The following is a 100,965-nucleotide window of genomic DNA, read 5'->3' on the forward strand; positions in this document are numbered from 1 at the left end:
AGTCGGGAATTGCTAACGTCCATCCCAAAAGGCATTTCGCAGCTGGTCTATTGCATGTCAGACCAACCACCTAATGAATGGAGGCAAAAGCTGTTGTCTCCATTCACGAGGCGGCTGGTGTGACATGCGACAGACGTGCTGCTAAATGCCTTTTGTGATGGACCCTAGCAAATCCCATATGGAGTCTGCAACTTCTATATTTATATGATGGGATTTGCTAGCGTCCATCGTGAAAGGCCTTTCACATGATGGACGCTAGTAGATCCCTTATATTATTATAACAAAAAACAAAGGCAATACTCTATTGAATACAACTTGGGATTTGCTAGCATCCATCTGCAGAAGCCATTTCGCAGATGGCATGTTGCATCTGACAGCAGCCGCATCACAAATGAAGACAACATCTGTTGAAAAGTGAGCTGCTATGGCTGCTGTCAGATGTACTGCGAAGTGCCTTCTGGAAATTCCCATTTGCTTGATCTATTTGCCTCGTGGATTCAATTCTTTTACCTTTGGAAAGAAGAATCAATCTCCTTTCTTTCGTTTCTTTTTTAAGTTTTTCTAAACTACTTTTTTTCTTTGAAAAATTGCACATCGATCATGTGAGACGCATTATGATATTGTTTTTTAATTGGACATGTTCTGAAATATAGAAAAGCGTTCAATGGAGGTCAAATTCAAATGCTCCATTTATTTTTAAATTTCATTCACTTGGGTCTTCTCCACTATCTCTACTTTGTCTCGATCCTCATTTTTCTATATAGTAAAGAGCGAGGGTGAAGTCTTTTTTATGGCTATCCCACTTTTCTTCTGTTTCTCAGTCTCAATTGGTGGCTATATTAATATTTTTTTGCTTGGGTTGGTCTCACTAGGGGATTGGATTCTGTTAAATGGGATTTGCTAGGCAATTTAGCATAAAGCCATTTTGCGGCTCACCTTTGCAGGAGAGAGCATCCCATAGGCTCACTTTTTAACATTTTGTCTTATTCATTGAAGGGATTTGCTAGGTACCTTCGCAGAGGGCATTTCGTGGGTGGGCTGTTGCATGAGAGAGTAGTCACATGGTCTCAGATTTTGTCCTATCTATTTAATTCATGTGAGGTGACTGTTCTCTCTTGCAAAAGTAAGCCGTGAAATGGCTTTATGCAAAATTTCCTACCAAATCCTGTTTAATTATTAAATGAACGCTACTGATATTGCCACGGCCATGTTTTAATAATTGAACAAACTTAGCTTGTCCTTTCTATTGTAATCGGCTTCGGAGAGCTTTTTGGGAACAGAGTTAACCTTTTTTTGGGTAGGCTGCAGGCAAGCTAACAGGTGTTTAAATAATTACAAGACGAGTTAGTGCAGTTATTAAAACAAGGTTTGCCAATATCACTAACGTAGATGATTAGGAGAGATAAGTTTTTTTTTATCTTGGTCAGCCTCGGCGACTGTATTCTATTGAGAGAGAGAGAGAGGTAACTAGTAATTACTTTCACGTGCACTTTCACGTGCACGTTGACGTTTGAAAAATGGTGACAATGGCTTTCTACGTGTAAAGATTGTGTGCAAAATTGAAAGTGTGCGATAAGGAAAGAACAAAGAAATTCCTCTACCTCATAAAGCTTTGTCCATTTCTTTTCCAATTCTATTTTGGGGGCATGTTGTGGTTTTTGACTGAAGCTTTGTCCATTTCTATGTTCACCCAGTCAGAATAAATGGACTGAATTTTTTTTCTTTTTCAAATTCTTGAATTTACCTTTCATAGCTGTTGTAACTATTTCCAAGGAACTAGTAAAAGCAAACAAGTGATGCACGGAAACTAAGGAAAATGATATATTCACAAAGGGGCTGTTCCAAATTCTTGAATCTACTGAACGATCTAAAGAACCAGAAAACACAGTTTTACAACCTGGAAATTCTTAGACGCCTATGCAGACGTCTTAGACTTAAAAAAATTCTGTTGGGGCTTTTCAAAATTTGATTTTTTAACTTGGAAAATTATCATATTGCCCTTGAACGGTCACAAATGAGTTTCCCTAGATATATATGACATTTAATGAAGCATTGAATCACTTCTTGCACTCTTAAAAATCAAATTTACTCGCTATCTTAAGGTTTTCAAGTTTTAAAAGAGTTTTCTTCAAGTTTTCATCTTCTTCCTTGGTTTAATCTTGCAATCACTTTGAATGAGATCTCTCAAGCTTACTTGCCATCTATATTAAAGAAAGTTCAACTCAAGCTCTCATAGGCCATCATCTACTCAAGGAAAAATCACTCAAGCTCATCCAAACCCTAGATTGAAGAAGTCCTCACTAAAGCAAACTTGTACATCCTTTTGAGAAGAAGAAGAAGATTGTATTGAAGAAGTGTATTAGCCTTAAGGAAGGCACAACACATTCCAACTTTTCAAACATTGTAATTGTGGAAAGGGCACCGTAGTTAAAACCCTTGGACTTTGAATTGGCAAATGTTCGGAGACGCGGAGCCATCTTCGTGGACAAGTGGAGAAGACATGGAGCCATCTTCGGTGTAATCAAATATGATTAGTGGATTACCTCAATGAGACAAAACTTGAGAAGAGTGGAGTAGGTCTTATTCAGACCGAACCACTATAAACCCTTGTGTATCTCTTTACCTCTCTTTCTTTCATTTCTTTATCTTATGATAATTGACTTTTATCTTTGTGACTAACATCATTCATTAACTAAGTGTTTGCTAAAAAGGCTAAAAGAAAGAATCAAAGGTTTTCAAAGTAACCTACTAAGTGTTTGATAAAAAGCCTAAAAGAAATAATCAACAAAGGTTTTCAAAGTAACCTACTAAGTGCTTGATAAAAAGATTAAAAAAGATAATCAACAAGGTTTTCAAAAGTAACTCACCAAGTGTTTGATAAAAAGCCTAAAAGAGAGATTTAACAAAGTTTTCCAAAATAATCCATCAAGTGTCTGTCAGAAGGTCTAAGTGAAATTTATAACCTAAGTCCTTCAAAGACCAATATCACAAAAGTTCTTAAGAGAGAAAATCTTTAATAGCCAACCAATTCACCCCCCCTCTTGATTGCCCAAATAAGAATTCAGCTTCACGCAAAAGCAAAGATCCCACATCGGAAAAGTAAGTGGAGATTTATATGGGCTTATAAGGGCTTGGGCACCTTGCCCTTAATGGCTAGCTTTTAAGGGTGAGTTCTACCTAGGTCCCAACAAGTAGTATTAAAGCTAGGGTGTGGTAATCCCATGTGCCTCGGAGGACAGAAAAGTCTCTCAATTTACTTTTCCTTGTTTTTTAGCCTTTTCTCACTCTCTCCTTTGCTTATGCCCTCTCAAGTCCCTCCTTCTCCCACCCTCCAATGGAAAAAAAAAATTTCACGGCAGCCAAACATGGTACATGTCTAGACTTTTTATACTTACTATTTGGTAAAGGGAAATGATATATTCAACCATTTTTTTTACTTGGGACAGCCTCCTCTAATTTAGTTATGCACTTATGCCTACTCTTTTACACAGGAGCGGGGCTGTCCCAAGTAAAAAGAGCGGTGAATATATCATTCAAATAAACTATTGAAGACTTCCATGAAGCACAGCTGAACTTTCCTTACAATACCATGTTTGATTCCAATTTAAGCACAGTTTTCAAATGATGGTTTCTCCATTAAAAAAATGAAACAAAGAATACAAAGAACAAACCCTAACCAGACCTCCCTCTATAAATAGCAAATACAAGGAACACTTCTTACCATATCTCTTCCCCTCTCTTCTCTTCTACACTTCTACACAGTCATTCTTCATTGAAGAGAAGAGGGTGAGACAAAGAGAGAAAAAAATGATGAAACAAAATCTATCCCAAATGGACACCCAAAAGAAAATCCCATTCCTAAACTCTCCTTTCCTTCCCTCCTCTCCTTCCAAACCAAAACCTTCTGATGCCTTCCTCGTCCCTCTCCGCTACACCGATAAGCTCTTCTTCCCTCTCTTCTTCGCCTCGGCCTACTTTCTCATGGGTCGTTGGCGTGAAAAGATTCGAACCTCCGCCCCTCTCCACGTCCTCACTTTCTCCGAACTCGCAGCCGTAGTCTCACTCTTCATCTCCTTCATATACCTCTTTGGCTTCTTTGGTATAGACTTTCTCCAATCCTTAATATCGCGTCCCAATTCTGAATGGGAGGACGATTTGATAGATCAAAACCCAGCTCCTCCTCAGCCTGTTAAATCCACAGCCATAGTTGCTCTTCCTAAAGAAGAACTTATCTCTGGAGAGGATGAGGAAATTGTGGCTGCTGTGGTCTCAGGGTCTATTCCTTCCTACTCACTTGAATCGAAGCTTGGAGATTGTAAGCGGGCGGCCAATATCCGTCGTCGGGCGCTACAGATTATCAGTGGAAGGTCACTGGAAGGGCTTCCATTAGAGGGTTTTGATTATGAATCCATACTGGGACAGTGCTGCGAGTTGCCTGTTGGGTAAGTGAAACAATTTTTTGTTGTACATGTGAATTTTTAATATCAAGGAGTTGTTAGGTTTTGAACCAATGACCTGTCACGAGGCTCTGGTACCAATTGAAACAACTAATTACTCCAAAAGCTTAAGCTGTTTAGGTCACGTTTGTTTTGGATTTTGAGAACCGGCTGAGAGTCCAAAACTGTTTATGTCCAATAATCAGTTTTTGGCTCATGGTTCTCAAAACCCAAAACAAACGGGGTGCAAAACTAAATTTGAGTCTAATAATCAGTTTCGTACTCACATTCCGTCCTCAAAATCCAAAACAAACCTGACCTTAATATTCAGTCTACTCATAATCAGTTCTTAAAACCCAAAACAAGCATGACCTAAGAGTTACTGTTATTTAATCATTTATATTTCAACAGGTATGTTCAGATTCCGGTGGGAATTGCGGGGCCGCTGCTATTGGATGGGAAGGAATTTTCCGTACCAATGGCGACCACAGAAGGTTGCCTGGTAGCCAGTACCAACAGGGGTTGCAAGGCAATTCATGTGTCTGGTGGGGCGACAAGCGTGGTAATGAAGGATGGAATGACCAGAGCTCCAGTAGTGAGATTTGGTACTGCCAAAAGGGCAGCGGAATTGAAGTTCTTCTTGGAAGATCCCATCAATTTCGAAGCTCTAGCCATAACTTTCAACAAATCAAGTAGATTTGCCAAGCTTCAAGGGATTCAATGCTCGATGGCGGGGAGGAATCTCTACATGAGATTCAGATGTAGCACTGGAGACGCCATGGGGATGAACATGGTTTCTAAAGGTGTCCAAAACGTGTTAGATTTCCTCCAAACAGACTTCCCAGACATGGATATAATCAGCATTTCGGGCAATTTTTGCTCTGACAAGAAGCCCGCGGCCGTGAATTGGATAGAAGGGCGCGGAAAATCAGTTGTTTGTGAGGCAATTATCAAGGAGGAGGTTGTGAACAAGGTCCTTAAGACTAATGTTCCTGCACTAGTGGAACTGAACATGCTCAAAAACTTAGCTGGGTCGGCTGTGGCTGGAGCTTTAGGGGGTTTTAATGCCCACGCGAGCAATATCGTATCGGCGATCTTTATTGCCACAGGCCAAGATCCTGCGCAGAACATAGAGAGCTCTCACTGTATTACTATGATGGAAGCTGTTAATGATGGAAAGGATCTTCATATCTCTGTTACAATGCCTTCTATAGAGGTGGGTACTGTTGGGGGAGGGACCCAACTTGCTTCTCAATCAGCTTGCTTGAATTTGCTTGGTGTGAAGGGCGCAAATATCAAATCACCAGGGGCAAATTCTAGGCTTTTGGCCACTGTTATTGCTGGGTCTGTACTTGCAGGAGAGCTCTCTCTCATGTCTGCTCTAGCAGCAGGGCAGCTTGTGAAAAGTCACATGAAATACAACAGATCAAGCAAAGATGTATGCAAAGCTGCTTGTTAAGGAATACCCATATGGAGAATGTCACAAAAAAGAAGGAAAGTAAATAAATCCCCTAAGATTGGAAGAAAGAAAGCATAGACAAGCCAATCTTGTATGAAAAGCCAGGATGTACTGGTTCTCAATTTCAGAGAGAGATGTCACTGTGGATACTATGTATGGAAATATAACCTTTCTCTATTTATGGTTCATTTTTTCTTTTCTCTCTCTTGGGACATACATTTAAAATCAGTGTGACAAAGGGGTAATTACAATTAAGTCAGATTAGAGAAACTAATTACCCTTTACCAGCATCATACATGGGATCAAACCAATTATTATCGGTCTTTTCATTTTGATTCATATCCTCGTAAGCAAAGGATGGCTATATGTGGAATCATTGGGTTTATTATAATTTACCCACAGAAATTATTGGATTAGAGATCTTTCTATACATGGTGCTTTCTCTTTTTCTCTAATACCTAGAAGTGCCAATGATTTGAGCTTCTAGCGCTAACTCGCATATGGTGTTGTCTCTCTGCCTCTGTAGTAAACATGTAGTCATCTTTTATTTAATAAATGCTATCTTTTATATATAAAAAATAGAATTTCTTAACACAAGGGCTCTAATATCATCAACCCATATCCGAAAACAGCCTTAAGAGTTAAGAGAATGGATTGACCAACACTAGTAATAGGGAGATACGTCCAGTTATTATAAGTCCAGTTCTTATAAGATCGATTACATCTAGATAAACAAGCTTCATTACCTAATGAATCGAGGGATCGAGATCCAATTTGGGTCCATAATATCATTCCAAAGATAATTGATACTCCATAATTGGATGATTATCTTTCTTCTTAATCATGTCTACTAAAAATTTTCTATCAAACTCTATGATATAATGAGATTATGCATATTCATCGCCTGACAAGGGAAGGCCATCCAGGAAAGCTCTTAATTCTGCCTGCAGGTTGGAAGTAATTCCTTAATAATAGGATAATGAAAATATCACTTTCACATTGGAGTCCCTCAACACACAACCCCAGCCTGAAATACGTAGCTTATCTTTAGCCGCGCCATCCAAATATAGCTTATAAACCCAAGAGAAGGCTTAATCAAACAGATTCAGGATATATGCTTAGATCTATCTTCTATGCAATGTTTTCTTTAATTATAATGGGACAACTTGAGTAGCCTTATAAAAGCAATGTTTTCTTTAATTATAAAATGCCTTGTGATTGTGAATTTCTTTTTAATTATTATAGGATGAATGATAAACTGAAAGGCGCCCTTGCAAAAACCAGATACAAGGGAGCCCCCATTGGTCTATCTTAACAAATTAAGTGGGCTCAGAAAATTATAAAATGGCAAATATAAAATTAAAGAAGTGATAATAAATGCAATTTGTTAAGATGGACCAATGGGAGCGCCCTTGTAGCTGGTGGCGCACTTCAGTTTATCATTCCTCTTATTATATATGTAAAATTCTCTACAAAAGATATTAACATCCCAAAAGATTAAAATATGCATTAGGTCATCTAATTTTTTTTTTTTAAATATAGAAATTTAAATTTATTGTAAATTCAAGCCAAATACTGTTTGAGATTTTGAAATTGGATGAACGGATAGAATGGGTCAGATTTACCAAACGTCGTTCTCTCCTCTTTTTTTTTTTTTTTTTTTTTTTTTTTTTTTTTTTTTTTTTTTTTTTTTTTTTTTTTTTTAATTTCCCCGAAAAAAGGCGCTACCAAACAAAATCACTTGGAAGGAGTCTCCCCTACTTTTCTAGAGGAATGCTAAATTGAAGGGATATCTTGCTAAAACCAGCTACAAAGGCCCATTGGACCATCTAAAGGGACGGAAAAGATTAAATTAAAGGAATAAAAAATAGACTTTAGTGAGATGGTCCATAGGGGCAACCTTGTAGCTGGTTTTTTTTCCGCAAGGATGCCTTTCAGTTTAGCATTCGTCTTTTTTTTTCTCCTTTTTTTTTTCTTTCTTGAAGTTAGTGGAATAGATTCCAATACTCTAATTATTTGTTTCCAATTAAATGCATCATCTATAAGCATCATTGCTGCCATATTGTAAGCATAACATGTTAATGCCTAATATAATAAGGTAGCTATGATAACAATATTTTTTTTATGATCACTCTTATTTGTTTTCTCTTGGTGGAAAAATATATATTACTATCAATGTGTAGGAAAATATTTCCATGTCACGTGGGATGGTCAAATAAGGGCGGCCTTATAAATGGTTTTTTTTTCTCGGAAGGATGCCTTTTAGTTTAGCATTCCTCTTTTTTTTCTTTTTTTTTTGAAGTTAGTGGAATAGATCCCAATACTCTAATTATTTTTTTCCAATTAAATGCATCATCTATAACTCTATAAGCGTCATTGCTGCCATATTGTGTGAGGCTAATATATTAAGGCCTAATATAATAGGGTTAACGTTTTCTGCGCGATACCTCACCATGAGCAGCCCTCTATAAAACACAATCTGCGTGTTGTTTGACTCATCCTACCCATTCATTCTATAGGACCTCACATAGTGTCCCTATAAAACCACCTCCATACCATAATCCTAACCATTCGATTTATAGGAGTTTAATTTGCAGCCATCCATTTGGAAACCTCCACTAATCATAACCATAAGCATAACCCATAACCCTAACCATAACCATAACCCTAATCCTACCTATAACCTACATAACCAATGGGTTGGATGAGTCAACCAACTATGGGAAATGGGGTATCTAGAGGGCTGCTCACGGTGAGTGATACCTCAGAACCTTTTTCCCAATATAATAAGGTAGCTATGATAACAATATTTTCTTATGATCACTCTTATTTGTTTTGTCTCTCGGTGGAAAAATATATGAGAAAACGGTTTCTACACACAAATGTAGATAAGTTATCTACACACTAGCTTAAAATACAGTGGAGGCCCACATTGTTTGGGTGATCAAAACCATTCATTTGATTGGCCCTCACATAGATAAGGTGTCCACAAAAAATTAGCTCCATAGGATCATCCTAACCCGTCGAACCGTGGAGGCAAAAAATGGACAGATTTGTGAAGGTTTATACACGTCCATTTTACCTCCACAAATCGTAGGGTTGCGATGATCCTATGAAACTGATTTTTTGTGGATACCTTATCTATGTGAGGGCCAATCAAATGAATGGTTTGGATCACCCAAACAATATGCCCTCCACTGTATTTTAAGCTCGTGTGTAGATAACTTATCTACACTTGTGTGTAAAAACCGTTTTCTCAAAATATATATTACTATCAATGTCTAGGAAAATATTTCCATGTCACGTGGGATAAAGACAGATGGCTGAGCTAAGCGGGTTGACTTGGTCTATCTAAGGGTCTGTTTGGATGCACCAAAGTATCCTAGTGATCCAGTGGCTAAGTGGTCAATTGGAAGTGTAGTCTCCTAGCAGAGGAGTGGTGAACCCCATGGTCTATTTGGTTGTCAAGGGTGGATTAGTAGCATCCTATGTAGTCTCATTGTAGAGTAGAGAGAGAGGAAGAGAGAGGAAGAGAGACATAAATGCCACAACACTACTACTGAAAAACCCATTGCTTGAAAAAGCTATTGAATAAAAGATAATATGGTTGCATAAAAATTCTAAAATTTTCGGTGAGTGGCACTGAAAATCATTGTGATGGAAAAGTGGCGCCATACCTTCTTTTCAAGTCCGAGAGAATGGATTGCGCTCAAGTGCAAATAAAGTACCACAAAACGTCGTCATCTTCTTCCCCTTCTCTCATTCTTCAAGTTTTTCATCGCTGCAACTTCAAAGAAGAGGAGGAGGAGGAAGAAGAAAAAAGAGAAAGAAGAGGAGGAAGAAGAAAAAAAATGAAAGAAGAGGAAGAAGAAAAATCAACGCCGGAAAAATGGAAGGTGCCAGAAAAATGAAAAAGAAGAGGGAGAAAAAGGAAAAAAGAGGAAGAAGATGAAGAGGAAGAAAAGAGGATGAAGAAGAAGAAAAAAGAAGAATCGAAACCAGAGAAAATGAGAGGCGCCGAAAAAATAGAAAAGAAGAGGAAGAAGAATGAAAAGAAGAAGATCGACACCGAAAAAAATGGAAGATAGATGAAGAAGAGGAAGAAAAAGAACTCGAGTTCTTCTCGGTTGACCTGAGATCATCTCGGTTTGACTTTGGGTCATCTCGGTTTGACTCGGGATCATCACTCATCTCTATCGACTCTATTGAATTCTAGATTTCTGCTAATTCTCAGATCGATTTCATTTAACACTAAACGGTGCTTAAATAAGCACTTACAGATGAGATAAAGGATAAGGATGGTAACCGATAAGATCCAAAGATATAATCCTATCCTAATCTCACCAAACTCCCTAATCTACTCTAACCATATAGATTCAACGGTCAGATCTTGATATACTCTAACAGACTCAAGGTCATCTCAGTTATACTTAAGGTCATCTCGGTCTAACTCATGGTCTTCTCGGTCTAACAGAGGGTTGTTCCTTGAAAGACCCTGAGTTCGATCATAATGACTATGAATTTGATCATGATGAGTGATGACCCTGAGTCAGACCAAATGGCCTTGTGTAGACCAAGATGACCCCACATGAGAGCTCATTGTGTTTTGCTCTCACAATTAAGTTTGTTACTACTTGAAGTTATTTTCATGGGATTTGTTAGGGAATTTCACGGAAAGGCATTTCGCGGCTGACTTTTGCACGAGAACAACCACTTCCGATGAGCTAAATGAATATGACAAAATCTGTTGAAAAGTGAGCATGTGTGCTTGTTTGCTCGTGCAAAAGTCAGAAGAGGAATGCCTTTCCACGAACTTCCCTAGCAAAACCCTATTTCCATTGTTATTATGGAAGTCTTCTCATAGTCGTCCTCTTGTTATAAACTCGACAATGTCTACATTCATCAAGAAAGCCCCAACAAATCTAAGGGTTAAGATAATTTAATTTCGTAAATGATATATTTACCCTCATTTTCTTCCTCGGGCCACCCCCTCTAGTGTATTTATGACTACTCTCTTTAAAATACAAGGGGGTTGCTCGGGGAAGAAATGAAGGTGAATTTATCATTTCCACTTAATAGGGGAGAATTTTGGATGCATAGTTCATCCATTGCAAGGCCTATCCTATAAATGGTCTAGAATTCAGAATAATCTGTTACATGTTCACTTGGTTCTGGTTCAAGTTCGCGGTTTGCAGCCTTTATATGAACCTGGTTCGTTACGTGTGGGCTTCTTCAGTTCATTATATTGGTTAGCTTAGTTTGGTTCGCACTTACATTGGCATTGGTTATATTTAGGAAAAACATTCAAATCCATCTTAAATGCCTAAGTTTACTGTTAAATTAAGAAAGGTTGCTTTAATCAAGGTGTTGGTGAAGAGCATCCGATCATAGTCAAACAAGAGGCAATCGGTTGGTTCCATGGATTAAAGTCCCATCTTCGAATTGAGATATCAAAGGGCTTATATCAAGAGTACACCACAAAAATTTTGAATATTTCTTATTTATCGGTATATCAATCCCCCTGAGATTTTATATGATGTGCGTTGTACAGTGGGGCCCACTTCTTAGGATGATCCAAACCGTTCATTTGATGGGCCTCGACATAAATAGGTTGCACCTCACAAATCTTCTCCATAGGATGACACTAACCCTCCGATCTGTAAAGGTTTCTATAATGTACAATCTCATTGCAGATCGAAGGGTTAGGATCCTTTTATGGAGATGATTTGTGGGTATATCCTATTTACGTTGTGGCCCATCAAATGAATTGTTTGGATCATCCTAAGAAGTGGATCCCACTATACTTTTTGAAATATACTACAGATAATATAGAATCTCTCTTTTGATTACGATATTTATTGGTACATGTATCGGGATATTTAAAATCATTGATTAGACTATAACCATGAAAATTAATTGGTGCAAATGCTTGCACCATATATAAAATCATGCTTAGACTCTAACCATAAAAATTAATTTGTGCAATGCTTGCAAAAGCATACACAAATTATTTCTTAGTTAGATATTGTATCATCGCAAATATGTATAGTAATTTCTTTTGGCTGATGATATTGGCACTACCATGTTTTAATAATTATTGAAACTCCAGCTTGTCTTTTTCTTGTTTAATTTGCCTTTGAGAGCTTTTGGGGATTTGTATTAACCTTTGATAGCTGGTTAAAAAATAAAAGACAAGGTGAGTTTGTGCAATTATCAAAACCCAATATTTTTAGCCTAATTTTAAGAGATTTGCTAGGGAATTTCGTGGAAAGGCATATCACCACCGACTTTTGTATGAGAGAACAGCCACCGCAAATGATTTAAATAAATAAAACAAAGGGATTTGCTAGTGTACATCACAGATGGTCTGTTGCATATCAGACCAACCACACAGGCAAACTTTACAGTAGCTTTTGTCTTCATTTATGAGGTGGCTCTTCTGGCATGCAACAGACCATCTGCGATGGACGCTAGCAAATCCCTAAAACAAAATTTGCTGAAAACTGAGGCTAAATAATTAAAGGACACGGAAAGTGGGCCCCAAAAATCTGCTCAATCTGACGCACTATAGGACACGAAAGGAGTGGCAATCCTTCATGGTGCGAAGTAGTGGGAGGGAACCTATCAGAAAAAAAAAACGTAGTGGGCCCTACCTTCGAAAAAAAGTGGGAATACTAAAGTTGGCACTACCATATTTTAATAATTGCACAAACTCAACTTGTCTTTTCTTTTTATGTAGCTGTCATGTCAAAGCTTATTACAAATCCTGAAAAGCACCGATCCTTTACTACTGAAAATTCTTGAAAAATCGTCTGCGCCTTCTGTCTAAATACCCTGCCCTTGCTTCTTATATCTTCCCACAATGTCCAATTTCTAGAGGGCATATTAGCCATCTCGCTTCCTACCGTGTTTTCTCCGTCGATTTCTCCGCTAATTGAATCCACCATGTTTAGCAAAACCTCCATCTTCTTCTCTCTGCTTGGTGCGTTTCGAATACAGAAAAAACAGAGAATAAGCGTTTTTGTTTGACCTTATTCCATCTCCATCGTCAACACCATTGTAGAAGTTTTCACCTTTGCTTTACCCACTTCTCCTCTTTGCTCTATAGCACAAGTGGGTTTTGAAAGTGTGGGGTTTTTGATATATAGATTGAGTGTTTTAGAAAGATGATAACTTGATCCGGGCATATGGCTAGATCAGACCTTGACTGACATGGAAACCCTTAAAGTATCTTCAACATTTTTTGATTTGCTTATATTTTCAATTTCTTTTTTTTTTCCAATGGGGATTTTTATTTTAATGAGATGCAGCCGATGTGGGTTCTCTGATAAAGGCAGCTTTTATTTGGCTTCTTATCGAAGAATGGGGAGCAGAAGGAATCTCATGAGTCAAGTTAAATTGATGAATCGTTGGCTTCTGTTGAAATTCTTCAAAATTCTACATAAGGGAATCGCTTGATGACTATTGTTTCGGCCATGCAGGTCGAGGATATAAGCATGGTTTACTTGGAAATTTTGTATATGAGCATGGTTTCGATCGTGTAGTTCGAGGATGGCTATTTCTTTTAATGAAATAAAATATTAGTTTGGAACCATTAAAATACCTTCTCATGCATATGAGAAGTTAGTTTTTATTTATTTTTACATCTATTTGTTCTTTTCCTTTTTTCCCCTCCTTTTCCCCTTTGAGTTTGGTGTGTCTGTGCGTCGGCATGGTTTATTTTCTTCTGTCACTAGAATTCCATGTTTGTATGCTTTTCATATGGTTTTTTATTATATTTTTTTTCTTTTGGTGTCATACTATTGGAGTTTTGGATTCTCATGTTAATCTTGTTAAATTCGGGCTAGCGTGGGTACATTGTTTGTACGATCCAAAGTGTTCATTTGATGGGCCCTGACATAGATAGGGTGTTCCCAAAAAATCAGCTCCATCGGATCATCTAACCCTTCAATCTGTTGACAAACCGTCAACTGAGGGGGCCTACCTTATACAAATTGAAACTACAGGGGGTGTCGTTGTCATGTTTTAAACTATAGGGGTAGAAGTGGATGTGTAAGAAACTAGAAGGGGGTGTAAATGTAATTTTCCCTAAAAAATAAAAGACAAGCTAGGTCTGTAATGGTAGTGCCAATATCAGTAGCCCTTAAAACATGCTGGACCCACCACGTGAGAGAATCATATTCCTACCGAAACGTATTTCTTTTTCAAAATTTGAAGGGAAATGAGATCAGCACAACCGTGTTATAATATTTTGACTTATCCTTGTTGTCTTTAATTATTTAAGGGTTTTGCATTCGTTAAGGAGCATTTAAAGCACCTATTTTCATGTACCCACACTTTTATCCTCAACACACATTTATTATTAGAGAACCGTTTCCCACAATTTCATTTCTATTATGAGAAAATAATAAGAATACCCCTATGTCATAAAAGATAATAGCCAAAGTACCTTAACCCATTTTCCATGAGATTGAAATATTTTATTATTTTATATGAGATAAGTTTATTTTTGTCATTTTCATGAGATAATGTATTTTGTTCATAGGATCGATGATCCTAACCTTCCAATTTATGCATTTTTTTTTATTGTGGTGTCCATTTTAAACTTCCTCAAATCAAAGGGTTAAGATCATTCTATGGAGAAGACTTTACGGGCCCACACTATCTACATTAGGGCCCAACAAATGAATGGTTGGATCACCCACCCAAACAATGTCGGCACACGTATTTTTTTCATTTGTTGGGGGTGTGCCCAGAAAATATTTTTCAATCCTAACCCCGATCTATGTAGTTTTTTTATATTGCGGTGTCCATTTTAAACCTTCTCAAATCAAAGGGTTAAGATCATTCTATGGAGAAGATTTTATTAGAGAATAAAATCAGGGCCCAACATAATGAATGGTTGGATCACCAAAAAAATGCGGCCACCAGTATTTTTTTCGGGTTGCACGTAAGTGCAGAGCCGTCCACCATGTAAATTGTCTTGCATTAGATAGGTCTTTTTTATTATTTTCTATAAGATATAAGTGTATTGGTCATTTTTTATGAGTGAGTGGTACTTTGATAATTTTCTATGAGATAGGGTCTTTTTATTTTCCATGATATAAGAGTTTTTTTTTTTTTTACCGAAGAGACAGGTGTATTTAACACTTTCTATGAGATATAAGTATTTTTGTCATTTTTCATGAGATTTAAGTAGGGATATTTTCGTTATCTTTTATGAGATAAGGGTATTCTTGTTATTTTCTCATGGTGGGGTTATTTTTGTAAAAACCAAACCCAAGCCTCTTTTGTTGAAATTATAATTATAGAAATAAAAGCCCGACTACAATCGTTGCTCTGGTAATAAATGTGTTTAAGGATACATGCTTGGGGGTGCATGAAAATAGGTGCTTTAAATGCTCCTTAACGAGTGCCACTCATTAGCAAAACCCATTATTTAAAGAGGGTTTATTACAATTTCCTAAACACTTCCTGTCAGTGTTTGTGGCAATCAAGGGACGATGAATTGCAATCCCGATGCACGTGGTTTCCGGGTGATTGCGCGCATCCGTAGGGAAATAGTCCTACCCCCCGGAAGGCGGTGGTGGTGGGGGGGGGGGGACCCTTCGTTTCGTGGATATATCACTTCCCTTGCTAAAAGCTCTGACAAGCCAATTTAAAAGGAAAGACAAGTTGGGTTGGTGGAATTATTAAAACATGGTTGTGCTGTTATCATTTCCCAATTTGAAACAGGATATTGATATTGGCACTACTATCTCTTAATAATTGCACAAACTCATCTTGTCTTTTCTTCTTTAATTGGCTTCAAAGTTTTTTTTGGGAACGGTAATAACCTTTGAAAGCTGCTTAAATGATAAAAGACAAGAAGAGTTAGTGCAATTATCAAAACATGGCAGTGCTAAGATCAGCCGTCTAAAAAAAATAGAAGAGTAAAGAGGAAAATATTGAGTATATGGCTTATGCCCTTATACTCCCTTATTTTTCAAAAAGTACTGTATGGACCACACTATAGAACGATCCAAACCGTCCATATGATGGGTCACAATGTAAATAGGTTGTGCCCAAAAAATCATTTCTGTAGGATGATCACAACCCTCCGATCATAGGCGAAATGCATATTATGGAAACCTCTATAGATCAGAGGGTTATGATCATCCTTTAAAAATGACTTTTGTGTACCATCATATGGACGATTTGGACGATTTGGATCATCCTATGATGTGATCTGTACAGTACTTTTTTGAAGAATATAAGACTGTAATCAGTACCCCCTCATACTTATCCACACACCCTTCTAAACCTTCGAAACTTGAAAGCTGCTTAAATAAAAAAGACAAGAAGAGTTAGTGCAATTATCAAAACATGGTAGCGCTAATATCAGCCGTCTAAAAAATAGAAAAGAAATGAGGAAAGGTCGATGATTTTTTCGCCCCCCCCCCCCCTATTAAAGTCTGCTGTCTCCCCACAATTGACGTTAGAGTGGGACGCATTATCCTACAGAGGGAGCGAAAAACTTATTTAATAATTGAGTAATGAGTACCCCCTCATACTTATCCACACACCCCTCCACGCCGTACGTGTGTCACCCCCTCTCCGCACTCCCCGCGCTATAAATTCTCTCCCCTTTGAAAGAAAATATTCGGTTCTTTCCATTTCTTCCCCTTCCTCTCTCTCTCTCTCTCCTCCCAATCTCCACATATTTATAGAGTGAGAGAGGAAGAAAGAATCACGGATGGAACTCCGCCGGAAAAACCATCCTCCACCGCTCCCGTCGGCCAAATCCACCGCCGGAGACTCAACTCCGTCGCAACCCCAAGCGTCCGACGCACTCCTCCTCCCCCTCCGCCTAACAAACAAGTTCTTTTTCCCTCTTTTCTTCTTGGCCGCGTATTTCTTGATGGGGCGTTGGAGAGAAAAAATCCGAAATTCAACCCCTCTCCATGTCCTCACCTTCTCAGAAATCACAGCCATTGTCTCCCTCCTCGCCTCCTTCATCTATCTCCTCGGCTTTTTCGGCATCGATTTCGTCCAATCCTTCATCTCCCGCCCTCCTTCTTGGGATGATTTCATCGAAAACCCACCCTCCTTTTCCCCCATTCCCACCCCACCTCAACAAACCCTAGAAAAAACCCTCCCTAAAAAAACCCCAAAAACCCTAACCCTAGAAACCCTAAATGAAGAAGATGAGGAGATCGTTGCGGCCGTTGTATCAGGCCATGTTCCGTCTTATGCCCTTGAATCTAAGCTTGGAGATTGCAAAAGGGCTGTTGATATTAGAAGAAAGGCGGTTGAGATTATGATGGGGAGTTCTTTGGAGGGTTTGCCTATTGAGGGTTTTGATTATGAGTCGATTTTAGGGCAATGTTGTGAGATGCCTATTGGGTATGTGCAGATTCCGGTGGGGATTGCTGGGCCGTTGATGTTGGATGGGAGGGAATTTACGGTGCCGATGGCGACTACGGAGGGTTGTCTTGTGGCTAGTACTAATAGGGGTTGTAAGGCCATTTATGCGTCTGGAGGGGCTACTAGTGTTTTGATGAGGGATGGGATGACTAGGGCTCCTGTTGTTAGGTTTGGGACTGCGAAGAGGGCCGCTGAATTGAAGTTTTTCTTGGAGGATCCTGTCAATTTTGATATGTTGGCTGTTGTTTTTAATAGGTTTGTTTTAGAATTATTCTCTTTTTTTCCTTTTGATTGTTTTTTTTTTTGGTTTGATTTTAGGTATATGGATGGGATGTTTGTTTGAAATTTTTTGGTTTCTGGTGGGATTTTGATGGGGGTTTTATTGTTTTGTTGGGGGAGAGTTTGATTTAGCAATATATTTTTTTTGGAGAGAATGGGTATTTTTTGTTTGTTTGTTTGGGTATCTTGGCTTTTTGTTGGCTAATTCATTGGTCAATTATATGGCTTTTGCAATTTTTTAGTAGAAGTTATAGGTTTAATTTTGATGGGTTATTTATGAGGGTTTTTTTTTTACTTTTTAAGTATATTTTTTCCATTTTGGTTTTGAGTTTACCTGTGGATTATTATGTTTGGGTGTCTGATTTATCTGTGTTGATGAAGAAATGGGTCTATTTTGCCCCCTTTTTTGGGTTTTCATGGGTAGCTTTTAGGTATATTTTGTCTTTTGTTTCTATGGCTTTGATTTGAGTTTTGAGTTTACCTGTAGGTTGTTGGGTGTTTGATTTATCTGTTTTGATGAAGAAATGGGTCCATTTTGCCTCTCTTTTTTTTTTTTTTGGATTTTCATCGTTATTTTTTGCATATTTGCTTTAGTTTCCACGGCCTTGATTTGTGTTGGATGTGGACGGGTTGAATGAGGACAATTTTGCTTTTGTATGATTTTATATCTCGTTTTCATCATTTTTTTAGTTCTTTCATTTATTGCATTTCTCTTGTTTTATGGGATGCAGATCTAGTAGATTTGGAAGGCTTCAAGGGATTCATTGCTCCATGGCTGGGAGGAATCTCTACATGAGATTTAGCTGCAGCACTGGAGATGCAATGGGGATGAACATGGTCTCCAAAGGCGTTCAAAATGTCTTGGATTTCGTTCAGACCGATTTTCCTGACATGGACATAATCAGCATATCTGGTTAGATTTCATGTCTCTCAAATTTAGTAGAATCACTTTTCATTTCCAATATAATTCAAACCCAAATTAGGAAATTTCAGATCTATCTGTCTATTCACGGATTTGTGGTGTGAATTCATGTTCTGTAATCATAATCAAGTGTGGTTGGGTTCTTAAAGTCTCCCAATTTTAGTAAAATCACTTTCCTTTTCCCATAATTCAAACCCAAAGGTTTTGTCTCCATCTGTCTATTCACAGATTCGTGGTGTGAATTCATGTTCTGTAATCATAATCAAGTGTGGTTGGGTTCTTTAAGTCTCCCAATTTTAGTAAAATCACTTTCCTTTTCCCATAATTCAAACCCAAAGGTTTTGTCTCCATCTGTCTATTCACAGATTCGTGGAGTGAATTCATGTTCTGTAATCCTAATCAAGTGTGGTGTGGTTCTTAAAGTTTCTTCTTTTTCCATGTGAAATTTACGTTTTAACTTTCTTCTTCCCTCAGCAAGTATTGGTGGGTAAAAAAGGTTTAACAACATTATTCAATAGGCAAATGTCCTTCGGTTATTACCATTTATCTTAATTTCCTCACTGTAATTTTCAAATCAATTCTGGTTCCATTGATGATTGATTGTTTTTTTTTATTGAACAATGCTTCTCAAATTTAGTAAAATCACTTTTCTTTTCCCATATAATTCAAACCCAACTTTTAAGTTTTGTCTCCATCTGTCTATTTGCGGATTTGTGGAGGAATTCATGTTCTGTAATCCTAATCTACGTGACAAATACCGTTCTCCGAAATTTTTTGGCAAGGGAAAATCTCAGGATATATTAATTTTTGTATTTTTTTGGGTTTATATTGGGAAAAACTATAAAATAAAAAATATCGTAAAAATATCATGATATTATTGCGGTAAATGAAAATTTTGCTATATTTTTTAAATTCTCTTGATTATTTCAGGATTTGTTGTTTTATTAAAATATTGTGATAAATCGCTATATTTTGAAAATATCGGAGATATTTGTGATGAAAAAATCGGAGATATTTGTGACATAGATCCTAATCAAGTGTGGTTGGGTTCTTAAAGTTTCTTCTTTTTCCATGTGAAATTTAGGTTTTAACTTTCTTTTTCCCTAATCAAGTATCTGTGAATAAATAAGATTTTAACCTCTTTTTTTTTTCGAACTGGGTTCTTTTTTAACATTCTTCAATAGTCAATTCGCCTTCACTCATTACCATTTATGTGAATTTCTTCACTATAATTTTCAAATCATATTTTGGGTTTTCACCCTTCAATTAGTGAGTTTTTATTATTATTATTGAGCTATTTGATATTTTTCCCAAATTGGGCAGGCAATTTCTGTTCAGACAAGAAGCCAGCTGCTGTTAATTGGATTGAAGGGCGTGGTAAATCAGTTGTTTGTGAGGCAATCATAAAGGAAGAGGTGGTGAGGAAGGTCCTCAAGACCAATGTCTCTGCACTAGTGGAACTGAACATGCTCAAGAACCTTGCTGGGTCAGCCGTGGCTGGAGTTTTGGGGGGTTTCAATGCTCATGCAAGCAACATTGTTTCTGCAATCTTCATTGCTACTGGCCAAGATCCTGCACAGAATGTAGAGAGCTCTCACTGCATCACCATGATGGAAGCTGTAAATGATGGAAAAGATCTCCATGTCTCTGTTACTATGCCTTCCATTGAGGTAATGACCCCTTTCTTCGATCTCTTGACTAAATAATAACTCTTTGTTTATTCATAGTTTCATACCATAGATGGGTTTTCTGTTTCGTTTATGTAGTATCGAATCTGCATGTTGTTGGGTGAGTCTTTGGGCTTTACACCATAAACTTATAATTTCTTATCTTTTTTGAGTTTGTCAAGACTATTTTTCATTAGAATTCACAAAGATTTTTCTGGGCTTTTTACTTTTTATGTGAAATTCTGACTTGCATTGGTTCCAAAAGAGGAATAAAAAAATTTAATTTTAAAGCATCCTTTGTAATATTGTAATTCATGGATGTTTGTTGGAACTGTTAAAGCATCCTTTGAATTGTGAACTCTGATTTCTTACACTTGAAAGAAACCAAAACCAAGTAGAATTCTTCGCCTTTCATTTCAACTTTCATTCTCCTTTCTTACAGTTGTTTCATCCATTTCAGGTGGGTACCGTCGGGGGTGGGACCCAACTCGCTTCTCAGTCAGCTTGCCTGAATCTGCTTGGTGTGAAGGGTGCCTGCATGGAATCTCCAGGAGCAAATTCCAGGCTCCTCGCTACCATCATTGCTGGTTCTGTACTCGCCGGAGAGCTCTCTCTCATGTCTGCCCTTGCCGCAGGGCAGCTTGTCAAGAGCCACATGAAATATAATAGATCAACCAAAGAAGTATGTAAAGCTTCCTCCTAAGGAAAACGCACCTATGTGGTAGTCTCCAAAACAAAGGAAAAAATCCTAAAAAAATAAAGGGTTAATAAAATCCCAAAGACTCTGTTTGTGTGTGTGTGTGTGTGTGAGAGAGAGAGCAGTAATTTTACTGCAATTTCGAGAAAACCCCAAGCAAAAAGCCCATTTTAACTTTTTGAAAAAAAAAAAAAAACTTTGTGGGGTTTGTAAGTTGTGAATCATTTTACCTTGGAATCAATTAGAAAAATTAAAGGGGGGACAACTGCTAGTGCCCAATTTCTGACCACTTTTCGGCAATTAGAAAAATTGAAGGGGGGACAACTGCTAGTGCCCAATTTCTGACCCCTTTTCGGCAACAGTTCCGCCAGTCTTCCTGGATCATCTTGCTGTCTCTTGTTTCCTTGTGATTATTCTTTTCTCATTCTTTTGCTCTTGTTTGTTTGTATTTTGGAAGAGGAAAATTCATTTGGGTTTTAGCAATTTGAAGCCTTGTTGCTTCTTATGTTGTCATTTTGTATATGAACCTTTCCAAAAATCTGTTGTCCATGTTGCTGTGTGTCCTGTTTTCTTCTGGGATTGTATAAGATAATAATTACTACCTATGCATTATTGATATTAGTATAGCTTTTCTTCTTTATGCTTGGAAGCAAAAGATGTTAGCCTTGTTAAATGGGATATTTCTTGCCATGTGTTATTTTTGTCCTGCCAAGGGAAGAAGGTGCTTACTCCTTTGAAAACAGATCTAGGGCCTTTTAAAATTTATAATTTAGAATTAAAAAAAAGTTTAGAATCTTAGAAAAATTATTCTTTCAGAGGATTTAATGCTTAATCAAGGCTTTGGATCTTCAACTACCTCTCTGATCGAATCAATCTTGCAATCAAACTAGATCTACATCCATGGATGATGGTGGGGATGAATACTGTATAAATAGAAACTTCTGTTAGAGTTCTATAAGCCTTGTTTTAAAGTCTTATCATATAGGACTTACTTTAATTAATTAACCACCTTAACCTAATGTGGTTGGCCTATACATCCAATTAAGTAGGTGCACCAATTTCCCATTTAGCCTTTACAATCACTTTCAGAACATGGGTATCCAAGGTAATTTCATACTTAACCTTCTCATCAATCTAGACCCTACACTGAAAAATAATCACTGACAGTATATTTATTGCCATTTTATGATAAAAGAGAACGTAGTTTCGTTGCTCATATTGTCTTAATTTTCAATTTCCAGCAATTAGAGAGTTAGAATCATCCAAATAGTGCAAATTTTGGTCATGTCATCTCCATGATACTTGCTTATCAAATGTATGGCTTTGGCTCATATGGGTGGTCATGGATCAAGCTTCTCATGTTGCTTCTCATATTAAGGCTCTGACAGTAGTCACAGTACCAAATCCCCAAGGAAGAAATAAGGGTTAAAAAAGATAATGGGTCTGGTGCCCGTGTTCAGTACATGTTTTTACCTTTAAAGAATCCTGCTAAAGTAGTCAGTTGATTTATTAATCTACCATTTTAAAGGTTATGGGTGTACCTATCATAACAAAAGCATGTAAATATCATTTTTCCTTGAGTATTGTTACTCTGTTTCTAGTAGACTCGAAGATGGGTAAAGGATTTCATTAGCAATCTTAGTAATTCTTTAATAAAGCTAGGCACAACTGGAAAGATTCAGCAAAGAAGTCTCTCTTTCCGAAAGTTGATCTTGTATCCTTCAAATACAAAGCCAAAAAGGATACAGATTCTCTCCACTATCTTTGAGAACCGAAATATTCTTTTGACAGCCCTTTAATTACTAAATGTCCCGCATCTTATCAAAACATGGTAGCACTGAAATCGTTTCCCATCTTTTAACATACAGATCGATTTTTTACTTGTAAAGAAGATTCTAAACTAAATAAAAGCCAATAATCAGTTTTGCATTCGAAATCAATTCTCAAATTCCAAAATGTAATGGGCCAAATCAGACATCAAATTTGCGAGGCCTAAGTGGAGTTCCTACATTGTCCTTGATATTCATGCGAGGGGTGGGGCAATGACAGACAGACTGTTATAGTTTTTCCATTGTTCTTTACTCACCAACCATGTGATCATAGTACACAACCATGTGCTAAGACTAAGATGACTCCACCATAACTTCCAAAATACAAAAGTATGTCTCATTGCTTTCAAATAGATGGTCTAGAATAACCTATCTTGTTTATGTGGATCTGCAGTTTGGTACGGCGACAGTATAACCGGGATAGAAATCTCGTCTAATTTCAATTTCCGCTTACTACGAAAAATGATTTCTCCGGTGTGCATCTACATATTTTCTTTTCCCGGATTTCCGTCAATTCACCATGTTTAATTTACTCGTTGAAAGAGGATTTTCGATTATTACTTAATTCTTCTTTTCTTTCCTTTATCTTTTTTTCCCCGCCGCATGTGTGCAAGGAGTACAATACTTACAATGTTTCTATAAATTGAAACAAAGAAAAAAAAATGAAAAGAAAAAAAAACATTACTAGATGTATTATATTAATGGAACTGATATGTATGGATGTGTATGTAGGCTTAAATATGTGTTTGGCCTTTTGCTACATTGAACTCACATGATGCTATTTGTGAGTTTTTAAAGCCCACAAAAGACCAAAAATACCCTAAGCTTGTTTCTTAACTATTGGATGAGATTTTCAAGTAGGACTTTGCTAGCTTTCACATTGGCCAAAAACCACATAAAGCTCCAATAGTAAATGGCCTTCACTTATCTGTCATCCCTCTGTCTGTCTTCAATAGGGTACAGAGTAAAATTAAGAGTGGTCCATATAGTGTGGATAGATAAAGGAAGAACAAGCACAGCTAAGATGTAAGCAACAACCCTTGAGGAGGCTAGTATCAAAGTCCGAGATATCATTTATCGATCCCCCAAGTCAAAGTTATACATCTAGCAATGTTTGGTGGTTGGTCTGTTAGATTTATTGAATAAAATTTAATCCAAAACTGATTGGCCTGATAGATTTTGGGGTTAGTTCCCCCAGGGCACCATATCTCCTAATTATGGACCTTAAAAGGGATTTACTTAGAGGGCAATGTGGGCCACTCTCACCGAGACATTTCTGGCATGGCCCACATAAAAATCGGAAGATATCAGATAGATTTTATTGGTAGCTTTTTATGCTAAAGATAGATGTTATATGTAATTAAAAGTGCTAATTGAAATCAGCAATAGGAGTATGCAGGAATATGTAAGAAATCAGCCCTACTGCTCCTGGACTGTGATTTTATCGGTATCGGACGTAGGCGGATATGTAAGAAATCAGCCCTTAAAGAAAATTGATTAGTGGAGAGAAATTTGTATGCAGGAATAGAGAACCGGTGGCTGAAACTTCAATATACCCATCATAGGTGTACTGAGTATGACCTATACTAATGGTAGAAGGTATCATTTGTTGCAGGTCCTGTCGCTCTCAACAATAGGAGTACAGGTGCAACTCAGGTCGGGCTCAACCCGAAACCGTCGGATTCAACCCAAATTAAAACAGGGTTGGGTTTTGCAAAACATAAGTTGGCCTCAACCCGAACCAACCCAGTGGATTTAAGGCCACCAAGACCAAGGTTTTCGGATTTCAGTCAACACCGAGACCGAAACATTCTGAAACCGAAATTCCCGAAACGTACCAAATTTCAGTCGAAATTTCTGCGAAATTTAAGATTAAATATTAATTTTTTATTCATTTACAGAATTTCAACCTAAATTTTGGTAATTTCGTCCGAAATTTTGGCCCAATTACCAAATTTCGTCCTAAATTTCAGGATTTTAGCTAAAATCTCAGTTTCGAATAGGACCGAAATTTAAAACCTTGACCAAGACTATGATCCTTCTCTCATTCTTTTTAGGAAAGACTACTAAAAACCCCATACATAAAAACTTATCTATTAGAATCCTGCTAAAATTTTCTTAATTATTAGTCAAAAATAATTAAAAATTTTTCCCCAGTTTTCACCCTTAATTAAAATTTAAAATTTAGTTTTAGTTACAAGATTCAGGAAAATAGTAGACAAAACCCAAAAATCTCTCCTTGCATTGAGGGTATTAGTAACACATTACAAACAGGCTATTTGTGGAATATCTCAAATGATAGGCCCTGACCATCAAAACACGAAGGGCAAAATGATGCGCCCCAACCTATCCATGGACTTGGTGGAGATCACGAGACCCACCACTTCAAAACATGAAGTAAAATGGTGGGCCCCACTTGATGCATGGTTACGAGAAGAGTTGATGGGACACAACCCATCAAAACATGGTGTAAATGATGGGCCCCATGCCAATGCATGGTAGAGTCGATGGCTCCACCCATTAAAAGTAACTTTATCATAAATTGAGGGTAAATCTGGTAAAGAAAAAAAAATAAAAGTTATTATAGGTAGACAGGAAGTTGTAGTTTTATGGCTCTCTCTCACTCAAACTTAACGAATAACGTTTAGGGGCAATCCTATTTAGGTTTTGGGAAAACCTAATCCTTTCTATTCTAAAAGCCTGAACCATCGAAATTTCGTCAACCATCTTTGCATAGAATTCCGCGTGTGTCCTGCCCTCTCTCTCTTTCAACACCTTTGATTCCTCGGTTCTTCCATACAAATAAATCCCGTACGTTGGATTCTTCAGCCCTTTTTGGTCTTTTTGTCTTGTAAAAATACCCTTGAAATCACCGCTTCAGTCTGCCAATCAGCGCTCCACGCCTGCCCTTCTCTCCTCTCACACGATCCACCTCCCTAATCACCGTCTTCATTTCCGAACAGATGTTGATTGTCTCTCGACCGAACAACCACATATCCTCGAAATGTCACCACTTGTCGTAGGAAATCAGTTCTTCTACTTGAAATGGTATTTCCTAGCATTTTTTCTTCCTGGAAATGGACGTTGCTTCTTCTTCTTTTGCTTTCCTTTTCCACAAAATTTCAGGCATAAAACCAACCACTTAGGGACGACGACGAGGCGGAGAACTTGATGAAAAGGTAAAGTCTGGTTGGTTTTATGCCTGAAATCTTGGGTTTCTTTTTTCTTTTTTTTTCCTCAGTGGTAGTCTTCACTGATTTCATTTTTGAGGATTACTTGTGGAGAGTTTGTTCCTGCTGGTTCTAAATTTTGCATTTTTTTTACTTGTCGCTGCAATTGTTTATTTTATGTTTTGGTTCTATGTCGATGAATTTTGGGTTTTGATCGTATTTTGGGTTTTGGATGCTGCTACTTTTGGGTTTTGCTTTTGTTGCTTGTATGGGAAATTATGGTTTACATTCTTGTTCTAGGTTTGGAAGCTTGTGAGATACCCCTATATGAAGGGCTAAAAATCCCTCTTCTGGAGATGTGCGAGAATCCTTCTACTTGGAGCTATCAGCCGGTTGGTTTCAATCATTTCATTGCTTCTTTTGGGTAATGAGTTTGGTTCCAGATCATTTCATCTCTTGTTTTAGCATTTGATTCTCTCTATGGTTTGTAGGTTTTCTTCTTCTTCTTTTCTTTTCTTTTCGTTTTAATACAACAAATCTGATTCTTTCCTGTATTTGCAATGTTTCTTGGTTTATCATCTGTTCCTTGCTACTAGAAACCTTTATTTATTTATTATAAGTAATTCATTTACTGAGTGGCTTCATGCTGTTCCATGGTGATCATGGATAACGAGTCAAGCATTCAGGCGAAATGCGAGAATTTGTTTAAGGAATGGGTGTTGGATCATTTGTCTAGATCTCGATGCTTGAGCTCATGGGTGCTGGAAATACCAAATTACCCCTTTTATGTCTGCCTTTGTTTCTGTCATTTATAATGCAAAATTCTGGAGGTATATTCAACGATTATTTTGATGAAGATCTCATGTCGGATCTTATTTACAATATTAATGTGATTTGTGTTAGTGATTTTGCATTTTCAAAATCATGTATATTACATGTTTTAGTGTTTTGGAAAATGTTTTATCAAAAGCGTTTGGGAAAAAGAAAAAGTTTTCTTGGAAATATTTGCTTTTACAAAAGGATGTAGAAGTGTAGTTGAAAAAGATAGTTCCACATCGGATGAGAGAAAAGAAAGAGAAGGGCTTATAAAGCACTACCTTTTCTAACTCTTGTTGATTGCACATTGGGTTGAACCCATGGTTGGACCCGCGGGACGGTGCAACGCACCGTTCGCACACGCGCACGCGCGCGCGCGGCGTGGGCAATGGGCTATAGGGCGCATAGTGGCGCTTTATTGGCGCTTTATTGGCGCTTTTTTAGGCGCACTTTGCACTTCGCACGTACGCAACGTCGCGAGGAGCGATTGGAGCCTTTAATTTTTCCAGATTTGATCTGCACCGTTGGATCAAGATGAAGATGGACCGGTCGGATGGGTGGGTCAAATGGTTCGCAGGCCCATCAAGCCGAATGGTTCAGTTGGGTTGGGCTTCGGTTCGGGCCTAACGGTGGGCCCGTTTCGGTTCGGGCCTAACGGTCGGCCCAACGGGCCCATGACTCCAACGGTCAAAGGGTGTGATCAAATGGGTTGTGTCCCTTTCCCCAACGGTCATGTGCCAAGGGGGTGCGATCCACACCATAGATGATTGATCTAACGATGACTGGGTTGGAAAGAGGATTTTACTCAAGCCAACAGTCACATCTAGGATCGATCAGGACCGTTCAATATCAATGGGTGCGATCTAACGGTCAGATTTCAAACATTCTGGAAAGGTGCCCTGTAGAGGTGTTTTTCACACTGAAAAGACACCAGATGGTCTATAAAAATGTGCAAACTTCAGTCATTTCAGATAGAAATCGAATTGGCAATTCTGACTGACTTTACACTCTCTTCTACACTCCTACTAAAATCCCCAAGTATTTCTACATACTGTTTTTCTTTTGTTTACTGTTCTAGATACTGTTTTTCTGCAGAAACAGAATCTAGAGATTTCTCTAAGGCTTGAAATTTCGGAAGGGCATTTCGGGTTTGATTCCGCTAGTGCTACGCGTCATCAAACATTAGTAGGGCTTCCCTACTAGGCTTCATTGTATCTTGGAGGCAATTCGCGGATCCCCTTTGCACACTACTAGTGGGGGCGAATCTTGTCTTAAGGAAAGTGATATCACGCCTTGAAGCAACAAGTTTCTGTTTTCTATCATCAACAGTACCCTCAACAAATTTTCCAACAATCTTAAGACAATTTTTTCTACTGTTGTTTCAATGGCACTTTATTCAGTTCGTCAAATGACCCAAGACTTTGTCAAACTCGAACGTTTCGACAAAGGAAATTTCAAGCGCTGGCAAAAGAAGTTGCACTTCATTTTGACATCACTCAAAGTGGTCCATGTTCTCACAACTCTAAAGCCGTCAGCAAATGAAAATGAAACTTTGGCGGAGGCTCGTGCAAAGATGAAGTGGGAACAGGATGACTACATTTGCAAAGGGCACATCCTAAATGCTATGTCAGATACACTATTTGACATATATCAAGGCATGGGATCAGCAAGTGAAATCTGGAATGCACTTGAAGCCAAATACTTGGCGGAAGATGCCAGTAGCAAGAAATTCACTGTGAGTCAATTTTTAAATTTTAAAATGGTAGATGATAAGTCTGTTATTGATCAATTACATGAAATACAACATGTAATTAATCAAATTCATTTGCAAGGCATCCTTCTTGATGATTCCTTCATTGTCCCGTCAATTATTGACAAACTTCCACCAAATTGGAAAGACTTTAGAAAAAGTCTAAAACACAAGAAAGAGGAAATGTCTATTGAAGACTTGGCTCAATGCCTCAGGATTGAGGAAGAGTCAAGAATCAGAGACAAGAAAGAAAATGAAACTGTATCCTCTAAGATCCATTTGGTGGAAAATGTCAAGAATTCGAACCAACAAAGAAAAGGCAATTGGAAGAGAAACAAACACCCTGAAAAGAATACTAATAAGAATAAGAAAAGAAAGGGTGCTTGTTTCAACTGTGGCAAACCAGGCCATTACAAGAGTGAGTGCCGACTTCTTAAGGATAAGAAGTCGGGTGCACCAACAGACAAAGAAAAGTTTGTCGCCATGATTTCAGAGGCAAATATGCTTGAAGATGGCAATGATTGGTGGATTGACTCTGGTGCGACGATGCATGTCTGTAAAGACAGGAACCTGTTTTCAACTTATGAAACAGTTGAAGATGGAAGCGTGTTATACATGGGAAATTCGTCGACAGCAGAAGTCAAAGGGAAGGGCAAGGTGGAACTTGAGTTCACATCCGGCAAGCGACTCACTCTAACCGGTGTCTACCATGTACCAGAAGTTAGAAAGAACTTAGTGTCTGGAAGCATTCTCAACAAGAATGGCTTCAAACTTGTATTTGAATCTGACAAGTTCATTCTTTCTAAGGGGGGTACTTTTGTTGGGAAGGGATATATGTATGAAGGGATGTTCAAACTTAATATCAATAAAGTGAATGTCTTTGCTTATGTTTTGGATTCTTCTTTATCTTTATGGCATAATCGTTTAGGACATGTAAATACTAGGAAAATGAATGATATGGTTAAGTTAACCTTAATTCCTAAATATGAAAATGACTTAGTAGATAGATGTAAAACATGCATGCAAACCAAGATAATTACTAAGTCATTTCCTAAAGTAGATAGAACTTCTAACTTGTTAGATTTAATTCATAGTGATGTATGTGACATACATAGTGTTCCCACAAAGGGAGGTAAAAAGTACTTTGTTACATTTATTGATGATTATTCTAGGTACTGTTATGTTTATCTACTTAGTCATAAAGATGAGGTTTTAGAAAAATTTAAGATTTATAAAACTGAAGTAGAAAACCAATGTATATCAAGCATTAAATGTCTCAGATCAGATAGAGGTGGTGAATATCACTTTCCTCATTTCTGTGAATCAGTAGGCATAGTCCATGAATCTTCTGCCCCTTATACACCACAACAAAATGGTGTAGCAGAAAGGAAGAATAGGACACTTACTGAAATGATAAATGCTATGCTTGTTAATTCTGGTTTAAATAAAAGTTTTTGGGGTGAAGCCTTACTTACAGCTTGTCACATTTTGAATAGGGTACCAAGTAAGAAATCTGATATAACCCCTTATGAATTGTGGAAGAAAAGGAAACCAAACTTAAGTTACCTTAAAGTTTGGGGTTGTAGATCTATAGTTAAAGTCCCTAAACCTAAGTTAAGAAAATTAGGTGAAAGGGGTATTGAGTGTATCTTTTTGGGATATGCTAGTCACAGTAAGGCCTATAGGTTCTTAGTTATAGAACCCAATGATTTTATAAATGTCAATACCATAATTGAATCTAGAGATGCCTTTTTCTATGAAAATAGGTTCACTTCAATTCCTAAAGAAATTGAACCTACAACTTCTGTAGATCATCATTTAGAATCACAAACAGAAGTTGGTGAACCTAGTGTACAACCTAGTAAAATAAGAAGAAGTTCAAGAGATAGAAGGGATAGGAGTTTTGGCCCTGACTTTGTAACCTACCTGGTAGAAGGGACAAGGGAAAAACTCCAAGGTTCTGTCTTGTTAAACTTTAGCATAGAAAGTGACCCTCAAACCTATGGAGAAGCCATAAAGTCACAAGATGTTGCTTTTTGGAAAGAAGCAATTAATGACGAAATGGATTCTATCATGGGTAATAAAACTTGGATTTTGATTGATCTACCACCTGGGTCTAAACCTATAGGATGTAAATGGATCTTCAAGAAGAAGATCAAAGTAGATGGGACCATAGAAAAGTTTAAGGCAAGGTTAGTTGCCAAAGGGTTTACTCAAAAACCCGGTATTGATTACTTTGATACATATGCACCTGTTGCTAGGATTTCTACCATTAGAGTGTTGATTGCCCTTGCTTCCATATACAAACTTCACATTCACCAGATGGATGTTAAAACCGCATTCTTAAATGGTGAACTTGATGAAGAAGTGTATATGGAACAACCTGAGGGATTTATTCTGCCAGGCCAAGAGCATAAAGTATGTAAGCTTATCAAATCTTTGTATGGGCTTAAGCAAGCCCCTAAACAATGGCATGAAAGATTTGATAAAGTCTTAGTGTCAAATGGTTATAAGATACATGAATCAGATAAATGTATATACAGTAAATTTAAGGGCGGCAAAGGTGTTGTTATTTGTTTATATGTTGATGACATGTTAATTTTTGGTACTGATATTGCAAGCATTCAAAGTACTAAATCATATCTTTCTCAAAACTTTGATATGAAAGATATGGGTGAAGCTGATGTGATTTTGGGTATTAGAATCATAAGACAGGACAATGGTCTTATTCTAACACAATCACATTATATTGAGAAAGTTCTTAAAAAGTTTAACCATTTTGAATGTTCACCCATTTCAACACCTTTTGACCCAAATATAAAGTTGTATCTTAATACTGGCAGGACTATCTCTCAACTAGGGTATGCTAGTGTAATTGGTAGTCTTATGTATGCTATGACTTGTACTAGGCCAGACATAGCATATGCTGTAGGTAAACTTAGTAGGTTTACCAGTAATCCTAGTTTTTCTCATTGGAATGCAGTCTATAGAGTTTTAAAATATTTAAAGAAAACTATAGACTATGGTTTATGTTATAGTGGGTATCCAACTGTAATAGAAGGATACTCTGATGCTAGTTGGATAACTGAGCGTATAGACCATTTATCAACCAGTGGGTGGATTTTCACCCTTGGTGGGGGAGCAGTCTCCTGGGCCTCTAAGAAACAGACATGCATAACAACTTCAACTATGGAAGCAGAGTTTATAGCTCTGGCAGCATGCTGTAAAGAGGCGGAATGGCTTCGGAATTTGTTATTGGAAATTCCGTTATGGTCTAAACCAATGCCATCGATTTATGTCCATTGTGATAGTCAGGCCACACTATCAAGGGCATATAATCATGTTTATAATGGTAAGTCCAGACATATAGGACTTAGACATAGTGCTATAAGAGAGTTACTGTAATAACTAATAGTAACATGCGGGGCCATATGAATAGTGACATGCGGGGCCCACATGAATGAGTACTATGCGGGGCCCACATGAATAGTAACATGCGGGGCCCACATGAATAGTAATATGCGGGGTCCACATGAATAGTGCATACTGGCCCCATAATCTTAAATTTGATAGAAAGGACACAGGGAATATTATAGACAGAAAGGAATCTGATAGAAAGAACACTAAACACAGGGAACATCAGAATTTGAAAAGGGTACTTCTCAGCTACACTATCCCACTCCTTTCCACGTACATTCAGGCAAGTGAATATGGACTCGCTTCATAACGGTAATTCAGTGTAATTCCTATGATTATTTGATATGTGACTGTATTAGAAGGTAAAAGTATCTTCAAAGGAAAAAGCATCTTCAATACCATATTTCTTTAGTATTTCATTTCAGAAAGCAAAATTTCATATTCATTTCAGAAAGCAACATTGCATAAATTCTGCATGCCATTCTAAATTGAAATAAAGGGAGGGAGGACTAAGGCAGACCCTTAAGATCCCAGAAAGGACTAAGGCAGACCCTTACGATCCGTCCTTGGTCAAGCCAAAAGTTACCCAGGCTGTGAGCGTACGACACCTGGCTGACAATGCATTTTCGGGTGGAAGGTGACCCGAAGGAAATCCTAGAAAGGAGCACGTCTCATTAGGGGGCGGAGGTCCCTTGATGGTCAATAGTTGACGGCCAGAGTCAGGGTAATTGAGAATTGCCATAATGGCCATAATGACCGTATGACTATTGGAGAGATTTTCGGGTAGAAGGTGACCCAAAATCCTCGGGTGGAAGGTGACCCAAAGGAAATCCTAGAAAGGAGCACGTCTCATTAGGGGGCGGAGCTTCCTTGATGGTCAATAGTTGCCGGCCAGAGTCAGGGTAATTGGGGAATTGCCATAATGGCCATAATGACCGTATGACTATTGGGGGAGAGAACATATTGGGAATCACAGTAAGGATGAGAGTTCATATTACTTGATTTATTTCTAAAGTTGATTTATTTCCAAATTTGATTTATTTGAGAAAAACTGTATAGTTTAAAATGGATTCTAATGTTGATCATTGAAAATTTTATGGTTATTGTACTGTTTCTTTTATGTCGTGAGCCTTTTTCCTTGCTCTTACGTTGCTACATTTCCTCCACAGGATTAGTAGAAGAGGGAGCCTTCGCAAACGAAGACATATAAATAAAGCGGGAATGGGAAATAATTAGAGAGGGTGGAGTGACAGATGGACGATTGTCGTATTAGTAAACGCAGTTTAAGTAGTTAATTCCGGGCTGTAATACATTTTATTTGGAATACTAGATCCTTAATTTGGAGTAGAATGAGTTTAAATGGATTTCATTATTGAGAATGCTTCCGCTGCTCAAAAAAAAAAAAAAAAAAAAAAAAAAAAAAAAAATCAGGTGAATTAGTCAAATAGGTGTAACGGCTTGGTTTTGGAAATCGGGTCGTTACAGTTACTTACTAATGGAGTAGTAACTATTGATTTTGTGAGATCGAGCCAAAACTTGGCCGATCCATTCACTAAAGCTCTTGCAAGAGATCTGGTGTGTAAAACATCATTAGGGATGGGGTTAAAGCCATTAACCAATAGTCACCAATGATGGAACATCAACTCAACACTTGAATAAACATCAAGTCTTGAGTTCAATGAGTCCAAGTACATCATATGGAGTGATTGCAAGCACTATAATCTGTATTATTTGCCATCCCAAGGTAAAGTGCTTGGTACCTGTAATGTTTAAAAGGAGAAGGCTGAGTATTTAAACTCTTAATAGGCTTATAACATAATGTTGGAGTGTCTTAGTTACAGGGGCACTCTTGATAAGCCTACCTATGTGAGTGTGGGAGTGGTGCCGCTTCCTATGAGACCTGGCTAGTCTCTAGAGCACTCATGAAACCAAGATATAGACACAAGGCCAGTACATGTGTCGGTTTTAGAAATTGCCCAAAGAGGTGAAATCTTGTGTGTGAGACGTATCCGGTTAACCAAATAGAATAGCTAGTTCAAAGATACGTCTACTATGCAATTCTGGTTAACTTTGATATGTCCTCACTAAGTGAAGGTTCAAATCGAGAGATACCTTCATCTATGCATAAGATTTCCAAGCCTGATGAGAAAATTTTCTTTGATTTTGAAAATGGTGGGGGATTGTTAGTGATTTTGCATTTTCAAAATCATGTATATTACATGTTTTAGTGTTTTGGAAAATGTTTTATCAAAAGCGTTTGGGAAAAAGAAAAAGTTTTCTTGGAAATATTTGCTTTTACAAAAGGATGTAGAAGTGTAGTTGAAAAAGATAGTTCCACATCGGATGAGAGAAAAAAAAGAGAAGGGCTTATAAAGCACTACCTTTTCTAACTCTTGTTGATTGCACATTGGGTTGAACCCATGGTTGGACCCGCGGGACGGTGCAACGCACCGTTCGCACACGCGCACGCGCGCGCGCGGCGTGGGCAATGGGCTATAGGGCGCATAGTGGCGCTTTATTGGCGCTTTTTTAGGCGCACTTTGCACTTCGCACGTACGCAACGTCGCGAGGAGCGATTGGAGCCTTTAATTTTTCCAGATTTGATCTGCACCGTTGGATCAAGATGAAGATGGACCGGTCGGATGGGTGGGTCAAATGGTTCGCAGGCCCATCAAGCCGAATGGTTCAGTTGGGTTGGGCTTCGGTTCGGGCCTAACGGTGGGCCCGTTTCGGTTCGGGCCTAACGGTCGGCCCAACGGGCCCATGACTCCAACGGTCAAAGGGTGTGATCAAATGGGTTGTGTCCCTTTCCCCAACGGTCATGTGCCAAGGGGGTGCGATCCACACCATAGATGATTGATCTAACGATGACTGGGTTGGAAAGAGGATTTTACTCAAGCCAACAGTCACATCTAGGATCGATCAGGACCGTTCAATATCAATGGGTGCGATCTAACGGTCAGATTTCAAACATTCTGGAAAGGTGCCCTGTAGAGGTGTTTTTCACACTGAAAAGACACCAGATGGTCTATAAAAATGTGCAAACTTCAGTCATTTCAGATAGAAATCGAATTGGCAATTCTGACTGACTTTACACTCTCTTCTACACTCCTACTAAAATCCCCAAGTATTTCTACATACTGTTTTTCTTTTGTTTACTGTTCTAGATACTGTTTTTCTGCAGAAACAGAATCTAGAGATTTCTCTAAGGCTTGAAATTTCGGAAGGGCATTTCGGGTTTGATTCCGCTAGTGCTACGCGTCATCAAACATTAGTAGGGCTTCCCTACTAGGCTTCATTGTATCTTGGAGGCAATTCGCGGATCCCCTTTGCACACTACTAGTGGGGGCGAATCTTGTCTTAAGGAAAGTGATATCACGCCTTGAAGCAACAAGTTTCTGTTTTCTATCATCAACAGTACCCTCAACAAATTTTCCAACAATCTTAAGACAATTTTTTCTACTGTTGTTTCAATGGCACTTTATTCAGTTCGTCAAATGACCCAAGACTTTGTCAAACTCGAACGTTTCGACAAAGGAAATTTCAAGCGCTGGCAAAAGAAGTTGCACTTCATTTTGACATCACTCAAAGTGGTCCATGTTCTCACAACTCTAAAGCCGTCAGCAAATGAAAATGAAACTTTGGCGGAGGCTCGTGCAAAGATGAAGTGGGAACAGGATGACTACATTTGCAAAGGGCACATCCTAAATGCTATGTCAGATACACTATTTGACATATATCAAGGCATGGGATCAGCAAGTGAAATCTGGAATGCACTTGAAGCCAAATACTTGGCGGAAGATGCCAGTAGCAAGAAATTCACTGTGAGTCAATTTTTAAATTTTAAAATGGTAGATGATAAGTCTGTTATTGATCAATTACATGAAATACAACATGTAATTAATCAAATTCATTTGCAAGGCATCCTTCTTGATGATTCCTTCATTGTCCCGTCAATTATTGACAAACTTCCACCAAATTGGAAAGACTTTAGAAAAAGTCTAAAACACAAGAAAGAGGAAATGTCTATTGAAGACTTGGCTCAATGCCTCAGGATTGAGGAAGAGTCAAGAATCAGAGACAAGAAAGAAAATGAAACTGTATCCTCTAAGATCCATTTGGTGGAAAATGTCAAGAATTCGAACCAACAAAGAAAAGGCAATTGGAAGAGAAACAAACACCCTGAAAAGAATACTAATAAGAATAAGAAAAGAAAGGGTGCTTGTTTCAACTGTGGCAAATCAGGCCATTACAAGAGTGAGTGCCGACTTCTTAAGGATAAGAAGTCGGGTGCACCAACAGACAAAGAAAAGTTTGTCGCCATGATTTCAGAGGCAAATATGCTTGAAGATGGCAATGATTGGTGGATTGACTCTGGTGCGACGATGCATGTCTGTAAAGACAGGAACCTGTTTTCAACTTATGAAACAGTTGAAGATGGAAGCGTGTTATACATGGGAAATTCGTCGACAGCAGAAGTCAAAGGGAAGGGCAAGGTGGAACTTGAGTTCACATCCGGCAAGCGACTCACTCTAACCGGTGTCTACCATGTACCAGAAGTTAGAAAGAACTTAGTGTCTGGAAGCATTCTCAACAAGAATGGCTTCAAACTTGTATTTGAATCTGACAAGTTCATTCTTTCTAAGGGGGGTACTTTTGTTGGGAAGGGATATATGTATGAAGGGATGTTCAAACTTAATATCAATAAAGTGAATGTCTTTGCTTATGTTTTGGATTCTTCTTTATCTTTATGGCATAATCGTTTAGGACATGTAAATACTAGGAAAATGAATGATATGGTTAAGTTAACCTTAATTCCTAAATATGAAAATGACTTAGTAGATAGATGTAAAACATGCATGCAAACCAAGATAATTACTAAGTCATTTCCTAAAGTAGATAGAACTTCTAACTTGTTAGATTTAATTCATAGTGATGTATGTGACATACATAGTGTTCCCACAAAGGGAGGTAAAAAGTACTTTGTTACATTTATTGATGATTATTCTAGGTACTGTTATGTTTATCTACTTAGTCATAAAGATGAGGTTTTAGAAAAATTTAAGATTTATAAAACTGAAGTAGAAAACCAATGTATATCAAGCATTAAATGTCTCAGATCAGATAGAGGTGGTGAATATCACTTTCCTCATTTCTGTGAATCAGTAGGCATAGTCCATGAATCTTCTGCCCCTTATACACCACAACAAAATGGTGTAGCAGAAAGGAAGAATAGGACACTTACTGAAATGATAAATGCTATGCTTGTTAATTCTGGTTTAAATAAAAGTTTTTGGGGTGAAGCCTTACTTACAGCTTGTCACATTTTGAATAGGGTACCAAGTAAGAAATCTGATATAACCCCTTATGAATTGTGGAAGAAAAGGAAACCAAACTTAAGTTACCTTAAAGTTTGGGGTTGTAGATCTATAGTTAAAGTCCCTAAACCTAAGTTAAGAAAATTAGGTGAAAGGGGTATTGAGTGTATCTTTTTGGGATATGCTAGTCACAGTAAGGCCTATAGGTTCTTAGTTATAGAACCCAATGATTTTATAAATGTCAATACCATAATTGAATCTAGAGATGCCTTTTTCTATGAAAATAGGTTCACTTCAATTCCTAAAGAAATTGAACCTACAACTTCTGTAGATCATCATTTAGAATCACAAACAGAAGTTGGTGAACCTAGTGTACAACCTAGTAAAATAAGAAGAAGTTCAAGAGATAGAAGGGATAGGAGTTTTGGCCCTGACTTTGTAACCTACCTGGTAGAAGGGACAAGGGAAAAACTCCAAGGTTCTGTCTTGTTAAACTTTAGCATAGAAAGTGACCCTCAAACCTATGGAGAAGCCATAAAGTCACAAGATGTTGCTTTTTGGAAAGAAGCAATTAATGACGAAATGGATTCTATCATGGGTAATAAAACTTGGATTTTGATTGATCTACCACCTGGGTCTAAACCTATAGGATGTAAATGGATCTTCAAGAAGAAGATCAAAGTAGATGGGACCATAGAAAAGTTTAAGGCAAGGTTAGTTGCCAAAGGGTTTACTCAAAAACCCGGTATTGATTACTTTGATACATATGCACCTGTTGCTAGGATTTCTACCATTAGAGTGTTGATTGCCCTTGCTTCCATATACAAACTTCACATTCACCAGATGGATGTTAAAACCGCATTCTTAAATGGTGAACTTGATGAAGAAGTGTATATGGAACAACCTGAGGGATTTATTCTGCCAGGCCAAGAGCATAAAGTATGTAAGCTTATCAAATCTTTGTATGGGCTTAAGCAAGCCCCTAAACAATGGCATGAAAGATTTGATAAAGTCTTAGTGTCAAATGGTTATAAGATACATGAATCAGATAAATGTATATACAGTAAATTTAAGGGCGGCAAAGGTGTTGTTATTTGTTTATATGTTGATGACATGTTAATTTTTGGTACTGATATTGCAAGCATTCAAAGTACTAAATCATATCTTTCTCAAAACTTTGATATGAAAGATATGGGTGAAGCTGATGTGATTTTGGGTATTAGAATCATAAGACAGGACAATGGTCTTATTCTAACACAATCACATTATATTGAGAAAGTTCTTAAAAAGTTTAACCATTTTGAATGTTCACCCATTTCAACACCTTTTGACCCAAATATAAAGTTGTATCTTAATACTGGCAGGACTATCTCTCAACTAGGGTATGCTAGTGTAATTGGTAGTCTTATGTATGCTATGACTTGTACTAGGCCAGACATAGCATATGCTGTAGGTAAACTTAGTAGGTTTACCAGTAATCCTAGTTTTTCTCATTGGAATGCAGTCTATAGAGTTTTAAAATATTTAAAGAAAACTATAGACTATGGTTTATGTTATAGTGGGTATCCAACTGTAATAGAAGGATACTCTGATGCTAGTTGGATAACTGAGCGTATAGACCATTTATCAACCAGTGGGTGGATTTTCACCCTTGGTGGGGGAGCAGTCTCCTGGGCCTCTAAGAAACAGACATGCATAACAACTTCAACTATGGAAGCAGAGTTTATAGCTCTGGCAGCATGCTGTAAAGAGGCGGAATGGCTTCGGAATTTGTTATTGGAAATTCCGTTATGGTCTAAACCAATGCCATCGATTTATGTCCATTGTGATAGTCAGGCCACACTATCAAGGGCATATAATCATGTTTATAATGGTAAGTCCAGACATATAGGACTTAGACATAGTGCTATAAGAGAGTTACTTACTAATGGAGTAGTAACTATTGATTTTGTGAGATCGAGCCAAAACTTGGCCGATCCATTCACTAAAGCTCTTGCAAGAGATCTGGTGTGTAAAACATCATTAGGGATGGGGTTAAAGCCATTAACCAATAGTCACCAATGATGGAACATCAACTCAACACTTGAATAAACATCAAGTCTTGAGTTCAATGAGTCCAAGTACATCATATGGAGTGATTGCAAGCACTATAATCTGTATTATTTGCCATCCCAAGGTAAAGTGCTTGGTACCTGTAATGTTTAAAAGGAGAAGGCTGAGTATTTAAACTCTTAATAGGCTTATAACATAATGTTGGAGTGTCTTAGTTACAGGGGCACTCTTGATAAGCCTACCTATGTGAGTGTGGGAGTGGTGCCGCTTCCTATGAGACCTGGCTAGTCTCTAGAGCACTCATGAAACCAAGATATAGACACAAGGCCAGTACATGTGTCGGTTTTAGAAATTGCCCAAAGAGGTGAAATCTTGTGTGTGAGACGTATCCGGTTAACCAAATAGAATAGCTAGTTCAAAGATACGTCTACTATGCAATTCTGGTTAACTTTGATATGTCCTCACTAAGTGAAGGTTCAAATCGAGAGATACCTTCATCTATGCATAAGATTTCCAAGCCTGATGAGAAAATTTTCTTTGATTTTGAAAATGGTGGGGGATTGTTAGTGATTTTGCATTTTCAAAATCATGTATATTACATGTTTTAGTGTTTTGGAAAATGTTTTATCAAAAGCGTTTGGGAAAAAGAAAAAGTTTTCTTGGAAATATTTGCTTTTACAAAAGGATGTAGAAGTGTAGTTGAAAAAGATAGTTCCACATCGGATGAGAGAAAAAAAAGAGAAGGGCTTATAAAGCACTACCTTTTCTAACTCTTGTTGATTGCACATTGGGTTGAACCCATGGTTGGACCCGCGGGACGGTGCAACGCACCGTTCGCACACGCGCACGCGCGCGCGCGGCGTGGGCAATGGGCTATAGGGCGCATAGTGGCGCTTTATTGGCGCTTTTTTAGGCGCACTTTGCACTTCGCACGTACGCAACGTCGCGAGGAGCGATTGGAGCCTTTAATTTTTCCAGATTTGATCTGCACCGTTGGATCAAGATGAAGATGGACCGGTCGGATGGGTGGGTCAAATGGTTCGCAGGCCCATCAAGCCGAATGGTTCAGTTGGGTTGGGCTTCGGTTCGGGCCTAACGGTGGGCCCGTTTCGGTTCGGGCCTAACGGTCGGCCCAACGGGCCCATGACTCCAACGGTCAAAGGGTGTGATCAAATGGGTTGTGTCCCTTTCCCCAACGGTCATGTGCCAAGGGGGTGCGATCCACACCATAGATGATTGATCTAACGATGACTGGGTTGGAAAGAGGATTTTACTCAAGCCAACAGTCACATCTAGGATCGATCAGGACCGTTCAATATCAATGGGTGCGATCTAACGGTCAGATTTCAAACATTCTGGAAAGGTGCCCTGTAGAGGTGTTTTTCACACTGAAAAGACACCAGATGGTCTATAAAAATGTGCAAACTTCAGTCATTTCAGATAGAAATCGAATTGGCAATTCTGACTGACTTTACACTCTCTTCTACACTCCTACTAAAATCCCCAAGTATTTCTACATACTGTTTTTCTTTTGTTTACTGTTCTAGATACTGTTTTTCTGCAGAAACAGAATCTAGAGATTTCTCTAAGGCTTGAAATTTCGGAAGGGCATTTCGGGTTTGATTCCGCTAGTGCTACGCGTCATCAAACATTAGTAGGGCTTCCCTACTAGGCTTCATTGTATCTTGGAGGCAATTCGCGGATCCCCTTTGCACACTACTAGTGGGGGCGAATCTTGTCTTAAGGAAAGTGATATCACGCCTTGAAGCAACAAGTTTCTGTTTTCTATCATCAACAGTACCCTCAACAAATTTTCCAACAATCTTAAGACAATTTTTTCTACTGTTGTTTCAATGGCACTTTATTCAGTTCGTCAAATGACCCAAGACTTTGTCAAACTCGAACGTTTCGACAAAGGAAATTTCAAGCGCTGGCAAAAGAAGTTGCACTTCATTTTGACATCACTCAAAGTGGTCCATGTTCTCACAACTCTAAAGCCGTCAGCAAATGAAAATGAAACTTTGGCGGAGGCTCGTGCAAAGATGAAGTGGGAACAGGATGACTACATTTGCAAAGGGCACATCCTAAATGCTATGTCAGATACACTATTTGACATATATCAAGGCATGGGATCAGCAAGTGAAATCTGGAATGCACTTGAAGCCAAATACTTGGCGGAAGATGCCAGTAGCAAGAAATTCACTGTGAGTCAATTTTTAAATTTTAAAATGGTAGATGATAAGTCTGTTATTGATCAATTACATGAAATACAACATGTAATTAATCAAATTCATTTGCAAGGCATCCTTCTTGATGATTCCTTCATTGTCCCGTCAATTATTGACAAACTTCCACCAAATTGGAAAGACTTTAGAAAAAGTCTAAAACACAAGAAAGAGGAAATGTCTATTGAAGACTTGGCTCAATGCCTCAGGATTGAGGAAGAGTCAAGAATCAGAGACAAGAAAGAAAATGAAACTGTATCCTCTAAGATCCATTTGGTGGAAAATGTCAAGAATTCGAACCAACAAAGAAAAGGCAATTGGAAGAGAAACAAACACCCTGAAAAGAATACTAATAAGAATAAGAAAAGAAAGGGTGCTTGTTTCAACTGTGGCAAACCAGGCCATTACAAGAGTGAGTGCCGACTTCTTAAGGATAAGAAGTCGGGTGCACCAACAGACAAAGAAAAGTTTGTCGCCATGATTTCAGAGGCAAATATGCTTGAAGATGGCAATGATTGGTGGATTGACTCTGGTGCGACGATGCATGTCTGTAAAGACAGGAACCTGTTTTCAACTTATGAAACAGTTGAAGATGGAAGCGTGTTATACATGGGAAATTCGTCGACAGCAGAAGTCAAAGGGAAGGGCAAGGTGGAACTTGAGTTCACATCCGGCAAGCGACTCACTCTAACCGGTGTCTACCATGTACCAGAAGTTAGAAAGAACTTAGTGTCTGGAAGCATTCTCAACAAGAATGGCTTCAAACTTGTATTTGAATCTGACAAGTTCATTCTTTCTAAGGGGGGTACTTTTGTTGGGAAGGGATATATGTATGAAGGGATGTTCAAACTTAATATCAATAAAGTGAATGTCTTTGCTTATGTTTTGGATTCTTCTTTATCTTTATGGCATAATCGTTTAGGACATGTAAATACTAGGAAAATGAATGATATGGTTAAGTTAACCTTAATTCCTAAATATGAAAATGACTTAGTAGATAGATGTAAAACATGCATGCAAACCAAGATAATTACTAAGTCATTTCCTAAAGTAGATAGAACTTCTAACTTGTTAGATTTAATTCATAGTGATGTATGTGACATACATAGTGTTCCCACAAAGGGAGGTAAAAAGTACTTTGTTACATTTATTGATGATTATTCTAGGTACTGTTATGTTTATCTACTTAGTCATAAAGATGAGGTTTTAGAAAAATTTAAGATTTATAAAACTGAAGTAGAAAACCAATGTATATCAAGCATTAAATGTCTCAGATCAGATAGAGGTGGTGAATATCACTTTCCTCATTTCTGTGAATCAGTAGGCATAGTCCATGAATCTTCTGCCCCTTATACACCACAACAAAATGGTGTAGCAGAAAGGAAGAATAGGACACTTACTGAAATGATAAATGCTATGCTTGTTAATTCTGGTTTAAATAAAAGTTTTTGGGGTGAAGCCTTACTTACAGCTTGTCACATTTTGAATAGGGTACCAAGTAAGAAATCTGATATAACCCCTTATGAATTGTGGAAGAAAAGGAAACCAAACTTAAGTTACCTTAAAGTTTGGGGTTGTAGATCTATAGTTAAAGTCCCTAAACCTAAGTTAAGAAAATTAGGTGAAAGGGGTATTGAGTGTATCTTTTTGGGATATGCTAGTCACAGTAAGGCCTATAGGTTCTTAGTTATAGAACCCAATGATTTTATAAATGTCAATACCATAATTGAATCTAGAGATGCCTTTTTCTATGAAAATAGGTTCACTTCAATTCCTAAAGAAATTGAACCTACAACTTCTGTAGATCATCATTTAGAATCACAAACAGAAGTTGGTGAACCTAGTGTACAACCTAGTAAAATAAGAAGAAGTTCAAGAGATAGAAGGGATAGGAGTTTTGGCCCTGACTTTGTAACCTACCTGGTAGAAGGGACAAGGGAAAAACTCCAAGGTTCTGTCTTGTTAAACTTTAGCATAGAAAGTGACCCTCAAACCTATGGAGAAGCCATAAAGTCACAAGATGTTGCTTTTTGGAAAGAAGCAATTAATGACGAAATGGATTCTATCATGGGTAATAAAACTTGGATTTTGATTGATCTACCACCTGGGTCTAAACCTATAGGATGTAAATGGATCTTCAAGAAGAAGATCAAAGTAGATGGGACCATAGAAAAGTTTAAGGCAAGGTTAGTTGCCAAAGGGTTTACTCAAAAACCCGGTATTGATTACTTTGATACATATGCACCTGTTGCTAGGATTTCTACCATTAGAGTGTTGATTGCCCTTGCTTCCATATACAAACTTCACATTCACCAGATGGATGTTAAAACCGCATTCTTAAATGGTGAACTTGATGAAGAAGTGTATATGGAACAACCTGAGGGATTTATTCTGCCAGGCCAAGAGCATAAAGTATGTAAGCTTATCAAATCTTTGTATGGGCTTAAGCAAGCCCCTAAACAATGGCATGAAAGATTTGATAAAGTCTTAGTGTCAAATGGTTATAAGATACATGAATCAGATAAATGTATATACAGTAAATTTAAGGGCGGCAAAGGTGTTGTTATTTGTTTATATGTTGATGACATGTTAATTTTTGGTACTGATATTGCAAGCATTCAAAGTACTAAATCATATCTTTCTCAAAACTTTGATATGAAAGATATGGGTGAAGCTGATGTGATTTTGGGTATTAGAATCATAAGACAGGACAATGGTCTTATTCTAACACAATCACATTATATTGAGAAAGTTCTTAAAAAGTTTAACCATTTTGAATGTTCACCCATTTCAACACCTTTTGACCCAAATATAAAGTTGTATCTTAATACTGGCAGGACTATCTCTCAACTAGGGTATGCTAGTGTAATTGGTAGTCTTATGTATGCTATGACTTGTACTAGGCCAGACATAGCATATGCTGTAGGTAAACTTAGTAGGTTTACCAGTAATCCTAGTTTTTCTCATTGGAATGCAGTCTATAGAGTTTTAAAATATTTAAAGAAAACTATAGACTATGGTTTATGTTATAGTGGGTATCCAACTGTAATAGAAGGATACTCTGATGCTAGTTGGATAACTGAGCGTATAGACCATTTATCAACCAGTGGGTGGATTTTCACCCTTGGTGGGGGAGCAGTCTCCTGGGCCTCTAAGAAACAGACATGCATAACAACTTCAACTATGGAAGCAGAGTTTATAGCTCTGGCAGCATGCTGTAAAGAGGCGGAATGGCTTCGGAATTTGTTATTGGAAATTCCGTTATGGTCTAAACCAATGCCATCGATTTATGTCCATTGTGATAGTCAGGCCACACTATCAAGGGCATATAATCATGTTTATAATGGTAAGTCCAGACATATAGGACTTAGACATAGTGCTATAAGAGAGTTACTTACTAATGGAGTAGTAACTATTGATTTTGTGAGATCGAGCCAAAACTTGGCCGATCCATTCACTAAAGCTCTTGCAAGAGATCTGGTGTGTAAAACATCATTAGGGATGGGGTTAAAGCCATTAACCAATAGTCACCAATGATGGAACATCAACTCAACACTTGAATAAACATCAAGTCTTGAGTTCAATGAGTCCAAGTACATCATATGGAGTGATTGCAAGCACTATAATCTGTATTATTTGCCATCCCAAGGTAAAGTGCTTGGTACCTGTAATGTTTAAAAGGAGAAGGCTGAGTATTTAAACTCTTAATAGGCTTATAACATAATGTTGGAGTGTCTTAGTTACAGGGGCACTCTTGATAAGCCTACCTATGTGAGTGTGGGAGTGGTGCCGCTTCCTATGAGACCTGGCTAGTCTCTAGAGCACTCATGAAACCAAGATATAGACACAAGGCCAGTACATGTGTCGGTTTTAGAAATTGCCCAAAGAGGTGAAATCTTGTGTGTGAGACGTATCCGGTTAACCAAATAGAATAGCTAGTTCAAAGATACGTCTACTATGCAATTCTGGTTAACTTTGATATGTCCTCACTAAGTGAAGGTTCAAATCGAGAGATACCTTCATCTATGCATAAGATTTCCAAGCCTGATGAGAAAATTTTCTTTGATTTTGAAAATGGTGGGGGATTGTTAGTGATTTTGCATTTTCAAAATCATGTATATTACATGTTTTAGTGTTTTGGAAAATGTTTTATCAAAAGCGTTTGGGAAAAAGAAAAAGTTTTCTTGGAAATATTTGCTTTTACAAAAGGATGTAGAAGTGTAGTTGAAAAAGATAGTTCCACATCGGATGAGAGAAAAAAAAGAGAAGGGCTTATAAAGCACTACCTTTTCTAACTCTTGTTGATTGCACATTGGGTTGAACCCATGGTTGGACCCGCGGGACGGTGCAACGCACCGTTCGCACACGCGCACGCGCGCGCGCGGCGTGGGCAATGGGCTATAGGGCGCATAGTGGCGCTTTATTGGCGCTTTTTTAGGCGCACTTTGCACTTCGCACGTACGCAACGTCGCGAGGAGCGATTGGAGCCTTTAATTTTTCCAGATTTGATCTGCACCGTTGGATCAAGATGAAGATGGACCGGTCGGATGGGTGGGTCAAATGGTTCGCAGGCCCATCAAGCCGAATGGTTCAGTTGGGTTGGGCTTCGGTTCGGGCCTAACGGTGGGCCCGTTTCGGTTCGGGCCTAACGGTCGGCCCAACGGGCCCATGACTCCAACGGTCAAAGGGTGTGATCAAATGGGTTGTGTCCCTTTCCCCAACGGTCATGTGCCAAGGGGGTGCGATCCACACCATAGATGATTGATCTAACGATGACTGGGTTGGAAAGAGGATTTTACTCAAGCCAACAGTCACATCTAGGATCGATCAGGACCGTTCAATATCAATGGGTGCGATCTAACGGTCAGATTTCAAACATTCTGGAAAGGTGCCCTGTAGAGGTGTTTTTCACACTGAAAAGACACCAGATGGTCTATAAAAATGTGCAAACTTCAGTCATTTCAGATAGAAATCGAATTGGCAATTCTGACTGACTTTACACTCTCTTCTACACTCCTACTAAAATCCCCAAGTATTTCTACATACTGTTTTTCTTTTGTTTACTGTTCTAGATACTGTTTTTCTGCAGAAACAGAATCTAGAGATTTCTCTAAGGCTTGAAATTTCGGAAGGGCATTTCGGGTTTGATTCCGCTAGTGCTACGCGTCATCAAACATTAGTAGGGCTTCCCTACTAGGCTTCATTGTATCTTGGAGGCAATTCGCGGATCCCCTTTGCACACTACTAGTGGGGGCGAATCTTGTCTTAAGGAAAGTGATATCACGCCTTGAAGCAACAAGTTTCTGTTTTCTATCATCAACAGTACCCTCAACAAATTTTCCAACAATCTTAAGACAATTTTTTCTACTGTTGTTTCAATGGCACTTTATTCAGTTCGTCAAATGACCCAAGACTTTGTCAAACTCGAACGTTTCGACAAAGGAAATTTCAAGCGCTGGCAAAAGAAGTTGCACTTCATTTTGACATCACTCAAAGTGGTCCATGTTCTCACAACTCTAAAGCCGTCAGCAAATGAAAATGAAACTTTGGCGGAGGCTCGTGCAAAGATGAAGTGGGAACAGGATGACTACATTTGCAAAGGGCACATCCTAAATGCTATGTCAGATACACTATTTGACATATATCAAGGCATGGGATCAGCAAGTGAAATCTGGAATGCACTTGAAGCCAAATACTTGGCGGAAGATGCCAGTAGCAAGAAATTCACTGTGAGTCAATTTTTAAATTTTAAAATGGTAGATGATAAGTCTGTTATTGATCAATTACATGAAATACAACATGTAATTAATCAAATTCATTTGCAAGGCATCCTTCTTGATGATTCCTTCATTGTCCCGTCAATTATTGACAAACTTCCACCAAATTGGAAAGACTTTAGAAAAAGTCTAAAACACAAGAAAGAGGAAATGTCTATTGAAGACTTGGCTCAATGCCTCAGGATTGAGGAAGAGTCAAGAATCAGAGACAAGAAAGAAAATGAAACTGTATCCTCTAAGATCCATTTGGTGGAAAATGTCAAGAATTCGAACCAACAAAGAAAAGGCAATTGGAAGAGAAACAAACACCCTGAAAAGAATACTAATAAGAATAAGAAAAGAAAGGGTGCTTGTTTCAACTGTGGCAAACCAGGCCATTACAAGAGTGAGTGCCGACTTCTTAAGGATAAGAAGTCGGGTGCACCAACAGACAAAGAAAAGTTTGTCGCCATGATTTCAGAGGCAAATATGCTTGAAGATGGCAATGATTGGTGGATTGACTCTGGTGCGACGATGCATGTCTGTAAAGACAGGAACCTGTTTTCAACTTATGAAACAGTTGAAGATGGAAGCGTGTTATACATGGGAAATTCGTCGACAGCAGAAGTCAAAGGGAAGGGCAAGGTGGAACTTGAGTTCACATCCGGCAAGCGACTCACTCTAACCGGTGTCTACCATGTACCAGAAGTTAGAAAGAACTTAGTGTCTGGAAGCATTCTCAACAAGAATGGCTTCAAACTTGTATTTGAATCTGACAAGTTCATTCTTTCTAAGGGGGGTACTTTTGTTGGGAAGGGATATATGTATGAAGGGATGTTCAAACTTAATATCAATAAAGTGAATGTCTTTGCTTATGTTTTGGATTCTTCTTTATCTTTATGGCATAATCGTTTAGGACATGTAAATACTAGGAAAATGAATGATATGGTTAAGTTAACCTTAATTCCTAAATATGAAAATGACTTAGTAGATAGATGTAAAACATGCATGCAAACCAAGATAATTACTAAGTCATTTCCTAAAGTAGATAGAACTTCTAACTTGTTAGATTTAATTCATAGTGATGTATGTGACATACATAGTGTTCCCACAAAGGGAGGTAAAAAGTACTTTGTTACATTTATTGATGATTATTCTAGGTACTGTTATGTTTATCTACTTAGTCATAAAGATGAGGTTTTAGAAAAATTTAAGATTTATAAAACTGAAGTAGAAAACCAATGTATATCAAGCATTAAATGTCTCAGATCAGATAGAGGTGGTGAATATCACTTTCCTCATTTCTGTGAATCAGTAGGCATAGTCCATGAATCTTCTGCCCCTTATACACCACAACAAAATGGTGTAGCAGAAAGGAAGAATAGGACACTTACTGAAATGATAAATGCTATGCTTGTTAATTCTGGTTTAAATAAAAGTTTTTGGGGTGAAGCCTTACTTACAGCTTGTCACATTTTGAATAGGGTACCAAGTAAGAAATCTGATATAACCCCTTATGAATTGTGGAAGAAAAGGAAACCAAACTTAAGTTACCTTAAAGTTTGGGGTTGTAGATCTATAGTTAAAGTCCCTAAACCTAAGTTAAGAAAATTAGGTGAAAGGGGTATTGAGTGTATCTTTTTGGGATATGCTAGTCACAGTAAGGCCTATAGGTTCTTAGTTATAGAACCCAATGATTTTATAAATGTCAATACCATAATTGAATCTAGAGATGCCTTTTTCTATGAAAATAGGTTCACTTCAATTCCTAAAGAAATTGAACCTACAACTTCTGTAGATCATCATTTAGAATCACAAACAGAAGTTGGTGAACCTAGTGTACAACCTAGTAAAATAAGAAGAAGTTCAAGAGATAGAAGGGATAGGAGTTTTGGCCCTGACTTTGTAACCTACCTGGTAGAAGGGACAAGGGAAAAACTCCAAGGTTCTGTCTTGTTAAACTTTAGCATAGAAAGTGACCCTCAAACCTATGGAGAAGCCATAAAGTCACAAGATGTTGCTTTTTGGAAAGAAGCAATTAATGACGAAATGGATTCTATCATGGGTAATAAAACTTGGATTTTGATTGATCTACCACCTGGGTCTAAACCTATAGGATGTAAATGGATCTTCAAGAAGAAGATCAAAGTAGATGGGACCATAGAAAAGTTTAAGGCAAGGTTAGTTGCCAAAGGGTTTACTCAAAAACCCGGTATTGATTACTTTGATACATATGCACCTGTTGCTAGGATTTCTACCATTAGAGTGTTGATTGCCCTTGCTTCCATATACAAACTTCACATTCACCAGATGGATGTTAAAACCGCATTCTTAAATGGTGAACTTGATGAAGAAGTGTATATGGAACAACCTGAGGGATTTATTCTGCCAGGCCAAGAGCATAAAGTATGTAAGCTTATCAAATCTTTGTATGGGCTTAAGCAAGCCCCTAAACAATGGCATGAAAGATTTGATAAAGTCTTAGTGTCAAATGGTTATAAGATACATGAATCAGATAAATGTATATACAGTAAATTTAAGGGCGGCAAAGGTGTTGTTATTTGTTTATATGTTGATGACATGTTAATTTTTGGTACTGATATTGCAAGCATTCAAAGTACTAAATCATATCTTTCTCAAAACTTTGATATGAAAGATATGGGTGAAGCTGATGTGATTTTGGGTATTAGAATCATAAGACAGGACAATGGTCTTATTCTAACACAATCACATTATATTGAGAAAGTTCTTAAAAAGTTTAACCATTTTGAATGTTCACCCATTTCAACACCTTTTGACCCAAATATAAAGTTGTATCTTAATACTGGCAGGACTATCTCTCAACTAGGGTATGCTAGTGTAATTGGTAGTCTTATGTATGCTATGACTTGTACTAGGCCAGACATAGCATATGCTGTAGGTAAACTTAGTAGGTTTACCAGTAATCCTAGTTTTTCTCATTGGAATGCAGTCTATAGAGTTTTAAAATATTTAAAGAAAACTATAGACTATGGTTTATGTTATAGTGGGTATCCAACTGTAATAGAAGGATACTCTGATGCTAGTTGGATAACTGAGCGTATAGACCATTTATCAACCAGTGGGTGGATTTTCACCCTTGGTGGGGGAGCAGTCTCCTGGGCCTCTAAGAAACAGACATGCATAACAACTTCAACTATGGAAGCAGAGTTTATAGCTCTGGCAGCATGCTGTAAAGAGGCGGAATGGCTTCGGAATTTGTTATTGGAAATTCCGTTATGGTCTAAACCAATGCCATCGATTTATGTCCATTGTGATAGTCAGGCCACACTATCAAGGGCATATAATCATGTTTATAATGGTAAGTCCAGACATATAGGACTTAGACATAGTGCTATAAGAGAGTTACTTACTAATGGAGTAGTAACTATTGATTTTGTGAGATCGAGCCAAAACTTGGCCGATCCATTCACTAAAGCTCTTGCAAGAGATCTGGTGTGTAAAACATCATTAGGGATGGGGTTAAAGCCATTAACCAATAGTCACCAATGATGGAACATCAACTCAACACTTGAATAAACATCAAGTCTTGAGTTCAATGAGTCCAAGTACATCATATGGAGTGATTGCAAGCACTATAATCTGTATTATTTGCCATCCCAAGGTAAAGTGCTTGGTACCTGTAATGTTTAAAAGGAGAAGGCTGAGTATTTAAACTCTTAATAGGCTTATAACATAATGTTGGAGTGTCTTAGTTACAGGGGCACTCTTGATAAGCCTACCTATGTGAGTGTGGGAGTGGTGCCGCTTCCTATGAGACCTGGCTAGTCTCTAGAGCACTCATGAAACCAAGATATAGACACAAGGCCAGTACATGTGTCGGTTTTAGAAATTGCCCAAAGAGGTGAAATCTTGTGTGTGAGACGTATCCGGTTAACCAAATAGAATAGCTAGTTCAAAGATACGTCTACTATGCAATTCTGGTTAACTTTGATATGTCCTCACTAAGTGAAGGTTCAAATCGAGAGATACCTTCATCTATGCATAAGATTTCCAAGCCTGATGAGAAAATTTTCTTTGATTTTGAAAATGGTGGGGGATTGTTAGTGATTTTGCATTTTCAAAATCATGTATATTACATGTTTTAGTGTTTTGGAAAATGTTTTATCAAAAGCGTTTGGGAAAAAGAAAAAGTTTTCTTGGAAATATTTGCTTTTACAAAAGGATGTAGAAGTGTAGTTGAAAAAGATAGTTCCACATCGGATGAGAGAAAAGAAAGAGAAGGGCTTATAAAGCACTACCTTTTCTAACTCTTGTTGATTGCACATTGGGTTGAACCCATGGTTGGACCCGCGGGACGGTGCAACGCACCGTTCGCACACGCGCACGCGCGCGCGCGGCGTGGGCAATGGGCTATAGGGCGCATAGTGGCGCTTTATTGGCGCTTTTTTAGGCGCACTTTGCACTTCGCACGTACGCAACGTCGCGAGGAGCGATTGGAGCCTTTAATTTTTCCAGATTTGATCTGCACCGTTGGATCAAGATGAAGATGGACCGGTCGGATGGGTGGGTCAAATGGTTCGCAGGCCCATCAAGCCGAATGGTTCAGTTGGGTTGGGCTTCGGTTCGGGCCTAACGGTGGGCCCGTTTCGGTTCGGGCCTAACGGTCGGCCCAACGGGCCCATGACTCCAACGGTCAAAGGGTGTGATCAAATGGGTTGTGTCCCTTTCCCCAACGGTCATGTGCCAAGGGGGTGCGATCCACACCATAGATGATTGATCTAACGATGACTGGGTTGGAAAGAGGATTTTACTCAAGCCAACAGTCACATCTAGGATCGATCAGGACCGTTCAATATCAATGGGTGCGATCTAACGGTCAGATTTCAAACATTCTGGAAAGGTGCCCTGTAGAGGTGTTTTTCACACTGAAAAGACACCAGATGGTCTATAAAAATGTGCAAACTTCAGTCATTTCAGATAGAAATCGAATTGGCAATTCTGACTGACTTTACACTCTCTTCTACACTCCTACTAAAATCCCCAAGTATTTCTACATACTGTTTTTCTTTTGTTTACTGTTCTAGATACTGTTTTTCTGCAGAAACAGAATCTAGAGATTTCTCTAAGGCTTGAAATTTCGGAAGGGCATTTCGGGTTTGATTCCGCTAGTGCTACGCGTCATCAAACATTAGTAGGGCTTCCCTACTAGGCTTCATTGTATCTTGGAGGCAATTCGCGGATCCCCTTTGCACACTACTAGTGGGGGCGAATCTTGTCTTAAGGAAAGTGATATCACGCCTTGAAGCAACAAGTTTCTGTTTTCTATCATCAACAGTACCCTCAACAAATTTTCCAAAAATCCCTCTTCTGGAGATGTGCGAGAATCCTTCTACTTGGAGCTATCAGCCGGTTGGTTTCAATCATTTCATTGCTTCTTTTGGGTAATGAGTTTGGTTCCAGATCATTTCATCTCTTGTTTTAGCATTTGATTCTCTCTATGGTTTGTAGGTTTTCTTCTTCTTCTTTTCTTTTCTTTTCGTTTTAATACAACAAATCTGATTCTTTCCTGTATTTGCAATGTTTCTTGGTTTATCATCTGTTCCTTGCTACTAGAAACCTTTATTTATTTATTATAAGTAATTCATTTACTGAGTGGCTTCATGCTGTTCCATGGTGATCATGGATAACGAGTCAAGCATTCAGGCGAAATGCGAGAATTTGTTTAAGGAATGGGTGTTGGATCATTTGTCTAGATCTCGATGCTTGAGCTCATGGGTGCTGGAAATACCAAATTACCCCTTTTATGTCTGCCTTTGTTTCTGTCATTTATAATGCAAAATTCTGGAGGTATATTCAACGATTATTTTGATGAAGATCTCATGTCGGATCTTATTTACAATATTAATGTGATTTGTTAGTGCAGTTGACACTTGGCATTACTTATCCATTTGATTGCTATATGATACCTATTTTTTGTACAATGTATTGAGTGTAAGAACGCATACTGAAAAACTTTGTTTATAGGCTATGCTGGATTCAACCAATAAAAATTATATTGCAAGGTATTCCTACTTCCATCTTCAAACAAAATTTTTAAGACATTCCTTGTGTTAGTTTTGGTTTTGCATCCTGTTGACTTCTGATATACTCACATGAAATAAATAACTGATACACATATAACCCAGAAAAGTGGTCCCATAACTACCCGGTTGTCTATAGAAAGAATCAAAATAGAGCACGCCAAATCATTATGAAAATTAGTGTATAATTTTAATTGTATTTTTTTTAATCTTTTTTACAATTTCAATTCAAACAACTGTTTTAATGAAAAGTTTGCTCATCTCCCTCTTCATGAGACATAATGCAAGTTCTTTGAAAAAAAAATAGAAATCTTTCATTACTCTCATGGACAGGGAGAGTAGTGAAACATTACGTGGCCAGTAACGAATGGTCATGTAAAGTTTTCTCTGATTCTATCTCATTCACTTTCTCTAATTATGTGTATAAGGTTCATATACCCATAAGTATCTTTTAAGACATGCTAAATGTGTTCAACTATATATGTCATAGGATTCACCCCACATCTTGAAAAGGTAAGCCTGAAATCTGCTTACATTAATTGCTTCATGTCTTGCATCTTCACCAAAGAAGATGACACGTGTGGTTCATAATTCACTTTGCAGGTAACCGATCATCTTCCATTTGTTTATGATTTATTTGTCAATTAATTGTCAGTATTGTTCAATGCAATTGAAGTATGTTCTTTATCGGCCCAAGTCAGAAAAGTAACTTATCTGAATTTTCTTAACAGTGCCATTGAATCTGCTAATATGTTAGAGATTTACAATGGTTGAGATTCTTTCCTTTTAATGCCTTCAAAGATATCTAGGTGTGAAGACTTGAATACATCTTTAATCTCAATATTATTGACTACATCTCAGTCCTTTGTTTTTTTGTTCGAGAATTCACCAACTATTTCATTGATGTTATCTATACTTTCTCATTTTTCATATTGTTGTTATTTTTATGTTTGTCTTTTCAAATGTCATTTCTTACAGCCAAAAGGTTGTTGGATCACTTCCCATCAGTCATTTTTGCTGGATTAGGTGAGGGTCACTTCCATACGAGTGGCGACTAATTTCTATATGTAAACCTATTTGCATGTGGCAGCTTTCTTCAAAACTGTCTGACTGATATGGTCGAGAATGCCTAAATTTTTTAATACCAAATCAATTTATTTAAATGGTTTCAGAGAAATAGGTTTTTTTTTATTGATGTAAACGTATTACCACTTTTAGATGTTGGGTTTAATATTTAGATGTTTTGGTTTTAAATTTTGTATTCGTGGATTGGATTGGTTCCGTGTTGTTACATGAGACCCATTGCTTAGTTGGATTTCCTTTCCCTTTTAAGCAATCAGTTTTAGAACTTGGGTTGTATTCTATTTACCTACGATTTATTTACTATCTAATTTGGCGTCAAATCAGGCATGAAACACTTGCCAATTTGTCCCCTATGTAAAATTAAAAGCAAATCAAATAAGAGTAGCTAATATTGTGAAAAAATGTCTCAACTTGTATTTTGGTGATTCTCATTGTATTGATTGTGTGTTCTGTAGGAGTTATATGCTTGAAGAACTTTTCGTCTCATTATGTTTGATACATTCCGTGTGAATTATTCATTTTTAGTTTTGCCCACTCTTTGTTGAACTTCACTTTTTTATTTGGTGTTCTACATGTTGGTTTTGTTGGATTGTTTCTTGTGAGGATATAGACTCCTGCTCATTATATCAACTGTGTTCTTCTATACTTGAAAATGACATTCATACTTTTCGGTCCATCATAAAACATATGCCATGTAAATTGTTCATTGTTAATTTTTACCTGTTTTCTTGATTTCTGTTTGTCAAAAGATTTTTAATTTTAATCCCTTTTATTTTCCTTTCTCCTGATGTGTTTTTATTTTGTTTGTCTTGGTGGCTCTGGAAGCAAAAACTGACATACTCCAACAAATGTGAATTTAATTTAATTTGTGGGGCATTGGAGTTGTGTTGATTTCAGGGAGAATCTTTATTAGAAATGCCCTTCCTTTTTTTTGTGATTTTTAAGGGGTTATAGGGTTGCTTTTGAACTTTACTCTTTCTTTTGGATGCGGGTTTGATTTGGGCAGCTCCTGTGTATTCTTCTCATTTGGATAGAAGTTTTTTTACTAGTTTTCTCATTCGTAACTGTAATTTTTCTCAATTTTCTCATTTGAGTCCCTGTTTTCTCCCGGTTCTGGATGTGTTTCATTGATAAACAAAAGCAGGAGCTTGGTGATGTTCGGGCATTGTATCCTCTTCGAGAGCTTTTTTCTACTTTTTTCTTCTGGGCGCCTCAAGGTTGGCCAAACACTGCTATAAAATATTCGTGTGTTATGTTGTTATGAAATTTGGGTTGAGTTTGTGCCTTTGGGTCGTATTTGACGTTTATATTTGAATTTATTTTGTTTTAGCTTTCAAATTCACTCACACACCTGTTTAAACTTTAAATGCAGGTTCAGACTTGTTAATCCCATACTTTTCAAAAAAAAAAAAAAAAAGTCTTGCTAAGTCCTTGAGAAATGAATTTTGCCATGCCTTACAATCACTGGTCAGATTGAAATTTATTATGAGGTAGACAACCTATCTTCTATATTTGGAATAATTTTCTCTGTCAAGAACCTCCTTTAATGCTTTTGAATTATTGTGGCATAGGGTGCTAGAGAATTTGGAGACTTCCAAACACGTTTGTATTACATGGAGCAGCTGATATTTAGTGGCTTATGTAATTTACTTGGTTGCCGGCTGGTATTTAGTGGCTTATGTGGGTGCAAGCAATCATGACACCAAGACATAGCTCATGACTTGCTTGAATTGAATCCTTTTTATGCATGATCTTTCACATCTTGAAGCCTATACATGTTCAAATGACCCATCTTCTGGGACCTTCTGGGCCAAGAAGGTGAATTTTGCCAAGGTATCACACCATTCACCCGGCGAGGTCTTGAAGGACTCCAAAGAGATGTTGTCTCTGCGGATTGAGCTCTCTGGTGGCAAGCTTGGTGTTGACGGAGGCGTGCTCCTTTAGTGGAAGGCTGAGTTTGGGAGTTCTTGGCACCGCATCCTTTCATCAAAAGTCTTTGGACGATGGCAATTTTGAGTCTGTCCCTTGAAGATCAAGGCAGTATCTCAGAATTGTTCTACACTAATGGGGGATTGCAATTTTGAGTCTGCCAATTGCCGTTGTTGGTTGTATCTTGCATTTGGACACATTTTTGTAGCCCAAATGTGGGTGTTTTTGTTTTTGGGTAGTTGCAGCAAAATCTTATGAATGTTATCTATTTCAACATGTATTTTTCACTTTTATGTAGTAAAATACCTCAGTCGCACGTGCAAGGGGGGTGGGGGGGTGGGGGGGGGGTTTACTCGGGTTACTTTGTGTATGGTTTTGCTTGTGAGGGTTGCTTGTGAGGGCAAGGAAAGGGTTGCCAGTTTTTTGTGTTTGGATTAATCCATTGTAATCCTTGTATATCATTCATGTCATAGTGGAAGATTGTGTTCTCGCCCGTGGATATAGGCATCTTGCCGAACCATGTAAATTTCAGTGTTTATCTTGTGGTTTAAATAGAGTTGGTCCAATCTTTTTTCGCGTGTATTAAAAAGTAGAAAATTTTATAAGTATTTTTCTTTCCCAAACTTTTCGAAAAAATTCATGCAATCCAAACAGGCCCTTATATTATTGGAAAAAGGTAAAATCAAGTAACGATTGATGTTGTTACAGATTGTATGTGCAATTGTAGCCGAGCCATGTAGGGCCTCAAATGACACTTGAGCCATGTAGGGCCTCAAATGGGCCTTATTGGGCCTGGTTCAAGTTAGGTGTAAAATGGTTAGAATGTTGGATAATCCTAATCCAACCCGATTTTATGGTAAAAGCTCAAAAATCCGACCCAAATTGGAAGCCGAACCCGGCCCGATTTTATGGTAAAAGCTCAAGCATAATTCCCAAAAGTCTACCCCAGTTGCACCCCTAGATTTGAGGAGTTCTCATTACCAAGCTGCCCTAGCTAGAATGAGAGCCAAAAGTCAAAGGGCTAGTATGATCCATCGGGCCCTATTTTTGGGTACGCCTATCAACAATGGGGCCCAAAAATGAATGGTTGAAATCATCCATTCAAGTGGGACGGCAGCCCTTTTTGGGCTACAGGCGCATGCACCACATAAAAACTCCTACTTGAGCTACGTCCATACCATTGTTAACCTAAATTGGGCCTAAAGAAACAATGAGTAGCCCATTTAAAAGCAAATGATGGCCCTGCTGTGGATGGCCCATGCTCTATATGGATCATTAAAACTGAAATATCCACATATTCCCAACAGGGGAATGTATGATAGAAAGCGCCTCCAAAAAAAAGCTATGTAAGGCAAATGCAAGGGGAAGACACTACCTCTCCAATCTTTAAAAGTAGGGGTGTCAATGGACCCAGATGATCTGATGGAACAAAAAGATCTAAACTTTATTGGACAGAATTTAGGGACATCAACCATCAACCATCAATGGGATCCGACAATGTCCATTGGATCCATATCTTAAGGTATGGAATTACTTCAGATTGTGACCCAGACATAGGCACAAAATCCAAGAGAATGTCTTAATCCGAACGAAGGATGCTCATGTATGAAAAGTTGAAAACACACCCTTCATATTTTCATTCATTTATATCCATTCACTAGGGGTACTTTTAATAGCATTTAAAATCCCTACTCAAAAGTCAAAACGGCTAACATTTCATTTTCCGTTTTGATGATGAATCTTTTCCTATCTCTTATCTTCCATCTCTAACCCCAAGCTCTATGTACAACGTATACGCTAGGACATGTTTTTGGACGGTTCAATTAGAAATGGAATGTGACCAAGACTCAAAAAGTAAAATTCAAAAAGCACTCTTGAAAGGATCCAATAAATAAAGAATCCAAACAAAGAGTGGTCAAGAGATAGGTGGATCCGATCCATAGTGCCATGTAGTAACAACCAAGGTTTTAAATTTCGATTTTGGCTGGCACAGAAGTAGAAACATTTCAGTTTCGGTGGAAATCTTGAAGAATCACAGAAATGTATGGAAACATATGGAAACTTTGATGAAAATTTTGTAAAATCATTTCGGTTTTGGTGGAAATTTTGATGAAAATCTTGTGAAATTACGTAAACATATGCAGATGATGAAATTTATAATGAAACTTAGAGAAATGCTAGAATAAGCGCAATTAAATACTTGGGAATCATCACATAAACAAGGAAACCATCCATAATGCCTTATTCACATGGAACATTTAGTGACATGCGTTGTTGCACATGTATGTAAAAGTAGAGTCAATAAATAAGGAGTAAGGACAATGAAATGAAGTATAAGAAAGTACAATGGCCAGTCTCCCTTCCAAGGACACAAACTCTATGTCAATACGAATAAGATGTAAATAGCTTTATACGATGAAATCGTAACACATTTACATTTTTTGATGTTCGAACTATTTCAATCGAATTTCAATAGATTTTCGAGATTTTAAGTTGAATTTCTGAAATTTCGAGGATTTGGATCGGAAATAATGACTTGGAAGGAATTTATTGAAATTTCATTTCAGTGAGGATGGAAAAGGAAATATTTTGATCAATTTGGGGAAAAAAATAAATCAAAACCATAGTAACAACTGGTGTAGCTTATTAGTAGGGCTGCAACAAGGTCGGGTTGGGTCGGGTTTTTCAAAACCCTAGCCCAACCCTAGATCCCATTATCTCGGCCCTAACCCTAAGTCAGGGCCGAAAAGCCTCAACCCATTGCCCGCCATACACGGCTTAGTGCGGCCCTGGCCCGCCCTGATTGACCCTAGTGCAAATACTTGTTAAGAGTGCCAAAAATAAAGCAACCACATATCATATAGAACAAAATGATCAATAAACAGAGAAAGAGAACAAAATAAGACAATGAATTCAACAACATGACGGGCAACAGAGACAATTAATAAAAATAATATAAAGAAACATCAATCTAAGATATTAGAAAACATTAGCAAAAGAAACATGCATAGATGGTTCAATTCTATAATAGAAAACTTAAGGACGGGCCGGGTCAAGGTACCCGAGGCATTAACCCAGAACCCGACCTAACCTGAGTCAGGGTCTAAAAAATGAACCCTGACCCGCCCTCAGGGTTGGAAAATCCAGCCCCGGCCCTGTTCGGGCTCAGGGCGGGTTCGGGTTGACATGGCCAAACTTGCCCCCTAGTTATTAGTTTTGTCTTGGGCCAAAATATGTCCCTAAAACTAATGGAATGCCGAGCCCAGCCCGGCTCAATTCAATGATGTATTTGGGCCTAATTGCCCAGTCAGGCTGGCCCATTTAGAAGGTCGAACTCCTCAAGTAATTCTGTGTCAACGAAAGGAAGAACACGAACCAAATAACCATCTTGCCTGCAATTCACGCTTTCCCGCAAGCTCCAACTCTGAACTACATAAACCCATAAACAAAATCCCCCTAAAGACAAAACCCATTAAGGAAATCCCTTGGAAGAGAAGAGAGAACCCAAAAATCAAAATCCTAATAATTGCCGTGAAATTTTTTTCACTGAGATGGCAAGCAGTTGGAGAAGAACAGTGGGAAACGTGAGGTCTTTCGTGGGAAATTCAATGGGAGGTTTAAGAGGAGGAAGCAATCTCGCTTCGTGGGCCGTTGCTTGTACGTTAGCATATTTCCTTTGGGTAAAACCCTCCAGAGATCTCAAGAGAGAACAAGAGGTAATTCTATTTCCTATAATTCTGAAATATCTTCTCTTGTTTATCACATATTTGTCCTTTCCTTTTGTCCTTTCTCAGTTTCTCGTTTCATTGTTAGGGTTTAAGTTTTTTGGGTGCAGATAGTTACCTTGTAGATTAGTGGTATAACTAGTCAATAGGGAGGAGACAAACATTTGATTTAAGTAAAATTTACCTCGCAGAATAGTGGGATGGGGTGTCATTACCAATGTAGAGAGAGAGAGAGAGAGAGAGAGAGAGAGAGAGAGAGAGAGAGAGAGAGACATTATTCTCCAAGCCAAATTCTACGCTTTTTTGAGAAATTTGGCTTGTTAGGTATAAGAAGGGGATATGGATGCCATGTCACTGGACATGCAATAATTACCTATGAAACTTGTCTGGTAGTCTCCAGGGATCTCGATGCTACAATGACAACCAAACAAGAGATTTTGCTGATGTGGCCCCTAAATGCAAAGCAAAACCCCAAAACTCTCTTGGCTTTTGTGCAAACAAACACACCGGGTTTAAGGTTTTTGTAGGGAATTTAACTGGTAGAACTCACTTCTAAAAGCTAGCTGTTAGAGGGAGGGTGCCCATTCCCTTATAACCCATTCACATCCACATCACTTTTCTGATGTGGGATTAATTGCGTGGAACCCCAACAATCTCCCCCTCCACGCTGAAGCAACGTGGACAATCTCGCCCCTCCACGTGGCGGCAATGTGGGAACCATGAGATACTACACCGGGGTTTCCGAGATCTTTCCCGAGGGACATTTCCACCCTCGGAGGCAAACCGGGGTTACAATGCCCTGAGCTCTGATACCAATTCTTGCGGCAAGACCCCACCGGTAAAAATCCGGTACTGAAAGCTACTCGAACCAAAACAATGACAAGTAGCCTCTGGCAACCCACTGAATTAGCCCAAACGAGTGTATGCAACAATTCAAGTATGTAGTGAAATAAAGAAAGAAAACAAGAGGGCAACAGACACAAGAGATTTACGTGGTTCGGCACTTGGCCTACTCCACAGGTAATCCAGCAAGTAGAAATTCACTATGAACAATTGGAACTTACAAACAAGGGGTAAAACCCTTACCTCTCCAACAATGGTGAAAACCCCACCAACACACTCTTAGAATGTTTTCAAAACCCGAAAACACCATAAAAGAAACCCAATAACCTTCGATCAAAGCCCTTTCAAGAGAAGAAGAAGAAGAAGAAATCCTTGGAGAGAGAAACGGAGAAAAAAACCCCTTTTTTTTTGTAGAGAAAAGCTCTTGACCTCACTTCTTTAGAATTAATCCCCAACTTAAGATAAAACCCTCTTTAGTGGGCTTATAAACCACATTCCAAGAATGCCCCTTCTTAAAGAAGTAATTCCCAAGTGATTTTATATCACTAATCCAACAGTTTTTGGTTTCGCTTGGATTTCAGGAAAGAGCGGCTCTGGCTGCAGCTTCGGACCCGTACCGTTACATTGAGAAAACAAAACCCATTTCCGATCCACAGGTAATTTCATTTTTTTCTAAGAAAGTACTGATTTTTATGTTAATTTGGTGTTTTTTCTTTGGGTCCGTTTTTATGCGTTTGCTTATTAATTTATTAGTTCAAAATTAAGTTGTTTTGGATGCATGGTTCAGGAAGCTGGTTTGATATATGGAAAGAGGCAGGAATTTAAGAAATCAGATGATTGATGCACCTGAAAATTGTTTGATTGGTAAGTTGGTTTTATCAGGATTTATGTTCCTGCTATTGATTTCAAAATTTTATTGATGGTTTTTTGATACTTTAGCCAAGGCCTTCCAATTTTTGTACAATAGTATCGCATGTTTTCAAGAGTTTGTGGTAGTGATTTGCTGAATTGCACAGCAAGGACAGATTAAACAAGAAATTGGCGACTTTGGCATGAAACTAACAAAAGACACCACACCCAATCAACATAAGAAACCATCAAATATCACTATATGAGGCAATCTTATTATGAAACTACTTCCTTTTGAATATCTAGGAGTAGAAATTTGGAAAATATTATCAAAACTTGACAAAAGGCATCACACCATTCAACATAAGAAATCATAGGATATGAAATATGACACTTTAGAAAAGGCATCAACCAACGTAAGAAACCACCAATTTTCATTTATATTCAACTGTTTTCAGGGCCAATAGGCCTTTCATATTTATAGGCCATGCAAGTCATACGAACATGAAAAAATAAAGGACTCTTAATCGTTGTTGTAAAACTAATCCTAGTCTAATTAGGACTCATATTCTTCCTTTACACGGACTCTATCTAATCCTGCTACATATAAACTACGTTTCTTTTTTAAATAAAGTTCCTAATGCAACTCAAACTCCTAATGACTTAATACCAAGGATGCAGGATTCTTCCCTGGGAGCCTTCGATTCCCGCTCTGGCAACCTTGCTTAATACTGCCATTACACGGACATTTCTTACCACAAATAGACTACTAAGACTTCTTTCAAGTTGCATGGTAGGTCCTTGAGGTCACTTACCAAATTAGATTAATTACAAATAACCTAAGTCCCCTTATCACTTGAGATTTCACAATGCACTTGAGGGTCCTATTTTAAACACTTACAATTTAAAGAAAGCAAGTGATGTTGGTGGGAAAAATTTCATGTTAACCGTACTATAACTTAAGGGACTTAAAAATGCACCTAAAAAGTTAAAATTTGGACCTTAAGATGATCCCCATCATGCTGGTTAGTGATGATGCTGAAGCGTATGCCTGCCATGTGCATTGGTTGCATGGATAAGTGAAGAAAGGCCAGCAATAGCTGCAATGCTGAGTACAAGGAGAGGGATGATTTGCGAAGTAGATAAGAAATATTAGGTTGGCTATCATGTTATTGTGTGTTTGTTTATAGAAGGAGAGGTTTCCACACGCCACTTATCACTAATTGAGGGCTAAAAGGTTTGGGCCATGTAGGATCGTGAAGAAGATTGAACCTAATGCATACATGCTGGGCTTGCCAACAGATTATAACATCAGCCCCATCTTTAATAATGCTGATCGATATGACTATCCTGGTCATGCCAAGTGTGTACTGTATGAAGGGAGCAATGCTCGTGTTGGGGAACTCGCAAAGAAACCCATGAATCAGATTGAAGATGTTATTGATTCCAAGACATCTTCACTATAAGAGTTATTGTGGAGAAAGTTCTTGTTAAGTGGAAGGGTAAACCAGCTACTGAGAACATGTGGATCACTTTACAAGAGCTGTAGGAACTCAATTATGATCACTTCCAGCGATAGCACCAGAATAACTTGTTGGAGCCAAGTTCTTTTCTATGGGGGGGAGTTGATGCATCTATGGACGAAATGGCCTTCATGGTGTACTATCTACGATGCAATCTGAGACCATTTGACAGTAGGGAATATCTTAACATCAGTTATTAATTACGAGAGTTTTTGCATGATTTCATTAGTTTATGAAGTGTGGGCATATTGGTCTTTTATTTACTTTAATTATTTTGGTATGTTATTTAGTTGTAGGGCTGTTTCAGGAATTAAATAATTGTTCCTAAAACTCTGAAATTTGCATGTGAAACGACATGTTTCCATTTCCATCACAACCGAAATGCATACCGAAACCGAATCTGAAACCGAAACCTTGGAGAGGATTGAGTCCAAGATAGATAGCTAGAAACTTAGGCATCTCTCCCTCATTTGGAGAATTACCCTATAAAAAGCCACTTTGTCCAAGTCCAACATTCCTACTTCATGTCAATATTCAAAATCCGCCTCCTGTAGTTAACAAGATAGAGAAGATCGATAGGGGTTTGCTTTGGAACGATGACCCCTTATCTAGGAAGGTTCACCTAGTTAATTGGAAGCAAGTTGGGCTTCCCATAAGGCGTAGGGGGGCTTGGGGTGAAGTTTGACACTACCAACTTGTCATCATAGGAATGTCTTTATTTCCCTCACCTTGCTTGTTGGTATAGATCAATTTTGTTTTATGAGGTAGCTATGGCTATGCTTTTTTTTTTCTTGCAAATATTTTTGCATCCATCACTTGCTCAAGTAATCTAGCTTTTCCATAGTTGACTATGGAAGATAAAATTCGAACCGATGACTAGTTTGTAAAATTTAATGTTTCTTCTGTGGTTCATGTTGCATTTTGTCATGAAGAGGAGACTTATCATCATATCTTCAATTAACCCAAGTGCCCTTTGGAATTCCAGGCATTTCAAAAATAGAAAAACGAGCAATAGATTATTTATTGTACTTTTTGTTGTTTCAACAACTACTTTTCTCAATATTTGGAATTCAGGGCGTCGTACGGTTTTCAAAGAGAGCTTAATGCCTATGGTGCACATTCTTTTAACTTATGTTCTCTGAACCATATGGCCTGAGTAGCACACCAATACCTACACATGGAACAAAGAATGGTTCTCTAAATTTGGGGAGGAATAATTCCTTTGAATGTGCTTCAAAGAGGTTTCGCTTGCCCAATTACTAGCAGACTACATGGCCACTTGTGAATGGCTAAGATTTAATCGTGACGGCAGTGGTGAGGGCAGCCTGTGGGTTACCTTACCTTTTGTCTTTACTACAAGTCATTCGACTCATGCAAATGATCTCTGAGTATGTTGCATGAGTCAAGGCTGAAGTTAACATTGACTTCCCTTCTGTTGTTGATTTGTGATTTGGGTATCTATAATGTCGCTTAATCTGAAATTTTCTTAATCTTTTTCATGATTTTCTGTTTTTTTTTTTTTTTTTTTTTTTTTCATTTTCCTGCATAAAACTCGAGGCAAGTTTCTTATAAAATGACCTAACTTAGCTTTTATTATTAACTTTGACAAACTGAGTGACTATCTTATGCAATTGATTATAGCAGGTCCTGGAAGTAGAAGTCCAACTATTTGTGTCGACCAACATGCGATGTATGATGTTTATCTACTACTACTTGGGCAATGATTGTACGACAAGATGGAATCCTACCTGTACCAAATTATGCCCTTCAAAGTTTAGTTGTAACTTGTAAGTTTTACTGGGAATCAATAAAGTTACCTTTTTGTATCAAATAAATAAATTTAGTTGTAAGTATACAGATAACGAAATCATCTCTTGACATGATGCAAGAGTGTTGTGCTTATCAGGCATGAAATGAACATTTGTTATGGGAATAAATTTAAGACTATAGTCTTGATCTTGTACTAATTGTCTTTTCGCTTTTCTATCTTTTATGACATAGCTGACAAACTTGGATAATGGTTCTGTGACTTTCCTAAACATTCTTGAAATTGTGCAAAAAGTAGTATTGTTTCTACTAACCATTGAAATTTTTTGAACCGGTTTGGATTTTATACAAGTATCAATGTCACGGCAACATTTAGGGTTTTTTATGCCATCTCTACTTTTTTTTTTAGCCTACTTAATTCACCCCCTCTCACACATTTGGACCCATGAATATTCCATGGAATAATTTTTCATGGTTGTCAAACATGGCCGTAAGTGAAAGGTAAATTCTTGGTTTCTGCTTTATGAAGAGAATTGGCCATTTAATTTCAGAAAAACCTTAAAAGTGGCAATTTGATTGTGACTTGATGCTTGGTTCCCAACCAAACTTGTTAGGTTGGCTCAGTACCTATTCGGAGCTTGGCCGACTTTTTTGGACTGGTTCTTTGGTTGATTATAACATCTCATATTGTGTTTGCACTATCTTACATTTTCAACGTGATAATGATAGAATCATTTTTTGGGCCTATGCCTATAGGTGTGTCCATGATGTGTGTCACATATCGCATGTTCTATAGATGGCAGGAATGTTGAGTTGCAGAGGCATCAAATAAGGAGTTCGCATCCAAGTAGAAAATCTTTTAAATGATTGAATTAGGGAACATTACTTGAAGGGAAAATTTGTTATTATCTTTGAATTGATTTGTGGAGACATTTGTTGCTATCCTCAATTGTCAGTAGAGTGATTGGTACAGGTTGGTGGAAAGAAGGGAGAAGGGGTGTAGAAGCTCTTTTTCCAGTTATCTTTTTTCCTTTGAAAAGACTAAGGGGAATTCCCTCTCAAAGTGGACTTTCATCGTGAAAATTTCAACAAACTATGTTCTTTCTCTGTTTCACAAGTAAAAAAAAAGAGTTTTTATCATTTGTTATCAGTCATGTTACCATTTCCTAGAGAAGATGGTAAAAGGGACTACATCTCACAATTTGGAGACTTATGTCAACGATATTAAAGACATCAAGAGCAATAAGGCATGATGTTAGTACAAGTATTCCAGAAATTATCGGCCCTTGACACGAAATATGCCTAGATAGTGAACATGCTATGACAATAACAGTAAGAGATTCTAAGTGACCATTCATCTTTTGGTCAACCAAGTGTGCGTAGAAACACAATGTAAGCTCGAAACATAATGATTGATTCACTTGCTTCGATGGTAACGACTCGCTGAATCAGATTTATTGTGTGGTGAAGTTCTTCGAGCTTAGTGAAATGCCCACCCACAAGATATTTTCACGAAGTTTGTGTCACCTTGAGGAAGCCATCCAATGGTTCCAGTGGATGAAACAAATTGTCAGGCAAATATTGTGGGGAGAATTCACTGAAGCCATATGCACTAGATTTGGCCCACTAGATTTTGAAGATTTTGTGGGGATGCTGTCTTAGGTGCTCAATATTCCTTTTTTGGAATATCAAACTTAGTTTCAAGAGCTTCCAAATCGAAGCACTAGGTCAAGGACATGAGCAGTCTGGGTGCTCAAATGTTTAAGCGAAAGAATTGATGACAACAAATGCACTTGCTGAAAAGAATTTGTGTGGATATTGGCGTACTTGTAATTCTTTTAGCTATTGTCAAATCGAACCACTTGCTGTTAAAGAATTTGGTCCATCTCGCCAACTGGTATGTTCTTTGCAAGAAAGGCGGCCCAGTGCACGAGGCTCCCGCCATTGCGGGGTCTGGGGAGGGAGGGCTAAATGTACGCTCTTTGCAAGAAGGAAGAAGAATATTTGAATCATTTAAATATGCATTGTTCCGTTGCTCACCACATTTTGATTTTGTGTTCTATAATTAAAAGCTTTGGACTTTCGTGGGTTTTTTCAGAAATCGATAAAAAATCCGTCATTTTGCATTGGAGTAGTGGACCTTGTGGCAAAGCCAGACAAATCCTTTGGAGGTTGCTACCATATATTACGATTTGACACGTACAGAAAGAGAGGAATAATAACATTTTCAAAGATAAAAGGAGGCGGATGGGGAGGATTCTGACTGAAATCAAAATTGACCTCATATAATGGGGTAGAAATGGAAAGAATCTCTCTTGCTACAGCATGGGTGACATTCTAAGAAATTGGAGGACGATTATTCACGAAAAAAGGCACAAAGATTAAAACTTCCTAGGTGACACCTCCCTGCCTCTTCGGTTTAGTGAAGTTCAATTTTGACGGAAGCTCTAAAGGTAATACAAGACGAGCGGGTATTGAAGACTTATTTTGGGATAGTAGGGGTCTAACGTTACTCTCCTTTTTTGGGCCAGCAGTGATTTGTGATTCTGTTGAGGCTGAAGCAAGAGCCCTCCTTTGGGGTTTGAGACAGTATGTTAGTTCAAGGTTAGGTCCTTCAATTATTGAAGGCAACTATATGAACGCATTGGCTTGGGCAAGGAATAACACATTAGAGACGTGGAAACTTGCGGATATTATATCAGATATTATAGATCTATGCTTGATTATAGGCCCAGAAGTCCATCATATGAAGAGGTTGCTAATGAGCAAGCACATAAGTTGGGGAACGAGGGAGCAGAGAAGGAAGAGGTGGTTATAATCGGCTCATTGCTAAATGAGGACAACAGGGAGGTTAGAGTGCTAGTTGAATAGATGGAAGGTTTATTTTAGGTTTTTGTTGTTGTATATAACTTGTGGAAGGTTTATTTTGGGTTTTTGTTGTTGTATATAACTTGTGGGACGCCTCGTCCCTGTTGTAAATTTGCGTTATTGTTCAATACATGTATGTATATATGTATATGTGTGTGTGTCTATACACATATAAATGTATCTGAGGGAGACCTCAGATAGCTTAATATATGCCTTCATATTTTGAATGAATAGGGGTACACCTCCACATTCTGTGTTCCTCATCCTCTTCTCTCCATATTGTATTATAATTTGCATGGTCAAGGCTGAAGGGCATGGTTGAATTTTGATCTAATCATCATCTTTCTTCTATCTTAAAGGTAAGAATCTTCTTGATATAATAATAGACCATAACCCATTTGCGACACTGCGCAAGGAGGTGCTTTTAGTAGTAGAGCTGGAGTAGCATCAAGAAGTGGTGCTGGAGCCTGGAGGCATTCGCCCCAAGGTTTAGAGTTTTATTGTCTTCTTGTTCTATGAAGGGTCTTGGTTAGCCATTGACTTTTGACGGCATGTGTGGACATTCGGCATTTGGGGTTGTATGGCCATTTGACTTGCTTTAGACATGTACCATGATGTTTTTGCAGATGATGTATGGATGTATAAATAATGTACCTTTGTGCTTTTTCTTTATGAATGTTCTCTGAAATAGTCTTGCTGATTTAATTTTCAAAAAAAAAATAATAGTCTTGCTGATCACATCTGATTATGTTATATTGATGCATATTGATGGATGACACTAGAATGTTTGATTCTCAACCATCAATCTCATTCACTTGTGTCGACAATGAAAATGTGATCTTCAACTCCTCCGTTGGGTGCAATCCCTTTGTAGCTTTGAGGAGCTCACTGAACTGCAATTTGAGTGGATGCTTAACGCCTGAGAGATCAACTTGGAGTGAAATCTTTTGAATGTATGCACATGGTTTAGGGCTTGAGTAGCCCGTGTGGTTCGCTTCAATGGATTTGAACTGTGTCCCACCTTGGATGGGGATTGTCGCACATATATGGATTTCCTTTGTGTATAAAGGGTACGATTGTGGGTCACTCAGACGGCTCCCGCCCTACCATCCTCTCCTTGGCTCTTATCATAGTGAGGTTGATGTTGACTTTGCGCAAGGTTCATCATTTACAACTTTGGTTTCATGTAAGACATTCTCCACTAACAACTCAGAAAGCTTTCTGCATGAATGCCCTGGTCTTCTGCTTGTTCGAAATGGTGATTTGTGCTTTAGTTATAGGGAGGATGCATATTGAACTCCTCATCTAACTGGCAAGATCCGAGGTAGCAGGTCGATCGTGGCCTTTTTCTTAGGAGAGCTTTTTCTCAGTTTAAATAGGTGTATGACACCATACATTTTGGGATTCTTTCTCACTTTCTTATAAGTGCTCATGGAATACATACTTTTCTTTTCCGAATGACTGATTTTTTTGCTATTTTTATTTGATATTGCTCTTTCTTTTTCCATTTTGGATTTTTGACCATTTGATTTAATTTCAGCCTCCTAGGCATTTCGTGGGATCAAGGGCCTGATGGAGTAGTACACATATTGTGTCCATGGTATTTATTTTAGTGATTAGCAGAGATGGACTCGAAATCTGTTAGTGTATGCTAGAGTCAATCACTTGGACAGGTTTGAGGAAAGCCATTATTCTCTTTCAAGATTGTCAACACATGGTCACGGCGAGCCTCAATGAGTTGGTGTATCTGCCACTGCCCTTGATGTTTGGGGTAAGACAAAGCAGTTCTCGCCATTGATGGATGTTTGGAGGCAAGGATCTCCAACTACAGTTGCGCTATTTTTGAGTGAGAGTGACCACTTTAGGAAGTTCTCTGATAACCACAATCATGAAAATCAGATTAGAAGAAACACCATAAGCTTCAGATGTATGCTTGCATTCGGTTGGAAGCTTATCGAATGGTCCCGCCTTGCAAGAGGATGGCATTGACGTTTCCTACAGGGTGCGTAGCATGAGGCAATGTGGGTTCTTCACATGATTTGCAAGCTGAAAATACCAACCTCCATTGTAAGCTTGTGAGTGTCCACCCTATTGTTATGAGGCCATCCGAAATTTGTTGGAAGAGAGAAGGGAGAGATCAATATATGAAAGATGTGAGACGATTTCCACAAGGAGATGCTTGGAGGGTACATACATAGTGTTGGAGAAACAAAAGATGTATGATGCACATTTTCAGGTTATGAGATTGCAATTGCGTGTGGAGGAATTGGAGTCGAGGTTGGGGCTCGACGTCCATGTGTTGGATCCTCATTGGGCCTCTACTCATGATGTGTTGCCTGATCACCTACATGGTTCGACATCAGATGTTGCATAACGCGGCCTCCCACTCATCTCGGTATGGTCAGTCAGTTTATACAGTAGTCTTACAGGTTAATCTAAAAGCAACTTACCAGTTTCTGTGATATGTTATTGCATCCAACCCAGCCTAATGGAGGGGTTTCTATGTTGCTACTATTGTTGCTTTGGAAATTCCTCCCCCAAAATATTGTCCCAATTCCTTATCACGATGTCCGGCGAGTAGCCTGAGAAAGATGAATGTTGAAGTGCCTAAGAAACCACAATGAATCTTATTTTAGAGTGGTGCGTTTGGCCCCAAAGAGAAAATGGCACTAGATTTTTGGGTCCAAGTACATTGGTCAGCTTGATTGATTGGGATGTAATGATTCTCCAATCTGCAAAGCTTAGTATAACCATGAAATTCAAAGTTTAATATGTTCCTATGCAAGTCTACCCCATATTCCCAACGAGACTTGGGAATTCATGGGATAACGGAATGTTGTCAAATTCAGTGTTGATGGTTGCTCCCTCGGTAACCAGGCTTGGCAGTTGTTGGAGGCATTTTTTAGGAACAATTCGGTCGACATCATCTATTCTTTCGCAGGTCCTATTGGCTTCAGGATTCCACTGAAACCAAGGTCTTCGCACTCTTCTAACACAACCTTATATTTGGATGCATATACAGTGCATGGATGAGTAAAATGCAAGGAGGAGATCAGAATCGGAATGCCTGCTGTTTGGTTGCTTGAAATGTAAAATCTCAAAAAAAATAAAACTGGCACCCAACATCCCTAAAATCTCCCAGCAAAGACCTGGTCTTTGGCATCCAAACAGACCCCAAAAGGAATCAGTTTTATGCCCCAATAAGTGGTAATATGAACTCACCGCATTTGGAATGGAATTTTTTCCATTCCGTTTGCAATAGAACTCGACTAGGATGCTGATTCCGATTCTTAAATCTATCAATCCAAACGCAGCCAAAATGAAAAATTGCTACATGGCATTGAGTGAATGTCAATTGGAGACTCATTGTATGATTTATAAGATCATTAAATCTCTGCATTTTTTCGCATTATGACCTATCAAATTGGTGGTGGTTCATCAGATCAACACCCTATCTATCTAACATATGTGAAACAGAAAGATCAAACGGTCCAATTAGAAAAAACTAAGAGTATATAAAGCAGCAGTAAAACAGTAGATAGTCCACGCCCAAAACATCTCCCCTCATCGGATGATCCTGAACAATTCATGTTATAGGCTTATAATGAATGTCTCAGAAGGTAAAACAGTAAACAGATCAAAGGTTATAATTTTTCTGATACAATGTAGGCCCAACAGATGAACTGTTTGAAACACCAAAGCCCTTGTCACCTCTGCTACATTTGCAGCTGATATTTACTCACAGGGGCTTCTAACTTGATTAGATCTTTTGGGAACATGCTGATATTTACTCACAGATGCTTCTAACTTGGTTATCTCTCTCTCTCTCTCTCTCTCTGACGACATATGGTATCCCCAATCCAATTTTAAGGGCAGTAGGAATATGCTCTCTCTATACTCTATACTGGGAAAGCAAGCTTGGCCTGGGCCCACTTGTTGGGCCCACCCAAGGCTAGCATAGTTAAAGCCTCTCTCTTGTGTGTATCGGCAATTTCTCCATTCATAGGTCTGAGATCTACATCTATGAATTGGAAGGTCCGAACGATTAACTCTGCAATCGGTTAAAGAATAGGAATGCTAGATTCGCAGATGTCCTTGCAAAAAACTACGTTCAATCTTTAATGGGATTTGGTCAATAGGGGCACCCTTTGCTCCTTTATCTACAAGGGCTCGTCTGAATCATTATATTCCTCATTAAAGAATGGTCTCCATCTTTACATGTCATGGCATTAATTAAAGGGCAGTGATATCCTCCCCCCCCTCGCGATCCGGCCCAGGGCTGGAAAGAAATTCTAGGCTAAGTTCGTTTGGAGTAGACACTTCCCGACTAAATTGAGCTTCTTTGCATGGAAGCTTATTCATGGAGGCATCTCAGTGGACACCTTTATTCAGAAGATTGGAATTCGGCTTGCCAGCAGCTGCTCTTGCAGCATTAATAAAAAAAAGTGCAAGCTTTAATCACCCTTTTGTGGAGAGCAATCTGGCTCGTGACATTTGGAACGTCTTTGAAAGTTTTTTCAATATCAGTGGGATACAATTGGAATCAGATCTAACGTTTTTCGTGAGAGTGGTTACCTTTGAAACTTAACGGAGAACATCAAGGGGGGATTTTATCCATCAAGGGGGGGAAATAAAACCATTTGATCCTAGTCGTCTTGCGTGGAAGGAGCTGGATGACAAGTAAACCACAAGTAAAGCAAAAAAGTCCTTGTTTTTACTTGTGGATTGCTTGAGGGTCCCTTTTACTTGACATCCAAACATAGCCTGATGGAGTACAGGGCCCGATGTACAAATTGATCTCTTTTGAAATGAAATGACTCTCTCTCTCTCTCTCTCTCACACACACACACACACTAAGGCACTCCATCGTAGACCTGGCAAACGGGCCGGGTGGGTTGGGTCAACCTGCGGGTCATGCGGGTGCCGGTCAAACCGGTTGGGTCAAAAAATAACCCTCATTCCTACGGGTCACAACTTAGGTGACCTGTGCCCGTTGCGGGTGGGTTGGGTCAACCCTCAGGTTACCCGCAATTTTTCCAAAAAATCTTCCAATGTATTTTCCAACCCATTTGTCAGGCCTATTTCAATATTCACCCTATTCTCAGCCTCAGGGGCTCACACCATATAAAATAATCTACTGTAAGTAGAGTTCTAAATTACAGAGGTGAGGAATGGACCGATTAAAAAATGTCAAACTTAGTGAACAAAATTATTTACAAATTTAGTACAAATCCATTTATGTAATAACATGAATTTGTTATAGGAACTCAAAACGAGACTCAAAGCATATCTGAAATGCCTTTTGTTTTGGCTTTTGATCTTATGATCTTAACCCTTGATCTCTTTTCGTTTTTAATAAAAATAAAAGAGATTTTTATGGGTACCCACGGGTTGACCCGACCCAACCCATGTTTTTGCAGGTTGGGTGACCCGCGGTTCGATTTTGACGGGTCACTAAAACTCCGACCCGTGCCCACGGGTCGATTTTGCCAGGTCTACTCCATCGGCTCATGTAATTCCACACAAGGCCACGTCAGCAAGGGGGGGGGGGGGGGGAAAATAAAGTAAAGAAGAAAAAATCATAAAATAAATCATTTCACGTGACTCTTTTAATTAACATTGGGCCCAAGTCCAATGTCATCACGTGGGCTAGGGCCCACCCACGAGAGCAGCGCGACCTAGTGCGATTCACTCACCTATTCCATGTCTTCGTGGCGTCACCCCTTCACGTGAAAGCAGCGTGGGATGTGGGCCCACAAAATTTACGGGCCCCATTCAAAGCCCAACTTGCACTTCCACCTCTAAAAAGTTCCAAACCTGTCTAGGGTTCGAAACCAATGCCCAAACGAACTTTGCTGAGGTGTGCCCCTCAAAACCCTCAAACTTGAATATAGAATTAAAAAGTAATAAAATAAAAACCTTGATACAGAGAATCAACCCATTAAAAGAAAACTTACATTATGAAAATGCAATCATTTCATTCACTTGTCATCCACACATTAAATAAAATAATCAAGAGATTAGGTTACAATAAGCCAAATTAAAGGTCTTGGAATTGAGGATTATGTTCGATTAGACGTGATCAAATCGAATCGGATTGGGGTCCACGACCACGAGGTCCTTGTCGGCTAGGTGGGCCCGTCTTGGGTTCACAATGCGTCGCACCCGGCGCTAAATATTATAAATAAAGTAATATGCAACTTGCTTATGTTTTAATTAATTAGATAATTAGGTCTTAGAGCTTTGTCATGCATGATGTAAACTAATTTCCTACTCAGTGGTCCCCTCTTTAAGTTATTAAATTTTCAATCTTCAGGTAAATAATTTCTTCTATTTATGAATGATTTTCGCACTCCCTTATTTTGATAATGGTAAGCCTCAATTTACTAAACACATTTATATTGGTTGTTGACCAATAGTTTTTCGCTTTTCAGGAATTGTTACTACTTACTACCTTTAATAACTAACTAGTAAAAATGTACGTGCTATCCATTTAAATTATGCATTTAAAATTATACAGACCACATCATAGGTTGATCTAAACCGTCCATGTGATGGAACACAACATCAATAGGTTGTGCCCGTAAAATCATTTTCATAGGCTGATCCTAGCCCTCCAATCTATAGAGGTTTTCATGATTGTTGTTCATCTTAAGGTGCCCAGAATTCGTCAATATTTTTACAGGTGTCATGCATTCGTAATATCAACATTTCTGTAATTTGACCCACACATAGTGAATAAGGAAAAGTAGTTTTTTCGTCACCGTTAGGGGTGCAACTTGTGTGTCAACCCGACCCAATTCGTGTTGGGCTGGGTCGGGCTGACCCGATTTGATATGGTACCAATTGTTGACCACCTCAAAATAAGCCGGGTTGTTTTGGATTTTGAGAACCAATAGTGAGTCACCAATAATCAGTTTTTAACTCACAATCGGTTCTCAAAATCCAAACCAAACAAGGACTAATAATTTACAAAGGGAAATATTATCCGCACTATGATATTTTGATGATCACACTCCTCACTTTATTCAAGTACGGTAATGGACTATGGAGACTATTTCAATGTTGAAAAAGAAAAACACAAATATACAGAACTTCTTCAGATGGAACCCAAATTCGGATTTCGGGTCGGGTCGGGTTGCCCGACAGCCCAACCATACCCAACCCAATTTCCAATTGGGGTTGATTTTTCCCAACCCAACCCAACCCGATTTGCGAAAAAGCTTAACCCGACCCAACCCAAATTTAGGTTGAACCCGACCTGCGTGGGAACATCCAAGTAACAACGACGATTTGAAATTATATATACTGCTAATGTCCTCACTACCATATTTTATAATGGCACTACTCACCGTATTTTGATGATTGCACTCCTCACTCTATTAAAATGTACGGTATGGCCCGTACCCTGTGTCGGTACTTTTCGTATGTAGATTGCGATTTTACCCTAAAATAATTTCTCATAGAGATAGATGTTAAATATCAGCAAAGGGGTTAATGGTAAAAGAGTAATGCTGACGTGTAAATCCCAGATAAAAAGAGAAGAAATTTATTTTGGATGGGCCACTTCCTACATAGGTTGTGCCCCAAAAATAATTTTCATACGTTGATCCGAACCCTCCGATCTATAGAGGGTTATAGGTTGATCTAAATTGTCCATGTGATGGAACACAACATCAATTGGCTGTGCCCGTAAAACAATTTCCATAGGTTGATCCTAGCCCTCCAATCGATATAGGCTGATCGTAGCCCGCCCTCCAATCGATAGGGGTTTCCATAATTGTTGTTCCTCTTCAAGTGCCCGGAATCCATCAATATTTTGCAAGTGTCCTGCATGAGTAATATAAATTAGTTCTTTCGTAATTGTCATATGTTTTTTCCTCTTCTTGGTAGTTTTTTGCCGTAATTGTCATAGAAAGGCACCCGTGTCGGTACTTTTCGTATGTAGATTACAATTTTACCCTCAAATAATTTCTCATAGAGGCAGATGTTAGATATCAGCAAAGGGCTTAATGGTAAAAGAGCAATGCTGACATGTGTATCAAAAGGTGGGACACAAGCGGAAATAACGGCAAAGGGTGGAACACATTAACCCATCATTTTGCCTTTGTATATAGTAGTTAGATTAGATTAGATTAGATAAGTATAAAATGTAGAGAGATCCATTATTAAAACAAGGGAGTGTATCTAAGCAATTTCGCCAATGAAATTTGAAACCTCTAATTTTCACGATTGCTCTATATAAGCACCAAAGGCTATAATAAACTAATAGGGAGGGTATACACTGCCTTCTAAATCTAATTAACCAGGAATGCTTTAAATAACTGTTTTGAATTAACATTACATTTTCTCAAGCCTTTTGATATTCCAAATAATTATAATTTGGGCCTTAAAAATCATAACATAATCTCTTAAGGGTAGGATTGAAGGGGATGTTTAGAGATCGATTATTTTTAACATGGTAAGCTTGAAATAAGCATGCTCATTGTTATTTCGATAATGGTGATATATTTAGCACTGCCAATTTCTTTAAGGATTTTTTGACAAAAAGGTTTGTTTTACCTTGAGCACTTGGAATAAATAAGTACATGTTACGTGCCCACGTGGATGGAATAAAGTTGTTTAGATTCGTTGCTTTTAGGATTTGCTTTCTTAGTTGTTTGTTATGGCTAGGATTCTTAGGGATAAGGGTTAGCTATAGAAGAGATTTTCTATAAATAACATGTACGTGGCATTTTTCAAATTAGTGAAGAAAAATTATTTCGAGAAACTGTGTCTTGAGCACAAAGGAGGATGACCCTTCCTTCGAAGTGGGTCGAGAGGCCGATCTTCCCTCCGAGAAGATCAAATCCGTTGTGATCCGATCTAGATTCATAACAAGTGGTATCAGAGCAGTCGATCTTGCGCCATGGCTATATATCACGAGATTTTGGATTCCATGCGTGGTGATTTTAACAAGTTTTTTTCAGAATTTATGGAAGAACAACGGCGATTTTCAAAAGGCTTGAACAAAATCAGCATGATGATCAAGAAAATGCGAGAAGAAAGAAAGCTAAATCTGAAAATTGCCAAATTGATGCCAGCGAAGATGATTTGGTGGAACGGCATGCCAAGGCTCATCTTGATTTTGGCGGCATCTTCGATCATTCAATTGTTTCGATGCGCCACGATAAAAATCATATTTCTTTTCCAGTTTGATCACAGGAGATTTTGAAGGCGGAGTTCAAAGGTTCACGGTCGTTGTTTTTGAAGGTGGAAGTCCAATGTCAGATGTATTGCTTAACAAAATATGCCAAATACGATTTGGGATCCGGGTGGAATAAATTATTTCTCCAATAATCCAACCTTGGGGACAAGGTTGATTTCAAGGGGGGAGGAATGTTATGTGCCCACGTGGATGGAATAAAGTTGTTTAGATTCGTTGCTTTTAGGATTTGCTTTCTTAGTTGTTTGTTATGGCTAGGATTCTTAGGGATAAGGGTTAGCTATATTAGAGATTTTCTATAAATAACATGTAAGTGGCATTTTTTAAATTAGTGAAGAAAAATTATTTCGAGAAACTGTGTCTTGACCACAAAGGAGGACGACCCTTCCCTCTAAGTGGGTCAAGAGGCCGATCTTCCCTCCGAGAAGATCAAATCCGTTGCGATCCGATCTAGGTTCGTAACAGTATCCTACCAATCAAAAAATAATAATAAGTACCCTTGAAAAAAGATGCTTCAAGGCAATGAGAGTGTCTAGTTAATTTTGCACAGAGCCATTTCATGGATTGATTGGGGTGACCCATAGAAGTTATTAGTATGGAGTTTAGTTGATGAGAAGCAGAAAGTAATATTGAGGTCAGCTTGGGTGAATGACTAATTTAGTTTTGTTGGCCTGTAATAGTGATTGGTAATCTTCTTTTAGAATTGATGATTAACTGTTCAGAACAGAATCATCAACTGTTACAATAGGCCTCATATAATTCATTAAATCTTGGTGGTTTCTTCAATAATGTAATTCAAATAAAGCAACTAAAGCACACAACCTTGCTTTCCCCCATAAGACTCTAATGGAGAATTTTCTTTTGAGTTCCATGACATTTAGAGAAGCGGGTTTGTCATACGTTGTCCACCACCCACTCCCTATGTGTTTCCTCTTAATTAAGAGTACATTTTCTATTTTGGTGATTATTTTTCCTCTAAACGTTTATTTTCTCCTTCTGATGATGTCGAATGAGCATATTTAAAAAGAGTATATTCAAAACTTAAATCTCATCTTAAGTTTCAAATAAAACCATGTCGTTCCTTTTCCAAAAACTTAATATTAAATGTACATGAATAAAACATATAAAATTATAACTTCCTGAAACTTATAATTCCAATAACTCACGACGTCCTCTTAGTACTTTTACCTCTTACCTATATTATCCTTTCCACCCTATCTTATTAGAACTATAGTCTCTCTATACACTTCCTCTTTGTTTCTAACTAGGTTAACTACATGCTTGTGCTAACTTTTAATGACACTTCATACATGCTTCTTCTCGCTTTTGCCTCCTGCATCGCTTCTCACTCACTTTGGCAATTATGTTCAAAAAACCTTTTGACACCTTCGGTGAAGTGCTCAAAGCCTAGGAAAGTGAGTTTTTTCAATGACTTCGAGGCTGGGAACCATCTCACAATTTTTTATTTGTCCCTCAATTGTGTGCTTCCTTTGGTCAGCATTTTTAACTTCCATGTTTACCCCTCTCAAGGGTCTTCTAATAGAAAAAATTACTAACTTGGTAATGTTCAAAACAATAATTTGGAAGACTTTATGGGGTTCCATGGAGGAATGTTAACCTGGTTTAATGAATGAATAATGTTTCTGGTGCAAGAGAGGTGAATAGAGAGGCAGATAATCCTGCTAATATTAATACTCGGTTTAGAAAGTTGAGGCCCCTTTTTTTAGTTAAGACCTTTTATGTCATCTCTTAGTTACGATATTATTATTTTACTGCTCCATCATTTTAACCAGTTAGTTTATGTAAAGGTGGGGTTTTATTCAATTTTATATCCATAATATTTTTACCTTTTCCTGGTTCAAAAGCTCATAAAAAATTAACTTATCTATTTAAGTGTATATACAATACAAACTATCAATTTTGTAAGTATAAAGAATAATTCTTTTAATATGATTGTAAAAGATTTTCATGTCAGTCATTTCAGGTTATTATACTTTCATCCACCTAGAAAAATATCAGTCTTATAAAATTGAAGGAATAAACTAGGATTGATTGAGAAAAAAAAATATTAAAAAGAAAAAATAAGTACATTAAAACTGCCCTTTTCTTTTTCCTGTTTATTGTGGGGTTCTTTGAATTACTGGTTCTCATCTCTCTAAGACCAAAGAGAGTCAATCATCTAATGATTGAATAGAAGTATTAAAGGCTGATATGAAATGAGATTTAGTAGAAGAAATAGAAATATTGGGATTGGCTGATAAAGATTGTTAAAAAGAAAAGAAACTATATAAAATTAACTGCCCTTTTCTTTTTCCTGTTTCTTGTGTGGTGTTTGAAATTTTACAAATAGATTAAATGTGTGGTTCTAATCTACATTGGATGAATATGTGGAATCAGTGGTTCTCATCTCTTAAGACCAAAGATAGTCAACCATTTAATGATTAAATAGAAGTATCAAAACAAATATGAACGTTATAGGAGTTGGGATATTTTGGTTTCGCTAGATTTTTCTGTGCACTTTCCAGCACATCTTAATCTGCCCAGAGAGGATGCTGGACCTCTAGGCATTGGTAATGAATTCTTTGCAAGTTTTATACCAAAAGATAAAGATATATTTGAGGGGGGGAAAAAACAATGAGATAGGCGTCCAAAGATACTTATGTTTTCTTTTCAAGGACTTTGAGGGGCCACCAAGTTGGTGCATGTATGTGTCTTTACAAGATAACATGCACGTATTTCATAAATAAAGCAACATTCATGTGCATTGTCACAATTGATACTCACACACCCCCCCTTGTCTTGAATTATTCTCCATTCGTCCCAATTTTTTAACTTCCAATTGGTTGTGGACGGCTTCTTAAGCACTGTAACTGCCAATTAAAGAAGTTTCAAACAAAAACTAGGGGTTTGAATAGCAAAATAAGGGGTGCACTTTATTTTGTGGACACTATGGCTCTGTTCACTTCTTTTCCCGGGAAAGGAAGGAAAGGATTTCGTTTTCCTTTTCTTTCCAGATGACATGGCAGAAGGAAAAGGAATCCAGAGGAACTGGAAAGCCTCTTTCCGATATATTTAATCGGAAAGCAAATCTCAAGTAACAAGGAAAAAGTCAATTTCCACGTCATTTTTAGCTTTTAAATAAGAAATTCCACATCTGATAATAGTTTTCCCTAGAAAAGAAGTGAGCACAGAAATTCTGTCTTGTCAAGGTCTTATCAGGGAAAAAAAGGCTGTTTTTCAAGGAAAACAGCACCAGGGAAAAGAAGTGAACAGAGCCTATATGTTGAGGGATGCTAAACTCACAGCAACCCTTGTAGAAAAGGGCTACAAGGGCGGCTCCAATGGAAATGACGTGGATCCAATAGAGCTGCCCTGCTAGACCTTTTCTACAAGGGCGGCTCCAATGGAAATGACGTGGATCCAATGGAGCTGCCCTGCTAGACCTTTTCTACGAGGGCTCCTGTGAGTTTAGTTATATTCGAGACATAAATATAACATTACTCACTGGGGACCATTTTCTAATGGTCGACAATTTTTAGGTAGTTTGTGAGTAGTGAGTAGGTATCATTTGCAGAGAGGAGTTGATATTAATACCCTTCTGTTTTTATATACACTCTTTTCTTTTGTGTAGGCTTAGGGTTAATAACATGTAAATTATTATTTATGTCATCATTGTAATATTGTCCTAGTACAGGGGCTATTTAGGTCATGTAATATTATATTTCGTATATAAAGAATTACTGCACACACGATTGAGTGTGGGTTGCAGATTATTCTCAGTCTTGAAATTCTTCAACGGTGATTACTGCTGAGCATGGTTTTAAATTTCGACCGAAATCTGAAATTTCGGGTTTCAGTCAACCTCAAAACCGAAATTGGGGATACCCGAAACGTTACATTATTTCGACCCCTTTTTCCTAAATTTTGTCCAATTCTAAGGTAATTCACCAGAAGAAAATTTAATTACTTAAAATTTACCCGAAATTTTGACTGAGATTTGGTATGGAATCAAATATTAATTTTCATCCGAAATTTCATCGGTCCGCTATCCTATATGGCATGAGAGAAGACAAGTGGGTGTCACAATAAAGTGGGCCACAACCATTTAGTTATATGACTGTCAGATTAATGGTCAAGATTTACTGACGTGGTGGGACCAGATGGGGCCCATAGGTTTTTTTTTCTAGGGACAAGAAGCATCGTGAGAGGGCTGCCTCTAATTCCCGCTAAATTTAGATAAGAACGACCAAGTACCGATACCCCCGACAACTTCCACGTGTCTGACAGCTGTACGACTGCTAAGTCAGGTTTGACTGTTGACCGCACGTGACTGATGAAGAGAGCGCGTGCCAATGGCTAAGTCAGAAGAGGATGGATAAACACGAACCCCAGGTCTTATTGACAGCAAGTGATTACACTGGAAGTCACTTTTAGCTAGGCTCCATCACAAGAGGCATTTCTACTACCTTCCCTGATTAATGCCTTACAATTTCCAAATGACATTTACGATCACATTGATCTAAGGCCACGATCAATCCTTACGATCACATCTACGTAAGATGTACATTTCCGATCACCTGAGATTGGCAATAGGATGTCATTGGATTTTCTTCTTGCCAGCCAGACATGTATAAAACTTGGTGCACCAGAAACAAGGTCAGGGCAAGGACACAGTGTTGGTAAAGAATATGCTATTTGGCTGGAGGTAAGGGGGGGTGATGGGTGATAATTAATTCTTTCTAATACGTTATACAAAATGTGGCCACCAATTATATTCGTTTATCCATGTTCTAAGAGAACATACACAAATTGTATTCATTTATTGTGCAATACACAATTAACATAGTTACCTTGGCAAAGGCAAATTTTATGTAGCCTCAATTACTAATTATTGAAAACGATTTTCAATCTCATTCGTATTGGATATTGATGTTTGATGGATGTGTCCCAACCCCAAAAAGATGGATCCTGATCTAATAGCATTGAAATCATTAAGTATATGCATTAAGATACAAAGGCTTCTTATTTCCACAACAATAGAAGCATTTTTTCATTCTTTCATATACAATGGAATTTCATTTGGGAAAAAAAATATTCCATATTAACATATTCGGATCCATAACTATGGATTCTAATGCATGTGATCTTGTAGCACTTCCTCATGAAAATATTATCTCTCGAATATGTCAACATTAGAATTAAAGTTCTCAGTCCAAAAAATTGTCATTGGTTTATTGGAGAAAATATAGTGGTAATAATTTGAAGCTGAACATTGATGGTGCAACTAGAGACAATCCTGCTATTGTTGGAGGATGGGGTATTGTCAGAAAAAATAATATATAATAGGGTTAGATTTGTTTTCTATCACTCCTATGATGTTAGTACTAACATCGTAGTTGAAGCTAGATCTATGAGATTCCCTTTAGTTATTAAAAAAATTTGGCCTTGTCAATATCAACAAAGGTAAAGATAGATTCCCTTGGCACATTCACCATATTCAAAAAGAGATAAGGGATATATTATCTTCTATGGATTCTGTCATTACTCACATTACCAGGGAAGTTATTCTTATTATGAATAGCTTGACCAAACATGCATGTGACACCAACACTGATGCAGTTTTTTGAGAATGGGTTACTCTCTCCGAAGAACTCTAGAGGCTGTCAAATGCAACCAATTATGTATTCCTTATATTCGCACTAAATAAATTTCATGTATAGAGGTAAAGGATTTCTTATTTTTCCTCTTCTTGTTTCTTGTTGGGTTAGAGACAAGGTTCTATGTCCTCTTGTAACTATTTCTTCTTATTAATAGAATTCAAGGTGTCTCCCTTGGTTCCTAGATAAATTCCAAGTTAAAAAAAATGAGATCTTGTAGCACTTACCAATAAGGCTCTATCAATTATGTAGTATTACAAAGAAGAAATCAATTACGGACACCAAATGCAACTAGATCACCTCTTCATGGACGAGAGAGAGAGAGAGAGAGGGTAAATATGGGGAAACCAAATTCATTATTCCCTTCAGTTGCACATCAAAAAAATTATTCTAAGTGATTTCTAGGGAGACGAAAAAAATACGGGACCGTATCAAGAATTATGTACAAAAAAATATGAGATCGGGTTCATAAGGATTTACACATATTGAGATTAAAAAATGATGGGTTCAATTGGCAAATGAATTGGTGCTTGAATAAGATCGAACCAAATATTTGTCAAGCTATTGTTCTCTGTTCCCTCGGATCTATAGAGTAAGACATCAGTTTCTCAACAAGATCAGTTCTGTTGATTGTGAATATTCAACTTATTAATCATATTACTTTATTGATTGGTAGTTTTAGATCATTCATATGGTATAAATAGGGACCATTTATGATACAAGTGGGCAAGTGGCAATATTTCCTATACTACCAATTGGGGATATTTTGAACCCGCTGGACTCCACACGCGCAGTACCAATGGGAACCAACCCACCTATATTATCTTTGGCCACCATTTTCAGCCAAAGGAAATTGAAGCATCGCTTTGGATAAATAGCGGTCAGGACCCAATGCTCTCTTCGAGCGTACATACGAACTACAAGTTGATTCCTTGTTGTGCCTTGAGCATATGCCAAGTCCTCGCACCGCTTTTCAGCTGCTGCCAAGGTTCCGACCCACAACCTACTAGATCTTAGGGGATGGAGTATATCACAAGAAGCCAACCACAAATTAAGGTGTGGAGACATCTCTCTAGCTTGGATAGCAGTGACCCCCAAAAGTGTTGTGATTGGTTATTGATGAAGACGTAATGAGACAAGACATTTTTTTAACACAGACCATGTTCATTTTATTGGTCTAAGCCAACCATAAATTCTTCTAATCGAAAATACTGATCCCCTAACCAACAAATAAATCAATCTTATTGTATTGCACTTCACTCTCCTATTTGAATTTTGTATATTAATACATTCAATTACAGCTGACTGGAGTCCTTCCCAACAATATTTTGACAATGACACTATTTACTTTGCTTTACACTTTCCTGATTAAGCTAATTCAAAGTATAAAACCAAGTTAGTAGTGACATTATCAAAATATGGTGGTGCAGATTTCAGTACCATTAAATTTATTCTAATATATTTCAGCATATATTATTAGTATATACTTTACTATTGTGTATATATTATTAGATAATATAACACGCATCTACCTTTAACAATTTTATATGCAATTTTTTCTTTTTTTTTCTTCGCACATGTCATTGCATTTTTTTTGTCTTTGTAATTGCTTCTGCCTTTAATCCATAGGTGCACACTTTCCACATCTGTTTTCTTTTATCCTCTCTCAAACTTCTCTCTGCCATTCAAAGCTCCAATCAGACATCTAAAACTGTCCATTCCTTGGCAAAAGCATTTTCTATTTTCTCTGTGCAACTTGCAGTTTGCACTGATTACTGGTTTTCTACCTTGTGGGTTTCATCCCTTTTTGTCTGCTTTGGATCTTTGCTGCAGCCCGAAAGATCTGAGTCTGGGTAGTAGAGAATTCAACTTTTGAAGACAGGTAAATGAAAATCATGGCTTTTGGGTTTTGAGAGATTTTTTTTTTCTCTTTTTTATGATCCGTAAAACCACTAGAGAGAGAGAGAGAGAGAGAGGAGAGGAATCTTGTATTGGATTATATGAACGATTGATAAGGACCTGCACTGAATTAAACCTAATGTTAGATACGTAACAACGATCTCTTGCTTTAAGGGCTTGCGCCTTTGATTGTTTGTTTCTAGTTTTGTAGGCTTACTGCTTTATTTTATTTTATTTTTGAAATGGCAGGATTGTATAAGATAAAAAGGGGAGCCCGAGATGAGCCACCCCAAGAATACAAAATATAAAAACAAGAGAAAGAGAGAAAGAAAATATGCACTATAATCCTCAAGGCGGCATATAATCAAACCACTCTAGCAATTCGGCAGAAACCCCCCTCCGCGCGAGAAGGGTTACTGAATTTATGGAAAAAAAATGGGTTATAGAGATATGAAGTATTAGAAGAAAGACACCATAGAAAGTATTCGTAGTTCCATCTTTTCATTTAGGATTTGGTGGATCATGGAATTAGTGAAAGAGAAATGAGTAGCAGTGAATTCATGGGGTTCTAGATTTAAAAAATTAAAGAAAACAAAAATCCAGAAGAATCACTAGATTTTGAGTTATGATCTGAGTGTGGTGTTTGGGTTTCCAAGAATTTTTTAAAAGAAAATGGTAAGAAGAAAAAATCACTTGCTTATAAAGGAAGAAAAATTATGGTGGAGACATGTTGAGTTCAAGCTCTTGAGTTTGGATTTCAGTCCTAGTGAAGCTTTGAGCAGTTGGGTGATTGAATAACAGTAGGAACTTCAAAAACTTCATCTTTCTATAGAGAAAGAAGAAAAAGATAAGGGTGGAAACAGCTACTGAGAGAGGGTGCGATCATACCAGCACAAATGCATTAGATCACATCAGAACTCCAAAGTTAAGCGTGCTTGGGCAACAGTAGTACAATCTCTATTTTAAGCCATTCAAAAAAAAAAAAAAAAAAAACAGTTACTGAGAGGGAGAGAGGGATAAAATAAAAGCTGGCAAGCAAGTGGTGGGAAAGAATAGATGCGGCCATGGAACCAGGCCCAGGATCTCGCTACGTTCATCACCTCCTCAGGCCAGAACTGAACTTAGGATCATCACACCCACAACACCAAGACACCCAAATCGCCGGCGCAGAAAACTCCCCAGAAGAAGACCCAGACAATGATATGGACACCACCACGACCAGCTCCGGTGCACCTTCCAGCAGCCGCCGTCCCCGTGGTAGACCCCCGGGCTCAAAAAACAAACCAAAGCCACCAATCATCCTCACTCAAGACAGCCCTAATTCCCTCCGGTCGCACGTTCTTGAAGTCTCCACCGGAGCCGATGTCCTCGACTGCATCTCAACCTATGCACGCCGGCGTGGTCGCGGTGTATGTATCTTAAGTGGCAGTGGTGTGGTGGAAAATGTCACTTTGCGCCAGCCAGCGGCTCCGCCGGGGACGGTAGCAACACTACATGGGCGGTTCGATATTTTGTCGCTGACTGGGACGGTTTTGCCCCCACCGGCGCCTCCCCAGGCGGGAAGTCTTACGATATTTTTGGCCGGAGGTCAGGGACAGGTGGTCGGAGGGAGCGTTGTGGGACCACTGGTGGCAGCAGGACCGGTGGTGATAATGGCGGCAACGTTTGCGAATGCGGTGTTCGAGCGGCTACCGTTAGAAGAGGAGGGTTCGCCATTGCAGGTGGGGCCGGCAGCATCGCAATCATCGGTTGTGACCGGTGGTGGTGGCGGTGATGGTAGTGGTGTTGGGTTTTATAATTTGGGTGTAAATATGGCAAACTATCCATTTCCTGGGGATGTTTTTGGTTATGGTGGTAATGCTGTAAGGCCACCCTTTTGATGATGATGATGATCTGTAATTTTCTGAGTACTAGAAGGTTTTGATTTCATGTGGGTTGATTGATGAACAATGAAAGAAAATCAGTTTTTGGGGGAATAGGGGCTTGGATCATTCAGCTATGGCATGAAGAAGAAGATAATGAAGAAGAAGAATTGGATATCAGTTTTGATTTGGCGAAAGTTGGAATACATATGTAGCAGAAACATTACTTTTTGTTGGGGATTTGGATTTCTCTGAGTAAGGCTTCTTTAGAAGCAGAAGCTGAGATGTTGAAGTTGATGAGGAGACTGTTGGCTTTCGAAAGAATGAGAAGAAGAAATGATCCATGTAGGGAGAAAGGGAATTACAGACTTTTAGAGGTCAGTATCGTTCATGTACAAAGCATTTAGATGCTTTTTTTTTCTCTTCTTCTTCTTCTTTTTTCTGCTTATCTTGTGCCAATCTGTAGATGTAATGTAGAAGATGTGCTGATGCAAATTTATAGGGTTTTACTCTTGCTTCAACTCTTGTGTACCACTTCATACACAATCTTCTCATTGAATAGAAAGAATAACATTATTTTGGCAATCTTCTCATTGAATAGAAAGAATAGCATTATTTTTTTAAATACAGTAGAAAGCACAGCATTGCAGCATATTAATCTTCTTAAAAAAGTTAAAATAGATTAATATTCTAATCAGTTCTTTGTGTCCTGATTTAAGAGAAAACTAGTTTTTCATGTTTCAACACTACCAAAAATAGATATCATATCTGTCCATCCATGCGTGGGTTTGTATTTCTCCCTTTCAGATTTTTAATTATATTTTTTTCTCTTACCCCAACAGTGAAGAACCTAAAAAGCAGTGGGTTCCCCCCCCCCCCTGCAAAAACCCTTGTTCTGTTATCAAAGTAGGAAGGAGCAAGGAAGTGCAGTTCTCTCTCTGCTGCTCTGCCAACGTCCAATTTGTTGACCAGGCGTTACAGCAAAAAAATGATAATAAAAAAAGTTCTGTTGTCACTTTCTAAACAAAGATAGAAAATGTTGAGAATCCATTAACTTCAGTCAGCATCATTTGTTTTCCACATCTTCCTGTACGTTTTAGGTAAAGGCATTTAATTCAGTCTCAACAGAATTTCTTTGTTTCCAAAATAAAGAAAAAAGAGGGAGAAACCCACCTGACAAAACTTTTAAAACGTACAGAAACGTAAAGCTGGAACATTGGAACTTCCAAACTTGGAGATACCACTATTCTTGCAGGCTTTCTTCTTTAGAACATGGGTTCTTCTTTTCTTTTCTTTCTTTCTTTTTTCTTCTGCTGCTGTCTCCTGATACTTGCATTAGCCTTTTGAAATAGTCTAAATCCCAAAATATTTAATCAAAGTGTAACACATTTAATGTTCTTGTCCACAAATAGAAACCAGTTCTGAGCATAGTTTAGTGCAAAATCTTGTAGTTTCACTTACTTCATCATCTTTCTTCCATTTATCTCTTAACATGACAGTTCCTAGTCTTGTGGAAGTCAGATATATATTTGCCTTGAGTGCTATATTTTGTTGCCTTTGAGTGTTATCAGATATGGACACTACTTAAGTGTCTTCATCTAACTTAAGCATCGTCAAAATCTATTTTGTGTGTGTGGAAGTTGCATTTGAATTCAATAACTCTAATCCTTAGAACTTTAACTTGTATTGACATTGATTTTTTTCTTCTGCCTTCAAATTCTGTTGTTTTAAAACCTTGAGGCTTCATGCCTTGTATTTTAAAATCTAAACCTTCAAACTCAAAGATTTTCAAAATACATTATCATTAGGTTTATTTTTCATTTTTCTTGTCGAATCCCTATATGTATGTCTATCTCCTTTCGCTTGTTATTAATTCGTCTTTTTAGGCTTGATATAGATGCATCTTATCAGTTTTATCCTTATTGTATGTTTTCGATGATAAAAGTATTAATGCAACAAAATAAACGAAAATGTGTCATGCAATCCAAAAACATGTCAGGTACAACACTCATTTCCTTGACCATGAAATGGTGCTCGAAGTTTGATTACCTAATGTAATTTACAGAAATATAAATCTGCACACGTACAAACATATGTTGGACCCAATAGAATGGATTGTTGTGAAAATATGCTACTAAGCATGCATAAAACTAGATGAAGGAGATAGGGAGAGAAATGGCCAAGGTCATCTCCCATGTTGTTAGACTCATCCAACCCATTCATTCCATAGGACCTAATATAGATAGAGTGTTCCTAAGAAACCATCTCCATATAATCATCCTAACCATTAGATCTGTAAAGGCACAAAATGAACCCATTTTCTAGGCGTCCATTTTAGACCTCAACAAATCAAGGGCTAGCATGATTCTATGGAGATGATTTCTTAGGAACACCCTATCTATGTTAGGTCTTATAGAATCAATATCTAACATAACCCAAACAAAAAGACTCAAAAGCCATGTAAAACGCTTAATTCCTATGTAGATTTATTGTAGATTTACATTTTCAATACACCTTAACAAAACCCTTTTTAAAATCATAAATAACCTAGAAGACTACAATAATGACACTTCACTTTTCAAGACGCCTTAATTTTGATTTACCAAATTCTAAGAACATACACTACATGTATACTTATAAACATAAATTCAAAAATACAAGCACATTTGTCTACATTGACCAACATATATCTAAGTATAGACATAATATACGCTTCAATGTTTAAGTATTTCTGACTTTTCCTCTTTCTTTTTATTATTCTTCGAATCTGAAGAATATAAAAGAAGAGTTATGTGGAGTGAGTTATATGTAGGGCTGGCAACGGGGCGGGGCGGGGGCGGATGTTGGGGTCCCCTACTCCTTCCCCTCTGCGGGGAATTTCCCCCCTCTCCTTCCCCTCCCCACTGCAGGGATGATGGGGAATCCCCCTCCCCACGGGGAATATCTAATCCCCATCCCCTCCCCTCCCCTTCCCCGCCCCGCATCCTTCGGGGACAATCACTTTACTTTCTCATTTACTTTGTTAAATGTTAGGTTTAAAACTAAAGATTTGCTAGGGACAATCACTTCAGGCATGTTACGGCTTGGCTGTTGCATGTGAGAGTAGCCACACAACCCGCATAGGCTAAGATTTTGTCTTATTCATTTTATTAACCTGGGGACAAAGGTGGTTGCTCTCAGATTCATTTAATTGATCACTAGTCCCTAGCAGATCCCTAATTCCCAATCCCACTTGCCAAAAAGTATTGTACGTGCCTCACCATAGGAAGATCCAAACCGTCCATTTGATGGGCACACCATACTACCATAAGCATAGGATGATCCAAACCTTCCACTTGATGGGCACATTGTAGGATGATCCAAACTGTCCATTTGATGGGCCACAACGTAAATAGATTGTGGCCCAAAAATCATTTCCATAGGATAATCCCAACCCTCTGATCTATAGAGGAATTGCATATTATGGTACCTTCTATAGATCGGAGGGTTGCAATCATCCTATGGAAATGATTTTTGAGCCGCAATCTATTTACGTTGTGGCCCATCAAATGGACGGTTTGAATGATCTTTGGTGCGGCCTGTAAAGTACTTTTAAATTGTAGCCTATCAAATGGACGGTTTAGACCATCCTATGGCGTAGCCCATACATTACTTTTTGAAAAATAATGGACTATACGAGCGCAAACCATATAAAATCTCATCACTCATCAGAGAGATGTTGCCTTTATTTGGGGGAGGGAGATTTTCAAAGAATTTAATGTTGCCTTACAGTGATGGTTCGAGGGAGAGATTTTAGGGATTTCTAAGGGTAATATACTAATATAATGAGGGACAATGCCCAATGGATTATGGGTAAAAGAAAACATAAAAAGCTATGTCAGGGACAAAACTGTACTAATGGAAATTATGAAAATTTTGGGAGAATCTTGTAGATATGTTTTGATCCAAGGGGTTTCTAGTAGTTTTCCCAACAAAAAAAAACACTTAAAAAATACAAGAAAAAAATGGCATTAATGCGGGGCGGGGCCAACTCCATCCCCTTCCCCACACCGGGGAATTTTTTAAATCCCCTCCCCCTTCCCCACTCAAATCCGGGAATCCCCTCCCCAAGCGGGGCGGGGCGGGGCGGATCCCCACTTTTCCGGGTGAAATTCCCAGCCCTAGTTTTATGTCCACAAAATTGAGACGATGATGGCAAATCAGGTTTAGAGTGTCATTTGTTGTAACAAGTTCACTTCCAAATTAAAGAAATATTTTTATGCTGTAGCAAGTTCATTTCAAACCCTACATATTTCTTACATGCGAATTGCATCTCTAAATGAAAAGCAACAGATCAATCTTTGTTTCCTGTACGTACTTTTTTTCATTCCATCCGAATAGATTGTATAGGCAATATGATTCTTAATGTACGTTGGCCCAGATTGAATGCATATGCGCGCAGCGTAGTAATGCATGAGAGCACATGAGTTGGCTGCTCTCACATGCTTTTTAAAGTTACATTACAGTCTCTAGACAAATGACTACATATACTTATAGACACAAAACATTCCTAAAATAGCTAACCGCATTAAACACATTGTTGTAATCCTTACGAGTCCTTTAGCTAGGTAACATAAGCAACATCTAGAGAAATTCTCAAGAGACTCCTGGATAGCGTAAATATAAAGGACCCCAGAAAACATACAAGGACTCGTCCATTTTCAATACATAAAAACTATTCTAGAACACCATAATGACTAATCACAAAACAAAGAACATTGATTTTTATTTACACATTCGAACACTTTAGGTGAAGTAATCTAGTAGGAAGGACCCACGTATAAAGCTGAAGATGGAAAATCTTCAGATTCAATAGCTTGACATTTCGTATATGGTAAATTCAAGTAGCCATGGGTGAAATAGAGACCAAGGCCATGCACAAAAAAAGGAGAAAGGTCAACAAAACAAAATTCACAAACCGATTTAAATTACAGTTGCCAAACAACTAAGTAAATTGCTAGCTACTTCTTCAGCTCCATACAAACTCGAATTTTCATGACTCCATTGTTATTTTATCCATGAATAAACTTCTTCTTTTTTTCAGTTTCCTTCTACATTAATTAATTAATATGCTTATGCTAAGTTCTAGCTATTCTGATTACACTGGAATTTTTATTGATGTTAAGCATTTAGTAGTCTTTGCTCCTGTAAAATGAGTGTTATAGCCTTTCATGGAATTCACTTTCCTCCTCTGCATTCTCAAACTTGCCTCACAATCTGGTCAAAAACTAACAACCCCATTCTTTCCCTATTAACTCACTTCTATTGTCAGAATCATCCTACCTCAAGCCTTCAAGCTGTTAGCCACACCATTACACCTGCACAAGTTAAAAATCTTTGAAGGGTACATAGAAAAGAACAAGCTCAGATCATTAACTGAACCCTTGCAGGCCTAATATATGGGACCAAAGAATGTGATGGTTCCATTATTTAGGGGTCATTTGACAAATCAAAGATAATCTCTGTTGAATTGGATGCTTAAAGAAACGCCTTGGCCTAAATTTTTTTTGATATATTGATTTTTATCCTCCTAGACATGGGTGTACATACTGAAAAATAGGTGAATAAAACATTCAACCGGTTGGACTGAATGCAAGATTGCCAAGTTGAAGGATGACATAAAATTGTTCTGAGATTGACTAAGGGGGTGATCACTGTTTAAATTAATTAATCCTAACGATTAGCATTAGGGTTCACATGGGGAGATGTCTGAGTAATTTGGGCCGTCGATTTCGTAGACCATCCTGAGGAGACCCGCATGGTTTAGGTCTCACGCATACCCTTTGTCAAATAAAGGCCTATTTTTCAAATGGCTAGGATCATCAGATCAGAGTGGTGCCAATAACAAAGGCCTGTACACGACCCAACTTCCATGTTGCGGTCAGGGCATAAGAAGTGATATTTAAGAAAAAAAAATTAATAATCACTATCTTTTTAGGATTTTTCTTGTTTTAAATACATGATTAAATAAGGGGGAGATTAGGATTTTTCTTCCTCTTTGAAATTTTATTGTATTCTCTTATTACTTTCTTCTCTTTTGTAATTTTGACCATCGAGGTTTTCCCTCCTTTTTAATATAATTCCCACCATTTCAAATAAATAAATAAAAAGGTAACAAAGTTGCAATATAATTTGTGGGGAAATTAAGGAAACAAATGAAAACGTAGTTAAATAAGCAGAACATGAAAAATAATCTATATTCAAGGAATTTTGGCCCACATAACAACACCCATTAAATAAGAAAATAGACAAGGTGCCTCTAGACCCATGCATATCACATGCACCCAACTGGATCTGTTGAACCAGTGGGCAACAAGTCTAGCCCATTGTAGCTGTTCTCACCATAAATGGATGGTCTTAGAACCTTAGATGAATAAGGTTCCTTTAGAGCTGTGTGGATTGTTTGGAATATATTTCTTTTAAGAAAAAAACTTTTCCTAGGATTTTTTTTTTCTTTTTTTCCCACAAACTAGATGTAAATGCTATTTTTTAGGGATATCATGGTAAATTAAAGGTCCCTGTAAATAAATCTTGAATTGAGGTGGTTCAAGTCACTTTCTTTTCATATGTACTCCCAAGGTTTCAAATTTTGGTTTCGGAATGTTTTTCGGTCCCCACCGAAACCGAAATTTCAGCCAAAATCGGCCAAAATCCATTCAACGGCTATTTTCCTCCAGATTTATTTTCGAACTAAATTTCCATGATTTTGGCCAAAATTTCAGAAATTTTGGTAATTTCGGGTGAAATTTCGAGATAATATTAAAAAATTATAAAAAAATCCAGATTTTTGGGTGAAATCCCTTAAATTTCGACCGAATTTTGAAATTTTGGCCGAAATAACTGCAGTTTAAGGTATAATCCATTTCGGTTTCGTTATCGACCGAAACCTGAAACCTTCGGATTTCGGTCTAAATTTAAAACCTTGTGTACTCCAGTCGATCTAGCTAGAAGCACGTGGGATCGAGGGATGGGATTGGCTGCCATTAGTTGGAAATAACCAAGTAAGGCTGCATGGAGTAAGGCTGCTTAGAGGGAGGGCTGGATTCTATAGTCAGGTGCTTGGCTCTACTATCCAGGTTGACGCTTGGACGGGGGAATGGGTTTGAGGGAAAACGAAACCCAGCTATGCTTCATCCCCAGCGAAATCGGGATAGAAAGTTGAACCAGGAAAAAAAAAATACACGAAATTTCGGAAATGTTTGCAGAAAATTCCCACAATCCAAACAGGGCCTTATGGCACCTGCCAGTGAAAACTTCAAGCCCAATCATGTCAGAGTTGGGATGTTGGGTCTTGAAAAACCTTTTGGAATTTCTCTATGTTGCATATATCAAGGGCCTGGAGAACATCTCACTGCACAGATTGAAAGTGAGAACTTTGGTGGAGGGGGTATGAAGAATAAAGTTTGAAGTATTATCCGTCTAAATGAATGATACGTGCTATTTAGAGTCACCACCTAAAAAATAGAGTTCTGGGTCTTATAAAATGACACTGATCTAACCGCTTTATGATCTTGACATAGGAAGGCTCTCTTGGTGCGGGATCAGTTTCGAGGTTCAAAACTTTTATACGAACCCAGATTGATTATACGTTAGACAGCTATAGTTTGGAAAACCATTGAAATCCTTATGAAAACCCTAATAAATACATGGGAGTTGGGACGTAGATTCTGAAAGTAGAAGCTGAAAAATAAGCACCGAAAATATGGAAATTGGAAGTCAAAATTAAGCATAGTTCTTCTTAACTTTAATGCTGGTTCATAATTTGCAAGTTTTGGTGTATTATTGCGAACTGTATTACGAACTGGTATGGAATTTACATCAACGGGAAGGTTTGTGGCACCTCTATGTCAGCTCTGTCCCACCTGGGGGTGGGACCGTAGTATGTTCCAAGGATCGAGTTGTTCACCCATTACAGTGGTATGTGAGAAAGTGAGCAAACTCAGGTTGATTTTCTAGAATTCGGATTGAGTTTTTACCTTAAAACCTGGTCGGGTTCGTGTTGATTCCAATTCATTTTTTCGCAAAAGCTAAACCCGACCCAACTTGACGTGAACTGGGCTCAGAACGTCTTGATTCCAGTTCGTAATATGATCCTGTAATTGAGCAAACCAGGTAAGATTTTACAGTAACTTCTTTCATCACTCGTTGAAGGATCCAGAGATGAGAAACAAGAGCCAAATTCCTAAAACTGGGAAGTGAAACTGAAAAACAGCATAATACCACAAATCAAAATAGTGGGCCTAGAGCAGAGCAGAACAAAGCGAAGATTGATTTTTTGAAGACTCAGATGGCTTAACAGCATAGGAAAACAATCTGTTTCATCAATATATGATTGTTGAAAATAATTTGTTTCAAATGGAATTTAACAAGTACCTAGGGGGCTCAGATATAGAACCCAAATGCCTTAAGACCAGATCATATAATATTTAGCACAAAGCATCTGATCTAATATTGAGTGTTGGGGATGAAGATTTCGGGGACACCAAACTGAACCTTTCTACTTCATTCTACAGATTTGCCTTTGTTTTAATTGATTGGATCTCTAATAGCTTGCTGGTAGAATATAAAGATAGTCAATCACTTTTCCCTTCCTGAGACCCAATCTCCTGTAAGTAATGTTCGGCATCTAAGGCCGCCATGCAACCTGCACCATCACATTGTTAGAATCACATTTACTCAAAAAGACAAAAAACCAACCAGAAGATTAGAAACAATTGCTACATAGTTATTTGCTGAAAGTGAGTAAATTATTCAAATATTAAATTTTAACCTTTTTAATGGTGATGAATTTATTAAGGGACCAGAAACTCCATGACCGAGATCGTCAAGTTACACAATACAAAAAAAATGATGAAATAGATCAAAACAAAAGGTCAAGGAGGAAGGAAATTAAACATCTCTTTGCTTTTTATTACTCCTTCAAGTTTCCTTCTTTATAATATCCATGTTGGGCTCTTTAAGAAGACTGAGAGTTATCTTTGGTACTTCATGCCGCTCGTATTAGGAGTCTTTTCTCTTGAGAAAAGATGACTAAATTAAATAACGGAAAAATCACAGAGCTATATCGACCAACAGAGGTTGCCCTATTTTAATGGATTATCTACAAACACCCTTCTTGGCCAATTTATCCCCCTAGTCACTAGCATTCAAAGTAACATAAAGAAAAGAAAATTCAAAGCTCCTACACTCTTCAAGAACTTCATCTATGAACTTTGCAAGTCTCGAAGTTCCCAAACAAGTCCTCGTAGCCCAGGAAATAGCATCGGACGGGTCCCCCTCCACAATCAACCATGTTGAAAGCCCGATTTTTTTAATGATAGCCAACTTTATTGTAAACAAAGAGGGGCCGAGATGGTCAAAATACAAACATGACAAGCAACATATGAGAACAAAGCTAAGCATTGTTACACAAGGAAAAGTCAAGGAGGAAGAGTATCAAACAACGCCAGAGCCTCCTTTGACACATTTACTCTACCTAGGCTATCCGCCCGACGAACATGCTGAAACACAACCAATGAGAAATGCACCCAATCTAGCATCTCATCGAAAAACCTATCAAATCTCCAAGGGTGACTCTGCGCACGATTCAGCCATTGGATGACATTCAGGAGTTCCCTTTTACCACGACATTATCACGTCGATCTCTCACCAACAGTTTCAAACCTTGGTACCTCTGCCTCCGTAGCACCCGCCTCCCCTATGGGACACGCAAATGCCCAAATCACCTCCCCGATCTCATTCCTCATGACTCCTCCAATCCCAACCAGCCCCGGATTTCCCATGCTTGAACCATCAAATATAACTTTAAAAAGCCCACAGGTGGAGAGCCCAAAATTCTGCCTCACTAAAATACACACGAACAATCAGACCATAAAAGACAATAAGAATGTAGCGTAGACGTCCCTCAAAACACCCCAATAGGTGTGTCGATGTAGGGGTGCAATTCAGGTTGAACTTTTACCATGAAATCAGGCCGGGTTCGGATTGATTCCAATTCATCTTTTAGCAAAAGCTCAAACCAACCTAACCCAAGTTGCACCCCGATGTCAATGGAACATATGGTCTGCCAGATTTTCAAGTTCCGATCCGATTAAAATGGATCTTGACACTAAATTTAACCTGACTCCTTTATGGATCCATATTTCATAATTGGATTATGGTCCAAAAATAATGGAGATCCATATTCAAGATCCACAAGTCTGAATCCGGTTGGGTCTGAATAATTACAAAAATGGCCTCACATGTTTCGTATAAACTGGTACAAATTATAAGGGTACATGTATGGCATAATTTTGTAATGATAGTAAAATATTGGTTTATTTTGACGGTCTGAGTCGTCTGACAATGATCCAAATCCGAATAGAGTTGGATTCAAGCACTGAGGATAGGACTGTAGATTTCTCTGATTAGGATCTGATCTAAAACAGATCGTGACTTTGTCATGCGAGGATCTTATACGAATCGGCCCGTTGACACCCCTACCCCACAATACTCATTTGGCCCAAGGTTACAGAGAGAAGAACCTTCAAAATTCAACTTTATGTGGTCAATGGGAACGGGAGGGGGCTCATATTGGCCTTCTTTTTAGAGATTCTAACCCCCAAAATTCCCTTCAATTTAAATGGTCATATCATATTCAGAAAAGAAAGACCAAAACTCTAGCTATCCAAGGCCCAACAAACCGAGGAGGATGTGACATTTCAAATTATGGAAGAAACGGGTGCAGTGCTTCTCCTCAAATGATCGAGTGCTCCTCTCAAGCCATATCACCCAAAAAAACAGCAAAAGGCACTGTGGCACAAAAAAATCTACCCAAAAGTTCCCATGTGCTGACAATGCCAACCCTCGATGAGATCTCCCAACATAAAGCGGAGGGCCCACTCGACCTCAAACTATTCAAAGATTTTTCCCAAATAATTCTTGCCTCCATGCAGAGAGAGAAGATATACACCATTGTCTTTACCTGCTCCTCGCATGTGATGCAACAATTGGCCAGACAAAACAATCTTATTTTCAATCAATGTTGCGTATTAATCTTTTGTCCAAGTAAAAGCTTTGATATTTTGACAGCCCAAAGGAATTCCAATTGTTGAAAACCAAGAGGGTGTCAATTGGAGAGGAATTCCAAGGAGCGGACCCAGAATGTACCCCTAAGGTCCAGGGCCCATACTGTGCCACCATTTTCCACTTGAGCCACAAAACAGTCCTTAAGATCACAAAGTGGCCTTCACATTTTCTTACAAGCAAGTGTGAAGAAGAAGAGGTTAGAAAGGTGGCCTTCTCCTTTGACAAAGGTAAACCCTCTGGAATTGGCAGATTCACATTTTGATAAGACCACCTTTCTAAAATCTTCTACCTCAAAGTTGGATACTAAAGGCGTTGCCGACACGAAGAAATGCATCAAAAAGAAACAGTTTCCTTGATCCTTTCTAACCTATTGTCCTCACTGTTGTGAACATCTTTTTATGGTTTATAGTGCCTCTAAAACTAAAAGGTTATCTTTCGTTGCCTCAGATTTCAAAGTGATCCTCCACAATTTCATTTTCTACTTTCAGTGGTGTATCTTCCTAGAAAATTTGCATCTATCCCATTAACAAGCTTCACTTTTAGTCCACCAAACTGACAACGTAGCAAGAAAACCAGGGACCTTGAGCCACATGTTCTCAAACCGAAGGTGTATTGCTCTATCTTCCCCCCAATTGGTCCATCAAAATGCTAGGTTGAACTAAACGCCAGGTAAGAGTTCCTCCCAATCATGAAAATTAACAATCTGCTCAGACATGCTGCTGCCTTGTTGTTGGACCAAGTTAACATGCATCGTTCCATCGATAGGTCGACGAGTTCATTTTCTATTGATGAACTTGATGAAATTCCTCAGGTTAGTTGTAATCCTGCTATTGCCACTTTTTTCATGAACAAATCTGATTGTATTGAAATCTCCCCGAAGGCCCATGGACAGTTGTGCCAAGGCTTTGCTTCCTATAGTTCTTTCCATAGGTTCTTCCTCCTGCCTGCATCCCATTTCTTATACGCTGTAACTATGTATTATATGCATTAAGATATATTAAATGTCCATACAGTTTTTAATTTATTGGAAATACAATTTTGTTTACATCTACAAGAACTAATTTGCTAAATGTAGACATTTTACACTATAAATTGTGTGAATATTTTTTTTTTTTATGGCAAGTAAATTTTTGTATTTGAAATATGACAGAATTGTATTATAAATCGTATGGAATTTACATAAGATAGGGACCAGGAGTCCCCCTTTGCATTACACCGTATGGGGGCCCAGGAAATTACTTCCGGGCCATAGAAACAACAAAAAACAAAAAAGTGTTCCTTGTACCATTCCACTATCAACCCATCCTTCAAATCAGAACCTCCTAAAACTGCCGCCATCCAAAAGAGTCGGTCGACATCTTTTCCAAAAAAAAACCTTTAAAAACCATTCAAAACCCTGATAGAAACTTACCAAAAAACTTTGCGATCTTCCATTGAAGATCTTGAAAAAAGACTTCCCTTTAAGACGTGCATTTTCGTAGTTCCGATAAGAACCGCTCAATCTCGAACGTGAAAACCTAGCCAAGAGTTCCTCATCATTTGGTTCCCTAACTTCAGAGGCCCTTTTTCCGGTCAATCATAACCTCAAGCTTCTGAATCCCCACCGCCTAGCTTCCCATCGGAGAAGCCTCAGATTCTTCTCGTCCACCAGGGACTTGTTGAAAAAGGGGTGCTTATGCATTGGCGTATGGGTTTCTTTAACATTATAGGTCCCGGTCAAGCTGAAGAAAACTCCCGATCTCCGGTTTGCTTCCTCCTTGAAGAGCTTCCATTGCCTCTTAAGGAAATCCTTAATAATTCGCTCCACATATATTTATGTATATATAATATGTATTATTTGACAGGGTTTTCACCTTTCACAATGATTACTACCCAACGGTCATTTCATTAATACACTGATTCAGAGGCTCGTGACCGCACACAAAAACGCACATGCTGATGCGAACTTAGCGACCAAATAAGGCTGCTCCCACAGCAATGACGAAGTGGATCCCAAAATCACAAGCTAACAATCAAGTAGCACCCTCAGAGACATGGACAAGCAAATTGAACCACTATCACAAAGAGACTCAGCAAGCACACAAATGCTGGTGAGTTGAAAGAAAAAATACGCAAGATTCAAAGAGCCCTTCGAGAAGAAACTAACAAAAACAATAAGATACCGTTGGACGCTAAATCATTTGTCAAGATGATCCAATAGTCATGTCACTCGCATTCGGCAGAGAGGGAAAGCCCCTTTGTAAACAACAGCTATAAATACCACATCTCTGGAAGAGAGGAAGTGTGGAAGAGAGAAAATAGGTGGTTGAATAGAATAGGAAACAGGGGATTCCAAGCCCCTAAAACTTGGTCAACCGAACATTTCAATCGCGCCAACTACTAGAAAATGGTGATTGGTCTGATTACCCAATGGTCTATCCATCGCTGTCGTACCTACCGGCTTCAATCATAAGGGATATCGGAAAGATCGAGTCACTAATACTCCTCGTCGGGTAGGGAATACGAATACAAAGGCCGGTTGAGAAATCCCCGACTCTTCGATCCTAGCCAGCATCTCCCCCCCACTCCCCCTCTCTCCCAATCTCTTCTCCTTTTCCTATTGCTCCAAAAAAAATTACCAAAGAAAAACCTTCCGAGAAAACCAACATCTCGATTCTCTAATGGTAACCAACATCTCGATTCCCAAGGACCCCAATGCATCGGTTTCGTTGCAAAACGAAACGAAATCTACATTGAGTCGGAAAAGTGTCAAACTTTGCCGAAATGTTTTGGAAATTTCCGCGGTGAAATTTAGGTGAAATTTCCAACCGAAATTTCGTGAAATTTAGGTGAAATTTCGGTGAAGTACAAAATTTCACCCGATAACGTTTCAGAAATTTCAGTGAAATTTTTACAAGATTTCATCCGAAATTTCGTACCGAAACCAAGATTTAAAACCTTGCTAGACGCTAGTGCATCCACGTGCAAGCTTAAATTTTGTTACTTTGGCAGAGCAGGGGGACCTTATGTAGTGACCTCGAAGTCTTTGAGAATGAGTGAATGCTCCCCTAAAGAGGTAACTGTCTCACATGGGGAGGAGACCAAGAGCGGAGATAAATGGTCATCGGACCCCTTGGCACATAGGATTGCCATCATTTTTTATTTATTTTTTAATGATTATAGGGCGACAATATTTTGATCAGGGATTTCTTCTTCCAAACAAACTACTAGTGTTGGAATCTATCAAGATATGTATCAAAAGGTTTGCCTCTGTGGCTACAGCATAGGCACAAGTCCATGATGGTGGTTGCACAATCATTTGTAGCAAAGGTCTTACAAATGCTCCCAAGTATGAACAGTGCCCAATGCAAAGCCAGAGAGCCATTTGAAGCCCAAGTCAACAAGAGAG

General features: G+C 38.2%; 6 protein-coding genes across 37 annotated transcripts in view; 5 read left to right on the forward strand and 1 right to left on the reverse strand.

The window, feature by feature from the left end:
* Positions 1 to 3,614: 3,614 nt before the first annotated feature.
* On the forward strand, positions 3,615 to 6,083 carry LOC143846645 (3-hydroxy-3-methylglutaryl-coenzyme A reductase 1-like). The gene is made up of 2 exons (XM_077355138.1): positions 3,615 to 4,442; positions 4,848 to 6,083. Exons 1-2 carry the CDS (start codon positions 3,808 to 3,810, stop codon positions 5,893 to 5,895), a joined length of 1,683 nt encoding a protein of 560 aa, XP_077211253.1. The 5' UTR covers positions 3,615 to 3,807; the 3' UTR covers positions 5,896 to 6,083.
* Positions 6,084 to 16,535: 10,452 nt separating this feature from the next.
* On the forward strand, positions 16,536 to 21,469 carry LOC143845941 (3-hydroxy-3-methylglutaryl-coenzyme A reductase 1-like). The gene is made up of 4 exons (XM_077354337.1): positions 16,536 to 17,556; positions 18,312 to 18,493; positions 19,826 to 20,172; positions 20,630 to 21,469. Exons 1-4 carry the CDS (start codon positions 16,631 to 16,633, stop codon positions 20,870 to 20,872), a joined length of 1,698 nt encoding a protein of 565 aa, XP_077210452.1. The 5' UTR covers positions 16,536 to 16,630; the 3' UTR covers positions 20,873 to 21,469.
* A 3,926-nt stretch (positions 21,470 to 25,395) lies between these two features.
* Positions 25,396 to 56,549, forward strand: LOC143845947 (uncharacterized). Of its 30 annotated transcripts, none has more exons than XR_013234578.1 (7): positions 25,743 to 25,874; positions 26,166 to 26,257; positions 53,206 to 53,243; positions 54,240 to 54,287; positions 55,486 to 55,561; positions 55,717 to 55,834; positions 55,916 to 56,549. XR_013234578.1 is itself a non-coding variant. In XM_077354346.1 (5 exons), exons 1-5 carry the CDS (start codon positions 52,555 to 52,557, stop codon positions 55,968 to 55,970), a joined length of 327 nt encoding a protein of 108 aa, XP_077210461.1. In that variant the 5' UTR covers positions 52,540 to 52,554; the 3' UTR covers positions 55,971 to 56,549. The 30 variants fall into 30 exon arrangements, 1 of the variants encoding a protein (XP_077210461.1); XR_013234575.1 differs by having other exon boundaries at positions 55,489 to 55,561; XR_013234580.1 differs by lacking the exon at positions 53,206 to 53,243 and having other exon boundaries at positions 25,396 to 25,743; positions 55,489 to 55,561.
* A 3,029-nt stretch (positions 56,550 to 59,578) lies between these two features.
* Positions 59,579 to 65,176, forward strand: LOC143845755 (uncharacterized). Of its 2 annotated transcripts, none has more exons than XM_077354170.1 (4): positions 59,579 to 59,989; positions 61,423 to 61,497; positions 61,629 to 61,705; positions 64,855 to 65,176. In XM_077354170.1, the coding sequence occupies exons 1-3, from the start codon at positions 59,825 to 59,827 to the stop codon at positions 61,680 to 61,682; spliced, it is 294 nt and encodes a 97-aa protein (XP_077210285.1). In that variant the 5' UTR covers positions 59,579 to 59,824; the 3' UTR covers positions 61,683 to 61,705; positions 64,855 to 65,176. The 2 variants fall into 2 exon arrangements, with proteins under 2 accessions (XP_077210285.1, XP_077210284.1); XM_077354169.1 differs by having other exon boundaries at positions 59,582 to 59,989; positions 64,858 to 65,176.
* Positions 65,177 to 84,326: 19,150 nt separating this feature from the next.
* On the forward strand, positions 84,327 to 87,056 carry LOC143845959 (AT-hook motif nuclear-localized protein 27-like). The gene is made up of 2 exons (XM_077354359.1): positions 84,327 to 84,592; positions 84,859 to 87,056. Exon 2 carries the CDS (start codon positions 85,674 to 85,676, stop codon positions 86,487 to 86,489), a length of 816 nt encoding a protein of 271 aa, XP_077210474.1. The 5' UTR covers positions 84,327 to 84,592; positions 84,859 to 85,673; the 3' UTR covers positions 86,490 to 87,056.
* A 7,115-nt stretch (positions 87,057 to 94,171) lies between these two features.
* The window catches only part of LOC143845958 (thioredoxin reductase NTRB-like), a 16,003-nt gene continuing 9,209 nt past the window's right edge, over positions 94,172 to 100,965 (reverse strand). The window contains exons 2-3 of one of the 2 annotated variants that reach the window (XR_013234605.1): positions 94,884 to 95,154; positions 94,172 to 94,603 (exon numbers count right to left, since the gene is read on the reverse strand). Coding sequence is in view for 1 of the 2 variants with exons in the window: in XM_077354358.1 (XP_077210473.1) it covers positions 95,084 to 95,154 (71 nt within the window). In the remaining variant the exon portion in view is untranslated. Of the gene's footprint in view, positions 94,604 to 94,802; positions 95,155 to 100,965 lie in introns of those variants that run through there. The other variant, XM_077354358.1, reaches the window with a different exon arrangement.

The sequence above is a fragment of the Tasmannia lanceolata genome, unplaced genomic scaffold (genome assembly GCF_043159265.1).
Source record: "Tasmannia lanceolata isolate RefF3 unplaced genomic scaffold, GAP_Taslan_0.1 ptg000015l, whole genome shotgun sequence".
Classification (NCBI taxonomy): Eukaryota; Viridiplantae; Streptophyta; class Magnoliopsida; order Canellales; family Winteraceae; genus Tasmannia; species Tasmannia lanceolata.

What these genes read in the sequence shown, in the direction of transcription:
- LOC143845947 (XM_077354346.1), top strand. Translation starts at nt 52,555, where the DNA reads ATGTGCGAGAATCCTTCTACTTGGAGCTATCAGCCGGTTGGTTTCAAT. An exon ending in AATAAAAATTATATTGCAAG is followed by an intron (nt 53,244 to 54,239) that starts GTATTCCTACTT and finishes CATTTCTTACAG; the next exon opens with CCAAAAGGTTGTTGGATCAC. An exon ending in AGATTGAAATTTATTATGAG is followed by an intron (nt 55,835 to 55,915) that starts GTAGACAACCTA and finishes ATTGTGGCATAG; the next exon opens with GGTGCTAGAGAATTTGGAGA.
- LOC143845755 (XM_077354170.1), top strand. Translation starts at nt 59,825, where the DNA reads ATGGCAAGCAGTTGGAGAAGAACAGTGGGAAACGTGAGGTCTTTCGTG. An exon ending in ATCTCAAGAGAGAACAAGAG is followed by an intron (nt 59,990 to 61,422) that starts GTAATTCTATTT and finishes CTTGGATTTCAG; the next exon opens with GAAAGAGCGGCTCTGGCTGC. An exon ending in AACCCATTTCCGATCCACAG is followed by an intron (nt 61,498 to 61,628) that starts GTAATTTCATTT and finishes TGCATGGTTCAG; the next exon opens with GAAGCTGGTTTGATATATGG.
- LOC143846645 (XM_077355138.1), top strand. Translation starts at nt 3,808, where the DNA reads ATGATGAAACAAAATCTATCCCAAATGGACACCCAAAAGAAAATCCCA. An exon ending in TGCTGCGAGTTGCCTGTTGG is followed by an intron (nt 4,443 to 4,847) that starts GTAAGTGAAACA and finishes ATATTTCAACAG; the next exon opens with GTATGTTCAGATTCCGGTGG.
- LOC143845941 (XM_077354337.1), top strand. Translation starts at nt 16,631, where the DNA reads ATGGAACTCCGCCGGAAAAACCATCCTCCACCGCTCCCGTCGGCCAAA. An exon ending in TTGGCTGTTGTTTTTAATAG is followed by an intron (nt 17,557 to 18,311) that starts GTTTGTTTTAGA and finishes TATGGGATGCAG; the next exon opens with ATCTAGTAGATTTGGAAGGC. An exon ending in TTACTATGCCTTCCATTGAG is followed by an intron (nt 20,173 to 20,629) that starts GTAATGACCCCT and finishes CATCCATTTCAG; the next exon opens with GTGGGTACCGTCGGGGGTGG.
- LOC143845959 (XM_077354359.1), top strand. Translation starts at nt 85,674, where the DNA reads ATGGAACCAGGCCCAGGATCTCGCTACGTTCATCACCTCCTCAGGCCA.